Source organism: Manis pentadactyla, chromosome 5 (genome assembly GCF_030020395.1).
Source record: "Manis pentadactyla isolate mManPen7 chromosome 5, mManPen7.hap1, whole genome shotgun sequence".
NCBI classification, from domain to species: domain Eukaryota; kingdom Metazoa; phylum Chordata; class Mammalia; order Pholidota; family Manidae; genus Manis; species Manis pentadactyla.
This window is the reverse complement of record NC_080023.1, coordinates 38522984-38644879: the sequence shown is the minus strand read 5'-3', so window position 1 is coordinate 38644879 and position 121896 is coordinate 38522984. Positions and strand designations below refer to the sequence as shown.

Genomic DNA, 121896 nt, shown 5'->3' with positions numbered 1-121896 from the left:
CTGACAGATTGAACTCCATAATCCTGATCTGTTTCCTCATGAGTGTTTCTTTGGGAGACATTACAGTCTGCTTGATGCATACAGTGTACCTTCTTGCCTTTTTTCAAAACTCACAGTATGTGTCATCCTTCTCCCACTACACGTGTGGGCATGCATGTGTGAGTGAGAACACACATGCACACACACACACACACACACACACACAGCTGTTTTATTAAATCAAATGAGACAGACTGTCAGGGTCAAGACATGGCTGATATCCAAAATCCTCATTCCTTTTTCAGGTGCTGGAGGGCTCGGATCTCTTTTACACAGTTTACGCAGAATTATAATGAACTGTGACAGCAAAATAGAGTAAGTTTCCCAGAAGACATATATTATAAAAAAGGAAAAATAACAAAGAGACATAGAAGAAATAAAGAGCCAAATAAAATCCTTGAAAAGAAGGAGTGAAATAAGTTTTAAAATATTTCAATACAAAATTGGCAAAAACCTAGATTTTGGAAAATACAGGAAATTTTCCAGTGTGGAAATTACTTCAGTCCCATATTGTTTATAAGAATAAACAGTAACTACCCAAGGATATATGCCCTTCACATTCCCTTTCAATTAATTTCTCTTAAGTGTTCTCATCATCTTTCAGTTATAAATGAAAACAAGAGTAAAATCTTAAGAATTTTTGATGGGTGAACTATCAGCTACTATTGGATAACAATATGCAGTACCATATTCCCATTAATACATGCAAAAATCTTACCTAATCTTAGCAAAATGCAGAGTTACTAGAATGTATTTGTTACTCACTACATACTTCCAATGAATTAATGCCTAGATCACTGGTTAATCAGATCAGTGAATTAGTGTATGTATCCAGTTAAACTGTTAAATAGCTATGGATAGCACATTCTTAATTGAAGCAGAAAAAGAAAAACCACCTAGATTTACACTGACATCAACTTTTAACTAAATGTACTGGCCTCAAAATCTATTACAATGAAACTTTATGTTATATAACTTACTTGGTACCAGCTACCTTGACTGACATGCTTTGTGGAAGAGAATAATGCTGCCCAATTAATACATAGCAGGTACAGAAAAACAAGGTCAATACTTATTTTCAGAGGAGACTAAAAGATGGAGATTTAATCAGAGGGGAGAAAAACCCAGCACTGAACCATCTGTTTGCTATTCAGGGAAAGAAAATATCTGTAACTTTGTTACCCCCATCAGTTCCTTAAAGTGATTTCAGAAGATAGGGTAGCAACAGTTACCTTTTACCTGTTAACGCTGCCTTGAACTGTTTGCAGGGAGGTATATACTCTCAAGCAGCTCTGTGGTGAATTGCAGTTCACCCCTGAATCTGGTGGATTCCACGTGTTTGTGGAGTGATTAATGAGACAGCCAAAGACTCTAATCCCGGGTGGCTTCAGTGGGAAGCAGGAATTTGTAAGGCATACGAGCAGAAGATGGCTGGGCAGAGCCGCCTGCTTCCACCACCACCACTGGCTCCGCTTGTACAGTTGTTCAAGCTGCCAGAGGCTTTCTGGTTTCCATGGCAACTCTTGGGCTCTGTTGCAAACTCAAAGCAGAGCCTCCGAAGTTGGGTACTAAACACTGGAGCTCAAATGTAAAGGCAACTGGGGAGGGAGAAAGAACAGGGGTTACCCATGTAATAGGTCTACGGCCCCTAGGGCTAAGAGGACGTTTTTAAAAATCGGCGTTCTGTTTGTTTTTGTAAAATGAGGTATTTCTTGCCTGGCATTATTCATGAATATACTTTTCTGGTGCCCAGAGCAAGGAAGGGAGACTGCAAATCCTCTCACTCAGACAGGCAGCGGAAGGAGGGCGGGGACGCGATCACCAGGAGTGCCCCGAGCCCGCTCTTTCATTCATTCAGTTACAGGCTCGGCATCTCCTGAGAGCTCATTTGTAGAGGGCACGGTGCCAGGTGCTGGGTCTGCGAAGAGAAACGAGACACCGCCCTACGCTCAGAAATTAACAACGACAATTAACAGAAATTAGCAAAACCTTCACGAGTCTGGGGAGAACAGATTAGGCGCTGCCAGTTTCCCACGGGTCTCTCTTGGAAGACAGAGTCAGAAGCCAAACGCGGGAGAGGAGAGAGGCAGTGGCGCGCGACAGAGGGTCAGGCAGCAGGGGGGCCCGAGGGACGAGGGCACCCGGCTTTCCCTAGGGAGGGGATCTGTCAAGGCCACTCCAACGTTTATCAGAGGTTGCAGGGAAAATAGGTTTGTTTTTCTTTTAGAAAGACCGAGCCCTTTTCCCCACTGGGCTCCAAGTCTAGTAGGGGAAGCGCCGCCTCTTTGGTCCGTGGATTGGCCCAACTCCTCTTGAGATAATTTATGCCAGCATCTTCTGGGTCTGATTGGCTCCCCCGCCCAGTTCCGCGGGGAGTCGCATCCTACCTGGCTGGGAGGCTGCACTGCCATCCCACACTCTCCATTCCCGTACTCACCGGGCTGCAGCCGAGGTGGGAAAAAAAGTCCTGGCTGAGGAATTGAGCGAAAAAAACGCTCCCGATGGGTTCTTGGAAAGCCTTTCACTTCTCCCCTTTCCTTCTGTGGAGTCAAAGTAGAGGGGTGAGGCTGATGTTCCTGCTACTGACCCTGCATTTGGGAAACTGGTGAGTAAATTCAAGGATTTTAAACTCTTCTTTGGTATCTACCCTCTTACCCCTCATTTCTCTTTTTAAAATCGTTATAAGTTAGTAATTTGCATTTTCCCGGGCACACCTGGGATATTTTACCATCATTTTATTTTCTGATTAGACCTGCCAATTTTCAGAAAGAATGAAAATAGCCTACGTGTGAAGCATAGATGTTAGTTGACTCGTTTTTTACTTGAAGCACAGTCTAAACTAGTTCAGTCTACAAGGTTCAGTTACTGGCAGTGGAGAAAGGGAGTAGAAGTGATTTTGCGACTAAATTTAGTGAATGAATGCCAGTGATAAACTTCCCTGATGATTCTGCATTTTAAAGACAAAGTTATTTTATTTAAAAGTTGTTTTAGAAGCCTGTTACGCTGCATTGTATGTATAATGCTTTTTATGTACTATTATTTTTCCTTTATCCTTTTATTTTTTCGTTTTGCTATTCTGGAAAGAAAAAGTTTTACGTCAAGAAAGATAATAAATATGGTTGAAACAATCTATCTGGGTTGAAAGTGTGTTATACTTATAAGTTAGAAATAATCATGTGTATTTTATTGAGCCATCTTTGAGTTATTTTTTATATTAAATGACTATCTAAAAGTAAATAAAAATTGTATGGTGATATGAATATACTGACTGTGTGTGTGTGTGTGTGTGTGTGTGTGTGTGTGTGGTGTGACACAGAGACAGAGAGAGAGTGCCAACCCCAAACCTCAAATTTAATAGGACCAAAGCAAGACTTGGGCTGCTTGGACTGTAACACCTTTCAATAAAACTTTGAAATCATTCTGGAAGAAAAATAAAATGTTCAATATCACACCTGGATATAGGATAGCAGGTGAATGGAGTTAAAATATATTGACTAAGACACTGACACTATAAAGATCTTAGATACACTACTCATATCATTCAACTGTGTTTTATATAAATATACATTTTAAATTATATTACTGTATTATGTGACCCTCTTAGAACTCAAGTGTAAAATATAATCTATGCAGATGGAAACATGCCTTTATAACCAACCACTAGCATCATTACTAAAATAAATTATGATGATCAATTTTAGAATATAGCTAGAGTGAATATTTTTGCCATTACCAGAAGGTAGAACAGCTTGATTTTCTCTCTGAAAATAAAGAATGGATTAAAGCATTCCAAGAAATATTAGACTTGCCAGAAAATGTTTGACAATGCTTTGTAAAGTATTACAGTTTTAATTTATTCACCCTTTTCCCTTAGAAATGTAAATGTTCTGCATGGGCACAAACATACTACTTGCTTAATTATTTCTTACATATAAGTTATGTTGTATGGAGTATTTCTTTGAATATATTATATAATTATAGAAGATATTTTAGTAGAACATGTATCAGTGCTCTCATACATCTTTACAATATTGAATGAATCTGTTCCCATAGTAAAAACCAGTTTACCCAGTGACCTTCTGAAATAACAACCTGTATGCTTCTTTATTATATGTACAAGTTTTCCTTGCAACCTCATAGACAACCTTCTTACTAAAAGGCATCGTGTCTAGATAAGGAGATGCTTTGTTTTAAATAATATACTTTGTTTTTGAGGATATTTATGTTATGGTCATCATGATTGGCTCCAGAATTCTCTTCCAGCTGCTCAGAATGAGTTGTATATAGTACAGTGGACAGGAATGGGCTCTGAACTTTCTGGAGACCTGATTTTATGTGTCAAGAGACCTTGACCTCTCCAAACACATTTCCTTCATCTTGGAAATAAAGGGCAGGAGTAGATCATTTATGATTTTTCTTCAAGTCATATTTGATATGTCTAAGATTTGAACTAAAACATAAAATAACTCAATGGTTGCTTCACTGGCTTTTCTTAATAGTTTTCAAAAGGGAAGTTCTAATTGGGAATTCCATGTGTTTCCAATTAGAGTGCATGAGTGATTGAAAGAGAGGTGTTATGCAGTGAGAATAGTAAACAATTCATTTTTTCATAGTGGTAAAGATAACCTAGATTATTCTAGCCAGTGAATAAACAAATAATTTTTAAGAGCTGTATTTGCTGTTATAATTAGCTCTGAGGGCCTTAGGAATGAGAGTTCATGTCTTCACTTTTCTGAGTAGCTACTCTTGTGCTGAACTTTCATCCTTTTGATATTTAGTTGAAGATATTTGATGTCAGTATGTGTAACCATTTACATGCATATTTCCTTCTTCTTTTCTCCCTCTTTCGAGGGGCCTTTCCAAACCTAACTACAGATGGTTCTATTTAGAAAAATTTTGATGTTTATGCTGGTTTCTAAAACAAATCTTTAAAGTCATCTATTGTGGGAGACTTACCAAATTGGAAGCTGTTATTTCTTATATCTAATAAGAGACAACAGTTTGTGTCCTCATTAGTTTCCATCAAGAAAATAAAGAAGAGACTATGCTGATTTTTAGATTGCCGAACTATGAAAACCTGTCCTGTTGCTGTAACTGAAAGCTGTAGTTGTGGTTGCTGTGTTTCATTCTCTGTGAGACTCTATGGCACCTGGACAAGTTGGTTAAAAACACTTAAACAGGATTTGACCTATTTGTAGTGTTAAAAATATCTAATTATAATAAGGTTTTTAAAAAGAGTTGAAAAGCTCATTGAGATTTTAGCTTTTCTAAAGAGTAATTTATGATAAGCTTTGACCAAGTTGTTCTTTTGAGAGAGCTCAAAGAAAATAACTTGTTTTTATTTTCAAAGACAACTTCATGAAACAGTAATAATACAACTGAGCATTCAGTTGCCCAAATGAAAATAGTCAAATATACTTGCTTAATAAAATATATTATTTTAAAGTAATTTCATTAATATACTTTGTGGAGATGGTAGTGAATGGTTTTTCTTTAAGCCTTATATTTTTGGCTTAATTTTCTAATAAAACTCTGATGCAAACTGAGTGATGATGTTCCATGATAATGAAGTATTCAAAGAAGGACTGAGGATTGAGAGGCAAAATGACTTTGAAGGTAAAATGCAAATGCTAGAATTGTTAAGTCCCCTGTGTATAGCGTCTTTTAGGTTTACTCTTCTCCCATTTAATTCCATTATGTACTATGAGATACACTTTTGGCTAAGCAACAAAAGGAAATGTTTGACTTTTCATTTACACATTAAGTAGACTAATCTAATATTTCATATTTATGTAAAGGTGATTAATATTTATCTAAGAAAATAATGAAGGTGGGGTCCCAAAGGAGTAGAGACAGGGAAGGGTAGAAAACTGAAAGAAAAACAAAAAAAGACCCTTAAGATATCAAAATATGATAAATGACTGCCCTGGGAGAAGGGGAAAGGGAAGGGTGGGCATAAATTGAGTGTACAGGCTTCAGGAGAATAATTCACATTATATACCTCCTGAGAATCCTGGACTTGGCTATTAGGTGTAAATTCTAGTTTCAGCTCCATTTCCCACTAGAGCAATTTCAGGCAAATCTTTGAGGCAGAGAGTCCTCATTTGAGAAAAGTGGAAATGGCATCTACCTTTCTAGCTTATTTCAAGACTGAGACAAATGCATGCAAAGTATGTAGCACTCAAAATTTTAACCAAGAAAACCTAACAGATAGTACTGAATTCACAGTGATTCTAATAGTAGTATTATCTATCCTAGTTAAAGCCTTTTTCAGTGCACTAAAATTCTTGAATCCTTGTGTACTACTAAATATCTTTTGGATTTGAGAGAGATCATTCCTTCATTCAATAATATTTGTTAGGCCTGCTATGTGCTATACACAGAGCAACATGCTGGGTTTACAGTGGTGAATAGACATGAGTACTACCTCTATGACACACTCACTGCAAGATGTACATTTATGTCATTAATCAAAGGAGAGTATCTTGTAGTCCAAAAAACAAAAGAAAGAAAGATGCCTTTAGAATTCCAAAGATAAACAGATGAATCTAAATTTTTAAGGGTGAAGGCTGATAGAACAGATCACTATCAAGAAAAGAGAATTAGAGAGCCATTATATTTCTTATCAGGAATACCAGAAAACTGAGGGAATTGTCTCCAAAATTCTAAAGATAAATGTTCAGCCTAGAAGGTTATACTTGACCAAATTACCAACCAAGTGTGAGGGCAGAATAAAGCCTAGATACTGTTAGCCTCCCCATTTTACAGATGGGAAAATTGAGCACAATGATTTTTTTAGGAAGTTGCTAAAGATCTTGCTAATAAGTGCTGAACACAAGACTCAAATCCCTTGGTCCCTTGGTTCTGTGTGCAGTCTGCTTGCTTACCTGCCACATCTCTCACATTACAAATGCCATATAAATCAAAGCAACTAACGTGACTGTGGTGGAAGGAGGGCGGCAGAGCAGGAAGTCAGCGGAAAGGAGAGGAGAGAGAATGCAAGAGATAGAAGCACAGTAAGTATAAAATCCACTGTGCGTCTTCACAAATATTATGTTCAGAGCTAGATTAATTATTTGAGGGAAAACTTTTAACCAACTAGGGCACCTGATCTAGAAAAAACATGATAGGATAAAGAGTTAAAGGCAAGAATTAGGAATTAGGTAAGTTTTGTTGGGAAATCATGTCTCAGTGACTAGCCTAAGCTGTTGATTTTCTCAGTAAACGTTATTTAGTGTTAGCATCCATTCAACATTCACTCAGTGCCTACCATGCATTAATCAGAGTTCTGGGAACTGGAAATACAGTGGTAAGCAAGACATAATATTTTCCCTAATAGTGTTTGTGTAATATATATAGGACATCAATAGGACAGTATATCTGCCAGTTGCTCAGGACAAAGAAGACAGAATCCCTGCCCGCAGTGAACTTAAGCTTTGGTAGTTCATGTTGAGCTGGTTTATTAATACAAATAAATAATGACAATAAAATGCTGTAATTGCTGCTCAAAGTTCTAGAGGAGCTATAGTGGGGATGCTAAGGAGGCTGGCATCAGTTGCAACTCTGGGAAGAGATGGAATGTTTTCATCTCTCATGGGCATAATTTCAAGCTGGAGTTAGTGAAGAAGGGATAACACTACTTTTCCATGGCCAGAGGTATTTCTTATAGTTTGGTAGGCTTTTTGAAACTGCATTCCTCTATCTTCCAGGAGATGCTTTATATTCTGGTCACCTAACATGTGGCACTGAAATAGCAACATTCTATTTTATAGCTTACATTCTTTAGTTCAATAGTGAACTTCTGAACTGTAAGAATCCTTTCCTCCCAGATACAGTGTACTTAGAGATTTAATGTTTCTCCTTATTTTTAGACAAATACATTGAGTAACAAATACACTGAGTAGCACAGTAATAGAGACTGTGCTAAGCATTAACGATACAGAAGTAAAGTTAGCAGAGACCCTGCCCTCCAACCTATAGCTGGATGGGCAAACCAGAAAGTCTATGATTAGAATATACTGGGTTTAGTATAAATATTTTAATATAGTTGTGGTCAAGGTGTGATTTAGTTTTCCAGATAGCTTTAAGGCTGCTAGAATCAAGTGCTCTGAACAAGTTGATCTTTAGGTAGATATCTAGGACCATTATTTGTTATTGCACAATGTGTGAATTGCTTGAATACAGGGACATCATTTACCTGTCAGTCATCCTAGATACGTATAATTATCAGAACATTTTCCAACAGATGTAGAAGATTAAGATGAGTAAGGATTACCTTTTCCCCGTAATAGCCCTATTGACTAGAACAAAGCAGCCATATTCGCTGGATTGTATTTAAGTGTTACTCATGCATCTGTGTTCTACAAACTGATTTGTTACTCTGCGTGCAGGTGGCTTATGAGTGTATGTTTGTTTCTGTCATTTCCTTGGTAATAATAAACCTTCAGATTGTCATAACTGCAATTGACTAGGAAGACTTTTGTTGTTTCTACTCTACTCATTTTTATTCTTTCCCTTTTGAAGTAAATACTCTAAGAGGATCCTATGTCAATGAAAATATATTACCTCTCAATTTATGAGCTCAAGATCTAGGAAGGAAGATAAATCTTTCTGCATTCAGAGGAACTAATTTCTATTTCTTTCTTCCACTTAATTTTAAAATATTTTAATATATTTTATAAATTAATAAACCTCAATCTTACGCCTCCACTTTGCAAATTTTTTAGTAGCCTTATGGAATTTATCTGATGCATGAGTATCAAAAGCTTAGAGAATGTGAATTTCATGAAGAGTTATACTGTTTCTAAGTCTAATTTATTTTCTGTCAAGCTCTATGGATATAAATTGGAACGCAGAGAATTGGTATTCATTTTAATAATGTTTCAACCCAGTGGTCATTTTTAAATAAAGTGTAATGAAAATTATGGTTTTACTTTCTTCAAAAAATATTTTTCTTTTTATTCTGGCAGGGCATGTTTCTTCTGACAATTCCTTTTTCAATAATTTCTTATAAACTCTCAGATTGTTTCTTTTAATTAATTATAATTTCAACCTGTTGTATATGAACTGTAGGATTCTGATTAAAACTGCATTAAATTTATAAAATATTTTGTGAATGATATATTAACAATATTGTTTGATTGCCAAAATGATTTCCTTGCTTTTATTTTTTCCTGTTCTTATATTATTCAACTAATTAAGTTTCTTCATCATTTTACACGGTATATTGTCATTGTGAAAGACTTTATCTGTTCTGTTTATTATGGATTAATACTAGTATCATAAAGCTACTGTGTTTTTAAAATTAATTTTATATTAGGTTAGCCACAATGAATGCTTTTACTAAGGCTGTTCGTTACAGTTTTTAGTTGTTTATTTTCTTGATTCACTGTAATTTTACCTGCAAACCTCAAGATGAACTCGTATTCTTTTGATTTATTCATTTATTCAGTGACTTGTTTTCTTATTGGACATCTATGTGTTAGGCATTGGGCTGGGTGCCTGTGATACCACACTGAAAACCTTAACCCTTTCCTTCAAGGAACTTAGAGAGGACGGTAAATTTAACGAGTAGTTAGTGAAGATGCAATTTGTTCAACTTTTTGGTAGAATTAAACATCGGACAGATTGGAAACACACAGCAGAACATGCTTACTTAATATTCCAGGCTTGACTCCCTTCTCCCTCATCAAATTTCCAAAGCATTCCTCTCTGGGGGTGGTAAGTGATGGGTTCTGTATTCTTTTGTGCCATTAAAATAATCACAGAATTGAGTGGACTGTTATTTCACCTCTCAAAAATCTGAAGGCTCAAATCTATAATTCTGTTATCTATTACTCTTTTACTTATTTTGCTTCCCTACTAACTTTTAAAAGCAATAAAGATGATTCAGAGCTACAAATTTAGAAAAGAGCTTTTTTCAAAGGAATTTAGCAGCTGGACTATAAAGGCAAAAGAAAATAAGGAAATTTGTTCTTTCATTTTTTAATTTTACTTTTATTTACTTTGACTTTTGAATCTAAAACCAATGTCTGTACTTACTCTTTAAAAGCTAGCTCCTGTAGGTTTTGACATTAGGATCTCTTCTACTTAGAAATGTTAGAACAGGTGTGTTTCTTTCCTGAAACTTGTCACTTGGCTTGCAGAAAAGTATCTGGTATTTATAAACAAACACTAATTTGTCATGAGCAACAGACCACAGATGAGGCCCGGTTTTGGAATTTAATCTGCTCTGTTTAAACAGATTAACGGAAGAGTTTTCCTCAAGGTGTCAGAACCTGGATATGTGAAGTCACCTTTATATGAACTATATATGGGATGGCTATATAGTTTATCACCCAAAACCTTAGGCCATTTTGTGAGTGAAAGAGGGTGCTATTAATAATTATTCCAGGACACTAAGTGTAAACCAGGGCTGTCCTGGGCAAATTTTGATGAATGTTTACTCTGTATATTAAAAAGTTAATGCCTATTGATCAACTATATAGACATATATTGTTTTTCTCTAGCTGTGAAAATGAATTCTCTTCATGATTATATGGAATGCCTTGTCTTCACTTAACCTATCTCTTAATTATCATTAGTTTAAAACTCTGCTTATTATATTAAGACTAAAACACTCAAAGGTACTTTTTCACATACAATCATTTATTATGTAATCAGATGGATTTGTATAACATATGAAAATAGCTTAGTAAGACAAAAAAAAGCAAACCAACTGATATAGGTGACTCAAAAACTTGCTTTAGTAAGTAGTTACAGATGTCAACTAAAGAATGAGAGAAGCAGAAGAGAGAAGCAGATGTCAAGATGAGGGTAGAGATGTAAGAAAGTTTTGAGAGAAATGCCTGTTTGAGATAAATGGGAGGAAGAGGAAGTAAGAGAGGCTTCAGCTAATGGTAGAGGTCTGACACCTGTGGAAGTATTAGGGGAGAGAGGAAATTTGGGTCAGAAAAGTCTCATGCTCTTTGCCCTTCTATGCAAGTTTTGGCCAATCCAGTGGGAGTTGCCCAATGCAGGGCGCCCTACAGAGGAGGATTGCCCAGGAAGCTTGGGGCTGGTGCAGACGCAATGCTAGTCCAGAGGGTTGGCACCTGGGCTGTCAGTCCACCAGCAGAATTTCAGGGCTGCCACCCTTGTTTTCTTGCAAATGATAAAGCTCTGCTTCTCTATAAAAGAGATTCTATTTAATTCTTTATTATTTATGATTAGAAATTTATTTCACAGCACTATATGGTGTAATAGGAAAAGGCAGTTCGTTTTCAGGTAGGTATTAATGTCAAATTAACTCTTTTTATGTATTTATGTTACAAACTTATACAGAAAGATTGTAGTATATGCTTACAATACAGAAAAAAATTAAATTTTCTATAATTGCACTAGTGTAGAATATTTATTACATTCATTATACTGCTTTCCCATTAAATCTATAGCCATTTTATACCTAAGTTTTGATAAAAACAATTTGTTATTTTTCATACAGTATTAAGTTATGGAAATAATCTCATATTTTTACAGACTATTTATAACCGTCAAGTGAATGGATGCATCCATGTGGATGTATCATAATTTACTTAAACATATTGTTTAAAATTTGTTCTATCAAAGATAATGCTGTGATAAGCATCTTTGCATATGATGGTTTTCTGTAACACTTTTTGAATAGTTTTCACTTTTAGAAAATGAGATCATTTAGTTCAGGAACACAATTTTGTCAGTATTTTCAGAGCTTAGAACATTTGTCATACTTGGTACTTCCTCTATAAGTGACTAAGGCATTGAATTGGAGATTGAGCCCACATGTTAGAAAGTCACAGAGTGCCTGCGTGAGTCTTTGAGATTATTATTCTAACTTCTCCAAATTCAGGGCAAGGACTAAACATTCTACCTATGCAATCCAAATGCTCTTCCTAACTACTTATCATAAGTGTTGCTTGTGCTTATGAATTAGAAAACTCAAATCCAACCACCCTGGATTGTTTAATTAAGATAAAATGAGGTGATATTATGGAAACTTTGAAGGACAGAGAAAATGAGTCTTCATTTTCTAAAACTGAATCAATCTTGTTTAAAATCTTAGCTCTATTATTTAGTAGTGTGTGTTCCTGAAAATTCTGTAAATGTTTTTTCTCATCTATAAAATAGGCATAGTCATATTTATTTCATGAGATTACTCTGGACTAAATGACCTAACATGTGGAAGAAACATTACACAGAGTTCCTGAAACATGGTAAGAACTTATACATCAAATCATTAAAAAAACAATTAGTAAAATTATATACTCAGGGTTCTAAATGAATCTCCATTAACAGTAAAATTATACTTATTCAAACTATTTAAAAGAAGTTCCTGAGCATGAGTCTGAACAATTCTCAGAGTATTACCTAAGAAAAGCATATTTGTTTCTCCCAAAGGAGTGGTCACTCAACATTTGTAAACATTACAAAAATCTCCCAGCCTATGAAACATGTCAAGACATCACATATGTTGTATGAATTATTTTCAAATTTATGACAAGTACTTTTAATCATCAAAATAATGCCAATATAATATTAAGGTAATTAATGACATTCTAAAGGTAAAATAGAAAGCTTGGAGGGAAGATGTAGGAAAACTAACTATAATGTGATTTCCTTTCTATTATTGCCAAAAAAATGAGGAAAGTTACCCTTGCAGTGTCATTGAAGTTCATTTTCATATTAACTCTGAGCTAGCTGGGAAAAGGGGAATGTAAGTGACTAGGAGCATGTGCTTTTTGGATTACCAGGATCTTGTGCCATTAAAAAAATAGAAAAAGCTTTCATTTTTCTCTAGGAACTTCCATTTGACTACAGTCATATTTCAAAGAAAGATCAACTACCTATATGTGCAGTGTCTTCCCTCTATCCACCATATGTTTCATTCTATAAAACTGGGATTTACAACATCCCTTTAAACAGATGCCCTAAAACATGAGTCGTTGCTGGTATCTCAGCAATTGTAATTAGAAAAGAAAACATTCCTGAAGGGCACACCACCAGGGGTTCTTAATACTTAGTATTGTCTGTGCTTTAGCTCATGAACTAATGAACATATGTATGCATTTCATTAAGAGAAAATAGTAAATTATTTGAAGGAAATCTTATAAGTACACTTCAGTAATATATACTTTTTGAAGTTAGGTACAGCAAAACAATGTAAGTGAGCACTTCATTAAAAATCTTTTAACTAAATATACCCTAGGAGTTCACATAGGGATAAAAGTTGTATACTGTGGTAATAAATAATGCCGAAATCTTGGTGACATGATTACAACACTAAATGTTTATCTCTCAGGCTGTGTGTTTATTGTAATTGTGGCTCTGTACATATTGCCTTTGCTTAGAAGTGAAGTATGGAGTAGCTTCTGTCTGAGTATGATTGGTCTTCTAGCAGAAGGACAAGAGAGATCTGATGAACTGTGCACTGATATTAAATCTTTCACTTGGTAGTGATATGTGTCACATGTATCTCATTAGCCAAAACAAATCACAGGGTCACACCCAAGTTCAATAGGGTAATCCTCTTATAAGAGGAGCATTTCAGGTCACATGACCAAGTTAGAAGTCAGTGGAAAGTATAATTCTCTGACAGGAGAGGAGAAATATTGAAAATAATAATGCACCCCTTTTTCTGTTGATGATAAGTATCAATAGAATTATTAGGAAGATGAAATAGCAAATATTTTAAAAGTTCAGTTTTAGCTCACAATGTTTATACTCATTAAGGATTAAGAGGATGGATATCAACTAAACTTAAGGTAGTAATCATTTCACTATTACACATGTATCAAATCATTGTGTTGAATACCTTAAAATTAACACAATATTATACATCAATCATGTCTCAGTGAAACTGGAAAAAAGAATAAAGGAGGTGGGTGTGCATTAGCTAAGATGTTGGGTCCAAGCAAAAGAGATCTGAATGTATAGTGTAGTAAGATAAACTATAGATATTAAGATAAGCTTGCATGTTTACTGCTGGAGGGAAGCCTATCTCTGAAATATATGCAAATAACTAATATATTATGGATTTACCTGGTACCGATGGTTAGTATTTTGAACCTTTATCACTGGAGGACTGAGATTTACTAAAGTAGGGTGTGTTACATCTAGGATGATCATACTCAAATGAAGAAGGGGTTACTTATGAGTAACAAAGAGAAGTTTGTTATTTTTGAAGAATTATAGATGAATATTATCTATGTTGCTGCATTTAGTACTATACTTCAAAAGTTAGTTGAATCCTTATGCTGGTTAAACACAGGGTGCAGCAGGAAACATTAGCTGGGGAGTTAGTACTTTTCAGTTTTGATGATAAATAGGCTTGTGCTGTCGTAAGTTTCCTTCTGTCTTCAGTTGTCTTGTTTGCAAAATAATGGCAATGGGGTTATTTGACCTTGAAATTTCATTTCTAGTCCTAAAATTTGACAGTCGTGCCTCCTCCATAGGAGTGGAGGGTGAGTCACCTACTCATGATTTGATGATAAGATGATCTTTGACAAAGTTCTTGGTATAAGATGTCTGGGTTCTTCTGACTTAAAAAGGAAGAAGCATAGATGTGTTTAATGCTTTTCCTTTTTATTTTTTTTCAAGACTTCACTCATCTTTCCTTATTTCTTCTGTTTTAGAGACATATTTAAATGTATTTTTCCAGACTAATTATTGCAACTTTTCCTTTATTTATTTACCTTTTCATTTTTATTTTTGAGTGTGCTGGTTTAGAGTCACCACATGTTCTTGTGCACATTGTGCCCTGCACAAATCTAGGGCCAACATTCAAACCATTAGTGCATAAATCTATGGCTTTTAAATGACAGCCAAGGTCTGTTTTATTATTTTAATAATATGTGTTATATTTCTTGTGCTGAATTCTTAATTTTTAAGTATTATTGTACCAGGACAGTTCATATGATGTAGATGTTAGTCTTAATGGGATGTAGAATATGTCTAATGCTTTCTTTTCTTCCTACTACTCCCTGACAAAATTATAATAATTACAATAATCTTTAACTATTTGTTTATTTATGCAGTTTGCTTGAACTGCCTATCCAATCTTTTTTTAAATTATTTAGCGTTGATAAAGCAGATGATGAAGATGATGAAGACTTAACAGTGAACAAAACTTGGGTCTTGGCACCAAAGATTCATGAAGGAGATATAACACAAATTCTCAACTCACTGCTTCAAGGCTATGACAATAAACTTCGCCCAGATATAGGAGGTAAGTTTATCTTTCTGGGACTTTGGTGACTATGAAAACTGTATTTACTGACGTTATCTTAGTCATACATCCCATATGTCAGAGACTGCTAGGCTGGACAGTTATTAGTTGAAATGGCACTGTGTTTGAGAGGTTTCACAGTCTGATGTGAAGATTGACAGGGAAAAAAGGCAGATAAACATTTATGATGTAATTATTTTACACCTGCTACAAAAAAGCATACAACAGTAAAGTTTTGATAACTGGAAAAGCCAACAGGTATTTCATAAAAGAGAATATTTGAAAGGTAAGTAGGAGCTCTGATTTTGTGCCAGTGCCTCCTGTTTTAATGTAGAATTATAAGCCTTGATAGTATATTCAGTGTAGGTAATCTTACTTTGTTCCTTTGTGTCAAGATTGTTATTCTCAGTCCTTTGCATTAATATGCAAATTTTATAACATAAGTAACTTCTAAGTCCCCCCTCACATCATGACTTTTTTAAACAAACAGAAATGTATAAATCAGCAAAGACTTACTGAGTCTATATAGGGAAAATGAGATTTTTGCCATATTGAATTTTTAGCATACCAAATTCATGAACATCGTATATGCCTCTGTTCGTGTATTTATTTATTTTTAATATTTACTATGAAGAAATGTTGAACATACTTTACTAGATTTAATTTTACATATTTGGAGTTCTTGATGCAAGTGTAAATAGATTTTTAAAATATTTATTTTCTCATTTTGTATCAGCAGTATAGAAATTAGATATTTTGCATATAATTAATCTGTCCTTAGGATCCTTGCTAAATTTATCAACTTTACTTATTTATTATGTTCTTCCAGGTTTTCTATAATGAGAGAGAGTAATGACTATTACAAATAATGACTACTATTTTACTTTATTTCCAAGATTATATTTTTGTTCATGCCATGTTGTCCTGGCTAAAATGACAGCAAAATGTTGAATTGTCTTGGCTTGTTCCTGGTATCAGGAAGAACAGTACATATTTCACTACTGGCTATGATATTTGCTATAGGCTTCTTTATCGGGAACATTTTGGATATTTGGTATATCATTTAAATCTATTTCCCTTGGCTTTAATTTGCTGTTTTTCTAGATTGTTTTGACTGTTTATTTTCAAAATTAACAGACTGAATAACATAGTGTCTCTACATGGAATCCCCATAAATCCTTTAACATTAACATTTTTATATTACTGTTTTACATACCCATAGAACACTTACCTAAATCAATAAATTAATATTGACAATTCTATTAACTAATCTACATACCCTGTTCAGATTCTAGCAGATGCTTCACTAAGGTCCTTTTTCTGGTTCAGGACCCCAACCAAGATCATCATACATTGCATTTTGTTCTCATTTCCCTTGTTATCCTCTAATCTGATACAATTTCTGCTTTTCTGTTTCATGAACTTGATAATTTTAGAGTACTGATTAGAGGAATGTCCCTTAGTTTGTCTGATATTTTCATCATTAGCTGGATTTATGCCTTTTTGCCAAGAATATCACAGAAGTATATTATATCAGGAGGTACATGATAAGTATCTTATTACTGGTGATGTTAACTTGATCATTTGGTTAAGTGTGATTTCTTCCAAGTTTCTCAACTGTAAAGTTATTATTTTTCCCTTTTTGATTAATGAGTATGTTGTGAGGAGATACTGTCCTAGGGAGAAATGATGCAAGTGTTTCTCAGTACATTTGTCCATTAATCTGGTTTCTGTCAGTGATTCTTACCTGCAACAGTATTGCTGTGCTATTTGCAAATGCTGACTCAGTATTATCATCATTCTTCCCAACATATTAAATGTAATTCTACCATAACAAAGAGCTATGACTTCTCTGTTTATTTATTCACTTATTTATTTACTCAATGTAGATGAACAGATGGCATTTTATTTTATAGGTTACAACCCATTGCTATCATTATTATTTTGTTGCTCAAAATACAAAATTTGCCTACTGGAACCTCCTGTAATTTGGCTTCTTTGTCCCTTCACATGTCACCATAATTTTCTGAATGCATCATTCTGTTATTACAGGCTCTCCTTCATCTAGCAATGGAATTTCTCCAAGAGCACTGGTTCCTTTTTGGTTTTTTTGGAGAATGGTATTTAGAAACAAAAATATGGGCACTAGATGTATTCATTGATATTGGGTGTCATTGTTTCTTGGGTCTCTCAGTTGACAGAAGTAGAAAATATATGTTCTACCACACATTCACAAGCATCTGTATTTCAATATCTATTCCTTTGTACATATATTATAAACCACGAGTTCGTACTGATAGCTCTGATTCCAATCTAAACCCCATGAGGTTCATTCTCACCTTTTCCTTCCCTTACTTGCAACTCTTTTTCCAAGAGTAAGACACCTGGTTCTAATTTATCTATAATATATTTTTTTATTTGTTCAATTCTAGTAAACACATAGTTTTAGAATTTTAATACATGTCTATGAAAGCAAATTAACTAGAATAAAACATTCGTGTACAATTATTTTTGACTTTACAGTATGTATTCAAAATATTGTTTCCTAAAGCTACTTAGGTGAACTGTTTTCTTTCCTATCCCCTTCAGTGGATGTATTACTCAATTTTAACAGTTTGGTTCAAGTGTTACTGGTTACATTCCACTTTACATGAAATTCATCCATGTTTACTTTTAGTGCTAGTATGGTTTTATGTTTTTATTTCCTAATCCATTTGGAGTTTATTGGACGGTGTGAAGTATGAATTTAATTTTTATCTTTTCCAAAGGGTTTTTCTGTTAACTGAGCATCATTTATTAAAAAATTAGTCTTTGCCTCTGGTATTTGAGATGTCAAGTTAATCATATTTACATTTTCTTACGTACTTTTGTTATTTCTGAAATTTGTGTTCATTCTCTCATCTGCTTTTTTTTTTACCACCATAATATATTTAAAAACTTGATAATCTTATTGGGATTGTGTTAAATTTGTAAATTATCTTTGGGAGATCTAGCATCTTTATTACATTGAGTCATCTAATCATGGGAACATAGGCTGTCTTTCCAATTCTTCATGTTTATTTTATATCTTTTGGGAATATTTTAAAGATTTAGTCATACATATTTTTTATATTTCTTAAACTGAATCTTAAATATTGAACATTTTCTGATGTAGATGATACTTTCTCAACCATAATATCTTCTTGCTAATTACTGTTGTTGTATGCCAATGTTACTGATTTACAAATTCCTGTTTTATATCCTACTACTTCCCTGCTACCTTCCTGATTTTTTATTGTTAAACCATTGATTATTGGAGTTTTCAAAATATGTTCACATAATATGCAAAGAAATTATTTTATTGTTTCATTACCAGTTCATATGCAACTAAGTGGTGTTACCTGCCTAATAACATTCACTAATATGTCTAGCATGATACTGAGTAATTGCAACAACAGTGGGTAACATTGCCCGAATCTAGATCCTAGTGCAAATGATTCTAGTGTTTCTTCATGTTGTATATCCACACTAAGAAATTATCCCTCAATTTTTTTAATTTTGTTTTTTAAATCAGAAGTTGGTTTTGAAATTTAAAAAGGATTTTTCAGCGTTTCTAGAAATAATTATGAGTTTTTTTCTCCTCCCAAGATCTGTTAATATGGTATATAATATTAATTGAAACAATTTGCATCTTGAAATAAAGCCCTCTTGATCATGATATATTATATACTCAATGTGATATTCCATTCTGTTTGCTAATATATTATTTAGTATTTTGCATTGGTATTCATGAATCATATTCACCTTCCATTTTATTTTTCAGTGCTGTCTTCATCTTTTCTAAATATCCTTTTTATATTTGTTTCATAATAGAGGGCTTTTCTTCATTCAAAGATCTAGGAATTTATCAGGCATTAGCCACTCTGGCTTTGGAGGTTAGGTAGAATTCCTCTGTAAAACTATCCCGCTTTTATGCTTCTGGGGAATAGTTAATCACTTTGCCTTCCTATGGAAATTGGTCTGTTTATGCTTTCTTCTCTAAAAGGGTGAATTTTAGTAACTTGTATTCCCTTAGGAAAAATACCCCTTTCATCTAGATTTTCAAGGTAATTTCTAAAGAAGTCTTCAAAGTAGTCTTTTAGAATTAAAAAAAAAAACCTTCTGTTTCAACATTTACTTTCCCTTTGTAATTTTCTACTTTTATATATATAGTTTTTGGTTTTGAAAAGGTTGTCATGATTGTTTTTTTTGTTGTTATTTTTTTATTAAGGTATCATTGATATATACTCTCATGAAGGTTTCACAAAAAAAACAATGTGGTTATTACATTCACCCTTATTATCGAGTCCCGCCCAATACCCTATTGCAGTCACTGTCCATCAGTGTAGTTAGATGCCACAGGTTCACTATTTGCCTTCTCTGTGCTACACTGTCTTCCCCGTGACCCCCCACACCAGGTGTACTAAACATAATACCCCTCAATCCCCTTCTCCCTCCCTCCCCACCCGCCCTCCCACACCCCTCCCCTTTGGTAACCACTAGTGCCTTCTTTGAGTCTGTGAGTCTGCTGCTATTTTGTTCCTTCAGTTTTGCTTCACTGTTATGCTTCACAAACGAGAGAAATCATTTGCTACTTGTCTTTCTCTGCCTGGTTTATTTCATTGAGCATAATATCCTCCAGCTCCATCCATATTGTGGCAAATGGTAGGATTTGTTTCTTTCTTATGGCTGAATAGTATTCCATTGTGTATATGTACCACTTCTTTATCCATTCATCTACTGATGGCCAGGTAGGTTGCCTCCATATCTTGGCTACTGTAAATACTGCTGAGATAAACATAGGGGTGCATATGTCTTTTTGAATCTGAGAAGTTGTTTTCTTTGGGTAAATTCCTAAGAGTAGAGTTCCTGAGTCAAATGGTATTTCTATTTTTAGTTTTTTGGGGAACCTCCATATTGCTTTCCAAAATGGTTGAACTAGTTTACATTCCCACCAGCAGTGTAGGAGGGTTCCCCTTTCTCCACATCCCGGCCAGCATTCATTGTTCCTAGTCTTTTCTATGTTGGTCATCCTAACTGGTGTGAGGTGATAGCTCATTGTGGATTTAATTTGCATTTCCCTGATAGTAAGCAGTGTGGAGCATCTTTTCATGTACCTGTTGGCCATCTGAATTTCTTCTTTGGAGAAGTGTTTGTTCATATCCTCTGTCCATTTTTTAATTGGGTTATTTGCTTTTTGGGTGTTGAGACATGTAAGTTCTTTATATATTTTGGATGTTAACCCCTTGTCGGACATGTCTCTTACAAATATATTCTCCCATACTGTAGGATGCCTTTTTGTTTTGCTGATGGTGTCCTTTGCTGTATAGAAGCTTTTTAGCATGATGTAGTCCCATTGGTTCATTTTTTATTTTGTTTCCCTTGCCCGAGGAAATGCGTTCAGGAAAAAGTTGCTCACATTTATGTTCAAGATATTTTTGCCTTTGTTTTCTTCTAAGAGTTTCATAGTTTCATGACTTATATTCAGGTCTTTGATCCATTTTGAGTTTACTTTTGTGTATGGGGTTAGACAAAAATCCAGTTTCATTCTCTTGCATGTAGCTGTCCAGTTTTGCCAACACCAGCTCTTAAAGAGGCTGTCATTTCCCCATTGTATATCCATGGCTCCGTTATTGTATATTAATTGACCATATATGGTTGGGTTTATATCAGGGATCTCTAGTCTGTTCCATCGGTCTATGGTCTATGGTGCCAGTACTAAATTGTCTTGATTACTATGGCTTTGTAGTAGAGCTTGAAGTTGGGGAGCATAATTCCCCTCACTTTATTCTTCCTTCTCAGGATTGCTTTGGCTATTTGGGGTCTTTTGTGGTTCCATATGAATTTGAGAACTATTTGCTCTACTTCATTGAAGAATACTATTGGTATTTTGATAGGGATTGCATTGAATCTGTAGATTGCTTTAGGCAGGATGGCCATTTTGACAATATTAATTCTTCCTATACATGAGCATGTGATGTGTTTCCATTTATTGGTATCTTCCTTAATTTCTCTCATGAGTGTGTTTTAGTTTTCAGAGTTATAGGTCTCTCACTTCCTTGGTTAGGTTATTCCTAGGTATTTTATTCTTTTTGATGCAATTGTGAATGGAATAGTTTTTCTGATTTCTCTTCCTGCTAGTTCATCGTTAGTGTATAGGAATGAGACAGATTTCTGTGTATTAATTTTGTATCATGCAACTTTGCTGAATTAAGATATTAGATCTAGTAGTTTTTAAGTGGATTCTTTAGGGTTTTTTATGTGAAATATCATGTCATCTGCAAACAGTGACAGTTTAACTTGTTCCTTACCAATCTGGATGCCTTTTATATCTTTGTGTTGTCTGATTGCCATAGCCAGGACCTCCAGAACTATGTTGAATAAAAGTGGAGAGAGTGGGCATCCTTGTCTTGTTCCCCTCTTAAAGGAAAAGCTTTCAGCTTCTCGCTGTTAGCTAAGATCTTGGCTGTGGGTTTGTCATATATGGCCTTTATTATGTTGAGCTAACTTGCCTTCTATACCCATTTTATTGAGCGTTTTTATCATGAGTGAATGTTGAATTTTAGCGAATGATTTTTCAGCATCTATGGAGATGACTGTGTGGTTTTTGTCCTTCTTTTTGTTAATGTGATGGATAATGTTGATGAATTTTCGAATGTTGTGCCATCCTTGCATCCCTGGGATGAATCCCACTTGATCATGATGGATGATTTTTTTATGTTTTTTTTAATTCAGTTTGCTAATATTTTGTTGAGTATTTTTGCATCTATGTTCATCAGGGATATTTTTCTGTAATTTTCTTTTTTTGTGGTGTCTTTGCCTGGTTTTGGTATTAGGGTGATGTTGGCTTCATAGAATGAGTTTAGGAGTTTTCGCTCCTCTTCTACTTTTTGGAAAACTTTAAAGAGAACTGGTATTAGATCTTCACTAAATGTTTGGTAAAAATTCATCAGTGAAATCATCTGGCACAGCGGTTTTGTTCTTAGGTAGTTTTTCGATTACCAATTCAACTTCCTTGCTGGTAATTGGTCTATTCAGATTTTCTGTTTCTTCCTGGGTAAGCCTTGGAAGGTTGTATTTTTCTAGGAAGTCGTCCATTTCTTATAGGTTATCCAGTTTTTTAGCATGTAATTTTTCATAGTATTCTCTCATAATTCTTTGTATTTTTGTGGTGTCCATAGTGATTTTTCTTTTCTCATTTCTGTTTCTGTTTAGGTGTGTAGACTCTTTCTTGATAAGTCGGGCTAGGAGTTTATCTGTTTTGTTTATTTTCTTGAAGAACTAGCTCCTGCTTTCATTGAATCTTTCTATTGTTTTATTCTTCTCGATTTTATTTATCTCTGCTTTAAGCATTATTATGTCCCTCCTTCTACTGACTTTGGGCCTCATTTGTTCTTCTTTTTCTAGTTTCATCAACTATGAATTTAGACTGCTCATATGGGATTGTTCTTCTTTCCTGAGGTAGGCCTGTATTGCACTATACTTCCCTCTTAGCACAGCCTTTGCTGCGTCCCACAGATTTAGTGGTGTTGAATTATTATTGTCATTTGTCTCCATATATTGCTTGATCTCTGTTTTTATTTGGTCATTGATCCATTGATTATTTAGGAGCATGTTATTAAACCTCCATGTGTTTGTGGGCTTTTTTATTTAGTTTGTGTAGTTTATTTCAAGTTTCATACCTTTGTGACCTGAGAAGCTGGTTTTTGCAGCAATTTTAATCTTTTTGAATTTACTGAGGCTCTTTTTGTGGCCTAGTATATGATCTATTCTTGAAAATGTTCCATGTGCACTTGAGAAGTTCTGTGTATCCTTTTGGTTTTGGGTGGAGTGTTCTGTAGATATCCATTAGGTCCATCTGTTCCAAACTTATTTTCTGTCTGGTTGAGCTGTCCTTTGGAGTAAGTGGTGTGTTAAATTCTCCTAAAATGAATGCATTACATTCTACTTACCCCTTTAATTCTGTTAGTATTTGCTTCACTTATATCGTTGATCCTTTGTTTGTGTATAGATATTTGTAATAGTTATATCCTCTTGTTGGACTGACCCCTTTATCATTATGCAATGTCCTTCTCTGTCTCTTGTGACTTCCTTTGTTTTGAAGTCTATTTTGTCTGATACAAGTACTGCACCTCCTGTTCTTTTCTCCCTATTAGTTGCATGAAGTATCTTTTCCATTGCTTTACTTTCAGTCTGTGTATGTCTTTGGGTTTGAAGTGAGTCTCTTGTAGGCAGCGTATAGATGGGTCTTGTTTTTTATCCATTCATTGACTGACTGTCTTTTGATTGTTGCATTCAGACCATTTACATTTAGGGTGATTATCTATAGGTATGTACTTATTGCTATTGCAGTCTTTAGATTCATGGTTGCCACAGGTTCAAGGGTAATTCCCTTACTGTCTAGCAGTCTAATTTAACTCACTTAGTATGTATTACAAACACAACCTAAGGGTTCATTTTTTTCTCCTTTTTTAGTTTATGTATTTTATTACCCTTTTTCCATCAAGAAAATTAAGGATAGTGGTTTTCTTATTAACTACCTCATAATATCTACTCTGTCTTTATTATAACCTTCATTGTATTTTATTTTGTTTTACCTTTTTGTTCTATTTCTAGTTTCTGAGTTGGGAATTTAATGATTTGTTTTCACTCTTTAATTTTAGGCATGTTGCTACCTATGTCTTCTTTCTTCTGTATATTTTGCCTTACAAGGGTAGCTGCATTGTTATTTGGTTTGTAAATATTTTGTGTTATATCTCCATAATGACCTGTGGCTTTAAGCATAAAAAGATATCTTATTTGTCACATTCGTTTTTTTGACTTATATTTCATCTGATATCAGGATTGCTACCCCTGCTTTCTTACTGTTTCCATTTGCCTGTTATCTTTTTGTCCTTCCCATTAATTTTGCCTTTGTGAGTCATTTGTTTTAGCTGTGTCTCTCATATGCAGCCTATTAGGTCTTGCTTTATAAGCCAAAATGAGTCTAAATGGAAATACCTTTTTCTTTTAATAGATAAGTGAATTCATTTTATTTATGGATATGACTGGTTTGTTCAACTGTATTATAATATTTTATAGTTATATTTGCTGTTTTTCTATATGATATTTATTTCTTTATACTTTAATTGACAATACTTTTGTTTTAATGTTTTGGAAGTTTTACAGTTTTGTTCTAATTTATTTTTATTTTTTTAACTTTCTTAATGGCTTTAATCCTGATTTTTAACCCTTTGCTCTTTTGATTGTCCTTTGTTTTTGGCATCATTTAGCTCTCACCTATTGTCTATTCAACAGTGAGCTTTTCCTTTTTCTTCTTTATTCTCCTTTGTTCTATATTTTATTAACGTATTCCTGCTTTGCAAGAATGTATGATAGTTGTAAGTTACTTTCACGCCCTTGTCTCATTCTTTGTTTTAGTACTTTATGTGCCTTAATATGTTAAAGTGTTCACCATTAATCTTTTTTGCTGAAGTTTTCACAGTCAGCTCATACTAGTAAGTTTTTCAAGAAGTTTTTATATGTTGAAAAGTTTTTTAAAATTACTTGATATTAGAAGGACAGAATGGCTGTGTATAAAAATCCTTGTCCTGGCTTTATTTCACTGGGCTTTCATTTATTAGGTTGTTTCTAAGTTCACTTGCATCGCATGTCATTTTTGAGAAATCTGATGCTGGTCTAATTCTTTGGCCCTTGTAATTTATTTCATCCTTTTTTTTTCTTTTTTCCATGGAGGCCTATTGTATTTATCTTTCAATTAAATACTTCTGCTAGAATATGTCTTAGAGTTGTTCATTTAGGGTAACTTTTTTTCCAGTTAACTGACTTGTCTTTTTGAAATGCTATTATAGGTTTTCTCTTGCATGTGGAAAGATCTGTTTATGTTTTATATTTAGATTTATTTTTTATATTCATGGTTTGTATTATTTATTATGTTGAATATGGTTCTCTTCAATTAAATTGATTTTCTTTTTTGTGGGTTTCGATGAAAGGTATGTTAATCACACTTTGCCTGCCTTCTATTTGCCAAAATTTGTCTCTGAATTTTCTCTTTATTTCATTTATATTCTCTTGATTTTTCCCCCTGCTTATTATTCACTTTGTTTAGTGTAGTCATTCTTGGTCATCTTGAAATTTTGTCTTTTCCTTCCATTTCTTTCCTACATTCAGTCAATTCTTTGCTCATTTCTTCCTGTTTGTTTGGGCTTTTTTTCCTGTGTGTGATGAAAGAAGGAAATTTCTTTACTATTTCTGCATTTCTGATTCAAGGGGATTTTTCTTACCTCCATATCATTGTTAGAATACATTTAACTTTTTTGAGTATTATTATGCAATTTTTTCCTACTTAGTGCTTTTTTTGAAATGATTTTCCATAGCTGATTTGTGTTGGACTTTCATTTCTTATTTCTGTAACAACATTTTTATGGATCCTTTCCTTTCTATTTTCCTATTTCTTTTGTGATTATGAGTGTTTGGCAAGTTTTCTAGTTCATTGATGTTGTCTTAATGTTATTATAACAAACCCAGATAGTTTAAATGAATTTGTTGTTGTGGGTGGTATAAATTTGTTTTGTTATGGGAAGGGTTTGTATAATTGTCCGTTTTTTGGTTCCATTTTCTTGCAGGAGCATGAAACTTCTCCCTTTGCTTCTTTTATCCTTCAGCACCCAATTTCCAAAGCCTACTTCTCTTTTCCCATTTAACGTATTTCACTGCCCCAAAGCTATTTATTTTGAAGACTACTTCTTCACATTGTATATACTCATAGATTCCTTTCCTGGCAGTACTTGTTCTGGTCATAGGACACATTTTAAAATACTTTCAGATTTATGGTACACCTACTCTCTCTAGTTGTCCTTTCAGAGCAAACTTAGGTAGCTCTATTTTATCTTACTCTGCTTTGCGCTCCACAAAGTCTTGCATAACAAAAAAAGTGAGAAAGCTTGAAAGATTTCTTGCTAAGGTTTGGTGGTTATATGTTTTTTCTATCTTTTATGGTAATTTTGAAATTTGGGCATTCTCTGTCTTCAAGTATACTGAGGCCATAGTTTTTGTGCACTTTATATTTTCCCCTTTTTGCTGTTCTGTACTTTTCTGAAGGAAATATTACGAGATGAAGACATGGGAAATATATATAAATTCCCTCTAAGCATATTATTTTAGCCTTTCACAAGGTATTCCCTTGTGATTATGTCTTGGAAACATGGATTGGTTAAGTGAATAATGTTTAATTTAAAAAGTAGGCTATATTCTAGATACATTTATGTTACTGATATCTATCTTAATTCCATTGAACTCAGAGAATATACTCAAGTCATCTTTATTATTCTTAGTGCTCAAATACTCTATGTGTTCACTGAAAGATGTGTGTTCATTCTTAGTGCTCAAATAGTCTATTCACTGAAAGATGTGTGTTAAAAACATCTAACTGCAAAGTTGATTTATCTCTTTTTTAATTCCAGTCAGTTTTACTTTATACATATCGACACTGTTTTAGGTGCATACAACTTCAGGATTGTTACAACTTTTTGTTAAATAGCAGTTTTATATTTGGATTTTGTTTCTCATCTTATTAAGTCTGACAGTGATTTTCTATTAATTGGAGTGATCAGTGAAGATATATTTAGCATAATCATTGTATGCATTGTTTTAAACCTGCTTTTCTATTTGTTTTCTATTTTTCTAATCTTTTTAATCTGTTAAATACAGATTTTATTTATCTGCTATTCTTTCCTTTTTGGATTCATCAATTAGTTATGGTTTTATTGTCTCTTTATATTATCTTATTAAATATTCAGTTATTTATCATTTTTAGTTATTAAAATATCCATTCTTTATTAGATTTAACTATAAACCAACAGCTTTATCACAGTTCAAGGACATTCCAAGATATTTACTACATAAACTCTTCAATTTTTTGCTATGATACTTATGTATAGTCATTCTGTGTTTGAAATACCAAGAAACACTATTAGTATTATTTTAAAATGCCTTAAAACAATTAACTTTTACCAAGAAATTACTCCATCTGGTATTCTTCCCTGCAATACTGTTTTTCTTGAAACATATTACTTGTAGGATTTCTTTTGGTACAAGTATCACAGCAACAAACTATTTCAGTTTTTATATGGAAACATTTTAGTGTTGCCTTGATGTTTTCATTGGCTAGTGAAACCCAGGATGGCTATTATTTCCATTCCAGACTTGATAAACATCATTTTATTCTGACTTTTGTTATTTCTGTTGGAAAAAATCACTCTTCAACAATAATGTTGCTATTTTAAAGGTAAAATATCTTTTATTCCTAACTGTTGTTAGAGTTTCTTTGTCTTTGTTTTTCTGGACTTTTGTATAATGTCTCTAGGCTTTTTTGTTTTGCTTTTGGTATTTATCAAGGGGTTCTTGATTTATATGTTTGAACCTTAATTGCTTTATAGAAAATTCTTGACCAGTATTTCTTCAAATATTTTTTCTGTCTCAACCTCTCTGATTCCCATTGCAGTTATGTTTGACATTTCCCCTATGTCCAGTATGTCTCATACACTGTTGTATAATTTTCATTATTTCCCTTTTTCTGTTACAATTTGTTCTTCATTATTGACCTCTTTTCTAGTTTAATAAATGTCACTTACAGTATTTGTACCTGATTTTTTAAATTGACTTCCAGTGTCTTATCAAATTTGCCATCTTTTCATTGTCTTATATACATTAATCATAGTTATTTTAAAGTCCTTGACAACCACTCAATCATTATGTGGCTTTTTTTAAATTTGTTTTTTCATTTTATCTCTTGGTTTAATGTGATTTGCCTCTATTTCATTTAATGTATATTAATTTTTTATTGAATGCCAGTAGAGTGCATTAAACATAATGGAAATTCCGATGATGTATACACAGTGGAATATTATTCAGCCATAAGAAGAAAAACAATCCTACTATTTGTAACAACATAGATGGAGCCAGAGGGTATTATGCTCAGTGAAATAAGTCAGGTGGAGAAAAACAAGTACCAAATGATTTCACTCATTTGTGGAGTATAACAACAAAGCAAAACTGAAGAAACAAAACAGCAGCAGACTCACAGACTCTAGGAAGGGACCAACAGTTACCAAAGGGATGGGGTTTGGGAGGGTGGGTAGGGAGAGAGGGAGAAGGGGATTAAGGGGCATTATAATTAGCAGACATGATAAAAGGGGGGTACAGGGAAGGAAGTATAGCACAGAGAAGACAAGTAGTGACTCTATAGCATCTTACTATGCTGATGAACTATGGTGACTGCAATGGGGTGTGTGGGGGGGACTTGATGATATGGGTGAATGTTGAAACCACAATGTTGCTCATGTGAAACTTTCATAAGATTGTATATCAATGATACCTTAATAACAAAAATTCATATGATGTTATTTCTCAGCAGAGAATATTTAATTTTGTTTTAAAAGGTTAAATAAAGGAAAATCACCTTCATTTGGCCAAAACTACTGTGCTTCCTTTTGCAAACCTTTTCTTTGTCCTACGGCATAGCCATATGAAGTGTCTCCACTGACAGCCTGAGGATTGTGCTAGAAACCACTTCATTGATGACCCCAGACATTCCTCAAATGGCTGAAATCTCTAAATATTCTCTTAGACACTCAGCAGTTGATTTATATTTGGTTTCAAAGCATCGCATTATGCATATGCTCAATTTAGGAATTAGTAAATGCCTTGAGGGGAAATTGCATGTAGACCATCTGATTAAATTCTCAGTGGTTTCATTTATTCCGGGGAGGTCCTAGCTGTTTGACAGCTCTTACCTCCAATTTTTGTCTCTCTTGTCCAGTGAGACAGGTGCAAGTTCTGTGCCAATGTGTTTATTCAGTTACTGTTTCTGTGCAATGAAGCAGCAAATGCATCAAGAGGAAAAAGCGCCTGAAGAATAATGTAGAGCTTATATCATTATACTTTAATTCTTTTCAGGAAATTATTGCATCAAATCCTGACTTATCTTAGTTGCAACATGATTTTTTGACCATTGTTTTTTTTTTTTAAAACTTCAAGTAAATGTTATAGCTGTGTTCACGGATATGGTTAATTTGATACCAGTTAACCCAAGAAGAAGCAGTAATCTATACTTCTATTTTACTCATCATATTTCACTATTATTATTTGTTAGTCTCTTTGTTTCTGTTAATGTGAGTTCTAGGAAAGTAGAAATCACTATATCCTTAGTTGCTAAAATAATATCTGAAACATAAACTATATTCATTTAATATATGCTGAATGAGTATTTGCTAAGTAGAACCCAGTGTATATAATCACTTTTATTTCATGTGTATTTTGAAAATTACTCTACTTCATGAATTTAACATTTTAAGTACATTATTTCGGATCAAAATAAGAACTTTCAAATTCTCTATATATCTGTGACATTATTCTTTGTTTAATAGGTTAGATTAATTATGTTTTAAGTACCTTGATGATTGTATCATGCAAAATGGCAATTTACTGTGAATTTCAAGAGTATATACATAATAAATGACTTAATTGTTGATGTGATCTTTGTAGGTATTCCTTTCTGTCCAAAATTTGTGTCAGTATCTTTTCTCTTCATTGATGCTATGAAAACTTATATAATCAACTTACTGAGGACTTCTAAACTTAATGGGGAATTAACATCAAGGGGTTTTGTAATTCTAGTAAAGCTTCAGCCATTCCATATTGAATCTTTCACTGTTTCTTAACAACTTTTCTGTGGTCTATAGCTTTCTAAAAGTTTCAGTGATTTAAATATTGATCTAATCAAAAAGTATAATATCCAAACAGAATTAAATCTATCTCTCTCCCAGGACACAGGGTAGATAGGTGCCACTGGAGGGGATCTTGGGATGAGAGAGAGGAGGTGTCATCTGCTCTTTTAGTCCATCTATTTAACTCCTCTAAATTCCTAGTGATGGGAATATCTAGCAGATATGAGGAGGAATGGTATGCGTTCATTTAATTGAGAGCAGTTGGAACCTTTCTCTTAGTTTTACTTTGTAGACTAACACCAACTCGGTCCTGGTGTACTTTGAGAAGCAGACATATAAATAATGATCGTTTTATGGCTAAGAGTGTAGGAGTGATTTTTGTTGTTTTGTTCTTTGGCATTTTATACTGCTCACTGCCTTGACATGGGCAATCTGGATGTTTTTCTATCTCTTCCACCTGCCTTAGCTCCTTTCATCAATTTAGTCCAGAGATACATGCTGCTCATGTACAATTCTCTTGGGTCAAAAAATTGGTGAGATTCCTTTGGTTCATTTATTTTCTTTTGATGTGAACTACACCCACAAGAAAATACAATATCCTAGACACACTAAAGAGTAAGTATGTAGATGCTCCATTATTTTCTTTCTTAAACTCCCAGCCCTCCTCTCTTTCTTTTCCCCGATCAGGTGTAGAAGCAAAAGCAAGTTTCTAAGTCTGCTGCCTAAAGCAACATTTAGTTATAGGATGAGAGCCCTAGTCTTCCGTTCTCTTAAGAAGATATTTCCAGTAGTGAAATAATTAAATATATATGTAACTAAATAATATATAGAGCATATATATTAATGAAAGTCAAATATATGAGTATTAAATGCTTGAAATGGGTAACTGGCTATTGAGTACTTGAAGTGTCATTAGCACAGCTAAGAAAATACATTTTTATCTTTAATTAATTGTAGTTAAATCCAAATAGTCACATGTAACATTCATAGTAGCATTGTATCTGTTCATTTCAGAGTATGCATAATAAATAACTTAATTGTTGAAGTGATCTTTGTAGGCATTATTTTCTGTACAAAATTGGTGTTAGTATCTTTTCTGGCTTTCTGTGTTAGTACTCACTGGCTAAAGTATTAGACAGCACAGTCGTAAGGACCTTTTTGCCCATATGTACCTTTTCGTCCATATGTATCCAAGTATCTATTTGTCCATCTATAAGCTGGGGAGGAAAATGGTGAGTGTTGGTTGACATTTCCTTATTAGTAAGGCCTGGAAAGAAGTATCTGGACCCAAAAATGACATATTTGTGTTGAGAACCCCTACTCTCTAACCTAGAGCAATAAGAATATATTAGTCATAGTTCTTTCATAATCTGTATATTAAAAAGGCAACATTTGGATCAATGGGGCTATTTCTTTTTTATTTGTAATTCTTATTCTGGGACAAAAAGAGGAGACTGCTATTTTTCAGGATTAGAGTTTTTAAATGACCTGAATTAATTTTAATATCCAAAAGTGATGAAAAAGCTACATAATTTGCTAAAGATTTCTTACAATAATTGGAATATGGCATTCAAGAAAGCATGGGTTAAAAGAGTTTTGGAGAAAGTACTTTTAAAATCCATTAGTTTTTCTGATTCAAAACTGATTCCTCATCTGTAGAGTTGGCTCTCTTGAGTTTTGCCTTAACTATCTGGAAGCTGAATACGGAAACATCATTTATCTCACTATTGTCTTCTTTATGATTTTTTTCTTCTTTTTCCTATTTACATTTTCTTTAAGTGACCGAGGATGTCTATTCTTTCTATATACTCATTCCCACTGGTAGTTTATCTACTTATATTCTGGTAAGATACATGAAACAAAGTACTTAGAATCACAGCACAGAAAGAGGCCTTGCAAAAATAATCCAGTGTCATCTCTATCTGCCTTCCATTTGTCAAAAATATAATTTGCTATGGTAGTACATGGTTTTTTAATCATTGTTACATTATCACAAAAAAAAAGATCTTTGATCTCCAAAGGGATATTGCAGAGTGAAACACAGTCTGTGCCTACTTTCTAAATATGATTTAATGAGCCTGTAATGACAATTCTCTTTTTGTTTCTATTTTTCCTTCATTTTTCTATTTTGAGTATGATGCTTTCCCTTCTAAATATCACTAAAATCTTGTAATTGAGCAAACTCTGGACTGAGAATATAATAGTGCTAAGAAAGAGTACTTACGCAACTATCAAGAAGCCTCTATCTTAAGTGATTTCACTCACAAGTTTTGTTCATAGTATGAATCAATAGAAGTGATCACGAGTCATTACTAAGGAAAAATTACAGATTTCTGTTGTTTTCCTCTTTACTATATATTTAGAAGCATATAATCTCTAGCTGTAGTTTCCAAATTAATCTGAAATAATTGAGTTCATTTTCAGATTTATTGTTCCTCATGTTTTGGGGATGCAGTTTAAAGAATCACATGAAATACCAGCAGTCCAAAGTTATAAAATGAGACACAAAATAACTAAAAAATCACTCATTTTGCAAACACATATTTAGTAAATTATTTATTGAATAACTCCTTTATCAATAACAATGTTCTACATTGGACTTAATGACATGATTCTTCTTCAGTCCCATCTCAGATGAACTCGATTTATTTTAAAAATGAAATACCTTAGTGTGGCTCATTCCCTAAAGCCAAAGTTAACATTTTTTAAACATATATATATATTTGTCTTACAGTAGGTTAAGAAAATGTTAGTATCAGGAAACCAGGACAGATCACTCATATGTAAAACTTTTTATACTATAAATGTGAAAATATGTCCTGTGTATAAAAATGTCCTCAGAAATCACTTTACTTCTCAGCACAGACAGTTGTTCAGCCCTTAGTATTATTTAATGAAAAGCTAATACTCAGTGTTGATTTATCAGATGAAGTGAAAAAAACCTAATTAAATAAGACTGGTACATTGCACTCAATTGCTTGTAACTGGTAATAAATATACTTACAAATGGGGCAAATAAACCTATTGTTTTATTATTAATTGGCTTTCATAAACACCATTCTGTAAATCTAGCTGTAATTATCTTAATTATATGGTATCTGTTGGCTACAATTCAGAGCTAGTAAAAAAATAAATGGCAAACAGTTAAAGTAACTCATCTCAGAAGTCATTACCCTAAGTTAAATCATAAAACCTTCTATAAACATATAGCCTTTTATCTAAGAAATCTAATTGTTGGGTAGCAGGTCATATTGCATTTCATGTATAGGTCTAGAAACCTACTATTTTGCATACTAAAACTATTTCTAACAAATCTCATTTATTTTTCTAGTTAAGAAAATATGTATGCCATGTAATAAAATCTTTGCTCAAGGAGAAGCAAAGTATGCAAATATGATATCTTTCTAAGTGTAGTTTTTTAGTAATTGCAAAGGGAAAAATTAAGTGTTGTTTTTAAATCATGTAGACACTGTTTTTCAAGATGCCTCAAGTTTACCATTGAAGCTTGCTAGTGTGGGGGCTCTGCAAGACTGGAAGATACCAGGAAAGGGAGACATAGACAGACATTCAAACAGGCTGACTCAGTGATGTTTTACAGGAGGAAGCGCATCCTATAGGTCAAACATAGCAACCAAATTGTAAGAGTAATAAATACTAGTCCAGAAAGGGAAATCACGTAGTTTAGAAAGGAGAACTGAGCAAGTATTACTAAACATGCTGCTTTAGTATGGAAACTTTCAATATGTAAGATGTTTTTAATGCTTTATTTCATTTGCATTATCTATATCTAAATCTCTGGAAGATACGTGATAGACTTGAACGTTTTTCTCAAAATGTTTTTCTCCTTGTTCTCTACTTTGCAAACCTTTTATATGCATTCCCTCAACAAGTATTTGCTAAATCAATAAATGAACCCTCTATATCATTTGGTGGGTGAGGGCAAATAAAAGAAACTATTTTAGAAGGTTTTTCAAGCAAACAAAAAACTTAATGGTATAAATTATCCTTTTTATAGTAAATCTCATTATAGGAAGCCAAAAATACCTGACAATGGTTGAAAGCCTAAATCACAACCAAGCATGGCACTATTGTTAATTGTCTCATTTGATAAACATCTGGAAGACTGAACTGTGCTATGCATTTTGATAGAATATAAAAAAATACTGTATATACCATTTAAAGACTAACTGGGAAACACAAATGGTTACGTACAAACATAGTAGATGAGGTCCATAGGGACATCTATATAATATACTCCATGCAATTTAGATAAAAGTAAACCTTAATACTAAAGCCAACTATAAACAGCCTAAAGGAGTATTGTTAACAAAAGAGGAAGGAAGTATAAATAGATAATTGTTAAGCTCTTCATAAGAATCATACTTGAAGGTAGATGCTTTATATACATCATCTCCTTTGATCATCATAACTACGTTTCAAATTCCATTGTATGCTTAAGTGGCTTAGAGTTCCTCACAATAGTTTAGCTACTTATTATATATTGTCCCAAATCTGCATTCAGGAGCTTCACATCTTCAAATTAGCCATTGTGGGAGTATTTACAGCATGGATATCAGCAAAGCTGCATATCGGGCTCCTCCCACCCCATAACCCATGCTCACAAGAGCGAGGTTAAACATTTACCAGCGCACCACTGATGGGTATTAAGAAGGATTACATAATATATAAGTTCTAAAATCCACTCAAATTCTCAAATTTTTTGACTATTGCAGATCAAATTATGCAGCAATTTTTATCGAATTAACTTCTTTAATTTTAATGCATGATTTAGGTATTTGTTTAACATTTTTGGGTTATACACTAGACTGTTTTTAATAAAAAATATTAATTTTTAGTTATATCATGGATTTGTAAACTGAAAAGGGTTTGGTTTTTTGTACTGTGATATATTTCTTCATTTACTAATGAGGAATCATCTATTATTTAAGTACTAAATATTATTATTAAGATTTATTTGAAAATGAGGTTTATTTAATACAACCTCTGATGGTACCTTTGACCATTCTTTGTGTTGGTATTTTTCAGTGAGGCCCACAGTAATTGAAACTGATGTTTATGTGAACAGCATTGGACCAGTTGATCCCATAAATATGGTGAGTAATGAATATTAAAAAGAGCTATCTGGCAAATGTTCTTAAGTATATAACTCAATAGAAGAATAAGTGTGTGAGTTATTTCTGTTAGCTAATTTTGCATGAGTTCAGGGCAATATGTGCAACTACTATGTGCCAGGTATTAGGGAGTAAGCTAAAATACTCCTGTATCTAAGAACATGTAGCCTGTTACTCCACTGTGCTGTGTGTTCAGTAGGAACTATGCTGGGGCATAAAAATGATCACCTGCTTCATTACAAGTGAATTCCTGAAAAAAAAATCTGGAAAGGGGTAACCACAAGGACTGAGGAAAGTAGTCAGAGAAGGACAGGGACTTAGAGGATGGAGCCTGCACAGAGTCATACAGAAGTGCAGCAACCTGCTCAGATCAGCGCTTCCAGCAATTTGGTCAGACTAGGTCATAAAGTGCCAGCTAAGGAATTGAGATTGAAAGAATGTTTAAGGGTCTCATTAAGGATGGTTTTGTAAGCCATCATAGATATCTATGTGTTGTATAAATTGTATGAATTGTATCCTCTTAGATAAGAGAAATGATTGGAAACTTTTCATAAGGAGAGTGTCATAGGTTTATATTTTTAAAAGATCACTCTTACAACATTATAGAAGTTGGATGTAAGGGGCCAAGTGCAGGGTTAGAGAGACTAGTTAAGAGGTGGTTGCATTAGTCTGGGCAATAGATCTTCCATTCTTAGGTAATTCAGAATTCATATTCTGAGGTACTGGGGGTTAGAGCTTCAACATATGAATTTGAGGGGAACACAATTCAGCCTATAACACCTTCCAAAGAGAATTCTCTAGGACTGCTGATTTTCTCCCTTCCTTCATTTACTCATTATTACAACCACCAAATTATCTCTTTATTACAGGCCTTACCCACTTTATGTTTGAATAATCATTATGCCTAATAATTGCCTGTGTCTGCTTATTCCTACAATATTACATGCAGGCTCAGTTTTTCTCCTACTCAATATGATTCACATGATCATCATTAACTTTCACAGCTGCCTGCACTGGCTACTGTACTGCCAGCATTTTGGCCACACCATAACTGACATCTTTATCTCCTTATTGCAAATGAATATGAACTGGCTGTGGGTAAGTTAAATTTGAGAGTCTGAAATTAGGAGCTAACTCTCAGGAGAAAATTAGCCTGGAGCAAATATTTGTCAGGAATTAGCTAAGCCTCTGAAAGATGGGAAAAACAGTCTTAAAGCAAAGAGAAGAAAAAAGGAATGAATATCAGATCATAAGGAACACATTTAAGGACCTGAAATAGAAGCTAAGGTACTAAATGAAACAGCAAGGTTGACAAGAAAATGAACATAAAACCGTGGTGAAGAAACCAATGAAAAAGAAAGTTTTAATGAGTTTTTTAGTATTCACTCTGCCCAAATTGAATTCCTATGCAACCAGTTGATTTTTGTAAAGATAAAGCATTCTGTATAGCTGTGTGCATTAATATAACATTATGCAAATATGGTATTTCATAAAATAATGCATTAAAATGTTAATATTCTTTTTAGGAGAATCTTAACAATGTTTAGTTTCTCACTAGCCAAAATTTAGAGAAGATAAGCTTGTTGATGCATATGGTAGTCTACATTTTCCTGAACTGTGTATTTTTTGATTTGGGCTTTTGTTTTCAGTTTGAATGAAACCATTAAAGAAAAAAAATGTGCTTATTTAAATAAAAAGATAGGATTCAAGGTTATATTAGTATTCCAGAGACATTTTGACAAGACTGGCTGCCAAGGGTCTCCTTGATGATTTTCCTGTATAAAACTTTCACAGCAGTAAAGATTTACTTTTCCCAGTGGGGCAAACTGTATACTTATAACCTTGGGCAGTGATAGTTTTAGAAAAGCTAATTAGATGAAATTGCTCTTAAAACTGCTAATACTAAAGCACATACAATAAAAAAATGGGATACTGATAGTGTTTATTAAAAGAGAAGCATCATCATATTAGGGATTCATAAGAAACGGTTTACATAGAAGACTTCTAACTAAACAATGTAGGAAAATTAAATTCGGTTTTCATAAAACCATCAAAATTGCTTTGAATGGGGATGTAATCAAGCAAGCAGAATTGAATATATTTAATTGAGCAAGAGGGTAGGTCCTCCCTTTCCACCCTGACTGCTCATTCAATCTAAGTTACTGGAGGAGAACAAAATTAATGTATTGATTTAATGTTTGTTTGTTTTTTTTGATTAGCCAAAATTTGGTTTGATGCATATTTTTTTTATTACAGTACCATTGATATAAAATTTTATGGTTTCACATGAGCAACATTGTTGTTACAACATTCAGCCATATTATCAAGTCCCCCCCTACCATAGCCCATTGCAGTCACTGTCCATTAGTGTAGTAAGATGCTACAGAGTCACTACTTGTCTTCTACTTTTTTTAATTTGGCTATATAAAATAGTATCTCTATAGATTACTAAGACCTAAAACAACATCATTCCAAAATAGGGTATGCTTTTCCTTTTTTTCTTTATGGTTTGATTATTATATATTAATATATATTATTATTTATTATATATTAATCATAGTTTCAATTTTGGTGTCACTATAAAAAAACAGTGTAGTCAATAATTGCATGTTGAATGAATAAATTAGTCAAATATATTGTTTCTATAGTTTCCATTTTGAAAATTTAAATTCAAAATGAGTAACAGATATACTAATGAAGATTGAACAAGTAGTATAACTTGGATAGAAGCTGACTAGCTATGTCAGCTCTGATTAATATTACCTTAAATATAAACAGAATAAAAACATACAATCAGAACTATAGGCAAAAAAAAAATTAATGGATGTTATTAGACTGAAAAGTACTTTTTAACCTCTTTTTTTTTTAGGTTTGGTGAGATTATGTATTTTTACTCTATTGAGTAAATGTCTCAGGATAATGAAACAATAGCATCTTACCTCCCGACTAGCTAGTACAACATACAGGGGAGGGGTTATAGCAGTTCTCTGAATCAAGTAAAAAAAAAATCAATGAAAGCTCTAAGAAATACAAGATGATATTATGATTATATCTAAGAGGAAGCTAAACACAAGAGGATAACAAAAACAGTTATAATTGAAAATTTCAGGTATAATTTGGATGTGGGTTTAGCTATACAGACTGGTATACCTTTCTATGGTCCAATATTCAGAGGTGACTGATATGAAAGTGTAGGACCAGAGAGAAAAACAACTCTTAAATCTGCTCAAGAATAAGATCCCAGTTCATGTCTGTAGAGCTTACTTCACACTATTGTATACTGGAGTGATGCATCACACAGTCCCAGGACATGGCGCTGAAGCCAGATGGATTCTCCTTGCATGACATTGCCATTGGTCCTGGTAAGAGAGACAGGGCTGAGGAACAAGGGTGCCCATTAGGAGGAGAACAACTTAGAAAGGAGCTGGGGCCTCAGCTGGGCTAGATGCCAAAATAACTACCTGCCGGAGATGGCTACATTGGGGTGAGCAGGACACAAGCAAGGTTGAGTAAACTTAGCAAAAGACAGGATACTTTCTTTCTGGCCAATATGGAAATATTTAACATTAATGCCCCTTTGCAGATTCTTTTTACCACGAAAGGAAAATCATAGTGTTCTCTATAAAAGAAAAAAAAAGTACTCTTACGTAAAAGTGTATGTGGAACTATAAAAGTCATAAACATCATTCATTATTTAATAGAAATACAGGATTTTCGCAGTAATCAAAATTTGTTCCACTCATATAAGTGGAATGGCCAAGTATCAAAGTTGTCTTAGGGTGAGACAGGAGGTGGCGGTAGCACATAGTCAATAGTCAGTCTGAGAAATGGTGAGAACTGACTGGGAAGGCTATTTTACTTTACCTTGTCTTATCAGACTCACTTTGGATAATAAACCCCCCAGATGTATAACTTGTGTTCAAACATCTTAAATATATTGAGGAAGCTGGTGCTCATAGGGAAATTTTCTCCATGCATTTCTTCCATGAAAGGAACACATTTCTTCAGTTAGGTTTCACACAATTTTTGCTAATAATGTTGTGTTTTTTCTCTCTCTCATTCCCTCTCCTTCCTTCCTTCTCATTTTTGTTCTTTCTGCTTTTAGATTCGAGGAGATAAAGTCTCAGGCTTAGCTTCTACATATCAAAGAAACCCTGTTATTACATTTACTATATTAACTGGAAGCAGTCATTCATTGCCAAATATATTAAATTGAGGAATTATGAAACAGTGAAAGCATGGAAACAAGAGATATTTTTCCACATCTAGATTACTGACCTGAATGTACTATTGGAGGGAAAGAAAAAGGGCTTCTATTTCTTGGATGTGATGAATTACAGTAATAGAAGACATGCATTTATAGTTAACAATTGTATTTGCTTGGTTTGTACAATATATGAAAGCTTATTACCTGGTTTTAATTTCTTTACTTTTGCATATTATGTTAAAATTTTGCATGGGTGTGTACATTATGCTCTAAAATCTACTTCTTTCCACAGGCTTTATTTTAAAACAATATAAACATAGGTACTGTTTGATCTAATACTGGCAGAGATAACATTAAAAATTATAAATGAGTGAGTGTTATTTTCACCTCTCTGCTTCTCTGATCCAGTATGCTGACTTGCCCCATAAACAGGAAGTTAACAATCTTAGAACTAGAAACTTAAATTAACTTCTGGATCCTAAAAATTATTAAAATCATTTTATTATTTCTTGATGTAAACATTTTGATTTTTATTTCATTTTTTTGTTTGTTTGTCTTATATTTATTTACTACCAATATTGTAACAGTTGGTACATTGGCTACTAGGTTAGAAAAGATATGGCCTCCTTCCTTCAGAGAAGCATAAAACCTAGTGGAGAAGATAGCTAAAAAATGCAAACTAGTTCAGTACAGAAGGGGAAGGGCCAGGAAAAATGCTATGTATGAACCCATACATATTTTAAATTACAAATAGTGATCCTATATATACTAATTTTTTTCTTTAAAAATTTCATCAAAGTAGTTTTTTCCTTATTGTGAAAGAAATACATGTTCAATATGGGAAAATTAGGAATTCCACTTAGGCAAAAGAAAGACAAATTAAATATTCTAGATTCTCATTATCCAGCGGTAGCCACTGTTACTATTTTAATAATTCTATGTACATAGTTTTACCAAATGCTATAATATTATACATACTACTTTGTAACATTGTTTTTTTTCCTACTTGCTATATCATGACTGTTATTCCACTTAATTTCTTTTCTAAATATATCATTAAATGTAGCATAATATATTTAATAATTCATTATTTATGGGATGTTTCTAATTTGGGATGTTTAGGACACTTCCAATTTGTTGTGATTAAGAGTAATGTTATCAGAATCCTTTTGGGCACCTATAATTATTTCCTTAGTATAAGGGTACAAACACCTCTGAGACCTCTGATATATCTTGGTCAGATTTTTGGAAGTATCTTATTTTCAACTCTTTTCTAATGATATGCCTCAAGGTAGAGTCCTGGGTTAGTCACAATCCAAGTCCTCTACGAAGCAGTAGGTATATAATGTAGAACAGGCCTGTTCTGCTCGGCAGTTCCAGCCCCATCTTGACTTCAGGGGGAATGTTCTGGCAGATTGAAGGCCTACATGTGAGCTTTCAACTCATGACTTTTATTCATGTGATTAAAAGCTGATTTTAGCCTTGCTTTCTTCCTAGCTGTTCTGAGTCACTGTATCTTTTATTACAGTTGATTCAAATATACCCATGATTCCTCACTTTTTATCTGTTTAAATGTGAATTATTTGGATTATATGGTACCTAAAAAGGTCTTTCCATACTGAACTCAAGTTATTAGTGGGCCATTTTGATTGCTTTATTTCTTAATATATAATTTATTTACAGGAAGAGAGTGACAAGTGTTAATGTTTTGCTAATGATGTAAAAATACTGCAAAACAATAAAATCTTAGGAAAAGAAGTTTAGTTTAGCACATGTGGTGGTACTTTAACATGGCCTTAAATAACTTCAAAGGGCTAATAATTCACCATTTTAGGAGATGACATTCTAAAATTTTGTAGAGGTACATACATTAGCTGAATGTTAAAAATAAACTTCTCTTAAACACATACACACACACGTTCCCATATAAATTTCAGTATAGAAAACTTGTATTTAGAGAGATGGCAGCCTCATGGTTCAGTTTGAGAATACTGCATAAACCTTCCCATCTATAAACATTAACTCCAAAATGTGTTTAAATGTCCTAAGATTTTGCATTTAGATATCTATTATTTTGTATAGTGGGGATCTTTCTCTTTTGCTCATTCACTCTCTCTCTCTCTTTCTCTTCTTTTTCTTTTACTTTTTTTTTTTCTGGCCAGAAACCTAGAGGATGTTTGATATAAAAACCTCAAGGAAAGGAAAGAATCTTGTCAATAATTTCCAAACCTTTATAACCCCAAACTGTATATAAGAAACATACGTTTTTCTTTTCTTTGAAAGAAAAATCCAAATTCTAAGGTATTGCTCCAGGCAATTCTGATTCAGTAATTTGGGACCTGGAATCAGAATTTTGAAAATGCTCTTCGGGTACTTCTAGTCAACCAGGTTTGGCAGCCACAGACTTCAGCCATTTTCAACTATCAGTTTAGCAGGAATTAGGTGTAATTAAATGAAAAGAACAAAAACACCTATAGATCAGAAGTCTTTTTATGAGGAAAGGTCATTGGAAAATACCATGTCCATCTTAGCCTTTATCCTTGTTTGTTTAGAACATTTTTAGAAATTAATCTCTAACATGTGGTAACATTGTCATGATCAATGACTTGCTCATAATCCCAAGCTTTAAAACTGGGAAAGATTGTAGTGATGATTTTGCCTGGTGCCTCATTTTTTCAGTGAGATAGAGTAAGAGACTTGGTCAGCATGATATTCTAGCAAATCACCGTATTGGAACTGTGACACGATTTCCCACCTCCATCCAACCAGTGCTCTTCACACGACATCTTTTCACTACAACACATACTTCGATATATATCAATATGTTCGTTTTGTTGATTATCTGACATGTATTTAAAGTTATGTATATTGAAAGGCAATGCCTTATCTCTTATTCAATGTATTATTTTTATATTTTTTATTGCAAAGGCTTTTTAAATAATGTACCGAATGTTAGGTCTTAGACTGGAAATGAATTTAAACTAACATCAGTTGCTCTGCAGTTTAATTAAGATGTGGAGGAGAGATAACTTGTTTAAATGTCTTGACTTTTGACATTTTGCTATAATGAGAATTATAACAAATTTCTGTAATGGAAATTCTGCAAATTGTGTGATAAGGCTTGGACTTGTCTGTTGAGAGTACTCAGCTTTGTGATCTGCACAATTAGATCCAAACACTGGAAGCCAGTGCTTCCAGCAGTAAAGCAGATGGTGCCATCCTAGCAGCAGGCTGACAGTGTCAGAAGTTCTTCATTTTCTGCATTAGGGATAAGGACAGGGGCAAGAACTAAAAAGAATCTATAAAATAATTTAAAACAAGAGATATTCAGACTCTTTCTAAGTAGGTCGTTCCCAAGTAGAGTGTTCTATCTTACTTAGACAGGAAACCTAATTCTGACAACAAGAAATATTTTTTCAGCTTTATTGGGGTATAATTGACAAATAGAAATTGTATGTAAGGTGTATCACTTGATGTTTTCATATATGTGTACTTTGTAAAATGCCCACCATAAAAAAGCTAATTATGTGTTAAATAACACATCACCTCACATAGTTACCTTTTTTGCTTTGTGGTGAAAGCATATACAATCTATCCTTTAAGTAAATGTCATGTATACTTGAAAGTATATAATATTAAGGAATATATTTTAATACAGTACAGTGTGATTATAGATGCAGAAATACCACAGTCAGATCATAGAGCAAATAACCTAGCCATGTAGCATTTAGCCATCTGTGACAGATGTTATGCATGTGGATGGAAAACATGATGGTTTACTGGTAACAGGGTTTCTCTAGGAAGCAGAGCCCTCCTGAATATCAATTATCCACTGCAGAGATTCCCTTATCATGCTTTTAACAGTAGCCATGCAAAATATTTCTTCCCAGATGTCATGCTATGTATTTACAGGCTCCTTATTTAGAATGTAACCCTCTCTCATATGTTGCAGAGGTAACAGTGTTTGAGCTATATTTGTCTAACCCTTTAGGTCATAGCCCTGCTAACTGTGAATTTAGCCATGAATTAATGAGATTTTGGCCAAATTTTTGCAGATTAATTAAAATGCCTTATGGACACCAGGAATTAAAATGTATTGATAATAGTTTGTCTGTTTATTCCATCAACAACTATTTATTGTCTCTTACATGCCAGACACTGTTTTTGAGAGTTGAGGCTATGATATTGCATAATTAAATACGCTTTGCCCTCGTGGAGATTACATTCTAGCTGGGAGGAAGTATAAAATAAATCAATACGTCACATATTAAGTGGTGATGAATGCACTGGAGAGAAGTGGAGCAGAGTCTCAATAGGGAGGGTCAGGATGGTTATGGATTTTTAGTGTACGTAGTAGTCCAAGGAAGTGTCACTTATTAAGTAAAATTTGAACAGAAACCAACAGTAGGGAAGAAGCTAGTCATGGAGATATCTACAGAGGAGTGCTTTAGCTAGAGGGAATAGCAGGAGCAGAGGCTCTGAGACACAAATCTGTGTGGAACAGCAAAGAGAACACTATGGTTAACAGGAGAACAGGAGAACTGATAAGGGTTAAAAAGAGGTAGGAGAAGGTGCAATTAAGGTGCAGATCATCTGTTGTCTTAAAGACATTGAAAAGATACTGATTTTTTTTCTGTCTGAATGAATATGAGAAGGTGATTTTAAAAAGTTGTCCAGAGGAGTGATGTGATATGATATGACTTAGGTTTTCAATGAGACCACTATCTTTCTTAGTGAAAAACAAACTAGGAGGCCCATTGTGGAAGCAGAGAGGCTAGAGATGAGTATATTGCATTAAGTAAGGGAAAAGTTGATGATGATAAAACTGGTGGGTAGTTATCAGATTCTGGAAATAATTTGGGAGTGGTGATGCTGAGATTTTCTGAAAGACCGCATGTGGAGAATTAGAGAAAAAGAAGAATTGAGAACGACTCCAAGATTTCTTGACTTGAAAACTTGGAAAGATGGAGTTGTCATTTAATGAGATGGCAAAGGAAGTTGGGGAAGATTACTTTTTTAGAGAATGATGAAAATCACCAATTCCATTTTGGCTGATGTGTCATCTAGCTGTCCAGACGAAGACATTAAGGAGACAGACATGCATGTTGGGATTTCAGAGGAGGGGTTTTCTCTTGAGATACAGTTTTTGCTTTCTTAAGGCTACATAGGTGATACTTAAAGTCATGAGATTGCATGAGATTATCTTGGGAGTGAAGAGAAGGGAACTGAGTGTTATTAAACTCTGGGGCACATCATTGCTTAGACGTATGAAAGATGAAGAGGAACTAGGGGAGTAGCCTGAGGAGTGGCCACTGAGGTGGGAGGAAAACAAGACTCAGCGGTGTCTTAAAATCTAAGTGGACCAAACGTAGCATGAAAGAAAAACTAATTAACTGATTCAAATGCTGCTAGTGGACTAATAACATGAATACTTAGAATAGACTATCTTTCCAGAAGCTAGGGAAATTTTTTATGAAGAATCTTGGTATCAGAATTGGCTGTCCCTGTATATGAGGAGATTGCTTAAAAAATAAAGGCATATCTATAAAACATTAATCTCTTCCAGAGTAGGCATAGCATAACTATGTTTACAACCTCCGTAAACTGGAATATTTTCAAAGGTCCTGTTGCCCCATTTTAAAATGATATGAAGGCTTTCCTTCCTTATTATGACTATAATTTTACAGAATACTTACTGTGTGCTATCATTATTTTAAGTAATTTACATTAAAGCAATAAACCTTATGCAGTAGATACTGTATCATCCCCAGATTTAAGATGAGGAAACTGAGTCATAAGTAGCTAAGAAATGTGCAGAAGGTCAAATAAAAATGGCTATATTCAGAATTCACACCCCCCCTGGACGTCTGCTCCAAAGCAGCTTGTATCCCCAGTCACTACACTATATTACTCCTGTAAAGTGCAGTCAGACCTCATGGACTCAGAATAGTGTAATTGTCCACACTAAAACGAATTTGGGTTCTTTTGACATATGTCAGATCCCTTATTTGCCTGCCTTTTCTCCCACCATTGATGTCTGTCTGTGCTCAGCGCAATGCTACAGTGATTCTGGAAAGCCTCTCTTCTGCTTTCTGGATTCACTTCAGCTCCCCATGGGGCAGATGGAGCACATTCCAAGTGAACAACCATTCCTTCATATCCATTTCAGAATTACAGGGGGATGGTGAATAGGATTTTGATGTCTGTGCATTGGGGAAGTTCCTAATGTTTGTTCAAGCAATTGTCCTGCGATGGGCTATTTGGTATCAGTTGAGCATGTCTTTGATGAAACTTCTCAATATATACATAACCGTGGCAAGTTAAATTCCCAAATTTATAAATGTTTAGAGCAGCTTATTGTTTACAATTTCATGATCTGAAGCAATGGATTTCTCATGGTAGACTGAAAGAGACGATGACCTGTCCAAGACTTTTCCCATCCTCGCAGTGGATGCCCAGGAAGAGGACAGCCCACATATCTTATTCTCCCTGGAATGGCATAGAGAATAGGCGATTTTTTTTCGTATGTTTGATCTCATAGAGTAATCATAACAGAGACATTTTGGAATTACTTTGCAAGTAATCATATGGCTTATTTTGGGAGTCCTCCAGCTGAAAATTAGAATTCCACATTTCTTTATTTCTATGCAATATCAAAACTGAATCTGAGAACCTCTTAACAAGGGGATATCTGCATGGAAAAAATAGTCATCTTTTTTTCTGGAGCAGATTTGGTGTTTGAAAGGATCAGTAAATAATTCTTCCATTTTTATCCCTCTGGAATCTGAATCCACTGACAAATATGTATATGAAACAGGCAAATGGAAATCAAAGAAACCTTCCTTACCAGCAATTAAAGTGTAGTTATAGAATAGGGCTAGGCTGTGAGACCCAAATGGCTTTGCCAGCAACCCTGTGCACCTACCAGACTCCGAGAGTTCTTTCTAATGAAATTCAAAGTTCAGAGCATGAATAAAAGACAAGAACTTACTGGTAAATGATTTTTTAATATTTTGTTTTCACTCAATTGAGAAATATGGAACAAACTTCTCTGAAAGACTTAGAGTAAGTAAGAGAAGGGATAAAATGAAGAGAGTGTGGATTTACATAGAAAACATGAGCTGGGGAATACATTTCTTCTTAGGAGAAAAATTATTCGTTTTAATTCATTCAACAACCACAATTTTGGTTAACATATATATTCCTACTATAATAGCTCTGTGATGGTTCATTTTATGTGTCGATATGACTGGGTTATGGTATGCAGATATTTGTCAAACACAAGTCTAGATGTTGCTGGGAAGGTGGTTTTTTAGATGTAATGAACACTGAAATCTTTAGACTTATGTAAGTCAGATTATCTTTTATAATGTGGATAGACTTCAATCCAATGAAGGCTTTAATGGAAAATACTCAGGTCCTTTGTGGAAGAAGAGGTTCTGCCTCCAGACTGCCTTCAACTCAAGACTGAAACATCAACACTTCCCTGGTTCTTCAGCCTGCTGGCCTGCCCCACAAATTTTTGACTTGTCTGTCCCCAAAATCTCATGAGTCAATACTTTAAAATATAACTATCTATTCTAGTCTGTCTATATGTCTATCTAGCTATCCATCCATCCATACATCCATACATATATACATACATACATCTAATTAGTTCTGTTTCTCTGGAAAACTCTGACAAGTACAGGCTCATAATAGTTTCTCCCACCCTAAATCTTAGGGTACTTATTATATATATATCTGGAAGCTAACCCTGTCTAGATCTTTATTATATTATAAACTTTTTAAGGAATGGAAGTTCATTTTTTAAAATTTGTGTCCTCTCTTGGGTTGAGCTGTCTGTGATTATGTTGTTTGATATTTTACTCTTTGAAATTATATATAAAATGTTACAGGATATATACCTAGTAGAAAATATATGATTAAGCATGATGCACAAAATCAACAAGTGATGTATTAGAATGTTCAGTTTATAACACTCAGTTCAGCTGTACATGGGGACAGAGCTGTGTCTAGGTTCCAGAGTCAACTATCAGAAACTGATCATTTCAGATAATAGTTTTCAAAACTCTTCCATATAAAGAATACCCTGTGTATATGAATAATGCACATTCTCTCTCCTGTAGAAAATTCACTGCTTTTTTCATTATATATGGCTTGCATTATGCCCTGCATTTTACTGCCTCTCTACTTCCCCCTCAGCATTTATTAATTGGTCCCAGCATGTATCTATATGTTCGTATACCCTTTAAGGTTCAGGTCAAATACAACTTCCATCATGAAGTCTTTCTTTATTTTCCCTGGCTGAAATAATCTCCCCTGTTTCCATTTCTCTTTAACTGAGGCTCCATTCTAATCTATGTAAACCCAGCACAATGTAGAAGTAACTCAAACACAGAAAACTGTTTGTTAAAAAGTTAAGTGATGACTGAATGCCCATGTTGTTATATGCCTTTGGCAATATACATTTAGAGACATCAAAATAGAGCCCAAGGGGTTGATAACTGAACTCAGATTCATGTCTTCTTTTTGAACATCTTTCATTGCATTGCTGAATGACTCAATGATTTAATACTGGGCAAAGCCTCTTTGTTCCTTATTTCTTTTTCTATTTGAAAACTAAAATGGTACCAAGTTTTCTACTTAGTTTTATGTTGTTGTGATACCATCAAGAAGTTGGTGCTTTCCCAATAATTAAGCAAAGTGGAGCAGATAACTATAAACTTTTACCACTAAAGCTCTTTGTACTACAGATTAGCTATACTGCTATACTTGAATATTTCTCTGCATGTCTATGGCCTTAGTATCTGATTCACCACCAGCCATTACTTGGCCCACCGTACTATTTTGGCATATAGATAGTTTAGGAACAGATTATTAGTGCCATGGTGGGAAGACCAGATCAGAGTCAACCAAACTTCATGATAAAATTATGTACCTATATCAATTACTTAAGCCAATCTGCATTTTATGTATAGTTTCTTCCATTCCTGGAAAGACAATAATACTTTTAAGTGTGAGACACATCACATACTTGTAAAGCTGATGATATGGTAGTAAGATTACACTACATACACATGCTATCAGTTAGGTTTTGATGTAATTGAGTTAGAAATCAAGATGGCTCATCTTTTTACCTTTATGCATTAATGCTAATTTCTCAGCTAACTTGCAAGGAAATAAAATAAGTTTCATAATGTACATGGGATGTCAGATGTCAAATGTACTATTTCATATCTCAAAATGTTTACCCTAGAAGCTCTTGTACTTGCTGTCCTTAGTGAATGGAAGTTCCTTTTTGTGTTTCTTTTGCTTATTTATTCTGCAGATAATTATAACCTCTAAATAGGAACATGAAGTACAAGAACACAGTTTGATCATTTTCTGGAAATTACACTGATATAAATGAGTAAATGCAATTGGATTTTTGATTACACATAAAATAGCACAAACTTTAATGACCTTTTTATCTCAGTGAAGCACTTATTAAGAATTAGCAATTTAGAAGAGCCTGGAAATATTAGCCTCTATAAAGGGTTTGGGAAGGATGGGTTATGAAAATGTAAGTAGAAAAATTTTCACATTTCCCCAAGACCCTCTGCTTGGAAGAGTTTGAGCATTTGGAAGTCATAGCTCTTTCAACAGTGATTAGCTCTTTCACAAACACGTATTCTAAAGAAGACCCTATCAGCTGCTAAGCAGGATTCATAGCTTCTTGCTAAATCCCACCCCTAGACAAGTTAGTTCTCAAGTGCTGCCTTTAATGCCCCATTATTTAGAAATAGTGCAGCCACATATACCTACAAAGTAGCATGAGGTTCCCTCAACCAACCAATGTCGGATCTTTGCCAAGCCATAATCCTGGTGGATATATAAACCTCATCCTTTATTTTATACAGTTTCTAATCTTTGATTCTACATAAAATTACAAAGTAATTTTGCACATAATGTTGATTAAATTTTCTTTCTGGGATGTACCATAGAATGAGTGTGAGCCTTCTTTTATTTGCATTTACCATTATAACCAGAAACTGTGTCATAACACAGGTTACACTGTTAGACTGAATGGTTAATTATTAGTATCAGTTGAAAAGGATACTTTGAAAAATCATAATTTATTCCAAAGAAAAAACCATCTGCTCTGGAATAGGGACTAAAGATAACTCTTGTGAAGCTGTCCAGTAATTTCCACAAGGTTCAGGGAGGAGGTACACCACCAGTGATATTGTACATAAGGGTCCATTGGCCCTCATAAATGCATGCCCATATTATGGACCACTCCATTAATATTACTTAATAATATGATTAAGCATCTAAAGAACAAATATACTTCATTACTGTGTATTATGAGATGTTTTGCATTATGACTCAGCTTGAATTATAAACAGTACATAAGCAAGGTTGTGGCTATGAAATGTATAAAACTCACATGGTTGCCAAAGTACTTTCAGTCTGTATCTCACAGCACAATTTGATTCTAGCCATCCCATACTAAGTTGGAAGAAAAAAAGTTTAATCATCTCCCTCTCTAAATTACTCACAATACAAGTGCTTTTATGCACAAGGACTTCATGTTTTTATATCCATGCAAAACAATGACTGACACAGTAGATGCGTGCATCTATCTATGTATGTGGATAGATTATTGAATGATCACATATTATATCATTATATGGACAAATTACCCACAATAACTTATTTATATGTCTTAATCTCTTTATAAAGCACACATCCCATACCTGATTACACAATGTCTAGGCCATTGCTGGATTTTAAATAATTATTAATATGTATGTGCTTTTCCCAAATTGTAACACTGTTCATCCCAAATAGATAAAATCTTGGTGTTTAAGGATTCAAATTTGCAAGAAGAAGTAAATAATCCATAGAGATGCAATGCACAGTAGAATAAATATAGACAATAATATTGTACCATAATTATGTAACGTGATAAACATTGCTACAATGGCAATCATATTGGAATATATAAATGTATCAAAGTAACACTGTACACCTTAAACAGTTACTTATCAAACTTATTCAGTTACATAAATAAAAATAAAATAGGTGGTTTCCTTCTCAATTTACTCTATGGTCAAGTAAATTATAATTATAAATATTCTGCTTGGACAGTAAGATTTGATCCTACTTCCTTATTAGCAAGTTGACTCCTAGTCTGTTTATTTATTATTCTCCCTACCACTTTTTAAAAAATATTCGTTCATTAGTCAAACTCCCAATTACACTTCCATTTCCTGTATTAAATATTTCCCTCCAGGTGAACTGGCCACTTGCCAGCACTGCATCATGAGTGAGCATCCAGCACCCACACATAGTATTCATAAAATACCTCTTATTTTTCATTTTGCTCTTTGTCTCCCTTTTGATGTCAGAGGTACATACACACATACATATAATCACTTTCTGTCCTCAATAGCATTGATTACTACTGCATTCTTAGACATTAATTTTATCAAATACATTTTAATGCTTATAATATGGCAGGCATTATGTCAGGATACAAAGTATAGATACTGCTTAATCACCTACTCCTGAGAGTTCCCTCATAACCATTCAATTTCCTAAATAGAGTCACTTGCTGATTATGGTTTGAGCCTTTGCTGTAATATTGGCACCTCTCGGGCCCCCCAGCAACCACAGTTATATACATATGTGTGGTTCTTGTGGATGTGAATTGGGGATTCAGCCTGTAGGGTTTCAGTTTCCGTATCATCTGCTTATTAGCTCTGTGATATGAGGAGAATTATTTTCCCTCTCTATTACTCAATAAATGTTACTTAAAAATTAAGATTATAGTAATCCTTATTTCACAGGGTTGTAATAAGGATTTCATGACATGTTACATGCAAAACTCAGCATGGTGCTTGGCATGTTATAAGTGCTCAATAGGATGCTTTTTTATGTGTAGTTGCTTTAAAAAATTTCTATCTAAATAAATGTCGACCTATAATTTGTGATTAAATTTTTGGCCAAAGGACAATGTAAGCACCTTTAGTTAATTTGGTGTTTGCATCTTGATTTGTACTTATTTGTGATTTTGTTTTACTTACATATCATGTAAATATCACAAAATTAATATAATTGTTAATGTCAAGAAAATTTGCTTTTATATTTAATGACTATATACTAAAAGTTATAAAATCTTGAATAAAATTTGAAAAATAATAAAGCCACACTAGGCAGCAGTAACTGTTAGAAACCTTGGATTTTATTTTACATGATTCATGTAAACAATTAGAAAGGTGAAAGCAAAGCACTTTTTTCCTCTGAAAAGACTGAGTTTAAGTGCAATTTAATTACAGAAACCTTATAAAAATTCAAACATCTGAAGAAAACGTAAAATAGTGGCTTTCTTATTCTAAATTATTATTCCTCTTTTTATCTTTAGGAATACACAATAGATATAATTTTTGCCCAAACCTGGTTTGATAGTCGTTTAAAATTCAATAGCACCATGAAAGTGCTCATGCTTAACAGTAATATGGTTGGAAAAATTTGGATTCCTGACACTTTCTTCAGAAACTCAAGAAAATCTGATGCGCATTGGATAACAACTCCTAATCGTCTGCTTCGAATTTGGAATGATGGACGAGTTCTATATACTCTAAGGTAATACTGTTGTAAAAAAATATGCAGTGCTCTAACTGATTTTCTGTATTACTATTTGATCAACTCATAAATTTCCCTTTATCAGAATTACAAAATAAGAAATATGGAGCTCCTTTCATACATCTTAAGTGGTAGAATATTTTGGAAATGCTTGTTTAAGCTTAGAGTAAAGAGTGAGAAACACTAAAAGCAGAGAAGAAAAACTCCTTGATTTTTCTCCTCTGAAGGAGAATAGGCATGGCATGACCATTATGTTTTTTAACTAGTAATGCAAATGATTGATTGAGATATTCTCGAGGAGCACATCCTGCTATAAAAATTTAAAACACTGATTTCCAATGATCAAGTAATGTTAAGAAAGGACTAAATGAAGGTTGATGTATGATTCAAGTTTATTTAATTCAACCTTGGACCTATCTGTTTATTAAAAATCATTCTTAATGGAAAGATGTTCGTGGCAAATGAAGAGAAAGAAAAATCACCATACTGAGCCATTTACACTGTGTTCATTGTGTGTGTGCTGAGATTGTGAAGTACAAAAGTTAAATTGTAAACAGAGATTATACTGGAATGTATACAGAGGCAGCTTAGTTGGCTAGAAAGGAAAATAATAGAATTTTCTTACTCATTTATGAATGTTATACCATTACCACTTAAGATTTTGAGACTTTAGAATTATTATTTTTTAATACATCATAGTCCATCTTTGTAAGTCAAAATCATGTTTGAAAATTAGACAAAGATTTTTAATGCTCAAAATTGTTTCTCATTGTCTAATATTTATTCTTTCATTAAATAGATTAACAATTAATGCAGAATGTTATCTTCAGCTTCATAACTTTCCTATGGATGAACATTCCTGTCCACTAGAATTTTCAAGCTGTAAGTAACATAATACTTGACAAATTTATAGAATTTTAAACTTGGATCCTGTTTACTTAAAAAATGTAAAATGAAATGAAATAAAACACAATTTACATAATTTTCAGAAATGTGAATTTTTTTCGACTCTCAGATAAAATAATTACAATGGACATATTTGTTTCTTGCTTTTAAATTAAGAAGTGGCAGTAAACGCATAGTGAATGTATTTTATTATGTAATACTTTACAGATTTTAGTTTTATCTAATTGTTCTTTTCCTATTTTAATTAAACATAGGTCTCCTAAAGATAGGTTTCTTTTCAAATACTTTTTATAATGTGGAGAATAAAATATTGATTCAAATTTTATTAATCTTCTGGAGGCAAGATTTAACCAGATTACATTGGATTTTAAAATACATTTCAAAGATTGGTTTGATGAAGAATTTTTATTATATTAATAGCAAATATTTGAGAAGACTTTAATGAGTTGGAAAAGCCTATTTTATTCAAAAGAAAGACTGAAACACAGAGAAATGATTCGAGCTATATAATTTTTGCATATGGGTCCAGTATAGAATTAAGCCATGTCCTAGCTATTCCACACCGAAGTATATGTCCCAAAGAAACCTTTGCATGTGTATATATTGTGAAGCATGTGCGATGTTACTAGCTGCTGTGTTAGTAATAGCCAACAGGAAACATTACAAGTGTCTATAACAGTAAATTGGTTTAATGAATTTTAGTGCATTTTTACAGTGAAACAGGTACATACAATAGCATGGATGACCATCATAAATATAATATTAAAAGAAAATATAAAATAATGCATCCAGTATGGCAATAATCAAATAGATTTAAAAAAACTAAGCTATGTTTTCCAGAAATGCATATCAGAAAATCTGTAACAAAAAAAATCCACGAAAATTATCACAAAAATCAGGTCGTTGGTTCCATTTGATTGAAAGAAGGAATTACTATATTGGAGTAGACACATGAGTTTTCTTGGATGCTTTTTTGATTTAAGTGAAGTTAATTGATTATCATATAATTATTCTTTACACTATATACATGTATTTTATGCAGCTTTTTCTATATTTAACATATAACACAAAAATGAGAAAGAATTTCAAAACATTTGAATAATGCTGGTATTGGAACAGTAATAAATCTGGTTCTTGCTAATCTAGATATTTTATTTTAATTTTTTATCCAGATGGATATCCTAAAAATGAAATTCAGTATAAGTGGAAAAAGCCTTCTGTAGAAGTGGCTGATCCTAAATATTGGAGATTATATCAATTTGCATTTGTAGGGTTACGGAACTCAACTGAAATTTCTCACACAATCTCTGGTAAGAATGATGCTTTTGTATTTGTATTTAAATCTGTGGGTTGGAATATATATATCATAGCCAAGATAAAACTTTTGTTTTTCTTCCAGGAGATTATATTATCATGACAATTTTTTTTGACCTGAGCAGACGAATGGGGTATTTCACTATTCAGACCTACATTCCGTGTATTCTGACAGTTGTTCTTTCTTGGGTGTCTTTTTGGATCAATAAAGATGCAGTACCGGCAAGAACATCACTGGGTATGATATGCAATATCATTCTGTACTATCATATTTAAAATAATATTTAAAATTTTTTTAATGTGATAAGAGTTTATAGTTGAAGTATTAGAGTATTCCCATACATACAATCAAGTAAAAAAAATAGACACTCTAGTGTAATATGATGCTGAAATTCGTTCTTGCTAATCTAGGTATTTTTATTTTATTTTTTTATCCAGATGGATATCCTAAAAATGAAATACATGAAAAATACATGATAAAATAGAAAACAGAATTGTAATGAACTTGAAATTTCAGAATTTTTGTTTTCTTATTTTTCTTGCTAGTTTAGGTCAAGGGAAGTATAAATACACAGTAATAATTAATGCATAAAAATCATACATAATCTTGAATCTTAATTTGGTCAATATTTTCAATCAGTTTTGATGGACTTTATTTTATTTTTTTAGCGGAATCACTAATAACCAGCATTTATTGACTGTTGTGTGTTTAAAAGGCTTTGAAATCTCCTGCTCTTAACAATGTTGCTAATGAACAGTCAACTGTTCTAAAGTGCAGGTGTCTGAAAAGGACAAGAAGTTTCCAGGCTTCTGTGATCTATAAAATGTGTAATTAGTCTGTGAATATTTTGAGAGCTGCCTGTATACTGCTTAAAGGGTAATTTGTAATTCATACATGATAAAATAGACTTCTGTTTTTCTCTTCTGCAAATCTATTTCAATAATCAAAATAGTATAAGTAAATCTACTTAATTACTATACATTTTTTTTAAAAGAAACTAATAACTTTCATTTAGGTATCAATGTAAAAAGACAACATATTGATCAATTGATTCAGTCCCAAAGTCAGTGCAAGACATCAATCACACCTCTCCTAATGATGTCTTAAAAAAACATAAAGTTATGACAGTTTCTATTTTCAACAATGAAGTTTTTTAATGTGGTTTCTATGACAGCTGGTGAATGACTCCATTTAATAAATACAGCAAAATAAAAATCACATAAAAGTGACTGATAAAGTTCAGTTGGACAATATCCACCATATCATAGATAAGTTTTCACAAATGCCTAAGGTGCCTAACTGGTTTTCTTGGTTTCACTGCAGATGGCTGGTAATTACAGATATGCTTTGGTTATGTAACTATACTCCTATTATGTTAATGTGTGTGTGCAATTTAAGTAGTAGCTTAAAACCTATACATGCTGAAGTTACTCTACAAGAAGATATGTCAAAGAAATAATCAATCTTCCCATGTTTTCTTCCGCCTGCTACTTCTATAGCTTTTCTTCTTCCTTCCTAATTACAACCCTTAAATAGAATTCGTGCCTCATATCAAATTTACCGAGTATCATAATTCTTCCAAGTGGTAAAGATAACTCAAGACAAATGCTGGGCATAGAAGCCACAGGGCATAAATATGCAAAGAAGTAAAAAGCTAACTTTTTCAAACAATAAGGCTTCTCTCTCACTTACCAACTTCACATTTCCCTGTATGGCCCCGGAAGATGACTGGTTAGCCAGAGACGGGTAAGATTCCTCAAGGGAGGAACAACCTAAGACAGGCACAGTCGCAGGGGGGCCATCAGGTGAGAAATTGGGGATCAACAGAGGTGAGGCTTAGAACCTCACCCCCCCGTTCTGAGAGAAATCTTCTGCATACGTGGATGTTTTATTGCCCTGGTCTAACTTGGATTAACACATAGTCTACAGGCACACACCTGATCATCTACATGTGCTCTCTTACAACACTAAACTATGTTTTCTACCTTTATCTTGTATCTACCTACCACTTCAGCATTTTATTAAAAATAATAATAATAAAGAGAGAAATGTGGTATCCACATATAAATCAAGTATAAAAACCAAATGAGTATTCATATTTGAACTGACTGTTTATAGTTCATAATGCATGAGCAAAACCGAAAGTTTCTGTGATGACTGCCCTTGTACTGTTCACCATGTAACTTATTCATTATGTAAGAATTTGTTCTACATGTAAAAACTTGTTTGTTATGCCTCAGAAGATTGGAGACTGACAAAAATTAGGCTTGGGGTGGAATAATGATTGTGCATTGAGCATTGACTGCCCTATACAGAATTTTATTGTCGTTAACAACCATTTGATCAATAAATATGAGAGATGCCCTCACAAAAAAAAAAAAAAAAAAAAAGGACAGACTTCCAATGGTAAAATAAATTAGTAACCGGGATGTAATGTATAGCATAAGGAATATAGTCAAGATATTGTAACAGCCTGGTAGGGTGATAGCTGGAACCTAGAATTATGTATATAAATGTTCTACCACTGTGCTGTACACTTGAAACTCATGTAATGTAATACTGTGTGTCAACTACCCTTCAATAAAAAATAATTATTAAAAAAAAAAAAAAAAAAAAAAAAGTGACTGATAAAACAGGCACCTAACTCTATACTTGAAAGTAGTTCCATTGGGAATCTCAACAGAGATGTAGACATAGCTAGCGTATAAAATACACTCATACCTGAGTTTTGTTTCTTATTTAAATATTATTAGTATTTCAAATAATTTTATGATCTAAGGTAAATGAATTACTTCAGCTTCTTTTTATGGTAGTATGTGCATGACTTAAATACTGTATTTTTGGTTTTAAACATTATTTTCATATTTCTCCCAAAGGGATTCAATGGATTATCCCTACCATTAGGTTGGCACAAAGCTAAAAACTGTATACCATAGTGTCATGAAAGAGAATAGTCAATTGTGGAATTGTATTTTTGCATGAATTTATATTTTTTAATATTGGCATATCAACTGTAAAGATAAGCTATAGCCAATATAACTTGAAGAATATAATTATGGGTCCTATGTAGTTGGAATATCAAGTTTTTTTTAAGTATACATAGATAAATACATTCATATTACATACATACATTTGTCATGGTACATGGCTGCTCCTCGGTTCTTATCCCCACTGAGACAAAGAATTGAAAGGCCAAGACAGACAATAGTAAAGCAAAACAAAAGTTTATTTAAGTACACTCAGAGAGGAAAGGGCCAGAGTCAGCATTGTCTAATGGGGAAGATCTCTTTTATTAAGCCCTAGGCAGCAGACACCTCTTTGATTGACAAGGTGAGGTCTATTAGATTAACAATTTTAGTCACGTAATTCTTTCTCTTAATGCACATGTCTTTTCCTAGAATGCACACAGAAAAACCCATGGGGGTGGGGGAGGAAAACTACAATGTAGATTTTATACTAATGAGATTATAATGAGGTAAGATTAAGCAGTGGTCAAGTTATCGTCTTACTGGGCCTGTGTGGTGATCTGGTTTGGACCAGCTAGCGCTGAACTTCTCAGAAAAGGAAGTTGTCCCCCCATCCCCCACAAAGTTCTGTTTTTCCTCTATGGGGCCTCTCTAGCTGGGCATGGACTGGGCAGTTCTTTCCCTCCAAACCCTATCTCCTCTGACTACTCATATCGACCTTCCGCATTTATCTCACAACAATTTCCTGGACTCTTTTATTCAACATTGCATTTTAACAAACATTTACCGAATGCTTTTTATGAAACAGGCCGTGTTCCAAATGCTGTAATGTTAACAGCGAACAATAGTTATAATCCTTATGTTCATAGCATTTATGTTTCAATGGGCTGTATGGGTAATGTACAAATATAAAAAGCATATAATTAAATGTCAGTTGAGTAATAAAGGCTATGAAGAGAAAGGAAATAAATGGCTAGAGAATGGCAAGGAATGTGGTTGGTCATGACGTTTGTTATTTTATCTGTGGAGTCAGGCTAGACTGAGGAGCAGCAGAGACCTAGCGTAGTGTGGAAGTGGCTTGGTGATGTCTGGTAGCGAGAGCGCGCAGGCAGGGAGAACCCGCAGGTTCTACAGTGGAATCTCCCTTTCCACACCATGCTTAAGGTTCAGAAAGAAGACAACTGTGCGTAGAGCTGACTGAGAAGATGTGAAAAATGAGATTGGGTCATGGTAGTTTAAATAAGTCATTTTAAGGACTTTGGATTTTATTCCAAATGTGACAGGACACTATTGTAGGATTTTGAGCAGGGGAAGCCATGGAGGAAATATCTGCTAAATAACCCAAATGTTTTTTTATTATCATGGACTCAGAGGGATTTTAATAGGAAATCCACTATCTACAGAACATACCATATTTTCAAGTGCATAGGAAACATTAATCAAGACCACAGTAAAATTCAAAATATTGAAATTTTCCAGGATATTTCTTACCAACTTGGAAGTAAATTAAAAATTAATAAAAATAATATAGTAAACATTTCCTCATATATTTGGAAATTTAAAAATGGCCCTTTAGATAACTCTTGGATCAAAGCAAAATTAGAAAATATTTCAAACTATATTCTAATAAGAATTTAAGATATAAGTATTTGTGAGAAGCAGCTAAAACATTGCTTAGAGGGAAAATTACTACTTTACAGTGCTATATTAGAAAGGAAGAAAGACTTAAAATCAGTATTCTAAATATCCACTTCAAGAACAAATGAGTAAAATAAATAGCCATTGTATACATTCATTGTAAATACCAAACAAGATATTATTGTGCCAGTTTTTTAGATGAGGTACAGAGGATTTAAGAAACCCTGTTAAGGGCATAGAGCTAATAGGTAGAAGAGTCAAAATTCGAATCTAAATTTGTCTCCATGACCCCCAATCCATCATACCTATGCCATCTTTGTTTTTCAATCCTGAGTAAGTAACAATGAAAGTAAAAAGATGAGAGGAATTACTAGCGCATGTTTTGATGGAGATGTGAGGGAAAGTGGTGGTATTGCCTTCTGCACACCAAAGAGATCCTTTCTATTTTTTCATCCCAGGTGTTGCCACTCTATAAATAATTGGGCAAATTAAGAAGTGCTTGGCATTACACTTAGTACTTCTTGGAGGGAAAGCAAGTCCATTCTTGGGGCCTAGTTGGTGGGCAAAAAATGAGAATTATGACAGTTTAGATAAGAAGAGATACAGCAAGTAAACTGAGGGGTAGGGCTCTGATTTCAGCAGTGGTAAGAACCACAAGAAGGTCATGGATACAGAAAAACTGACGCTCCCAAAGATACACAAATGGGGATGGCCCAGGGGGTTGGCCCGAATTTATATACTGAATTCTTCAAACTATGAAGATTTACTCTCTGCTTTTAAAGTATTCCCTTGATGTAATTTTGCCTGTGTTCTTCACATAAATTTTGTGGTTAAAAGATAGGTTTAATTCCAGATATCATATAAGAAAACACTGTACTAGTTTGGATTAAAATTAATCCAAATTTAATTTAATTTAAAAAATTAAAATTAATTTTAACTGTATGTGGCAGAAAACCTCAAATCACTGTAGCTTAAGTGAAGTAACAGAATATTTGTTTTCCATGGAAAGTCCAGAAGTAGGTGATCAAAGGATAATTTGTTGTGAAGAACTCAGGCTCCCTCTAGCTCTGTGCTGTGCTGTGGGTGATAGTGATTCTCATGATTACCTGATGTACTAATATGGCTGCTGGTGCTCCAGCCCTCGTATTCCAACAGAAAGCTATAAAGAAGAGGGAAAGACTGGCATTTCCTGACTCTTTAATGCTATCTTTTACTTTTATTGAGATATAATTGACATATAACATTATGTTAGCTTTAGGTATACAGAATATTTCAATATTTGTATATATTATGAAATGATCACCACAATAGGTCTAGTTAACATCTGTCACCACACACAGTTACAAATTTTTTTTTTGGTGATGAGAACTTTTATCATCCACACTCTCAGAAACTTTCAAATGTGCAATGCAGGATTATTAATTATCATCCCCATGCTGTACATTATATCCCCTAAATTTATTTATTTTATAACTGAAAGTTTTTACCTTTTGACAACTCTCACCCATTTTTAATGCCATCTTTTGGACTTTGCTAACAGCCTTGATTTAATCCTGCTTGGCAAGATCGCAGCTTGTGACGGTGGCAGAGTATTTTTCTTCCGGGCAGCCGTAGGCCAGCTAAGCATTGAATGGTCTACTACTGTGGCAGAGGAAATGGTGACTAAGGAGGGAGTGAACTCCTTGCTGTCCACAGAATTTAGATAATTAAAAGTCGCACAGACACAGAGAACACATTGAACATAATGTAGCTATGGTTACCGGTAATTTTTTTTCTGTAAATCAAGAGTAATCATATCCCATTGTTTCCTTTTATTTCTGCTCACAATTTTGCCAAATCAAATGAAAGAGAACAAATGGTCTGTGAAGTTATTTTTTACCTTCTGTTTTTGCCCCCTTCCCTCCACAGGTATCACTACAGTTCTGACTATGACAACTCTGAGCACAATTGCCAGGAAATCATTACCGAAGGTTTCTTATGTGACTGCGATGGATCTCTTTGTTTCTGTTTGTTTCATTTTCGTGTTTGCAGCCCTGATGGAATATGGCACCTTGCATTATTTCACCAGCAACAAAAAAGTAAAGACGACGCGAGATAGAAAGCTAAAAGACAAGGCCTCGGTATGTTCAATATCTCTATTTTATATACAGCAACTGACTATTAGAGGTACTATTTTGAATACCTGTTATACTTGCTTAGAGTAATATGAATGCTTGAGGTGCCCTGAAAAAAGATAAATAAAATTAAGAGGAAACTGGAGTACCCAATATTGCCCACCAAGGAAAGTGTACCTATGCTTCTCCTTAGAAAAGACTCTTGGATTACTCTTGTAAAGGGTGGTTTCTTATGCTGTGAATTTTCCCCATGTTGTAGAGTCTTTGTACCTAAAAAAAAATTGCTTAAAAATCTTTATTTGATTCTATTTTTGTGTTAGGATTTGTACTTCTAACAACAGGAGGCCCACCAAATTAACTTGCTTTTTAGAGAAAAAGATCCCTTTTTAATGTTAGTATTCAAATGTGTTTGAGAGTCAGAGCTCTTTTGGTTCTTATACATTTGTACTCTCTGATTACCTCTTCCCAATCATTTATGTACCTTAACTTATATCGTATCAAGTTGATATATTTTAATTAATTCTATTGTTTCTAAGACTCCAAAGTGTTGGATGATTGACTGTAATTTCTTATTACAATGGCAGCTATAACCACCTTAAAGTAACAGCTGACGCTGAGTACGCCAGGCACTCCTCCAAGTATTTTACATGTATGATTTTATTTTTGTTCATATGAGTTCAACTTCAGAGATTTGCACAAGGACAACCTTAGGAAATGACGACTCCAAGGCTCAGACCAAGGTCTTTTTAGGTGCCAGAGCTCAAGCTTATAATCCTTCCTTTGTGTTTCCTGTTCTCATAGTGTTCAGAATAGTAGACAACTGTTTCTCCAATATTAACAAAATAGTACTCAGAAAAGTAGATAACTGTTTCTCCAGTATTAACAAAATAGCATTTCACTGCTGATTGCATTAGATGTTTTCAAAGCAGATTTGTTCCAAAATGTCCAAATAAATAAAAACTGTATAAAACAGCTGTGCATGGGTGGCAAGTTTCTCAGTCCACCAGAATGTGCATGTAATGAGGCATGGAATTTTCCTTATTATCTCCCAACTTTAAGTTCTAGAATTCAGTGCTTTCCCCCCTCCTCATTTTTCATTAGTTTCTTTCTAACACTTTGCCATACTTTTAAATTATATTTTACTTTTCATGTTATATTTAAAGAACTGAACCCTTGTGTATTTGCTTTCGAGTTCCCACAATCTTCCAAGAAAGCAGAGCATGTTGCTGGCGACACACATTTGAGAACTTATATTTAGGGTTATCCTGTGACTTTCTCAACTTGGATTCTCTTAGCCTGTCCATAGGACATATTATGGCCCCAAATGGACATATTTGGCCCCCCAATAAGAGCATCAGAGGGTAATGATATTAAATTTAATGTCTACTTGCTACATTTTTAGGTAGAGAAAATTCAGGTTTTCTACTGTTTTACTTTCATCAAAGCCAAGCATCCTTTCTGGGTTTACCATCTCATCAGCTACTCATCCACAGCTATGCTCCATTATTACCTTGAAATTTTCATTTCTGAAAATTGTGAATGAAAGTTAGGCAATGTATAATTTCACATGGATTCTCTCACTTCTTTCTAAGAATCTATAATATAGGTACTATTGCTTTATTTTCTAAGGTCACTCAGCCGATAAGCAGCTACTCTAGGACTGCGGCAAGTCAGTCTGACTCCACATTGTGCAGTTTCAACCACGTGACCTCATAGTGCAGTTACTCAGAAAGCTGAAACATTGGAGTACAAACTTTAAATTATGATGTTAATTTAGTTACTCATTCACCAAATATTTATCAAAGATACTCATGTTCTAGGCACTGTTCTAGAATAGATACTATATGTTGAGTATTTTAAAATTTAGCATCAGACACAAGAAGCAAAATAGTGAAGATGAAAAAAAAGGAAATGGAAATTATATGAGATCTTTGAAGCACTAAATTTCAAATACCAAAAGTTAAATTGACAAAATTTACTACCTGGGTTAAAAAAATATTTTCTTTAGAATCACCCAAAATAAATTAATATAGTCTGTTCTTTCTGTTCACTTATATGATTTATGAGCTCTTTCAATACTAAGTGACATTATGAGTGAATAATTAGGATCAGTAATCAACTCTGACTCCCTGCCTGGTTCAGTGTTCAGCAATGTGGTCTTGCTAATCAGATAAATCAGAATACACTTTTATGAAGAATAGAAAGCTCTGCTTGCTGTTTTCTCAAATATTCTATTTCAGGGCTTTGTGGAATCTGTTTTGGCTTCTGCCAGCCAGGACAATCAAATGCACAACTTAAGATCCAGAAATCTTGTTGCATTTTGCCTTTACCCCAATTTCAAATGTTTGTCATCCTTCCTCTCTTTCTTTCTCCATCCTTTCATATCCCCACTTTTTTTTACAAGATTAAAATTCTGAGTAGTTTAAAAACCAGCATTTTCTCTTTTTTCATTTAAGTTACTTATGGCAATAGTCAGGCCAGAGCTGAACACATTGACTAGAGACACTTAAATGTCGACATGTCTGTTATTAAGCAAAACTTAAATCCCCTCCCTGACATTTTTTTGATTGCTTAGCCAAGAATAGCAGAATACCCCAGTTTAATTTCTTTAGTAAGAGACATATTTTGAGCATAAGATTTTTACCTTCAGTGAACTCTCTAAGTTAATAAAGATACTTTGTACCTTCCTCTCCACATGATATATTGGGCTTTTCTCTCTCTCTTTCCCTTCCTTACATGTTCTCTTTCTCTCTCTCTCTTTACCACCCTCTTTTCTTCCCTTCCTTCCGTGCTTACATCCTTAAGTCCTTCTTTGCTTATTTCCGTATTTTTTCTTTTTTTCCTTTTTTATTGTGAATGTCAATGACATGGTATATAGACCCATTCTATTGGATGGGTCTATATACCCATCCACTTATATTAGTATCTACTTATTAACAATATCTTAATGTTTGTAAATTTCTATTTTTTAAAGTCTAAGAAGTTGTATATTTTAGAGCATGGAAACAGGACCTTTTATAGGACAGGCAGAGGTCACAGAATTGCAATAGTAGTAAACCAGTCACTACAAACTAAAGAGTGGTTCATGTTGAAACTAGAATATTCAGCCCAGGGATGATAACAAATCTCAGAAAACCATGTTATATGTGCATGAGGAGCATGATAGACCCATTTGAGGTTAGAACTCGGAGCAAAGTTCCCCTGTGTGTTGAGCTCAGGAGGATCCCTAGAAATTCCCCTTTGACTTGAATTCAGCACACCAGATTATTTTTGTTGTATGTTCCTAGCACAGAACTGTTTCTAAAACAACTTGAAGTATAGTTTAGTAATGTGAGCAACTTTTTTTGGTTTTAAATATACTAAGTATAAAATATTTATGGTTCAGATTTTTAAAAACTGATACAGTATTATATTTATCTCATCTGATGCACTATATTTCAATCTATAATTAAAATAATAGGCTTGTTGTGAACAAAAAGATTATTTTTAATCTTTCAATTGGTGAAAATGTAAAATGATGGAAATTTATTCCAACAACCATGGATTAAAAAAATGAAAGAATGTGTTCTCTGCTTTCAGGGATTTTTACACCTAGTTGTAGAAAAATACACCAGAAATATAAGATAATAACTGCACTACAAATAACAGTCCAGCACAAAATTCAAAAGTAAACAAAGATAAGGGAATTAACAGTTAGATGACTGGTTTCAAGTACTTTTCCAGAAGCAGAATATATTCTATAATGAATATGAATAAAAAATATTTTAAAGGAGATGTTCTTACTGGACTAGAGACAGACACCACGAAGGCTGGCCTACATGGTTCATCTTCTACACTGAGGAAGTCTTAAGACACCAGGTAATAGGGTCTGTGAAATCCCAAGCACACAGTCAGTCAGGAGGGGTTATGTCAGTGTGAGCCAGGGTGGAGTGGAGTGGCTTCCTTTTCCTGCAAGTATAAATAATTCATTCAGAAAACTATAAACTAATTCTCCCAAAGGGAATTGGAGAGAGAAAATTACAGAGGAAGTGTGACATCTTTGAGGTTCTTTGAAGACTACGTTGCACTTTGGGGAAGAACATATCAGGAAGAACATTTCAGACAGCCAGAAGTCATGTGAGCCACAGCGAGGTTCACTGCGCGAGTGAGCATAGCCTGCCGTGTGTTCCCAGGTGTGCTGTCCAGTACAGTAGCCGTTGGCCATATATGGCTAGGTTGATTTAAATTAATTAAATTAATGAAAGCTTAAAATTTAGTAACTTATTAGCATTAGTATAATTCAAGTGCTCAGTAGCTCATGTAAAACTAGTGGTTACCATATTGGACAGTGCAGATATAGAACATTTTTATCATGAGAAAGTTTTGTTGGACAATGTTGGTTTGGAACAGAGGGATCTTAGGACAAAAATAGGTCGAAGATAGAAAAGTGGCTTTTGGCCGACTTGTGGAAAGTACTATGGTAAGAAATTTAAATTTTGTCCTGTCAGCACTGGTAAGCCATGCTTGTTTTTAAGTAAGATGTTTCTGAAAGATAATAAGTAGCATATAATATACACTTGGCAGAAAAAAGGCAGGGAGATAAATTTGGAGACTATTGCAATAATTCAAGAAGTAGTATATTACTGAGAGTGACAACCAGGGTTTTAGAGATAATGTGTGGGATTTTTGTTTGTTTTATCCATAATCCCTAACCACAGCCCTTTTTCTGCAAAGAAAAGGTCTTTTCAGTCAACGCCTTTCTACATGAATAAACATATGTCTACCTTTCAGAAAACTAAAACAATGAAGATCTGTATCAGACAGTTTCACAAATTACAAACCTTTTTTCCTATAATAGTATTTGGCAAAACTCCTAAGAGGGGTCATTTGATATTGGTGAAATGTGAAATACAGTAAGAAGGCTACTTAAATAATTGTAGAGTCTGTGAATGTGTACGTTTTCAACAGGTAAGCATTTCATACCAATTGTAACATTGGTCATCTAGTGTTCCTCTGGATAGATACCATCCCTAATAGCTCTTTTCTACCTTCAGATTTCCAAATAACACTCCTTTATAATTTTCTTCCTACTGACACCATAGATTACTACAGCTGAAAGGGACCAGATTAATCATGAGTAAAAATCTCATTAAAAAAATGAATTTTAATACTAATACATGTACATAATTGAAACACATAATCAAATCAAACAATGAAAAATGTACAAATGAAGAATAAAATTCTCCACCCTGTACCTTTGGTGCCAGCCCTCAGATTTAACCACATTATAAACATTTGTTTTTACTTTGCTCTGATGATTATTTCCATCATACTTATAATTCTTGAAGTGCTAACTTTTAGAATAATTATAACTCTTTGGCAAAAAATAATAGAAAAACATAGCCTTCTCATGGTCTACTGCCTCATCTCTCTTTCAGTAGTTTATCTTCCCATTAATAGTTATCATATTGGTTAATTAAAAAATTTTAAATAATACACTTAAATTTCTACTTCTTAATTCACCAATAATGCTGATTCTAATGCCAATCTGATTATCATTTCTTAGTTGGTAAACAGTTTTCTTTCCTAAAATTTTTTGCCATCATCTGTTTCTCTACGGTGTGAAAATTTCTTAAGGAGCAGCACACTTTCTGTTTTGCGACCTCCTTCATTTCTTCAGTACTTCAGTACTTAATTTCCCTATCTTCTTTTCTGATAATTTTGTTGATTCTTTATTCCAGTTCATTTCTCTTTTCTCCTCTAACACTATATATTAGGTGAATTTTAGACCTCCTCAGTTAATTATTCATGTGATTCAGATTTTCTTTTTATCATATTTTTCATTGAGGTATTCTTATTCTTTTTTCCTGTATGTTGTGGGCAACTTCCTTCCTCAAGATTTTATTTTATAACACTTTAGATTTTTCTTTAATTTATAATAACGTCTTCAATTTCTGAGAGCTTATCTTTTCAAACTGTTCTCCCTCCTTTTTTCCTTAAATGAGCACAGTATCTCTTCAAGTGTATCTTAGTGAGATAATTAGATTTCATGTTCTCTTATGTTTCCTGAATTATTAGAATCAGTTATTCTAGCTGTTTATCTTTCTTTCCTTTTTTTAATCTCTGAAGTTCTTGGCGAATTCTTCCCATAGGCCCTGTATGCTTGGCATGTAACTGTTGAGTGTGCCTGTCAAATTTCACTTACATGTGTGTATGGGGTGCATGGCATCTGATTGCTTCCAAACAAACACACATAAGCTCTAAGTGACTATGAAGGTATTACTAGAACATTCTCATACCAACTTCAGGAGTCCTAATCCTTCCTGCAGGTGTGAGGTTACTTATTCATCTTTAGAAGTTCCAGAGTTCTAACTATGAGCGCAAACATGTCAGCATCTCTGCTTCTCAGCATAAAAGAGCAGATGACCAGTGGTTCAAACAGGAGCAGCTGTTCTGGAGAACTGTGTTTTCCATCCTGGTTGTCATTCCCATTACTCCTACCTTAGGATGAGTATCTCTGAAGCTTTGATGGAGAAAAAAGCTGTGGCATCCATGTTCTTATTTCCAGAGCTGCTTCTGCAGTGTGACGTCCTGTGGTCTACTTTATCCATTAGCCTATTTCCAATCTGTTCTTTGTCTTTCAAAATCTCATCACAAATTCTGACATGCTGATTGGAAGCTCAGCATCACCAAGATCCACCTCATGTCTATTTTTAACACTCATGTGGATTTTGTAATTTTTGAAATCATGATTGATACTTAAATGGATTTTGTGGAAGTGGAGTGGAGAAAGTCTGTGCTTAGCTGGCATTCTCACATACAATGTTTTAAATGAAAAATTAATGAGTAACATTAGTATTTCATAATCAATAACATGACTTAATAATGCTTGCTATTCATATTATTCATATTGAATAACATTAATGGTAAGAATACATGACATAAATAGTAATTATAATATGTAAATATGTATATAGATAGAATTTGTATGTAAATGTTTTATTTACTGTTTATTTGATATTAGTATGTCTTGATGCTTAATTATATTTTGTATATTTAACTGTATTATTAATATATATGTAATATAGCATACAATATATAACCAGACACATACATATCTTTAATAGTGAGAATGGAGTCAATTTCTAAAAATGTTAAGTTCAGCTATATTCATATATTATTCAGTGGCTTTTTGAAATAAAAAAAGTTACACTCTCAAAACTACATCATTTTAAAGTAAAAAAAAAAGCCTATTCAGTATCTTTACTTGAGAAATTGTAAGATGGGTAATATAGTCACACTTACGATAAATAAGGTTTGGAATGTTTATGTTCTTCCAATTAATTATTTAGTGATTTCCAGGACACAAATCTGTGTGTCAAAACATTGTATTTTATTGATACTGTGTCAGCTCTTTGGATATTTTTCCCAGCACACATAAAGTCTACTTTTATCCACATTCATCATTTTTTGAAGTGCAGTTTCTTTCCATTTATGAATTTTTGTGTTTTGTCAGGCAGGGGTGGACAATAGAAAACTGGAAAATGTCAACTTAAACTGTCACGTCAATAGAAGCTCTACTTGATTTTGACCACCAGAGTTTAGTCCATTTTTTAGGTGAAACACTTGCAGTTTTTCTCCATTTCTGTGCATTTGAGTGTTAAATATCCTTCTCAGGCACAATTAATATCTTTTGACGAAAAGCCTTTCCATTTATGGCAGTGCTAAGTGATACATGAAATGTGTTTTATGCCATATAACCTTGAAATTGCCAACTTAACAAACTTGCACTCTAATCACATCAATCTGATTAGCATCTGAACATATTCTATTTCAGTTTTAAGTGACAAGGAAATGAATACCAATTTGTCCCATTTTTGTACATAATTTTAGTGCTCCATTAAAATTTAGGAGTCTAGTCAAGTATACCCAAGAGTCAACCTCAAAAGATCTGTCATTAACATTTAGTAATATACAGCCTCTGCTTGTTAGGATACATCTAGGCAAGTGGAATCATTTTTAGGCATTGCTTCTTATCTTCAGGCTGCACATTTTTTTCTAATATGGATAGTATGATTTGTAGGATGCATTCATTTCTTTAAAATATCACTAAATGTGATTTTTTCTTTTTTGCATCTGAATTTTTTATATTTAGTAGTTTGATTCTATGTTTCTTTCTAGACATAAAATGCATTTAACAATACGTCCAAATTTTAAGAAGTTCTCAATTTTGTATTTCAAATTTTTAAGCCTTTCCCATGTAATATTTAGTTTCATGTCCTTGAGCTTTATTTATTTCAAAATTTAGGATGAAAAAAATTTACAAACATTTTCCTTTGGAGGAATGTAAGATCAGATTAAAACAGTTTTTTTATCATCTAAGTATCTACTTAGTATTTAGATAATAAAACCACTGGCTATAGTAAGTTGTAAGATTTATATTTTAAGATAACTCCTGAAATATGCAGAAGTTCTAACAGATTGAGTTACTAAAACTGTAATCTTCATATTTGCTTGCCATTTTATTTAAGGGTTCATGAATATTTTTCCCCATAACATTGTTGATGAGGTCCAGGTCTTTATGTGGTGGTTGTTATTACTGTTGCTTGTTTTAGCATTATGTATTTTATAGCTGACATATCCTCTTCAGGAATCAACACTAGCAATGACAATAAAAGCAACATAAATATTACCTTTTGGCAGCTGAAATACTTGCTGTGTTTCAAATATTTTCTTGGCACTTTATGTGCATCATCTCAATTATGAAACAGATTTATGTATCGTTATTGTGAGTTTTGTGCAGCAGAAAGCACAGTGGCAGAAAGGCAGTTCCATTTCCCACTCAAGGTAACACAACTCCACTGTGCGGAGCTGGAATTTCTGCCCAAGCCTGTCTGAATCCAGTGTGATTGTTTTAATATTCTGTAGTGTGGTGGACATGTTTGATCTTTTTATACTTTCGGTTCTTTTTATTATTTAACTATCTTTCAGAACCTGGTATCATAAAAAGTTAATTTGGTAGGTGTCTCAAATAATCCTAATAGTATTATTAGTATTACTGGGCAAGTGGAGGGTGGATCATTTTACATAAATTATGAAATTTACTGATTAAACCAGCACAAAAATCAGGTGCTAATGTAACTCCAGCTGTGAGGGCAGCTGCATAGGCAGAATGAGCCAAATTTTGAATACCGGTTGTTCCCAAACCTGAGCTTTCACTCCTGCATGTTCTCTTTCCCAAATATGATGCCTTGTGCTGACCCACTACTACAAACCCTGGATCTTTTTTTATTCACTCGCAGCTTCTCAAAGCTTTTCTGCATTATCAAACTATTGTCTTTCCCATTTGTTGTATTATTAAAATAAATTTTGTAACAGCAAACAAACTTTATAGCATTGTAAATGTTTTAGTACAAAAATATCATAGAAATACACCGTTTATTTTCATTTTAGAATTAGATTCATGGTTAACAATATTTTAGTGGATCAACTTTCTCAAGGTTGAAAAACTGTTTCATTTTTTAGAATTTTTCCCGTGTGATCTTTGGAATGTACAGTAATATTATGTTTTACAAAGTAACTTATGATCTAAAAACACATTAGGATTGAATACCTCTTTGATTTTTGGAATCCAAGATTATTGGTATCGCGTGTCACAATCTTTTAGAAGTTGCCTTGAGGGGACATATCAGATTGATCTTTCTTTATGCTATTTTGTTTCCTCAAAAACGAATTTGTTATTTTACTCAGGTGTCCCTTGGACTCCATCCTGGATCCACTCTGATTCCAATGAATAGCATTTCTGTGCCACATGGAGAAGATGACCATGGATATCAGTGTTTGGAGGGCAAAGACTGCACCAGCTTCTTCTGTTGCTTTGAAGACTGCAGAACAGGATCATGGAGGGAAGGGAGGGTACACATACGCATTGCCAAAATTGATTCCTATTCTCGAATATTTTTCCCAACAGCTTTTGCCCTGTTCAACCTGGTCTACTGGGTTGGCTACCTTTACTTGTAAGTTCTACTTAATAGGCAAAACTCATAAGAAGTTTGACAAAATCCAGTGTCGTCTATTGTACTTCAGTAACAAGAGGTTTAAATTTAAAATGCAGAGAAACCAATGGTCAAAATGCCAACAGTATTATTAACTGTTTTAGGGACTTCATGGTTAAATAAAGTAGTAGCCTTTGTGTTAATTTACTTAAACATATAAACCACATTAGTGGCAAAATTTAGTATATTAAAATATTATCATATATTTTTATCTTAATTTTATTTATTTACTTATATCTCATTAGAATTTTGTATTTATAAGTTCTATGGTTCATATTTTAAAGAGGGGATAATTTTAATACATGTTTTATTTAAATATAATCTATCATTGTTTGTAATGGCAACCTAATCTAATGCTAATATTTATGTAGTAATTATTTGCCCAAAAAATACCAGTAATTTAATTTTTTTTCTTACTTTTTATTTGATTGCCTTATTTAGGATAGAGCTAGTTAAATACAGAAAGCCATGATTTCCTGGGATTTATTTCCAGATGTTTCACTCCAAAGAAGAAATTAATTTATCTTTAAATTCTTTATTAATTAAAGAAGAACAGGCCAATTTTTAATCTTTATTTAATCAAGACCATTTCCTGGCACAGTATTAAGTAGAACTCCAGTTACATTTAATTTTGGTGATTTACAAACTAGAGTGAAAGTCACCAAAATCAATCTCTTAAATGTAAGGAGAAAATAAAAATGGAAGAATGGTATATTTAACTGTTTTATTCTCTGCCTGCCTAATAGCATTTATGAAGTATGAATAAGTCAGCGCTGTAATACTTAGATCTACCAACACTGAAATTAAATTAAATGCAGAGAGAGCTGATTTTTTCTTTATGCTCTACAAAAGTGTTACATTCCCTAAATTAACAAAACATTGAGGAAGACTGCTTATATTTACTCATTATGGCTAAAGAATTATTATCTAGCAAATTGCATAATAGTTCACATTCAGGATATGGTCTTATATGTACTATTAGTATTTTCAGAGTATAAATATTCTGGAAACATGGTTTTAGGTATATGTTATATATTGCCTTTTCCAGCTTCTAAGTTTGTACCTTTCAGTTTTACGATTTTGTTGTAAATGGTTATGATGTTCTCTTTTCAAGGAAATGGTGCAAGGCCCAAAAGTCATGTTAAAGGTGGAGTTCTGTTAGAGGCATCTCTAATGAACATTATAGGAGCTCTCTAAATTCTCTGAGACAGGAACAGAGAAAGTCTCAGTGTAGTTTAAAGCCTGTTGGTTAATAGTTTCCAAAATGCCTCTTGTTAAAAGGAGAGTTAAAGTAGTCTTTAATCATTATATCCTTGTGACTAGTTTGGCATATGAATTGCTTAAAAGAGCACCGAATTAATTTACCATTACTTAATTTTCTGGAAAATCACCAGAGTGATCTTGGAGATAGCCTTTAAAATTGTTTCCAGTGCTAAGAGCTGCTGTGAGGATGAAGAGTCTTATGATCAAGGCCTATCTTACAGTGTGTGGAGGAAACCATGCACTTGACACTGTATTTTTAATATGGTAATTCTCCCACATGGTTAGCAAATACACAAATGAGGCTCTGTCATGGTTATACTTATATTTTTAGAGTATATAAGTTTTCTTAAAATCTAGAAATATTTCATTGTGTTCCCCAGCTAAATCTGAATTTTTCACTTTGATCAAAACCTCTGAAGAAAGTAAGCATGAATTGAATGATAATGCCCCAAATAGCCACCAACACTGCTTTTTCTGAATGAACAGCTGGATTAAACTTTAGCCATGTCTGTAGTCACTTACAAATTGTCCATGAATTCATTTTTGTAACATTGAGTATTGATAGCTATTGTGAAGGTGAACATTCATTTAGTGATTTAGTGAAGAATGAAGTACCCATGAAGAATAAATCACTTCACTAAAATGTGCTGTGGCTATTTCCATGTTTTGCGCTATAGCCTGTTCATTATCAAAGGGGTAATTTTAACTCTGGGATTCTTTCAAGTCTTTCTGAGCATGACTGTGTTTTAAAATACTTAAACATGCTTAATATAAATAGCTTTGATGTTCTCCTTGCTGTTGCATTGACTTGGCTTTAAATGCTGGCAACATTTACAAGTGAAAATCAAATTGATAAAAATATGAAAGATGTTTTTCTCTATGCATTCATTGTATAGACTATCAAAACAAAGCACTTTACTTTCAAAGCCAGTGACGTTTTAAGCAGTTTTATTTAACTATGTAGATCAGAGAGATGTACAAATCTTACTATTTATAAAATGAAGGATAAGAAGGTGAAAATACAGTTAGACTTTTCTTACGTGAAATCAAATTGAGCTTATTTTCAAAGGGAATGCAGTCTAATTCCTGTTCCTCTCTTTCTTTCAAGAAATTTTACCAACTTGAGAAATAATTCTTTGAAAATCTCCCCTTTCTCCGAAGAGTTATGTCCTAATTTATTTGATTCACAACTTGTGTGTCCTAGCTGCTTTCAAATGTTTTTAACACTAACATAGATAAAAAAATGTGGATAGAGATGATCAGAAGGATAATGAGAACAGAAGAATATAGAACCTTTTGGTAAATTGTGAATTCACATAGACCCATCCTCTAAATATGAGACCACGACCTAGAATTGCCCAAAAAGAAAACTGTGACTGGTACAATTTTATTCTCTTGAATTTACAATTGAATGATGATGTTTTATTTATTCTTAAATTACATAGATAAACAGGCCCCCTTTAAATTAATTTCTAAAATGCCATGTAGTTTCTGAAAGAGCAAAACAAAACAAAACAAAACTTTAAATGACTTGAGAACTCAGTAGGGAAAAGTCACAGTTCCTCAGTAAATCTAGGGTAAATCTGAAGTGCTAATGTAGGTAGAAATTAGTTCATTAAATACATTTTATTCTAAGTTATACACATCAATTTCATTAAGGAGTTGTTAAAACTAGCTTTAGGTTGAAACACAGGAAATGTGTGTGTGTGTGTATATATACATATATATATATATATAGACAGTTACTAGTTTTTTTTCCTTTAGTGTGTTTGCATATTCTAACATCAATATATAGTCATAAAATATGGTATATTTTTGCTTAAGAGTAGGCCAGAAATGAGGGCTCCACGGTTGCCAATAATTCAGCATTAAAAAGAATGCTTACATCAAGAGGCCCACAATAGTAAAATGTGAAATGGCATTCCAAGTCAGCATGACAAAATGCATCTTGCACTTTGATTATGTAAGAGGACATTTAGATAGGAAGATTTGTTTGAATAAAATTTTAACTCATAACCAATAACTCAGTAAACACCTAATAGATGAATACATATATAAAATGACCAAAATTCTATACCAGTGCCTAATTTCACTCTTGCAAAATTTCCTGTACCAAGTACCACATTTGAAATTATTTCAATGATCTTAGCAGTGTCCTCGAAGCGATCCAATAGATAGTTAATGGTTTAGCATTTTTTCCCATCAAAAGCATTTTGAAAATATTTCTGACCAAGCTATTTGTCTTTACATCATTAAGCTTATTTATTTACCTCCTCAGCATCATGGCATATGAAGCTCTAGATACACTTGGTATTATGTTTCTGTTGGTCATCATTTTTTTTTACTGCTAAGGAGGGCTTGACAAGCTACTGTAAAGTCACAGAAACCATTATCAAGTCTCTATCCAAAACATTTCAAATGTGGTCTCCAAATACTAGTGACCACATTACTCTAACAAATGTAAGGTCAGTTCTGCCTTTCTGTGTTTGCATGAAAGTGATAGAACCCAATTTAAATATTTATATATCCCTTTCTATGTATAAGGCATTGATTTAGATACAGTAGGGAATATGTAAAGATGAACTCTCAAGGAACATGTAATTAGAGGATTAGTCATACAGTTGAAGGGAGGGAGGATAACTCTGGAAATGTTTCTCGGAGGATATGTGTTTAGAAATGGGAGCTTGAGAATTCAGTATGTCAATAGATGAGGTCAACAGATCACACTTACTAGTTGAGTAAACAGCTTGAACAAAGAAACAGAAGCAAATGCACAGATAAAATTTCCATTTAATTTAAGGTTAAGATTCATATAGAGATATTAAAGGCGAGGCCAGAAAGGTAAGTCAAGGTCTATAGTGGATAGGCAAGAACACAAACTTCAGGAGGCTGGGGGATATTATAAATTCATGGAGAGTTCTTGAACTTACTGGAGTACCAAAGAACTATTATTAATACTGCAGAGATTCCATTTTATTGCTGTGTGATGTTTGGAGTAAGAAAAGCCAGTTAGGAAGTTACTGTAATACGTGAGGTGAGAGAGAATGAAGGTCAGTACTCTGTTCATACAAGTTTAGTGGCGAATGGGGAAAGATAGCCCCTGAATTTAAAGAAAAAAATGGCAGATATGAAGCTGTGATCAGCAGTTGACATTAACAGAGTAGCATGGTGTGTGTGAGGGAAGAGGGTCTTGTATTAAATAGTATGTATTTGTGTGTAAATAGACACTTAAACACAACAAGGACATTCTGGATGTATTACAATCTTGTTTGATGTTACTTTGAACATTTTAATCAAATGCTTATTTTTTGCTCTTGATCTATGTTTCTCCCACAATAGGAATGCAGAAAAAGAATGATCTCCTGAAGTACAAATCGTAAAACAGATCTTTCTAGATTCTTTTTTTTTAAATTTTGTTCCTCATTAAAAGGGCTTTCTTTTCAAAAAAACTTTCTCTTCTTTTTTTCTGAGAAAAAAATAAAATAGTGTGGACAAAGAGAGGAAGGGAGAACTGTGAATAGTAGGCTGCTGTAGGACCCGATATCCAGGAAGTTGATTTCTGATTCTTAATTTCTGAAGTATTTGTGTCAAAATAAATAAATAATTTCTTTACTGTTGGACTATGAAACATACTTGGTACCTTTGAGTCTATGAATAGTTAAGAAAAGCCTGTGATAAATTAATGCAGCTCAGGAGAAAGGACTAATTAATGGACTTTAAATACATGGTTGACCTAAATGTAAATAGTCTGCATGTGGATAAATTACTTGTGTTCTTTGTGCTAATTGTGTCCATTAAGTGTACGTAGTCACTTAGTATAATAGTTTTATGGCTTGTCATTGTAGTAGTTGCTGGTGTCTGCTTCTGCCTCTCATTTTGGGGAGCATCCTGTGAGTGTGTGGCAGCGGTATCTCCAAGTTTTGTGTGCTTACATGATTCTGAGTGCAAAATAAACTCAGTAAATTGTTATGAAATAAAAGCTGATGCTATCTTGAAATGTGTCTTTTTAAATAGTTTTCCTATAGATAGGTCCATTTAAGGTTTTAGAATATATAATCATGACTTTAGCATTGAAGTTAATTTCTGATCAATGTTATTTCACATTTTTCTAAGAAAATTAGTTTAGGGGATTCTTCTTGATAGGGTTCTGAACTAAACTATGAAAGTTAGGTAAATAGAGTTAATTTTTATGTATGATTTTCACTGCAAAGACTACGAATTTCTGGGTTATGCTAACAACCTGTGATGTTATTCTGAACTGCCAGATAATCTTCCCCAGGTGAGTATATTAGCTAGGATTAATACCCGGGCCATTCTGAATACTTTGTATTATGAAAACATTTTATTTCATTTGAGGAAACAGTGAAGGAAAATTAAAAGCCAGAAAATCAGGAAGGGGCTATCTTCTGCTTCACCCTCCTAGTTCTCCATTCTCTGTACCAAGGTACAGTACTTAAAAAAAAAAAAGTTTGTGGTTTTTGTCTTTAGGTCCAATGCTGTTTTCATACAGTGTTGAAAAAGGGGAGGATTTATTGTTTCCTGAACACCTTCTATGTGTCTGAAACTTCAGATGCATTATATATTAATTAATAATTTAGTCTTCCAAGCAAAAAGCTCTATTTAACAGATGGGAAAACTGAGCCTCAGATACATTCTCCAGCCACATATACCTGTCACCTGAAATTAAATTTAGGTACCTCTAGCTGTAGATACCGAGTTCTTAAACTACATGGAACTACTCTGACAAAGTGATTATTCATATTTCAACACTAAAAAGGATTCCTTCACAAAAGAAAAGTTTAGACCTGAAAAACAACCAAGTCGATTGTGTTGAAAGCATAGAAACACTGTAATTCCATAAGAGCATAATCTTTGTTATCTCCTTACTTGTTAATTCCATTGTGGACTTAATTTCAGCTGACACATTTTAAACACATACTAGAAGTGTACTGAAAAATTACTCCTGCTGTCCAATCAAATGTAATACAGACTACTGACTTTTAGAAAAAGGGTTAGTGAACTATGGCTGCAGCCACAGTTATTAGAACACAGCCACACCCATTCACTTACATGATGTCTATGGCTACTTTTGCACAATGATGGAAGAGATGAGCAGGTGCAACAGAAATCGAGGGGCCCTTAAATATTTACTCCCTGAAAAATTTGCCAACTCCTGTTTTGGATAACTTCACTGTGCCATTTTAAAAGGTATCACATTTTTTAAAATGCATTTTCTTAATTTCTTTTTAATTTTAATTTTAAAAGAAAGATCTTGGTTGAAAAAAGTTTTATTTGAAATAATGCAATGAGCTGCTCTCTACTGTACTTTATAGTCTCAACTCCTTAAAAGACATTAATCAAAGCTATGTTCTCTTTATTTAGAAACTATTAAAATTATTGTAAATCCATTTTATTATTGAAAATACATGCTTTCATACTTATTTCAATAATATTTAGAGAAAGGAGATTAATCTACAGAAAAGATTGCTGTTACCCCTAAAATTGACACAAGATGCTTTAAGTAAAAGAAAAGTGATAAATGCAAATAGTAATTAATGTTAATATTTCCCCCTGGAGACAGCATAAAATATGTTTCCTCATTAAAATTGTTTGTGTCAATATACAAACTTGCTTTTAACATTTTTCACAGTTTTAAAACTCAAGCAGCCCTTTCTGAATAATTTCATTTGAATAAATATTTAATGCACCTTGCACATTACTCATGTACTTTCCCTCTGCATTTCAAGATGTGCATTTCAATTATTAAAATTTACATTTCAAATAGTCACAAAAAGTAGTTTAAAAATTGGACTCCCTAAATAAAATATTAGGGAATCTTCTTTAAGACAATAGTATACAATAAGTAACTTTAGTAATGATAGACTCAACATTTACCATAAATGAAGTCTCTGGATATTGACTTAAGCATGGTACTAAAAATTTCTTATATTTCTACAAAGCTTTAGATTTTTTATTTAAAAATTTTTTTTAGCTTCAAACCTTCAAATTATTGTGCTAAAACTTCGATTTTTCAATCTGCCTTGTTTTTTTCAGATTACTCTCATAATAAAAATTTTGAAACTTTGAAAATATCACTGCATTAATATTAATGATTAATAATAACATTGTTTTACTATAGGAACATTTTTACATTAATGATCTCAGCAGTCCATTAGCAAAGTCTATGGGATCTGACGGACCAGTAATAACCACTCCATTTGCCAACAAGAAAAAGTGAGCCAGAGATCATGGGAGACTCACATGACATTATATAAATTAAGCTTAACACCTTTTGCTTATAAATTCTGTATTTACAATGTGAACTTCCAATATTAAGGTATCTGATGAAAGAATTTGAGCCATTTGTGCTGCTGAATAATCTCTCTCATCTTCCCTGACTTTGTCTCCTCAAGCCTGAGTTAAGAAGGTAAGAAAACATACCTCAGTGTTTTTGCTGTTTTTCAGTCATGGCTCCAGAAGGAAAATGATGGGGCATTTGAATTACGTACATTAAGGGGGGAGTTAATAAAAGGATATTTTATAAAAGTACCGGAAAGAGTCAGGAAAGCCGCTGAGCATCCTCCAGAATCCTGAGATTAATTACAGTTGGAGGAGCTGGTGATAAAAGACCAAGGGGAAGGAGTAGTTGCAGGAAGCCAGAAATAGCTGTGAGCAAAAGGGCATTTGACAGGCACTGTAGCTTTCAGTTGAAAGACACTAGTAGCTTGTGGCAACCCTTCTGGAAGGAATGTGTGGAACAAATACCCCAGTGACATTGTTTCCCTTCTTCTGTCAGATCTTCTTTCTAGTGCTCTTCATTGGCATAACTTAACGGGAAGCCAGAGGGCAAGGGGGCCTTTAACCTACTCTGTACAAATCGGTTTTCTGGGACACACAGCAAAGAGCAGAAGGCTGGAGAGATTTGGAGAGGAAAGTGGAAAATACCCAGAACAATGTTGGAAGACACCACAGGAAGATGCAGAATTGATTACAGCTAATGCACTTCATGGATACTTGTTTACTTTTTCTTTGCCTATGTATAAAACAAGACTAGAGGCAGCCCCGGCAACTCGTAGCTCTGCAACTCTCCCTGCCACATCAGTAGCTGTGGCTGGGCCAGGACGCCGTGGCAAGCTTGACCCTCGCATCAAAGAAGCCTCTCTGTCTCTCCAGCTCTATTTTCTCAATTACTAGCAAGTAAAATTTGGAGCACAAGAGAAAAGTAAATTTCTAGGTATATGTTTGTTCTAAGAGCCAAGGGCTAATTTACTAGATTTTTAAAAATTAACATGTTGCCAAAATTGCAGTTAATATAAGTATTTTTCTTTATCTTCATTGTATCACACACCTCTTTTTGCTGACAATTTGAATGGAGGAGGAGAAGCCGGACCAAGAAAGACAAGATCAGGACTTTCTAGCTCTTCTTTTCTTGCTAGGATTAGAACAATGAATATGACATAATTTCTGACTTTGATAATTGTTATAACCCAGAGTAAAATAGTATATACTGATCTTTCACTACATGGTCAGAATTATATACAAAACTTTAATCAAGCATAAAGGTGAAACTTCCATATGTGTTGTTAGTATTCACTGGTCCCACAGGTGAGCACACCATAGTTCAATTCTAATTTAATCACCTTTGATAAATAGCTGTAGTGCAGGCAACTGCAGGTATCACACTGAACAAACTATACTGGGAATAAGAGTCATGTTAGGACTTGTGAGAGGGAATGGCTTTTAAGAATTAAAAAAATGAGCAATAAAAAATCATATGACAATAAGATAAGTAATTATAGCCAATACATAATAAGTACTTTGCATTGTCCTAAGATCTTTATTCAGAATAACTAGCCTAATCCTTCTAACATCCCTAAGAAGTAGCTACTATCATTATCTCCAATTTACACAAAGGGAAACTGAAGCAAAAAGTGGTTGAGATACTTGCCCAAGGACACAAAGAAAGTGTGTGGCACCACTGGGATTAAACCCTGGCATGGCAGCCTGAGTGTCTGTTCTCTAAATTGCTCTATCAAACTGTCCCTCTATGCTTCCAGGGCCTACACACCCAGCCTAAGCCTTAATGGATTACTAAGAATATAGGTGTGGAAAAAATATATACATATTTGTAGCCGCTGACATTGGAGGATAGAGTGAGCAGAACTTGCATGTTCACAGTGGGATTAAAAACAGAAGATTTCACTAGGAGTCTAACAAATTGGAGAAATAAGATTATTTGTATTAATCTATATAACTGGAAAGTCAAAGGCCACAGGTTAATTGCACTAGTATGAGACTACAGGGATGCAGGGGAAAGATAAAAAAGGCAATCTCTAAATAAAATCTACAGATTCATTGTTTTAAATTATTTTATTAATTGACATTACTTCTACAATGGCCCATCAATCCTATACATAGCCCAAAGGTTTAAAAGCAGGATCTCAAAGGTATATCCCACACCCATGTTCACTGTGGTATTATTCACAACAGCTGAAAGGTAGAAGCAGCCCAGTGACTGTCGGTGGATGAATGGATAAATAAAATTAGTGCATAACATGGATGAAGCTTGAGGACAGTTAAGTGAAATAAGGCAGTCACAAACAGATGAATATGGTGGCTTCCACTTAACTGAGGTGTATACAGAAGTCAACTCCATAGAAACAAAAAGTCAGATGATAATTGCCAAGGGTGGGAGAGTGCAGGGGGCTGTTCAAGGGATGTAGAGTTTCAGCTTTCCAAAATGAAAAAGTTGTAGAGATCTGTTGCACAATAATGTAAATGCAGTTAACACAACTGAACTGTATGCTTGAAAATGGTTAAGATGATAAACTTTTTGTGTTTTTTTACCACAAATAAATATATATAGATAGATAATACCAATGGATGACTGATGATAGATGATGATGATAGTTAGATAAATAGATATAGATAGATAGATAGATAGATAGATAGATAGATAGATAGATAGATAGGTAGATAGACAGATAGATACATATGACAGATGATTCCAATGGATGACTGATGATAGATGATAGATATAGATAGATAGATAGATAGATAGATAGATAGATAGATAGATAGATAGATGATAGATAGATGCAGATAGACAGATAGATAGATAAATTATTTCTACAATCTTCTTTGCAGGCTGGATATAGATGGGTGGCATCAGGAGTAGTGATTATATTTGGAAAAATTAAAAGCCTGGCTGTGCAGTGAGAAAGAAAAACAACTTTGAAATTATACAGAATTGGAATCAAAACCTAGTCCTCCCTTATTTTTGTGTGTCTGTGGACAAATTACTGAAACTTATAAGGCTTGGCACTTTGGTTTTTTTAACCTAAAATTTGGGCTAACATATACTTCAAGATATTTAATAATGATAACTTTTATGGAAACATTTGGCATCTTCCAGATGTCCCCAGATTATTAATAGCTGCCCCTGACATTCATATGAGGGGAAAGGCTTAGGAAAAAGAGATTTCTTGAAATATTAGCTTTTTGACCCAGGACTGTACTAGGAAGCAGCCTTATATAGCAGTTGAAAATATAACTCTGAATCCAGATGCCCTGTTTGTAGTCCATTTGCATTAGTTACTGGCCATATGGCACTGGGAAAATTGCTTAATCCTTCTCCAAGCCATTCTCATATCAAAGGTAAACCAAGGATAACCATGAATGAGCTGTCTCTGCAGGCTGTGCAGCAGCCACTGTCAAGTGAGTGCTAAGAAGATATATTCACTGCCCCCTCTTTCCCCCTAGCTGCTCTCTTCTCTAAAGGCAAAAGAAGAAAATAAAGATTTGTCTGCTCGTACTTCTTTATATTAAGGATGATATGGTGATGTGATTCTCATCTTATAATTTAAGGGTGACCATGTGATCCAATTCTTACAACTAGATGTAAGAAAGTGCCTAGGCATTCTACCTAGTAAGCTTTTCTTTTAAGAAAATACACTAGGCAGATGTGCATGATCAGCCCTTAGACCTATCCACTTTTGGGCTTTCCCTTCTTCTCTGGAATTCAGACACAAGACTTGGAGGTGCAAAAGTTGATATATAGAAAGACTAGGGATCATTATACCACTGCTGAGTTGCCATGTAAACCTTTGACTGCTTATCCCAGGATTTCTTCTCTTCATGGATTTAAAAAAGAAAAAAAAACACCTTTATTCTTTCAGACACTGCGCAGGCTTATTCCTCATTGCATTAAAGGAAGTAAAGGGGGCAAAGCACGCAGCACACAGTGACTTCTTGCAGTAAGTTATTATTGAAAGATAGGTGTGCCTAGTTGAATGTGCATCTCATAACCCTTCTACGCCTTATTTTACGATGCTGAGCATTTTCTAAAAGAACAAAGAAAGCATTCAATCTACTATGTCATCATTCAATATTTTTATCACTTTCTTAACCTTTGCCAATAAATACATAATTATGATGTGTTAGCCATATTACAAGTTTTCTCAAGTTTTACAGAGCCACTGTTCAATAAATTTTGATTGATTAGTTGAACAGTGAGGAAAGTAGACATTCAACAATGCATGTAAATAGATTGTAAGAAATCATTTCTGTTATGGGTTTCACTGTTGTATTTTAAAAACCTGGATCTGCATCAAGTTTATATTGTTTTAATGAGCTTAAAATATCTTGGGGGGAGTAGAGTGTATATACCATACGCTCAAGCCTTAGTTCATTGATTAGTTTGTTCAACCATGCTGACTTCCAGTGTACAGCTGATACATTTTGTGATGCATCATAGGAAAAGCTAGTAAGTTGAAATGCTTTTTCCACTATTCTGGAAAATGTGTTTCCTAATGGTCTTTAAATGATGTAGTTTTCATTCATGACCTGTTTTCCTTAAAGTATCAAGATAAAAATTAAAATAACACTTAAACTAAAATGATACATTCTATGAAGTAAAGATGTGACCAGCTCTTTGGAAGTACTGTATGACTCAAATCATACTTCTAGAGCTCCATTATTTATTGAGCCAGCTGTATGTTAGATTGTGTTTTCCAGAAATGTTTTCTGCAACATTGCCCAGTGCACACCTGTTGTTTTCTACCTTCAAGGTTTATTTCTCTTGAGCTCCACTGTGAGCCAGTAAACACCATCTTCATTATTTCTCCTGAACTCCTAAATTAACTCAGTACTGTTTTTCTCCACTTCCACCCTTGTTCACAGCAATCTGTTCTCCACACAGCAGTCTGAGATCTGTTGGTCTGTTTTTTAATATGAATTAATTCAGTTAGTTATTTCTTGGAAAGTCCTATAGTATCTGGCCTTGCCAACATCTACAAGTTTATGTAGTGTCGTGTCAAAGACCCTGTGTATTCAGAACTAAGAACCTTAGAATAATTTATTTATTTTTGGTTAAGCTATTCTTCCCCCTACCATTTGCTGTTTTGGCCTTTTCTTATATTTTAGATCTAAGCTTAACTGTAATCTAAAGGAGGCGTTCCATGATTACTCTATAATGGGGGACCCCCACAATTATTTGCTGATCTCTATGTCTCATTTATCTGTACCCCACTTATTTACTTTGTAGCACTTAGTGTAAACAGTACTCTTAATAAATATACATGCACACATATTTGATTAATTGATTGTCCTCTGTGTTATAAACTTTAAAAAGGAAGGGGCCAAAATAGCTGCCACATATGAGGTAACTAATAGCTATCATTTGAAAGAATCCTTGAAATAATGGTTCAAAAGAGAAAAATAAGCCAAATTATACCTTGGTTGCAATACAACAAATATAAGAAAAACTTCTTTTAAGCAAGTACAGAATGCAACATATATTTAACGAAGCACATGGACAGTATTTAATGCTATTGTTATTGACTAGAAAAGGAAAAAAATTTCAAACAATTGAATAAAAACTCAAACAATACAACTAACAAGAAAAAACAGAAAAGAGAAAAATAATAAAGACAAATTATAAATTGATGAATATGACATGAATTGATAAACATAGTCAAGGAATTAAAAAGTGAAAGAAAAATCAGTAGTAAAACAAGTGAGAATAAAGACAGCTCATGTAAACAACGTTGGAAATGCGATGAAGATAAAACATCAAATAGAGCATCTTAGAATATTTTGTACAATCACCCAATAGTAACAAGGCAATCTGAGTTATCCAGGATTGACAGGAAAGTGTTTACTATCCTAACAACAATGTGAATCAACAAGAAAAGGCACTAGAGCCAGAGAAATTGAACAAGGAATTATTTTACATTTCAAGGACTAGATTAGAAGTCAGTTTTAGACCTCTCAATTTTACTTTTTCAGAAAATTTATTTTAAAATCTGAAAAAAAAAATCAGAACTAAGAAAAACTATAGACCTGTGGCATAAGTATAGGTAACCCACTGTAATATGTATAAACAATATATTTTATATAAAAATCTAGCAAATGAAATTCAGCATAGTTCCATGACTGACAGAGGATATGACTGGCTAAATATCATCAAGATCTTCTGAAATAATAATCCAAGAGACTTGCCATCACAGAGATCATCAAGACGTAGTTTAAATAGTGGCAATACTTAATACATTATTTTATTTAATTCCTGCATTCTCCCTGTGAGGTAGTTTTTCTTAAATGAGGCACACTTGGTATTGGTACTGGAATGAATCCGTTCACGTTATTTCATTGCCTATTCCTTTTGATTGAGCAATGGAGGAAAGCTCTTAGCTCTGGAAGACCTCTGTGAAACACGCAAACACCCTCTTTGTACATTTATGAGGAAGACTTGAGCTTAGATGAGTCCGAGTAGATACTGTGTGTGTGTGCATCCGTGTGTGTATGTTCTTCTTTCATGGTTTGATCTAAAAGGAAAATAAATGTGGTTACCTCTATAAAAAAGCAAACTAAATTAGCAATCCTCACAGAAACATTAGGAATGGTGGAACTCGGTGTGAAATATTATAATAAACATCATGGAGTATTTTTCCACATGATATTGCTTTAGAATAATATTTTATTTCCAAATTGCTTAAATACCACAAACATAAACTATCATTTTGTAAGTACATGAACAGAGTAATAAAATAAAGCCAAATTGCCCTCAGGACCAATGAGAGCAGCAACTGGTAAAATAAGACTTTTCAAAGTCATAAAAATAACAAGAAACAACTTAAAATTTTCTTCTAAACTGTGAAAAATGGAAATAATCAACCTGTTTATGATAATCACACTGCTTGAAAAATCTTCTTAATGTTTTAATTTTCATTCAAATTGATTGGAACCTAAATGATTTTTTTGGCAATGGCTTTTTAGTATTCACCCCAAAACTAACCAACAAAACCTTTAAACTCAGCTTTTCTCTTTTTTGCCTCCATCAAGTTTTCCACTGATTACTTCTAATTTTCAATTCTTCTAAATAAAAAAATTAATTCACTGTATGTTCAACATTGAATTTCAATGGACATTTACCCAAGGGTATATTAACAACTTTCAAGTTTTTAAATGTTTTCTGTTTTGTTTGTTTTTTGTGAAACTTTAGCTATACTTCTATTAGTGGTAATGATTTGGCTTATACTACACCTACTCTTTTCATAGAAACCAGGAAAAAAATTTCAATTAGAGTCAAACAGACCACTATCCATTTACTACATCCATTCACATTGAATAAAGCACTTGAGTCTTCCATTTACCAATTCCAGAACAATTAGATACTGTCCAAATACTTTGAATATCATCTTGACTATCTGATTCAAAAGTCCTTCAAATACATGAAAACCATCTCTTTCTCATTCCTGTTTCAGAAATTTCTTCCAGACAACACATGATATCTATTAGTCTGAAGAATTAATGTAGAAACACTTAGAGTCAGAAGACCTAACTTTCAAAATTAAGAACTGTTGAGAAATTTCAAATATAATTGATGTTATTCAGAGTTAATAAAATGACCTCATCTCACCAGAGTCAGTATTTTTCATTTCCATTACTGGGTTCATAACTATAAGAATATTTTATCCATTCTTATAATGCAACCTTTTGGAAGTAAATAATAGAACTTACCCTCTAAAAGAATCTCTTAGGTGTGCATTGGCGGGTGGCACCTGTAAGTGTATGGCGGGATCGTTGGTTTCTCCAAGGATAAAGCCAACATTGGAATAGATTTGCAGCAGATTTGTTAGGGGTAATGCCAGAGGAATCACCATTACCATCTTCAACTGCATGACTTTGAAAAATAAAATTTGTAGATAATGTAGCTAAACAGCATATTTCTAAACCTAGATTATCAATTTTTCAATAGATGAATGATACTTACAGCACCTCCTGGACTAAATACATCTCCTTCTCCAGCCAGTCTTCTATGTCATTCCTTTCAGCTCAGTGATGGAGGACAGATCTTACCTCTGAAAGACCTCTGTTAAACACTCAAACACCTCTTCATAATGACAGGAGGTTTCTGGGGCGTCTTTACTGACTTCCTCTGCTAGCATGGATGAGTTTACCTAAACTGTAATATCCGCTTGCTTTTTATATGTTTTACTGTTTATGAGGCACTTCAGAGAGACTTAAATTTCTCTACCTGCACAACATTAAAAGGTCCCTAGAGTCTAAGCCCCTTTGCACCTTCAAGGGAACAAGAGCTAGTTATTTTCTGAAAGTTAAAGAGGTAGTCAATTAAGCGCAAAGATTTGAGCCATTTCAGGGCAAACTCCAGAGCTCTTTTCTGCCATAACACCATTCCTTCCTAACTGGTGACTTTTCACTTTGGCCAGCCCAGATAATCTACCTGTGGGATGTGAGGAAGGACAGAGGGGGTTCTTGCTGAAAGAAGGAACTGGGCACAAAGAACAGATGTCCTTTGGGTAAAGGAATATCTGAGGCCATTCAGCCTCTGCAGCGAGGAAGTAAAGGGACAAAGAACTGAAGGTATTTAGGGGTGCAAAGGGAAGGCTGCAGATTTCCCCAGCATGGTTGGCCTGTTGCCACAAGAAAGATTTCACCAATAAATTCCACACATTAATATTGTCATAAAAATACTGCAGGATTGAGTAGTACAATACTCTGTATGTCATTTTTAACTACCGCAACTAATTTGATCCCTATAATAATATTTTGACTAAAATTTAGAGACCAGGAAATTGGGACCCAGAGAGGTTTAGTGACTTTGATAGAAGTCATCAGTTCCAAGTTTCAGAGTTGAAAACAGAACCAGCTTTTGACACTTGTTCCCATTTAACTTCCTCTACATAAATTTTGGTGAACTATACTTGTCCTGTCTAGGACATTTTAGTCATTTGAGTCTTAATGACATTAAACATACATTTAAGAATAATATTTGAATAATATTAAGATTCTTATGAAGCACAAGATACTGGTAACCTTCAGAGACACATTTCATTTTTCTTAATAATACATAAGTAAACTTTTTTCTATATATCTAGATTCAAAATAGAATTGCTTTTGACTGAATTTCAGTATTTTGTCTTCTTAAGGAAAATTTAGATTTATTATATATTAAATAATGACAGATTTTAGTGTAGATTAACTTTATTAATTTTAGTACTGAACAGGCAATAAAAACAAGTGTGGAGAAACTGATTAACTGTGGTTTCACTCAAGTAATTTGTATTTATAATACCAAGTTTGTGGCTTACCATTAATTCACTGGGGGTATAATTATTTAACAAGATTGCTAGATAAATTAATGGGAGAAAGAGCCTAGTAAATAAAATATAATTGATTAATTGGTTGATTGATTTTTGCCAAGACATTAGTGGGAACATGAAAGCATTAACATAGGGTCAGAGCAGTATTTGCCTATAAAAAAGTGCTCACAGGGCTTTTGGAATAACTACCTGCACATCAGGAAATGTTAAAATCCTAAGACATGTCAAATGCAGAACAATACCTCAATATAAATTTGAGCTACACCATGTTGGTAAAATACATTGCATTTGTTCTGATAAAATATGTAAAAGGATCATTTATATTGTCAGACACTCAGCTGAGCTGAGAGAACTGAGCCATCAGGTGTCAGAGGAGCTGATTAAAGCAAAAAAAACAAAAATGAAGCATTAAGCTTTTAATTATTAATGCTACTGATTTAAACAAGAGTCTTGAAACTGCAAAAAGCACTGACACTCCCATTCCATTTTCCTCACCAAAACAGTGGACCAGTTCTGTGCTGGGGAGGTTAACACAGACGTGGGGGTTAGCGCTCATTGTTGAGGGGGCCCTGAACAAAGGGCAGCGGCAGGTTATGGACCTTGGGGTCAGGGCAAGGGCAAGGGAAGGGTGAAGAGTGGAAAAATACTGAGTCAGCCTGGGGAGAAGTGCCCTCAATGTCTCTCCACAATCCCCTGCTCCCCATAACAGGGTCTCAGCAGAGACACCTGATGGAGACCTCTGCCTCAGATAAAGACCTAAGGTGCTGGGCGAGGGGTGCACATGAGAAGTGCCTGCCAAGCAGGGAGCTCTGAACCCTCACAGCAGCTCCCCTCAGAGGTTGCAGTGCAGTGGCTGTACCCCAGACTGTTATAAAGAGGGCAGCTTTCCAGGTGAGGCCGTGAGGCCTGGCAGGTAAAGCCCTTATAATTGCCTATGGCAGGGCCTGAAAAACCCCACATAGGTTTGCAAACAGAACCTAGACTCTTTATACATATTTCTCTCTGTGAAGCCAAAATATCTACTGTTTATTTTTAATTCTAAAAAACAAAATAAATGACAATTTATAATGAATGCAAACAACCACTAATTCCTTTATCAAGATTTATCTTTATTTTCAATAATTATAATTATGCAACTTGATGGGTCTGATGAAGGAACTTAAATCTTGTATTACATTTTTAGAGTATAATAATTTGTGCTTAGATTTTAGTCCTTAGACTATTTTCTTTGCTAATCCACTCACTTCCAAGGTGATTTCATCTAGTAAACACCATGTAAATGATGACTCCCAATTCATCTGTTCCTTGAACTCTATACCCACCTGACAACTTACCATCTCTACTTGGTCCTCCAATGGACATCCTAAACCTGCCCCAAGCCCTGGATTTCTATCTCATCAAACATGCTCCTCTTTTAGTCTTCTCCATCTTAATACAAGATACCCTTATTCTTCAGGTTAATTGCTCAGGCTCAACACCTTGGGTTTGTCCCTGTTCAAACATTTAATTCAAGCACAAATATTGTTGGTTTTTCCTAAAACTCTATCAGTTTTATGGCAACTTCCAGCACATCCAGGCTCTCTCCATAGTAACAAGTCACCATGATACCTTGCCTGGAATGAATGAGCTCTTCATTTGCCTCTGTTCTCTACATTTCAGAGTGATCCTTTTGAAACATTTGTAAATCAGGTAATTCTAATCTGCTGCTTGAGATATTTTAATGGCTTCCCATATCTTTCAAGTAAAAATCCAAAATCCCCAAAATGGCCTACAAGGTCCCAGAAACTGACTCTCCAGACTTGATCTACGTCCACTCCCTTTCCATCCTTCCTACCTCAGGTGTAGTGGTTTCCCTGCAATCTGCTCAAATAAAACATGCACCCTTCAGGCCACTTTGTGCTTATTGTTCCTTCTGCCTGGGAAGGCCTCCTTTTAATCATCTGCACCATCAGCCTCCTCACCTTCTTTAGGCCTCTGTTCAAATATCACTGTATCAAGGAGGCTTTCCCTAACCTACATAAAATAGCAACCTCTTTTCTCCCTTTCCTTGCTAATTGACAGATAACCCTTATTCTACTTGACTTTTCTCCATGACTTTGGTGACAATTATGAATGAATTGAATGATCAATCCCAGATTCTTTTTCTAAATTTTCTATTAAAGTGTTACTACAATTAAGTATTTTTATATAGGATTTTTAATAAATAACACTATTTATTTTTAGTGTTCAACAAATCCTTTTGAAAATATGATCCTCCTGTATTCATTTAAGATGAAGCCCTATAGAATTTTCTTAGCAAATCAATATATGGCACTAAAGTTTACCTTTATGTAAAAAAAAATGATTATTATAAGGGAAAAAACTAATTTGTGAGATATTTTAACTGAAATAATACCTCAAACATTCTCATTCATTCAGCCATTCATTCAACCATGCATACATGCAGAAAACTTTCATTATGTTCCTTCTATAACCAGTTAGGCATCCTATGTGCAAAGATACAGAAAGCTTAATCATGCCTTTACCTTGTCCAGCACTTAATATGTCCAATCTAATCACAGTTGTAATTTAATCAATAAAACAGGTCCAGATAAACTATCCCTATGTGGCAGCACTATTTAACATGACTTCATATGTATATTCTTTGTTGAAACTGAATATCTGTTCCAATGATTCTGATTTTTCAATTTTCTGAATTTTCAAATACTTTTTTTCCAATGATTCTGATTTTTCATCAATTCAGATAGCAGTGAAGTTATGATATTTTCATTTATATTTCTCCCTTGCATGAAACTTCTTTGGGCTCATTTAGAAAATGACTAATTTGTTCTTACAATATCTCACCAATATTATTGATATAATTTTCTCTATATCTTTTGCAAGATGAATTGATTTATATTTCAAGATCATAAACTTTACTGTAATTATTAAATTATGAAGAACAGAACTACTTTAGCACTATTTTTTTCAAGAAAAACTGAAATCACATCCAGTTGACTTTGGCTATACAAGTTTAGTAACAAAAAAAATGTTTGCATTTTCTTCACTGAAACAATTTCCCATTCTTCTACCATAGAGAATTTCTTCAAAGTAGTGACAAGCCCTAGCATCTATAGTTATTATGATCTACAATAACAAGAAATTCTCTAACTAGGTTAGGTATTTTTTATAATACCTTCTAGTTATAGAAAGTCTGATTTCAAATGCCTTAAGGTCTGAATTCCCTATTTCAGAAAGGACAAGGGAATGTGGTAAATCAAGGATAGAAATTTTAGTAAAACATCCATACTGAAATAAGTTATTCCATTTAATTTTTTAACTTGTCAGTTTATATCTGCAGCAGTGAAAAATAACTCAAATTAGATTTTTAAGTAGTGATGAAATAAGTATTCATTATGACAGGATACTGACTATACCTCAGGTTTGAACCACATTAAATGGGATACATATATCCCATTCCAAAAAACTGCCAAATGACTTTCTATTTCTATAACTAACTTTTAGTTTGTGATCACAAGTCAAAATTATCTCCTAGGCTCATAAATGCATACCTATATTTTCCTAGAAAACAAGAAAGAAAAAGGAGATATAAAAAAGTATAAAACAAGGCCCCTCAATTATAGAAACTTACAGTCTTGTTAGTAATTATGACAAAGTCATAATATCATTAATTACTTTAGAATGTGAAAATGATATGATTGTTTTTGTCAGTATTATAAGAATATGTTCAACTCAGGAAAAGCAATCCAGAAATCTACTAAGAATTTTTCTTATAAGATTACTATTTTTTCTTATAGGCTTCCTTATTGTTTCCTTAATTTTCACCAACTTACCAAATATAACCAATGCTTTAAAAAAATTACAGTAGATGTAAAGTGCCATATATCAAGTGGTTAGCAATGAAATATCTCAACAAAACTACTATACAAAAGACAAAAAAAATACAGTATGTAGGTAAAATAGTTTTAACTCTGATTTAGCTGTAGTTTGCCAAAATGATCAAAAGAAGAAAATTGGAAATGAACTTATGGTACATTAGAATTCATCAAGAAAAGAGTTAATGACTGAAGATTAGAGACAGAAGTGGAGAATAAGTTAGGCAATTTAGATAATTAGCCAAAATGTTGCTAAGGATTCTATGTCATGCCGTTAAATTCAGAATAGTTTTGGGCAAAAAAGAAAACTGATTTTGGCTGTCAGTTCTGCGAAGATCCTGTTCTTCCAGAGCTGGGAAAGCATGGATCAGAGGCACCACGTGGGCGGGCAGTGTAAGGCTCCTGACGCTGGCGAGAGCTTGAATAGCTACAAGGCATCCAAGAGGGGTCCTGAATGATCATGTGGTCAGAGAAAGTGGGACCGAGATAGTGACAAGAGAGAAATATACCTTATTTAAACAGTCACTAAAATAGCTGTCTGTCTGTTACAAACAGTGAACAGCGCTTAACCTGCGCCTCTACCTGCCTTCATCACAGGTTCTTGTTACCCTGGCGGGTGATGAAAGAGGACGCAGACCCGGTGACACGGGGCTGAGCCCAGGCCACCCTGCCGTGGAGTCTGAATTCAGAGCCTCTCCTCCAGCCTCAGCCTGTGTCTGGGGATCCCCACGACTGTCTTTGCTGACAGAGCTGCTTCCCTGGTGGATCCCAAGTCCAGCTGCAAAGTAAACCGGCAGTGGGTGGTCGTGCCCTGCACTGAGGTCTCTGGGCACAAGTTACACCTGCCTCCAGACCCAGTCAGCAGAAGGCTTGGGGTGCGCTGGAGGTGACCTAAACCACCAACTGCCAGCTGCTCCTGCTCCCTGCACCTGTGGGCCTCAGCAGGACGGCCCGCAATGCAGAAGCTGGGCTGGGGGGGTGCACAGAGCCAGCAAGAAGGCACAAACAAGGCCACCTCATCCCCAGCAGGCCTGCTTCCCTGAGGGGTGCGGGCGAGGCTAGCACATGCTCCATGTCTGTGTGGAGCTTCTGGGAGCCTGAAAGGTGCTGGACAGGTGTGGCTCTGGGCCGGCTTTGTCCCCCAAGATGGTCCTACCCTCCCAAGGTTTGCCCCAGGAACTCGTTGTCTCCACTTGTACTCAATGCATGGTCCACCCAACAGCAGAGCAGGCCCATGCTGGGTTCGGGTTAGCATCCTGTCCTGTTCGTGAGGACACTGGTGATTCATAAAGATTTGAGGGTCAGCATGAGACCCATGGTTGAATAGCTACTATTCAAATATCTTAACATAGAACTAAATTCAGGTGGATGGCTTCTTTAACTGCAGCCTGGCCTAAAGAGCAATACACTAGTTATTACAAAATACCAACTGGGTGCCAAGGAGAGTGAGGGGTTCAGGGCAGTCTCTGTGCCCATCAAGGTCACGTTCTGAGGGGACAACAGTGAAGCGGAGAAGTCGCAGACTCTCACAGTCTGCCAGGACCGGGGTATGGGCTCTGGAGATGGACTGCGGGGGATGGGCGAGGTGCTTGTTTCAGGGAGGCCCTCTCCACAGGGATCCCGGCAGGGCCTCTGAGGGGGCCAAGGCTCAGCGAGGTGGGAGGAGCACTGCATGGGAGGCCGCCAGCAGAGAAGAGGGTGACACAAAGGTCGTGGAGCTCCAGAGGCAGGCCGGCCGAGGCAAGGAGATGGTATACCAGAAGGCCCAGGGCAAGGGGATGGGCTGGGACAGGAGGCAGTGTGTTTAGCCAGTCATTCCAGCAGCCACAGGGAGAACTGTACCCCAGGTGCCCGGGAGCTCTGGCAGGGGCATGTGCATGCATGGGGACAGGGGATACAGAAGGTGCAGTTCTGCACCTGGACTGTGCTGTTAGTTGCGTCAAGGTACACATAATAAAACAGCAGAACCACACAGGCACATGGTGCCAGTATTGGTGTCACGGTGCTGGTATTGCTCTGTAGTGATGCAAGATGTTACCACTGGGGCAGATGGGTGAAGGGTGCTTGGGACCTTTCTGTAGTATCTGCAGCTTCCTATGGATCTATAAATGTTTAAAAATATACAGACACTAATGTCCACACATCCCAGAGTAGATCCCCACAGTTAACATTCCTATCATGGCTTCCTGGAGCTCACAGCTGCCCTGTGGGCCCGAGGCCCTGACCTGTGGACACCGAGCAGCAGTAGAGGAGGCAGGAGGGGTCTGGAAATGGCAGGGCTGGGCTGTGGCAGACTGTAACCAAGAGGTCAGAGAAGGCCAGGTTTGGGCAGAGCAACATCTAGAGAATTCTCCCAGAGCTGATGTTTGCTTTCAAGGGGCAGGACCTGGACAAGGAGCAGGTTCATAGGACCCTCCCTCCCTAACCCTTCTATCTCTTGTCTTCTACTCACCATCTGAATTATTTGCTCTGAACTGTGGGCTAGGAGGTGTGGGAAGCTCCAAATCACACCCCGAAACTGGAGTCTTGGGCACTTGGGCTACCAGGAGGCTTCTGTGCCAGGGACCCAGGATGCAGGCAAGCCACATCTGAACAGCTGAGCAGGAAGGTTCCTGGCACTGGGATTCCACATGCACCATGCCCCTCAGACCCTACCCAGTGCAGATCTGGGAGTGCCAGCTGACAGGACATGACTGTGAAATGCTGCCTCTGTGTAAGGGACAGCTGGACCAGAGTCCAGCTATCAAAGGGTCCACCCCTACTTCAGACCCTCACATAATGTCGCTCCTAAAACTGCACCTCCTCCAGCTCCTCAGTGTCTGACACCAGCATTTATCATATTAACAACAACTCTGAGCCACCTCCCCCTCTGGTTCAAGTTACCTGGGCTCCAGCAGCCTCCCCACTGGCTCCTGAGCCCAGCAGCTCTCCAGAGAGCTCACTCACTGTGCATCAGGGGACCCTTCTTTTGCATTCCAGCACAGTGCTTTATTTGAAATTCATGTACGTCATGAAGCTCAAGCCAACCCCAGGTGACTGCACTCCACCTCAGCTGCCCTTCTCTGCCCTCCTGGTGTGGGTGCGTGCAGAAAGGTCACCCTTCCAAGTGTGGAAATGTAGCCTGGAAAGCTAAAGCTTCCAGGAATCCTTGCAACTTGCCATAGAAGTTTTGCAGCTCAAGAATCTCTGCCGGCCTCAAGCACAGCTGCTCAGCCTGGTCTTGTAAGGCCTCCACTTCTCCCTGCTGACTGGAGTGTCTGTCCCTAGCCTGGAAGAGATGAACTGAGAACCCTCCTAGGCTCAGGGCCTCAGTGTCCTCTGAAACTTGCTCCAAGTCCGCTTACTCGTCTTGTGCCCTGTCCTGGGGGGCCTGGTCCTCTGGCAAGGTCTTTACATCTTGTCCTTGGGATGCCAAGTTAACAAGCAAACTTTTTGTCCTTTGATTATTTTTCTTCAAACATTGTGAGCAAACCCTTTAGCTCAGACACTTTCTTGGAGAGTTACTTATTACTCCTCTTGCTTGTGTAAACGGCTCTGTTTATCAGTGAAGCCATTCTGTCAAAGTCTGTCAAGGCTTTGACTCAAGGATTTATTTATAAGTTTCATCCCCATGGAGAGCGCTTCCAACTTCCAGTCTCTCCCTGTTCTATGGCATGGCCTCCTTGGCTCCTTCTGAACAAGAGAAATCTCCAGCAAATAAAGACTCCCCAAGTGATACACCACCAGGATGTCAGGCTGAAGTGGGTCCCAGGCTCCAGGTCTTCGAGCTAGGGGCCGCCAGCACCTCAGCACAGTGACCCATTAGAAGGTCAGTGCTCTGAATGGCTCCAAGTACTGGCCAGGCCTTGGCACCCAGCCATGAACCACGGATGCTTCAGACCCACCTCTGACAGAGAAGCAGCCTCTGCCTTCACAGACAGCCCCCGACCTAGCTCCTCTGATGGGCGATGGAGTTCCACCTGGGATGGTGGCCTCACATTTCAAATCAAGATGAGATGCACCACATTTTGGGAATTCAGAAATTCCCTTTCTGGTGGTTGGGACAACAGCTGGGAGCCAGGAACATGGCCATGCCCAAGGTTGCTGGGAGTGGATGGGAGGTTCTGAGACTGCTTTTCTTACCCTCTTTAACTTCTTGGTTCACACTCTTGGAAGGTAGCATGGTGTTGGGTGCATGAGGACTATATGAGACATTTCTCTTCTACCTGGTAGCAGTTGCCTGTACCTGCCAGGTTACCTGGACCTGGCAAAGGAGGTGGAGACAAAGGCAGAGCGGACCCAGGGATGCCAAGGGAAAATGTGGAGATGTGCTTCCAGCGTGCACTTGTGTGTGGTCCTGGAGGATGGAGAGCTGGGGTCAGCGGCTGCCCTTTACTGTATGTAGAGACAGAGGCAGGCTGCCTGCACAAAGGTTTCAGGGCTCAGAGCGGCTCTGGTGTTGGAGTGACTAGTTGTCCCCCTCCTGACCCACCCTGGATGGCTCTTCATTTGCAGATTGACCAGAGTACTTGTTCTCCCAGCACTGAGCTGAGTAAAAGGGCTCCAAGTTGGCTACAGGGTCTGAGGACACACAGGGCTGGAAGACCTGGAGACTCCTTTGCCCCGTGTAGATATGTGTGGGAGGGCTCGTTTGCCCTGTGCCTCTTTTGCCCCATCACAGAACTTCATTTCACAGATGAGCAACTGGAAGGGGGTTTGTGGCCCAGTGTTCCCCAACCTGCAAGGATCTGAGAGTCAGCAGGGGCCAGGCTGTTCATCAGGTGGGGCAGGTCCTCCATGGGGTGCTGCCCCTTGACAAGTGCTGTCCGAGGATCTCTGTGGAGATTCTAAGTGACCCTGGATCCTGATGGTGCAGGTGCTCCCTCTGCTGCCACAGCGTCTGTCTGATAGCTGGTTCTGAGGAGCACATGTCAGGGAAAAGGAGATCTGAGTACGGGGTGTGTGTGTGGGTGGGAGGGGTAGGGTTATAGGCAGCCCGGGGCAAGAACAGAGGAGGCAAGACTCCAAGAAAGTAAGGTCTTTACACCAAGGGTCCAGGACTACAGAGTACACTGCCCATTTGAGAATGTGGAAATACTATTCTTAGCACCCTGCCACCCTCTCTATGCAGTTGTCTATCTGTTCCTTATCACTGTGCTCATTATTGAAGACTTTAGCCCCACTCACTGCTAGGACCACTGCACCCCTATTATTATTTTCAGTGACCTCTGCATCCACAGTGATAATCCAGTCTGTATCTGGTCTTTTGGTCCTTGACCTCCTTGCCTCCTGTTGCAAAGATTGTGGTATTTGTAACTCTGGGGAAAGGAAATCCCCAGACAAAATACCTCTAAAACCAAAATCAGTCAAAGGAAGAAATAAAGTTTAAAACCCATTTATTGCTTACAAACTGTAGTCCAGGGCTGTCTCTCTTTCCTGCTCTGGCAGAAGCAAAACCAGCACTTTCCCTAACCTCTCAGGTTCAGATAAGCCCTCAGTTGCCCAGGTAATTACCCACTGAAGCAGAGATGAACCTCTATCCACCCCTGAGGAATGCCTGTTGATATGCAGATGCATTAAAGCCAGGTGAGATATTATGGAAATATTAGAAATTTACCCACAGGCCACCCCTCCAGAAATCTTGCCTTACAATTTACTCGTTGCCCCTCTTCTGCAATGGCCCCTGGGCAAGAAAACTCAATCACTGTGATCAGACTAATGACCTACAATAGCAATAGCCATAAAATCATGATAATCCTCAAGCTGGAGGATTCATCTAGTCCTATGCAGATTAAGTCCAAAATTCATTCATTCCATCCATCACATGGCAGCTGCAGCCAGTGTGTGCATCCAGGCCCCAAGGTCTGTAGAAGAAAATACTTATAATAACAACAGCAATAAAATCATGATAATCCTTACACCGGAGGATTCACCTAAGTTTAAAGTTCTATGCAGATTAAGCGCGTCCATTCCAGGTGCATCCAGGCCACAAGGACTGTAAAAGCAAATGACCATGATTTTTCGGAGCTACTCTGCTGTTACTCCAGTAATACACAGGCCTTTCCCCCAAGGTGCCAGAAGGGCCAGCCATCACCAGTCCATGTGTTAAAATGTCCAGGGCCACGTCCACTCAACACTGTCTCCAGGGCTTAATGCAGTAGGGCTGGCAGGAGGATGTTGCTCTGCTGGCCATATCCTGGCTTCAATAACTCTTCTTTGGTTTCTACATACAGTTGTATATCCACAGGGCTCAAAGCTCCTTTATGGGGCTTCTCATTCAAATGCTAAAGCACTGTCCGTAGGTGAACTGACCAGCCCTGTAGGCTATTGGTGTCCGACTTCAGGCCAGATTTCAACAAACCATTGTACCTCTTTATCATGCCTGCCTCTGTAGGGTTATATGGTACATGAAATTTCCACTTTATTCCTAATTGCTGCACCCATCCTTGTAACACATGTCCACTAAAATGGGTGCCTTGATCCTTCTCTATCACCTGAGGCCAGCCATAGGCCACAAAGAGACCCTCTAGGCCCCTCTTGGTGGTTTGCTGATCTGCATGATATGCAGGTAAAGCAGCCAATAGTCCAGTAGCTGTGTCCACACACGTCAGGGCATACGGATATCCTTCTGATATGGGCAGAGGCCCAGTATAGCCTATCTGCCACCTGAGCAGGGCTATCGGCCACATCACTATTGTCCCATGTTGCTGCAGGACTTGGTGTAAGCCTCTCTGAGAGCACACGAGGCACTTCTCTCTGCAGGCTCAGGACCTCTCTCATCTAAAGTGGTGCCATGAACCCTCCCTCAAGGAACTTGCTCAACTCTCGCAAGTTGTCACAAATCTCCAAAACAATTTTCCAACATATTTATTGAAAAAAATTCACCTACAGTTTTTATAATAACCCATGCCATTCAAACCCATGTTGTTCAAGGGTCAATTGTATATGTGATATGATTATTGCTAAAGGCTATGATCACTATTGTCTTACAAAAATTGAAACTCACAGAAATTCTTTGCATATCCAGACAGGCATATAATTTCTTTTGTTAGATCTGATGGACCAGTTCAAGCCAAGTTCATTTATTAAAACTGCATAGCACCTTTAATAAATGAGGGACTACACAATTTAAGTGATCTAGCTTCTTTTACTATTTTGTTTCTTTCCTGGATGTATGTAAAGAAATTAGGAACATAGTCAAGGTTGAAAAAATCATATTTTCAAATTTCTTTCAGCTCTCAATAAGAACAAAAGCTGTCAAATTAAGATATCTTGAAATAAATTCATTATATATTTGTGCATGATTTTTTATACTGTCTATTTAATATAGGTGATACTGTCTCTCAGTTAAAGAAAAAAATTGCTCTCAAATGTACACTCAGCTCTTTCTATTTGATAGATACAATTTTAGAGGTTTAGAATACAAAAATGAAGAATACATGGGTCATGCCATCAAGATACCTTTAGTAAAGGAAGAAGGCCAACATATAATGAGATACAAGAATGGGCAGGGTAAGAGGAGCCATGAAAATCTAATGAATTAAACATTATGGGGCAGAGAGAATGAAGACATTGATACTAACAACAATGTTTGTAAAAACTGATACTTTTTTGAATTTATTTTCATCAGCAATTTCAACTTAACCACTAGGCTAAAGCTCTTTGAAAAGGGCAGATTTATATTCTCAAGTTCAGAAAGAACACTAATAGGTGAATTAGAAAGTTTCACAAACAGAAATGCCATTGTCTTTCCTTACATTAACTTGGGAATGGTGACAAAGATGATGCCTCCATCCTAACAGGACAAGGCACTGGAAGGAGCCTCACTCAGTGTAGCACCACGTGGCATGAAGCAGCCTTTTCCTGTTTACTTGGTGCTGCTTCAGGACAGAGTTGAGGAAGCGGAGGATGCCAGAGACTTCCAACAAAGTTGCTTTAGCAGTAAGATGAGCACCTTGGATCATATGATTCTTAAAAACAGCCTTTGAAGTGTAAGAATTTTTATACCTAACCATAACTCCATTAAGTATGAACAGGGCAGAATGTGAAACAGGCATGTCGGAGCAGGAGGTGGGCCCAGATCACTAGTCTGAGGAAATTCTGACAACCAAGTGGAAACAAAAAAGTGTATTGGCCCCATGTAGGGAAAGGACATAAATGACAGGGAGGCTGACAGAGTTTGGGGAGTGGTGAGTAAGAACGAGAAGGCCCGATGAGGCCTCTTATCCAGTCCTTCTCCATTACCACTAAAAATGGCAGGAACCTGGATATTCTTCTCAGGCACTTTCTAAAGACTCTTGTTCTTGTTCTGATTTTCCATGCAGTGACACAGGCAAGCCAAACACCTATTCTCATGTCCCCACTCCTTGTTAGACTGCTGCTGAACAAAGTCAAGAAAGCACCCTCTCTAGACAGGGTAAGATGTCCCTCTTTTGGCTTTGATAAAAGTTTGCTGGGCTAACAGAAAAACATTCCACAACTCTGAATAAAATCCCTTTGGTATGAAATTTGTGCATAAACCTGGAAGGAGGCAGTTTTCATGTGGTTTGAGGTTTCCTGATGAACATTTCACACTGGTCTAGTTTGTTCATTTCCCATAGGAATCTTCACAAATGAGCCCATGTGAAGCAGTCCCCAGCAGACATTTCACATTATTAGTTTTCATTTATTTATTTTGTGGCTGCTTTTTATCTTCCTCTTTCAAACTCATGCAGCCTGGTCCCTCATAGATATGTGGTTAAGTCAAATTTTCATTGCATTGCTCTCTGAACACCTGGTTTAGGGATGAGGTGGTCCCTTCATTGCAGTATATGAGCTAAACACTCTGGAGTGAATTTTCCCATCAGAAGACTAACCTGAGTCCATCTAGCTCAACACCTTTATTTGTTAGAGATGAACCTGAGGCTCAGAGAGGTTAAGTGAAATTGACCTCTATACTCCTTTGACCCTAGGACTTGACACTGTCCATAGGGCCTCCCCTTGTTTATTGTAACACCTACCTAAGTGGTATCATTGACTTTAGACGTACTATTCTCGATCCACTCCCCACACTGATAAATGAGTACTCATTCAAAAATATACTCCTCATGCCATAAAATCTCACAGGCTTCCCATTGCCTTAAAATAACATCTTGATTTCCATTGCAAGTCTGCAACAGATCTGGCTACTTCCGATTTCTAAACTGAACTTCTCTCCTCTCTCCTTCTCAAGGCCTATAGCCATACCGACCTTAGCATGTTCTTCTTGCATTCCTCTGGGCTTTGTTAAGTGCTGATCTCTTCCTCTATGTGAACTTCTACCTTCCCCTCAAATTTAACTCCTACTGGTCAGAACCCAAATGCCACTAATATTTCCTGCAAACTTGCCTTAATTCCCTATGCACACCTTCCCTGCTCCCAAATACCACTTAGCAACTATAATATGCATTGTAAATATTTTTTTAATGTATGTTTATACACTAGATTATGAGCTTCACTGAGACAGGGTTTTTATTGTTCTTGCTAATTGCCATAAGCTTTGCAATTAGCAGAGTCTAGCACATTAAGGACTCACAATATCTGCTCATAAAACAAAGTCAAAACTGGAAACTAATTTTCCTCCTTTTGAATCTAATGCTCTTTCCACTAGTTTGTATCTTTTAATCTCACTTGAGCCACCTGTAATTCCACAAAGTCAGTCTGAGTTTAGTCATGTACCCAGCCTTATTTACTTCCTCTTCAGCACACTGTGGTTTCAGTTTGTAGGATTACTTTCTATTCCCCTAAAGTGCCCCCTAATTTGTGACTTGGTTCCTGGTGAAATTCTGTTCATAGATCACCACCTCTATGAAGTCCTCCTTGAGTCCCCAGGTTGACATTCTCAAGTTTCCACTGCAGTTTAACTGCCTGTGGCACTCACTTCCGAGGTTATTTTTCCTACACATATTTGGCACATCCTTGCAATATGACATTTTCTATATTTGTTTATACACTTAATCACCCTGATAACTTCACAATTCATGGATTTAGGGATTATGACTTTAAATGCCAGTATTTATCACATAATCAGATGCAAGTTATGCTCAATCAATTCTTGTTGAATAAATAATTAAACTGGTGTGATATTTTTACCTTTCTTTGTCCTTTTAATTCTAGCAAATAAGAGGGGGGCGACATCCACATAGTGTACAGCAAGACACATATATTTAATGTCAGAATACCCTAGGGTTCCAGTTTTATCATTTATGACCTGAGTTACTTGAGTCCACTCATTTTACCATTCTGAACTTCAACTTTCTGATCAATAAAATGAGTTGAAAATAAGTATTTGACTAAATAAATAATGTTTAAAATGAAGATATTTACATGGAATCCACTGTGACTTATGAAGATGAATACAAAGTACTTTTTAATGAGTGACTTGACGTTCTCTGTTATCTGTTATTAGAAATACACAGATTTAAAATGAGATCTGAATTTTTCCTGTGACATTGAATTAATTTTATTGCAAATGCTCTTCTTAGTTATTTAGACATTTATGAATTACTACTTAATCTAAAAATAAATGTTTATGAATTATTTTTTTCTTAAATAAATTTTGCTTTTTAATCTTATAAGTAATATATGTTTAATACTAAAATATGAAATATTTAAAAAGATATAAATATATAATATACATATTTTTTATTTACATATAAATAACCTTTAATTATATTTTTTATGTATTTCTTTAAGCGAGCATCTAGTGTACTTTTATTTTCTTGTTTTACATAACTGAGCTCATAACATAGTCTATATTGTATTATTTTGTAAATTAACAATTAGTCATAAGCACAGTTCATGTTATATTTGACAAAATACATTTTAATAATTGAAATTAAACAACATACTTAACAGTTACTTTTGTATTTTTATATTATTTTAAAAACTTTACAGTTATAAATTATGTTGTATTATCATTTTGCCTAAAGCTTTTTAACTTAAAAGCAAAATTACATAATATAATTTTCAGGTCATATAATAAAAACATTTTAACTTTCATGATAAATATTGCCCAATTGAATTCCAAAATGGTTATACAAATTTATAGTTCCACTAGCATTATGCAAGAAGGTCCTTGTAAGAGTGAACTTCTTGCATAGTGTATTCTTATATTTTCCATATCCTTGCAACCTTAAATGATAAAAATTATTTTTCATTTTTTGCAATATATATTTCTTTGCTTGCCAATAAAATCTATGTTTTTCATAAACAGTATGTCCCCTTTTTTGAATGATCTTTTTGTCTTTTTTCCATTGACCTATTTTAAGTATTTCTAATAGGTTTATGGGAAAAGTTAGTATAGCCAAATATCATCATGTATATTGGAAATATGTATCTTACTTTGTTCTTCATATTGACTTTTGATATTAAAAATTATTTTGAGTGCTTATTGCATATTATCTCTCTTCCATATACTTTACCCCTATTAACATGCTTAATCCTCAGAAGAGCCCATTCAGTTGAGTATTGTTATTATCCTTACTTATTTAGATAAAAGGAATCTATTGCACAGAGAAGTTAAATAAGTTTCAGTGGCAAGTTAGAATTCTCACCGAGATGATGTGGCAGTGTGTCATGCTGTCTCTAGCTCCAAATTAATCATAAAATGTGATTCTTTGAAAGAGATTTGTACTGAATTTATTTTTTAGTTTTTACCATTCTAGATGCTATTCAGAAAACTTAACTTTTTCTGAGTGGTAAACTGTGTGGTTCCACCAATTTAGATTGTTTTTTTGTACAATCTACAAAATAAATATGTTTCCAATTTTGAGTTCTATTAGTCCCAGATGCTATATGCAATTGCTAAGAATTCATATATATTCAATCATTTAAATGATTGTTGAAAAGCAAGACTCTGTCATCAGATATTGGGAATATGAACAAAAAAAAGTCTCTTTAAATTCACCATGCACTACACCTTGATATACAGATCTGGCAGTAAAGTTAAATTGTACTTGTTCAAAATTACCTGTTGAAACCTCATTTCACTTCTATTCTCTCATGAATGTAATTTAAAAATATCAATTATGTATTTTTTAAACATCATTTTTCATAGATATTGGATGTGTTATTTCATAGCAATGCTCTGACTACCAATGAATTGCCTGAGAAACGATTTGCAAATCTTGAGATGACAAGTACTATGTAAACATCAAACAATTTGATTTATTAGATAACATGCAGAATAATTTACAGAGCACATGAAGTAAACAAGTAAGTGCATAAAATGGACATTCCAGCTTGAATTTTTGTATAGGAGCAAAGGCTATATAAGTAACATAAATACAAAAGATACTACTTACATCTCTCTCATGAAAAAGCAAAAAACAAAAAACAAAAAAGCAAAATCCATCCTGATTACTGAAAATTCTGACCTTGATTTTGAATAAAAGGGCAATTGAATTACACAATCCAGCACAAGAAACGCAGAAAACAATGTGTCATGTTATTTCCCACTAGCATGATGTGAATGGGCATTGTGCTTTTTGACCAGTGGTAATGTGCACCACAGGGGATGTCAGAAGGAGATCTTGCCCTGAAATGTCAACTCTAAAGCCCTGATTAGTGTCTTCAAAGTTATAATAAACTGTCTAGATCAGCCAGTTCAAGCAAAACCCACAGGAAGCTGCAAATATTCTTCTTTGCTGTTATCAATAATGTAATCCCCAAATAAATTCCGTTACCACACATTTCACTTTTTTGGAGGTCATATTTTAATAAAAATACTGTGCTGAATATTTCCTCATACATTACATGGCACCACAGTATATACTGAAAACCACATAACACGTATTGAGCACTTAATATGTGCCAAATTTAGTTCTAACAGCAATCCTTAGTGGTAGGACCTTCTGTGCTACCACCTATTGTGACAGAAATTAAATGCCTGTACACTTCTGGTGTTCCTAAAATATCTTAACATTAAAATCTATAACTACTACTGTATTCATTTTCATCTTTACTATCATTCCATAATTAGTAACTGGAACGTATTAAAGGCACATGTGGCAAATCTAACAACTAATTCAGATTTATGCAGTGAAAATTTCAAAACCATTAAAAAAATTTTCATTAAAGGAATAGTAACAGTAAGGGTATAGAGACACTTACTGTTGACAGTTTTTATGCAGTACAAAACAACATTTTATTATTATGTATTACTGAAGTGACTTTTAAAGGGAAGAATTCCTGAAATTTTTTTATTTCCTTCAAATACTGGAGACAATGATCACTTTCATCAGAGAAACTATATTGCTGCTTATTACAGTTACAAATGTATTCATTGACATATATTCCATTTTAGTCAACATTCGGATTCTGTTGGGGTTGCTCATGTTTGATAAATGAAAATAAAACTTTAGCAAACATACTTACACAGACATTTTATTATGTTAGCCTGCAGACTCCCAGTCACAAATCAGTCTGGGAATCAGGGAGGCAGGAAGAGGAGGGTAGCTTGGGAGTTGATACAACCAAGATTTGAAGAAATGACAAGACAAGGACCCTGAAAACTGCACCCACAGATGTGGAAAAAATAAGCTTTGGCCGAATTCACACCCACTACATATCTGAGGGCAATGGTCTGGGAGTGGGCACCCAGCAGAGGAATCTCTGACTACAAACAGAGGGATGGTGAGACTGAGTCCCACTGAGGTCATAGTGAATAGGGTCTTCTCAACCATGGAGAAGATGCTGAAGAGGATTTTAACAAGTTGTTATAGCTCCCCAGCAATTTCAGGATGAAATAAGGGCATAATAGAAATAATGTTGCAGAAATCTGTTCATGCTGACTTTGTACATTTGGCAGAGAGGAGGGAAAGGGGAGCAATTCAATTCAGGCCTGGGGCCTCACTTTATTCATTTTAAATAATGGGCTTAAAACAGAAAACAAAATGCTGACTCTATCCATTGCATCCAAAGGTTTCTAATATGCTACACTGGGGTCACTGTCGCTGGCTTGGGGACAGAAAGGAACTGCATCTGCATCTGTCAGCCTTCATTAGTTGGGCAATTCAGCACAGGCATGGAGAGACAGAGATCATACAGCATTATGATTACATTTCTTATTTTGAAGTAGTGACCATTGGATTCCTAGGAAAGAGTAAGCTCTTAAATATGCAAGCAAAATCCACCAGTAAGACAGGAATGAATATCTCCACTTATAATATCTGCTCATTAACTCAATAAATAATATTTGAGAATCTACTCCCAGACATGTTTTTAGGTGCTAGGTTAAAGCTATTAAGAAATTAATAGATACTTAGACTCCAGCAAGGCAAACTCAATTTCAATTTCCCTTTCTACAGCCTAGAAAACAATATATTTTATAGTCAGATGTTTCATATTTATCTATATTGTGGTGAGATTGAGGAACAATCAATTGTGATGGAGGGTCTATAGTGATTTGTATAAGGTTTTAGGATATTATTCTCACTACATACGATCAAATGTGAATTTTGCTGTTAAAGATTTGTGCAAAATTATAGTCCAACTGTGACAAGTTGTCTTGAAAAACTTGAATACTGTTAAGGATAAAATAGCAGATGAGCTTGTGTTAGATCTCAATTGAGGGTAGTTCAGTTCATCATTGCCTTCCACTCATGGGACTCTATCATCATCAATTTGAAAGTCCTGTCCTGAATTTAATATATCTTAGAATTTATTTCCTATATTTTGTTTCCTTTTATGCTCACTCATCCTGCCTTTTAAATAGATTCTCACACTCATATATCATCAGGGAAATATATAGGTAGATCTTTTAGAAAACATACAGTATAGATGCATATATGTATGTTCTAAAATACATTTAAAAATAAACAACTGTAAAAAATTATTTAGTTCTTAATATGTAGCAGGCACCCTTCAAGTGTCATTCATATATTAACTTATTTCTTACAACAATTTTTGATGTAGGTATTATTGTTTTCTCCATTTACATATAAGGAAACTGAGGCACAGAGAGGTTATGTGATTTGTCAAAGGTCATAGAGCTCACAAGAAGTTGTGCTTAGTTAATCTGGCACCAGAATCTGGAAGTTTTAACCTGACTCTGTATTCACTGCCTCTATGTGTGTTGCATTGTGTTGTAGATCTATTTCCCATATCTTTATTTTCATTTGACAGTGTATGTCTAGGATCTGTCCATGGTAGTGGATAAATGTTACTCATTGCTTCAAACTGCTCCTCCTGCATCCCATTGTACAGTGTATTAGCTAATTTTATTTAACTGTTAGAGGCATTGAGATTATAACCATTCTCTGCTGCTATGAGCAATACTGTAGCAAACATTCTGCAAAATTCTCTTTAAAATCTGTTCATACATTCTGCTATGGAGTGGGATTGCTGGGTCATTACGTGCACATTAAATTTCACCTGTTGAAGTATTCACCGAGAATGCTTGCATTTTTGATATTTGTCTATGTTGGCAAGTCTGATTGAAAGTCTATCACTTAATTTGCCATTTCTGTTTACTAGAGGAGTTAATTGTCTTTTCATGTAGTTTCAGCCATTAGTGATTATTTTTCTTTAAGTATTGTTCATAGTCTTTCTCCAGTTTTCTAATGGGTTTATTGTGTTTTCTTGTTGACTTAGTTTCTTGGTCATCAATTTTTATATTGATGTAGAGACGTTTTTAAAACTTTCAGATAGCTTTTGACTTTTTGATGACAGTTTAAAGTTTGTCACTTAGTCTAGTCATAATCACAAATTACAAGCAGATGTATTTCACAAAAGCAAGAAATTTGGTGACAATCACAGATTAATTACTGTGACTGAAACAAAAAGACTAGTGACAAAGATACAGCAGAAAGTTTACTAAGCATAGCAACCAAGTGACATAGGTGTTGTTATCCCATATTAATGATGTTTAAAATGAATTTTACAGTAGTTAAATTACTTATCCATAGGATTGGCAATTGAAGGTGAATAGTACTTGCACAAAGCAGGATGAAATGGGCCCCCAAATCACCATTTTTCTCAGCAGAGCAAGTGATTTTGATGGATTTAGAGAAAGGAGTTTTGTCAAAATATAATTAAGAACAAACCTCTGTCAATCCAGAAAACCTCTCTACAAAGGCAGAAGAGAACAAAAATAGTTCACTATTGAAGTAAACATTAGCCAGAATGTGATATGCATCACAGGCAATTTGCTAAGAGGTTGCAAAGGCAGAAAGAAGTCTCACCCTTTTATACAGGCAAGCATATTTAACCTATTACACACAAAGGGAAGGAAAGCACCTCACAATATAGGAAAGAGTAAATGCTTGGTAAACAAATGTTTGCTGGGCCATACAAAAACAACAGGACATAGAAAGGAATTTTAACAGATTGCCACATTCCTCCCTAGGTGATATTATAATGTAGTTATCTGTGCTGATAGCTGTCTTCCTGTAGCAGGTGCTCTATCAAAATTCTTTTTATGCTGTTGGTGAGTGGGAGAGGTCAAAGTTACTTTCTGAGACTTTTGGGCCTTGATTGTTTCCAACTGTGAAATAATCTGCATGTCACAATGAAACATCTTGGGGCAGCCCATTCTTTACCTCTACAAAAGAAAAATAAACTTTTTTCTGTGACAAGACACAGTATTTTGCACCTTGAGGCCAGCTGAAGTTTTGTTCTTATCCTCCTACAGAAACTGGGGTGTAGAAGATCCCATCTCACTTGGGTGTTTACATTCCAATGAAATGGTTCCCCAGTCCTTGAGAAAGCCATTCCTGGGTATTCATACAGACAAAAGGCTTATTTAACTTTTAAAATGATTTACATACATTTCCAAAAAGATAGAGAGAGAACTTACAATTACCCATTTTCTGAAGCAAATGGTCTAAGAAAAGGAAGGGAAGGGGAATCACTCCTTGTATTTTTAACAGGGAGAATTAAGCCTCTTATTTTTATTTCATATTTGAAATTTGTTGCTAATGTATTCCACAGTTAATACTCCTGGACATTCTACAATGTCCTGAAAATCTTTTATCCATTGGTAATTTTAGGCTAACAATAAACCTATTAATGCAAAACAAGGCATATACTTTGACAAAATTTTTTATGTATTAAAACAATTAGTCTCCTGTAGGAAAAATGGAAGTTCCACAGCCAGTATCCTCACCTTACTTTAATCTAATCTATCCATTGTATACATGCGCTAATGTAATACTTAGCATACTGCACAGGCACATACTCGAATACCCATTGACAGTAAGGCATTATTGCTTATAAAGAGTTGTTATAAAGAGTTCCCCCTGATGCTAATAGCAGAGCTTAGAGAAGAGAGCAAGGGAGCAGGAGAAAGGAGAGCAGAGGCTAGAAGAGAGGGCAGAGCCTGGGGCAGAGGCTGAGGCAGATGGGATCCTAGCACTTGACCTACTGTGAGAGAATAAAGCTTAGTATGAGCCCTTTCTTACCTCCAATATTCCATTGACATTATTTGATCTTGCTGAATCCTGAGTGAACTTGCCTGGGGCCGCTACCCTGAGGAGAGACACTCCCAACACCTTATGAGTGCAACACTACTATTCCCTTTTATAGATAGTAATAGAAAATTGTATGGATAGGAAATTGAGGTCGTATAGATAGGAAATTGAGGCACAGAACTGAAATGATATGACTAAAGGTAGCTTCGCTCTGAGGTCTAGCTAATTAGTCACTCTAAAATGCTGGAATTTCTTTTACCTACAATTTATTTTCTTTCTTTCCCCATCCCCTCATATTTTCTACCTCTCCTTAAAAAAATTTTTGATGACACATTAACTCTGAAAAACACTAATAGTTTCCTTCTGGACACATAAAATCTCAATTTTTTGAAGGACCCACAGTACTCTGACAAGAAGCAAAAGCTAGGGGAGGCGCTCAAGATGGCGGCATGAGTAGGGCAGCGGAAATCTCCTCCCAAAACCGTATATGCTTTTGAAAATAGAGCAAATACAACTATTACTAAAAAGGAGACCAGAAGATACAGTACAACAGCCAGGCTACATCTACATCTGCGAGAACCCAGCATCTCATGAAAAGGGTAAGATACAAAGCGCTGACCTGGCAGGACCCAAGCACTCTCCCCACCTCAGCTCACCAGTGGGAGGAAAAGAATCAGAGTGTGGAGGAAGTGGAAGCATAGGAATGCTAAATAACCAGCCCTAGTAATCTGCACCGGGAGCACAGACACACATTGCATGATGTTCTGGATATTAGAGGAGTGGAAAAGCAAAATCCAAGACTAAGACTGCATAAAGGTTCCCACAGCCGGCTGAAAAGCAGGCACTTAAGTATTAAAGGGACAAGGTTTAAGAGGTGGATAAAATCGTCCTGGCACACTCTGCCCAGTAGGCTGGGAATCTTAAGGAACTTAAGGCACCCTAACCCCCTGGGTGGAACACAGCTCTGAAGCCCCTCACAGGGATAAGCAGCCTGACATTCATTCCCCCCATCCAGTGCTGCAAGCAAACCAGCTGACCCACGACAGCTAGGGAGCAGCCGGAGAACAGCCCCGCTCACAGCAACCACACAGAGTATCCTCCCAGTGCACAGGTAACCAGGACAGACCCAGAGGCTGCCACCAGCATGCAGCTGTCTGGCAAAAAGAGGAAGTGGGTGCATGGTCCAGAAGGCATGAAGGGGCACCGTTCTTGCAGGAGAACACACCTGGTGCATCTGTGACCCCCGCAGTACCCTAGGCAATACCAAGGGCTGCCCCTCCCATGGCAGCTCAGGGGATTAATCCACAGAATGCTCCCTGTGTGCAGGTAACTGGCACAGGCAACAGAGAAGGGTAAGGTGACCAGCAATCAGGAAGGAACTTTGTTCTCTTGGCTGACACACGTGCCACTTGCTGGCGAGCACTTCTATCACTATGAAAAGGCAGAAGAACCTGGTCCCACCAAATATTACTCAAAAAGCCCCAGAGACAGGGCCTGGTGAGATATATATAACCAATCTTCCTGAAAAAGAATTCAAAATAAAAGTCATACCCATGCTGATGGACCTGCAGAGAAATATACAAGAGCTAAGGGATGAAGTCCAGAGGGAGATAACAGAAATGAAACAATCAATAGAAAGACTTAAGAGCAGACTGGATAGGTGCAACAGACTGTTAATGGAATAGAAATCAGAGAATAGGAATGCAGAGAAGCTGAGAAAGAGAGAGAAAAAAGGATCTCTAGGAATGAAAGAATATTGAGAGAACTGTGTGACCAATTCAAATGGTACAATATTCACATTATAGGGGTATCAGAAGAAGAAAAGAGAGAAAAAGGGTTAGAAAGTGTATTTGAAGAAATAATTGCTGGAAAGCTAGGGAAGGAAATAGTCTTCCAGACCATGGAAGCCCACAGATCTCCCAAAACAAGGGACCCAAGGAGGACAACATCAAGACATATAATAATTAAAATGGCAAAGATCAAAGAAAAGGATAGGGTATTAAAGGCAGCCAGAGAGAGAAAAATGATCACCCACAAAGGAAAACCTATCAGGCAGTCATCAGACTTCTCAGTAGAAACCTTACAAGCTAGAAGAGAATGGCATGATATATTTAATGCAATAAAACAGAGGGCTCTTAACCAAGAACACTGTACCAGCAAGATTATCATTTAAATTTGAAGGAGGGATTAAACAATTTCCAGATATGCAAAAGTTGAGGGAATTTGCCTCCCACAAACCACCTCTACAGGGTATTTTAAAGGGACTGCTCTAGATGGAAATACTCCTAAGACTAAATAGAGGTCAACAGAGAAAATAAAATCACAGCAAAGAAAGCAGACCAAAAAATTACTAACTAAAGACAAAAAATAAAATCAACTACCCACAAAAGCAGTTAAAGGAAACACAAAAGAGCACAGAATAAAATCCTCACCATTTAAAGAATGGAGGAGGAGGAATAAGAAGGGAGAGAAATAAAGAATCACCAGACAGTGTCTATAATAGCTCAATAAATGAGTTAAGTTAGGCAGTAAGATACTAAAGAAGCTAACTTTGAACCTTTGGTAAAACCATGAATCTAAAGCCTACAAGGTCAATAAGTACATATCCTTCAACAATCACCCTAAATGTAAATGGACTGAATGCACCAATCAAAAGACAGAGAGTAATAGAATGGATAAAACAGCAAGACCTATATGCTGCTTACAAGAAACACACCTCAAACCCAAAGACATACACAGACTAAAAGTGAACAGATGGTAAAAGATATTTCATACAAACAATAGGGAGAAAAAAGCAGGTGTTGCAGTACTTGTATAAGACAAAATAGACTTCAAAACAAAGAAAGTAACAAGAAATAAAGGACAATGCATAATGATAAAGGAAACAGTCCAACAAGAACATATAACCATTATAAATATATATGCACTCAACACAGGAGCACTGACATCTGTGAAACAAATACTAACACAATTAAAGGAGGAAATAGAATGCAATGCATTCATTTTAGGAGACCACAACATACCACTTACTCCAAAGAACAGATCAACCAGACAGAAAATAGGTAAGGACAAGAGGCATTGAACAACACACTAGAAGAGATGGACCTAACAGATATCACAACATCAAGACATATAATAATTAAAATGAGACCACATACTAGGCCACAAAAAGAGCCTCAGTAAATTCCAAAAGATTGAAATTCTACCAACCAACTTCTCAGATCACAAAGGTATAAAACTAGAAATAAATTGTACAAAGAAAACAAAAAGGCTCACAAACACATGGAGGCTTAACAACATGCTCCTAAATAATCAATGGATCAATGACCAAATTAAAACAGAGATCAAGCAACATATGGAAACAAATGACAACAACAGCAAAATGCCTGAACCTCTGTGGGATGCAACGAAGGCAGTTCTAAGAGGAAAGTACATAGCAATCCAGGCCTATTTAAAGAAGGAAGAACAATCCCAAAAGAATAGTCTAAAGTCACAATTGTTGAAACTGGAAAAATAAGAACAAATGAGGCCCAAAGTCAGCAGAAGGAGGGACATAATATAGATCAGAGAAGAAATAAATAAAATTGAGAAGAATAAAACAATAGAAAAAATTAATGAAACCAAGAGCTGGTTCTTTGAGAAAATAAACAAAATAGATAAACCTCTAGCAAGACTTATTAAGAGAAAAAGAGAATATACACACATAAACAGAATCAGAAATGAGAAAGGAAAAATCACTATGGACACCACAGAAATACAAAGAATTATTAGAGAATAGAATGAAAATCTATATGCTAACAAGCTGGATAACCTAGAAGAAATGGACAATTTCTAGAAAAATACAACCTTCCAAGACTGACCAAGGAAGAAACAGAAAATCTAAACAGACCAATTACCAGCAATGAGATTGAATCGGTAATCAAAAAACTACCCAAGAATAAAACCCGTGGACCAGATGAATTCACCACTGAATTTTATCAGACATATAGAGAAGACCTAATATCCATTCTCCTTAAAGTTTTCCAAAAAATAGAAGAGGAGGGAATACTTCCAAACTCATTCTATGAAGCCAGAATCACTCTAATAACAAAACCAGGCAAAGACCCCACCAAAAAAGGAAAATTACAGACCAATATCCCTGATGAACATAGATACAAAAATGCTCAACAAAATATTAGCAAACTGTATTCAAAAACACATCAAGAGGATCATACACCATGATCAAGTAGAATTCATCTCAGGGATGCAAGGATGGTACAACACTCGAAAATCCATCAACATCATCCACTTCATCAACAAAAAGATGGACAAAAACCACATGATCATCTCCATAGATGCTGAAAAAGCATTCAACAAAATTCGACATCCATTCATGATAAAAACTCTCATCAAAATGAGTAAAGGGGGCAAGTACTTCAACATAATAAAGGCCATATATAACAAACCCACAGCCAACATCATACTTAACCTTGAGAAGCTGAAAGCTTTTCTCCTAAGATTGGGAACAAGACGGGGATGCCCACTCTCCCCACTTTAATTCAACATAGTACTGAAGGTCCTAGCCATGGAAATCAGACAACACAAAGAAATACAAGGAATCCAGATTGGTAAGGAAGAAGGCAAACTGTCCCTGCTTGCAGAAGACATAATATTGTATGTAAAAAAAACCCTAAAGACTCCACTCCAGAACTACGAGAATTAATATCTGAATTCAGCAAAGTTGCAGAATACAAAATTAATACACAGAAATCTGTTGCTTTCCTATACACTAACGATGAACTAGCAGAAAGAAAAATCAGGAAAACAATTCCATTCACAATTGCATCAAAAATAATAAAATACCTAGGAATAAACCTAATCAAGGAAGTGAAAGACCTATACCCTGAAAACTACAAGGCACTGTTTAGAAAAATTAAAGAGGACACTAATAAATGGAAATTCATCCCATGCTCTTGGGTAGGAAGAATTAATATTGTCAAAATGGTCATCCTGCCTAAAGTAATCTACAGATTCAATGCAATCCCTATCAAAATACCAACATCATTCTTCAACAAACTGTAACAAATAGTTCTAAAATTCATATGGAACCACAAAAGACCCCAAATAGCCAAAGCCATCCTGAGAAGGAAGAATAAAGCAGGGGGAAATCTCACCTCCCAACTTCAAGCTCTACTACAAAGCCACAGTAATCAAGGCAATTTGGTACTGGTACAAGAACAGACCCTCAGACCAGTGGAACAGAACAGAGAGTCCAGATATTAACCCAAACATATATGGTCAATTAATATATGATAAAGAAGCCATGGATATACATTGGGAAATGACAGCCCCTTGAACAACTGGTATTGGCAAAACTGGACAGCTACATGTAAAAGAATGAAACTGAATCATTGTCTAACCTCATACACAAAACTGAATTAGAAATGGATCAAACCCCTGAATGTAAGTCATGAAACCATAAAATTTTTAGAAAAAAACATAGGCAAAAATCTCTTGGACATAAACATGAGCAACTTCTTCATGAACATATCTCACTGGGCAAGGAAAACAAAAGCAAAAATGAACAAGTGGGACTCAATTTAACTGAAAAGCTTCTGTACAGCAAAGGACACCATCAATAGAACAAAATGGCATCCTACAGTATGGAAGAATATATTCATAAATGACATATCCGATAAAAGGTTGACATCCAAAATATATAAAGAGCTTATGCACCTCAACAAACAAAAAGCAAATAATCCAATTAAAAAATGGGCAGAGGAGCTGAACAGACACTTCTCCAAAGAAGAAATTCAGATAGTCAACAAGCATATGAAAAGATGCTCCATATCCCTAATTATCAGGGAAATGCAAATTAAAAACACTATGAGATATCACCTCACACCAGTCAGAATGGCCACCATCCAAAAGACAAACAACAACAAATGCTGGCGAGAGTGTGGAGAAAGGGGAACCCTCCTGCACTGCTGGTGGGAATGTAAATTAGTTCAACCATTGTGGAAAGCAGTATGGAGGTTCCTCAAAAAGCTCAAAATAGAAATACCATTTGAACCAGGAATTTTACTCCTAGGAATTTACCCTAAGAATGCAGCAGCCCAGTTTGAAAAAGACATATGCACCCCTATGTTTATCACAGCACTATTTACAATAGCCAAGAAATGGAAGCAACCTAAGTGTCCATCAGTAGATGAATGGATAAAGAAGATGTGGTACTTATTCACAATGGAGTATTATTCAGCCATAAGAAGAAAATAAATTCTACCATTTGCAACAACATGGATGGAGCTATTATGCTCAGGGAAATAAGCCAGGTGGAGAAAGCCAAGTATCAAATGATATCACTCATCTGTGGAGTATAAGAGCAAAGCAAAAACTGAAGGAACAAAACAGCAGCAGACTCACAGAACCCAAAAATGGACTAACAGTTACCAAAAGGAAAGGGACTGGGGAGGATGCTTGGGAAGGGAGGGATAAGAGGAAAAAAGGAGCATTACGATTAGCACACATAATGTAGTTGGGGGGCGGGGCATGGGGAGGGCCATACAACACAGAGAAGACTAGTGGTTCTATATCATTTTACTATGCGATGGACAGTGACTGTAATGGGGTATGTGGTGGGGACTTGATAATGGGGGGAGTGTAGCAACCAAAATGTTGCTCATGTAATTGTAGATTAATGATACCAAATTAAAAAAAAAAGTAGTAGGTGGAAATACAGTTGAACTATACCTGTTAAGAACCTTTTCAATAGCATATTTCCAATTACTCCCTCCTCTCCTTTGTGATATCATTGACATATATGTTAATTGTATGTATGCTATAAACACAAAAAAATATTACTATTTTTGCTTTAAACAAGCATGTGTCATTTGGAGCAATTAAACTTAAGTAAAAACAAATTAATTAAAAAAAGAAAAAGAAACCATAGCTAGTAAAGTATTTGAGTGTTTGAAATTTATGCCTCGTTATTTACTATTCCATAAAATATAAACTTATAAAGCCTTAAGGCAGGGGAGGCAAACGAGAAAGCTTTCCTCATAGTTTTTGTTTCTTTTCATCATAAAATATTCAGGATGGCTTCAAAAAAATCTGAAATAGTTTATTATATTTCTATTAAAACAAAATTTTTTGTATAACACAATCATGCTTATGAGCATATAGGTACTAAAGCCAAAGTCTTGCCTGCCAAATATATTTCCTTATTAAATGTCCTAGGTAAATCCAGTGTGGGTATTAGGCTAAACACTGAGAATAGTTGAGGACGACAAGGTCCTGGCCTTCAGAAATTTACACACTAATGGGTAAGATGGATCCATTAACATTCCATGCAGTGTTACAGTTATAAAACCTTTTGTGCATTCATTATCTTATTTGATCTTCATTGCAACTAGTGATAGAGATCTAACTTTAATTCTCACTTTGCAGGTAAAGGAATTGAGGCCCCAAAAGGTTAATTAATCTGTCCAAATTTACACACTAAATGAGGTGAAACCAGAGCTTTTTCTTAAGTCTTATGCTCATTCAACTCCATCACAGCTGCTTAATTTACTAGTACTGCCCTTTAAAAAACAAAAACCAAGATGTCTACTATTAACCAATCAATCAAAATTTTACTAAAAAAAATATTTTGATTTGTTCTCAATATTTAATTTGGAGAAAGAAATGGTCATCGCTTGTTATGCCCTGTGGAACCCTCATTTTATCCGTATTCTGGCTAGCTACCCCACAGTTTGCAACAAGGTAGAACCCAAGCTTTCCCTTGACTTTAGGATTTGTAGCAAACACTGCTGCTCCAATCCTTTTGAACTTGTGGGTGCCCCTGCCTGCCCAGCTTCCATGTGCATTTGCTTCCACTGGCCTGATATAAGACTCCAGAAGACTCCCTCAGGACCCTGGCATGTCTCTGCCTTCACACACAGATGTGGAGAGTGTGTTTGTTGACGTCCAATAACTGAAAAACATAGGAATAAAGTGCACAACAAGACCTCCCTGCAGGGAAAGGTTGAAGATCACTATTTCTGGAGAATGCCGGAAACACACTCTTCTTCTGGAATTTACCTGGGAATACCCTTGCTTGGCTTCCTTCCTATCCCCACACTCCGTTCTGGTTTTTTGAAGGCATACTGCTGCCTTCCTCAGCTACAGAAGGATCATTGTCTCAGGGTCAACTTGTAGGATATCTGACCTAAGACAAGACAGTGGAGGATCAGGTGGCCTGTGACTAAGTCAGCTGATGGTTCATGTACTCTTGCCATATATTTGTCTTTGGGGTTGGTATCCATTTTAAAGCAATGAGACACTGTAAATAAGAATTTCCCTAGAAACCTTATGGGAAGGAACATTGTGTCTTCCTAAGGGAATTGAAACTGAAATAATGTAAAGTCTTGACTTCCTATAGCTAGTTTTTCTGAACCTGTTGTAGAGCAGAGGAAAACATGAACAGTCAAGTTGAGCCAAGTGGTGGGGAGAAAACAGATGCTAAGAATATCATTTATGCCAGTATAACAAGCTGTGCCTGAAGGCAGCCCTACCTGTGGACTTCTCAGAATGTGAGCCAAAAATTTCCCCTTCATGCTTCTGCCAGATTGGCTCAGATTTTCCAAAGAATAAACAGCTCCTCCTTCTTAACAGAGGAAACTGAGATACATTTTTCAATTGAGATAAAGTAAGTAGTGTTAAGTCCTTTTTTCTCACCAAGAGGAACATTTTGAAACCATTCAGTATACTTCAGTTTGAGGACTATGCATTTAAAAGTAGACAAGACATCACTGACTTTTTTAGCTATTGGTATAAATGTTTTCCAGCAAAATAAAAGGCCTCTCTGAAATACTGTTTTTGCTGATAAAAAATTTCATCTTTGGCAGTAAAACCAGATTGTCGTTAGTGCAGTACAAATGATTTTAGTAATGTTTCACTAAATTAACCCAAGGCTTTATACACTTTGTATATAATGCTTTAGGTATTGTACTATCAATTATTATTTACAAATGTTGAGAGAGAAGGAGGTAGTATAAAGACTACTAATGATAGAATATCCTTACTGAAAAGAAATAATGCTATTATTACCTTATTATTTATTAGAAACAGTATATAACTAAGAATATGGGTTCTGGAGTGATATGGATTCAGGAACTGTGTGTAAATTCTGACAGAATCTAGCTATCTAGTTGTCTGATTTTTGGAAAATACAACTTTTCTGACTCTGAATAGGCTTATCTGTAAAATGAGAATTACAATGATATTGATAGCTGTCTGGGAAATAAGTGAGATAATGCAGGTTGAAATTCTTAGCACAATGTTGTTTATGTAGTAAAAATGTAAAATTAGAAATTGTCTTTGTTTCTTTGGAGGAAATAATTTATTCATATTTGTTATATACACTGTTTTTGTAGGAAATACTTTTCCACACACACAAATATTCTCCGAGACTTAGTATGAAAATGGTAACATAGCTGTAAGTAAGATATTTCACTTCATCTTGTACCTCTGGAGAGGTTCCCTCTGCCATAGGCACTGTGGTCAAATAAAGAAAGCTTTTAGGAGGTACATAAGAAGTGTTTATTGAGTTAATGAATGCCTCTTCCCTGCGAAGTTGAGCTTTTCTGACATCAAAAATGTATACAGATTTAATTTTAACCAATCAAGTGTTTGATTTTTTATAATACATTTTTGAAAAAAAAGTTTAACTTTAAATGAATACTTTCTTTCCTTACATTACTGATCAATGTGTAATTTTTAATAATAAAAATGAGCAAAAATCATGACTAACCAGGTAGCATTGCAAAGTTTTGAAAATTATGAAACATTAAAAAATATATTAGCATATTTAAGTCAAAATACCAACTATTGAGAGGTTGTATTACTATCCTCATGTCACAAACTAATGAACTGAGGCTTGTAGAAATAAAATTAATTAAGTGAAGTGGCAGAGGAGAGATACTGAATCTGCCACTTGGTACTAAATCTCATTTTTCTCAGATTCATGAAGGCTATGATAAAAGCTGAAGGAAGGAAAATTTGGTGATTAAACTTTTGACAAACGTGTGCAGGGAATCTCTGCACGATCTAAATCCAACCAAACCTGGCATACAGTCCATCTAGGCTGGAGCCAAAGACAGTGCCTTTATTCTGAAGAGCATGATGGGAAGGATTCTGTCCTTCACTGGCTGTCCTGGGAGTTATTTACTGGATTGGCATAATTGTCAGTTATTTTATCTGAGAAAATTTAATATAAAATATGCTAACCAGGAATTGGTTTTTAAAAATGATGAAATTGTCAAAAAGCAAAAATGGAACATTAAAACAGTGGTTATCAAAGCATGGTCCATTGACCCCTAGAGATCACTAAAACTGTTTAATGGTGTCTATGACATTTAAAAAGTGTATGTATTCAGAATAATACTAAGACACGATTTATTTTTTCACTCTGACTTTTGTCCTCACAAGTGAAGTTTATCCAAAGAATGTGTGATATCCAATATCTTTGGATAAACGGAAAACATGCTGTATATTGTGTGATATTTGGATGAATGGAAAACATGCTGTATATTGTGTTTTCCAGAATTTCCAGCTACTAAAGTTTAGGTCGATACATGTACATATTTAAAGATTAGTTCATTCTTCTATTATGTTTTTACTAGGCTATCTATAGTTATACCTGTTAAAATCTCCATAACCTCACTATCGCCCGATAAAACTGTTATCTTCAAATCCAAAAAATTTCCTTTTGCATATGTGTAAATATAGTATGAAGTAACTGCACTGCATTTTCTTGCTTTATAATAATACTTTATGTTATTTCAAAACACAGAATTTTCAAATTTCATGAACAGCTGTTATTTATTTTATTCAAGAAAATCTGTAAGATTTGTTGCTTATAATTAAGATTAGATCACAGCTTTAAAAAGGGAGTTGAGAAGACTTGCTTTCTCAACACACAGTGAACATTTTTCATCCAAAGAGCTAGAAAAGAGAACTAATATAGAGATATTTCTGATTCATAAAAGCAAATCTACCAAGTATACTAGGACAGATTAAATATGATATAAACCATATTTTCCTCATGTTTATGGGTGTTAATGATTTGCCTGAATTTGTCTAATGAATAAAATTTTTCTAGAAGTCAATGGAAACAAGTTGTGTTGTTATCAAAGGTAAAGAATTTCTTCAATGGGCATATGAGAAGACTGGACACAGCAGAAAGGGAAAAATGAGCTTAAAAGAGGTCAATAAAAATTATTAAAACCCAAAGACAAGGAGAAAATAAAGTAAAAAAGGAAAATGGATCATCTAAGCAGTATGGGATGTTATCAAGTATTCTGACATATGGTCATTAGTCTGAAAAGGAAAAAGAAGAATGAGAAAGGTAGGCAGAAAGACAGTGGCCAATTTTTTTCTTTTTTTAGTTAATAAGAAGTAATAAATCACAATTCATTTAGCCTCAGAGAAATCAAACAAAGAACAAATAGAAATTAAAAGACACTTAGATAAAGCATAATCAGTGCTGAAAACCAAAGAGAAAGAGAAAATGTTAAATAAATCCAGAAAAAAAAAGAAGAAACATTCAAAAGGAAACAAGTAACAATTACAGGAGACCTCAGAAACTGTAACAGCAGACAGTGGTAAGGTTTATTTAAAATATTGGGGAAGAGGCGGAGCCAACATGGCGGCGTGAGTAGGACAGTGGGAATCTCCTCCCAAAAACATATATATTTTTGAAAATACAACAAATACAACTAATCCTAAAAGAGAGACCAGAAGACACAGGACAACAGCCTGACTACATCCACACGTGCGAGAGCCCAGCACCTGGAGAAAGGGGTAAGATACTAGCCCCGGACCAGGGGGACCCGAGCACACCTCCCCCCAGCTCCCGGCGGGAGGGAGAGGGAGCCCAGGACTGCTAAACACCCAGCCCCAGCCACCCGCACCAGAGTGCAGACACAGTGCATGTGTGGAGGGCTGGAAACTAGGGAAATAGGGCAGCAAGACCTTTGAGTGGGTGCTGAAGCTGATGCCCCTGTGGCAAAGAAAAGTGAGTGCTTTTTGAAAGTCTTAAAGGGACAGGGACTTAACAGCTAGACGGAAACAACACAGGTCACAGCCCAGTGGCTGGAAATTACAGGGAAAACCGGGCACACTAACACCCTGGGCAACAGCTCTGAGACCCCTCATGGAGGTAAACAGCCAAACAGCCACCCTCCCTGTCCATTACCCCTCCGGCGCTGCAAAAGCAGAGAAACAGCCTAAGGCAAACCACGCCCACCGAAAAGGGAAATTCCTCTACTCCGGCCGGGCAAGACACAAAGACCCAGCCTACACGCAATTACCCAACACAAGCCACTAGGCGTCACAGTTGTCCCAGTAAAGAAAGGCCAGTAGCAACTGAAAAGTTTTGCCCTCCCAGCTGACAGTCAATAGCACCTGTCAACATGAAAAGGCAAAAAAATATGATCCAGACAAGACTAACCCAGACAGCTTTGGCATCTGCTACATCTTCCCCTGAGAAGGAACCTGGGGAGATAGATTTAGCCAGCCTTCCTGAAAAAGAATTCAAAACAAAAGTCATAACCATGCTGATGGACTTGCAGAGAAATATGCAAGAACTAAGGAAGGAGAATTCAGAAATAAAACAAGCTCTGGAAGGACTTCAAAACAGAATGGACAAGATGCAAGAGACCATTAATGGACTAGAAAACAGAGAACAGGAACGCAGAGAAGCTGATGCAGAGAGAGATAAAAGGATCTCCAGGAAT

General features: G+C 35.2%; 1 protein-coding gene across 2 annotated transcripts; it reads left to right on the top strand.

Annotated features, from left to right (window-relative positions):
• The first annotated feature begins 1920 nt into the window (after positions 1-1920).
• Positions 1921-71482, top strand: GABRG1 (gamma-aminobutyric acid type A receptor subunit gamma1). Of its 2 annotated transcripts, XM_036892560.2 has the most exons (9): positions 1921-2644; positions 15132-15280; positions 35071-35138; positions 51776-51996; positions 52796-52878; positions 54075-54212; positions 54302-54454; positions 60730-60941; positions 70665-71482. In XM_036892560.2, the coding sequence occupies exons 1-9, from the start codon at positions 2541-2543 to the stop codon at positions 70932-70934; spliced, it is 1398 nt and encodes a 465-aa protein (XP_036748455.2). In that variant the 5' UTR covers positions 1921-2540; the 3' UTR covers positions 70935-71482. The 2 variants fall into 2 exon arrangements, with proteins under 2 accessions (XP_036748455.2, XP_057358172.1); XM_057502189.1 differs by lacking the exon at positions 15132-15280 and having other exon boundaries at positions 2586-2644.
• The last annotated feature ends 50414 nt before the right edge of the window (positions 71483-121896 follow it).

What these genes read in the sequence shown, in the direction of transcription:
- GABRG1 (XM_036892560.2), top strand. Translation starts at nt 2,541, where the DNA reads ATGGGTTCTTGGAAAGCCTTTCACTTCTCCCCTTTCCTTCTGTGGAGT. An exon ending in TCCACTAGAATTTTCAAGCT is followed by an intron (nt 52,879 to 54,074) that starts GTAAGTAACATA and finishes TTTTTTATCCAG; the next exon opens with ATGGATATCCTAAAAATGAA. An exon ending in ACCGGCAAGAACATCACTGG is followed by an intron (nt 54,455 to 60,729) that starts GTATGATATGCA and finishes TTCCCTCCACAG; the next exon opens with GTATCACTACAGTTCTGACT.